At 38.3% G+C, this 144,179-nt stretch overlaps 1 protein-coding gene across 1 annotated transcript; it reads right to left on the bottom strand.

Moving 5' to 3' along the window:
- Positions 1 to 35,018: 35,018 nt before the first annotated feature.
- Positions 35,019 to 106,081, bottom strand: LOC118848678 (centromere protein C-like). Its single transcript, XM_036757680.1, has 16 exons — positions 106,042 to 106,081; positions 104,850 to 104,920; positions 101,083 to 101,180; positions 98,563 to 98,677; positions 97,567 to 97,723; positions 96,910 to 97,113; positions 87,136 to 87,995; positions 83,047 to 83,247; positions 73,197 to 73,500; positions 70,090 to 70,200; positions 67,024 to 67,103; positions 52,168 to 52,275; positions 49,771 to 49,866; positions 39,764 to 39,918; positions 36,343 to 36,433; positions 35,019 to 35,236 (listed from the first exon to the last, which is right to left on the bottom strand). The coding sequence occupies exons 4-16, from the start codon at positions 98,591 to 98,593 to the stop codon at positions 35,151 to 35,153; spliced, it is 2,484 nt and encodes an 827-aa protein (XP_036613575.1). The 5' UTR covers positions 98,594 to 98,677; positions 101,083 to 101,180; positions 104,850 to 104,920; positions 106,042 to 106,081; the 3' UTR covers positions 35,019 to 35,150.
- Positions 106,082 to 144,179: the final 38,098 nt, after the last annotated feature.

The raw sequence follows: 144,179 nt of genomic DNA, 5'->3' as shown, positions 1-144,179 counted from the left end.
GCTGGTTCCCTGCAAATATCTTTTATAACACATTCTGCTCCAAATGTCCAAATTCAGCATTTGCCAAAGTAACAAATGAAGTAAAGATGGTAGAAACTCATTATTCATATTTTTAAATGACTCAGAAGTAACTCATTTAGAAGGTTTAGAAAGTTGATAAGGAAAATAACTGTGATTCCACACCACATTGTGGGAAGCAGATCTATTGTAACTGCTGAGAACTAAATTTGGTAAACAGTGGGAGAATGTCAGAAAATTTAACCTAGTCTTAATTGGTTCGGTAATCTGGGATATCAGACTGTATCCCAGGGTGGAACAGATAGAAATATAGCATTTGATTAAATATAACCAATGTTCCTTAAAGACTCTTTTCCAACAAGGTGTCTCCCATGCTAGGTGGTATAATGGACAGAGTGCTGGGTCTGGAGTAATGAAGACTTGAACTCAAATCCAGCCTCAGACACTTACTAGTTATGTGACCCTGGGCAATTCACATAACCTCTGCCTGCTTCAATTTGCAAAGTTGCAAAATGGGAATAACAACAGGACCTACTTCCCAAAGTTATTGTAAGTATCAAATGAGATAATATTTGTAACCTGCTTAGCACAGTACATGGCACGTGGTAGAAGATTAATAAATGCTTGCTCCTTCCCTCTCTCCCACGTGTATTTCAAAAATTATACATTATTCCTTGAAATGTGCAACAACAGGGATACTGTTATACTAAGACTTTATTTTAAGACCCTTATTACTATAAACAAGGCATAAAACATGGAAACGCCAAACGTATTTGCCATTGTCATGGAGGATGTCTAGTAGAGAGTACAAAGCACATTATGAATGAGATGACATTTGTGAATGACCTTATACTGATTGTTATCAAGCCCCAGAGCATTCCAGAGACTCCTAAATGAGATCTATAACCACTCAAAAGGGGCCACCTCACTATCCACAAATGAAAAGCCATCTGTATAAAGAATGCCTTTAGTCTAGATAATATGAGAGTGGGAGGAAATGCCTTTTGAGAATTACACAGTTCTTTTTATGACTGCAAGATGCTACCTGAAATTAATAAATCAATCCACAAACATTTATTAAGCACCTATTATGTGCTAAGCAGTAGGAATATATACATACGCACACACCAAAAAAGCAGTATCTGCCCTCAAGCAGCTTATGTTCTATCAGAGGTAGCTAGGTAGCACAAGGGATAGAGCGTCGGGCCCGGAATCAGTGTGACTTGTTTTCAATTCCAACTTCAGATACTTATTAGCTGTGTGACCCTGGGTAAGTCACTTAGCCTCTGTTTTAGTTCCCTCAAATATAAAATGAGGACAATAACAGCTCCTAACTCCCAAGGATGTTATGGGATCAAATACGATGATATCTGTAAAGGGCTTAGCACAGTAATTGACACACACTAGGTTTTTAATGTTGATGGGGGGAGTGCAGAATACAGTACGTACATATATAAAAATATAAAAGTAAATGAATGGTATTTTTTTCTGGGGAGATACCTAAGAGACCTGTGAAACCAAGGGCCATCTTTCCAACACAAATGGTCTTCTAGTGCTACTATAGGACTGAAAGCTACAAAACTCTGTGAATTCTGAAGACCTGAAATTGAGAATCCTCCAAAAAGACAGTGGATAGATGCTTAGTAGGTATGAGCAGGAATCAACACACAAAGAAGAAACAATGTGAAGTACGTCATCAAAGAAATGGAAAAAGAAGATGGCTGTTGATCTTGTCCTCAAGAAGGCATGTATATGTTTGTGTATCAAAAGTATACAAATAAGTCTATGCATATGAACAAAATCAATACACAAAGATCCAGTGGACCTGTGATCTCATCTATGTGGGTATTTCTTCCAGTAATGCCACCCATCTAAGCCATCTTGAACAGTTCATATTATGTCCATTACTCTTTATAGCACAGATCCTTCAACATTAGAGGTGGACATTGGTTATTGAATTATATAACTGAATTTTGTTGATTTCATGCATAATGTACTTGGGAGCAGAGCCGTGGAGGTGCTTCTTGCCAGCTACTCAGGAGCAATCCTAAAAGACTCAACCATGGAACACCACACTTAACAATTAAAAATGTCAATTCCTATTTTTTTTAATCTCAAAAGGGCAGTGATTTTTTAAAAAAAACAAGTCATGAATCCTGCTTCTGATTTCATTCAGTTGGAGATAACACTCATATCAACATATATATAAATGAATGCTTTCTCCAACCCTAAAACCACTTCTAATTTGTGTGCTTTCCCTCCTGCTCCCACTTCACTCTGACCAGTTTTAAGCCTGACCTATGCATATTTTCTACCCTATCCCTCTCTTCCACTTTCTCCTTCCCACCAGACTCACCTTTTCCCATGGAGTTTCATTGGTAGGGAACAAATTCTGGACTACAAAGTATACTTTCCTTATGTTAATGGGAATGGAAAGATCTTTGCCATCCATGGTTTTGCTTTTCTTTCTATATTCTTTCATTTCATGACATTATTATCTCTCATGAGTTAATTCTCATCTGTAGCCATATAAGTCCCAAATATATGCGTACATGTATATATGTATATATATATATATGTATGTATATATATATATATACATACATACATACATGCATGTATTCAGTCTTAATTTCTTTTCAATCCTGTATCACCAAATGCCTTTTGGTCATTTATAGGCATCTCAAACTCCTCACATCCAAAACAGAACTTATCATCTTCTGCTGCAGAGGTTATTATCACCTTTCCCACTATACCAATTCAACTCTTCTTGGGATTTTCCCTGTTTTCTTGAGGATACTGCCATATTTCCAGTAACCCACATTCACCCAAGTGGCAACCTCAATAGCTCACTCTCCCTTGTCCAACATATCCAGTCAGTTGCCAAATATTAACATAACTATCTCAACAATATCTCTCAAATGTCCCCTAATCTTGTTTTACCATAGCCACCACCCTAATTCAAGCCTTCATTACCCTGTGCTTAGACTATTACAAAATATTACTAATTGGTCTCCCTTCCTAAAGTCTCCACTCAAATCTATCACCTACATGGCCACCAAAGTAAATTTCCTAAAATACGAGTCTGACCATGTCACCCTCTCACTCAATAAACTCCAGTGTCTCCATTCTACCTCCAGATCTAAATAAAAACTCTACTGACATTTAAAGCTCTCTATAATGTAGCTCATCCTACCTTTCCAAACATTATACACTACTCCCTTTCATCAACTCTATGTTCTATCCAAACTGGACTTCTTGCTATTCCTCTCACATGATGCCCCACCTCCCATCCCCACACCTTTGTATTACATGTCCCCCATGGAAGGGACTCCTTTCTCACCACCAGTTCTTGGAACCCCTGGTTTCCTTTAAGATTCAGCTCAAGCTCTGCCTTGTTCAGGATAATTTTTCTGGTCCACTCTAGCTGCTACTGTTTTCCACCCACCACCAGTACCCCTGAGGTTACTTTGGATCTGCTTTATATATGTTTATACTATTTTTTGCTTCAATCCCTTTAATTCACTTTTAGCCACAGGAGCTGTGTATACGTTGTCTCTTTTACTAAAACATAAGCTCCTTAAGGGCAGGGACTGTTTGACCTATTAACACCTAGTTAATAAATTATTATTATAATTATTCTTGGAGACAACCAGGGTTCAAGAGTGAAAAGCTCTAGGTTCTTAATAAATGGTTGTTCTTTGATGGATTGATTCTTCTTTCCACATATAATTAGTTGGGAGATTGACTGTGTCTGCTACACACTCAAATATCCCACAGTCAGTAAAAGACTGCATCAAACCAATTGCTTGGCACAGTGTAGATCAAACAGAGGAATTGCTGATTGAATTGACTAGATGTTTTGGTCTTAATGTACTGGGTGTAATAACAAGGCATCCTGGATCTTTCATTCAGATGAGGCTAGCATTCAAATTCCCTGTGGCATATGAGCTCTGATTTGGGTGATCGACTCGAGTTTGGTGTACATATTCATGGTGCATGTTTATGTACCACATGACAGTTGGTGTAGTTCTGTTACTGTAACCCTGTGAGAGAGGGAGTACAAGTGTCATTATTCTCTACAAATAACACTACTGAGGCACAAAGACATTAAATGACATGCACACAGTCACTCAACAGACTAAGGACCTGAACCTAGGTCTTCATCCTTCTAAACAACAGCACACTGCCTTTGAGGACATGATAGATTGGAAAATCACTCAAAAGGTTCATCTGGTTCTGTCATTTCTATGCATAAACCAGAGGAAGCACATTAACATAATAGAAACCTTGTGAATTTTTAGAGCAAGGTCAAAGAATTATAAGATTTCAAACTAGAAGGCATGTTAGTGATCAATTAGTCTAATCTCGATTGAAAATGAAGAAATTTAAATCCAGTGACATAAAATAACTTACCCAAGGTCACCCAGATGCTTGGATTAAAACCCAAATCTTCTGACTAGATAACAACATTAATAACACTTACATAGCACCTACTATGTGCCAGGCGCTATGGTAAGCACTTTACAATTATTATCTCATTTGATTCTCCAATCCTCCAAACGCGGGAGGTAAGTGTGATTATTATCCCCATTTTACAGATGGGGGAACTGAGGAAAACAGAGTGACTTGCCCAGGGTCTGCCATATTTGAACTTGGGTCTTCCTGACTCCAGGCCCAGCACTCTATTATCCACTGTGCCACCTAGCTGCCTATGATTAACTATGGCCTATTTATCCTAAGTTATTTGCAACCTGGTCTGACAGAACTGTGTAGTCACCTCCAGCGTACAATGAGAAATTTATCTTTGCAAACTGATCCATCTAGCAAGGGTGGGAGGTAGGGGAATTGGATAGAGCAGACCCGGCCACTTTGACTGTCAAGCCATCTCTATCTCACCCTTGAATAAACCCAGATACTCAGCACCAAATGTCTGATCTGCTTTCAGCCTTTTAAAGCTTTTTCTTTTTATTAATTTTCATTTGTATGGGACCATGAGAAATTACAGCAAATCTAATAACATGAACATTTAAAAAATACCATAATATCTGTGGAACATATTTCCTTCTGATTAGTGGTTTCCTTTTGATTAAATTATGCATTTTAATATAGGTTCATCATTCTCAGTAGTCACATATAGAAGAGTCATACCATAGTGTAGACCAAAGGCATTTTACAGGTCCCTATATTTACATATAACTGAATTCTTTTGTACGCCAAACTCCTTGAATGAAATGTGATCCAAAACTCGTATTAAATGTTTATGTTATGAATCCTCACAGCACTCCTATGAGGCGGACAGTATTATCCTCAATTTAAAGACAAGGGAGAAAAATAAAGACATGGAAGGGAAATGACTTTTGTCCAAATCACTAAGAGAGTGATACTGAAACAAAATAGAACCTAGACCTTTTCACTCTTGAACCCTGGTGTATTGGGGATCAAGATGGGCTCTTAGCACTTATTCAACCAAGTGCCCTTGAAGAGTTTGGCCTTTGTTTCCTTGATTAAATTAGGAGTCTTTGATGACCTCCTTGCCTCGAGGGAAAGCCTAGTTTACATGGGTTTGAGTGACATGTTTGTGACATCAGAGGCTCTCAGACCATATGGGTTTAAGTCACATTTTTGTGACGATTTTAGGTCATGTGAGTGAGTCGCATGTGTGACTCATCTTTGACCCTGAACAAGAAATATAAAACCAGGCACTGGCTTCCTTTTTTTGGAGCTGCAGCAGCAGTGATGCATGACTCTGAGCCAGCCATTGTCGAGCTCCCAGCTAAACTCAGATGTTGGTAACTATGAATTGTATTTGGTCTGTTTATAAATGTATGTTTGTAATTTGTTTGTATTTGCTCTGAAGTTCAGGGTGCTGGCTTTTTCCCCTGAACCAAGTGAATGATATTTGTATATTGGATTAAAGTAAGATTGTTAACCCCTTAACATTGCTTTCCTTAGTAAAGCAGATCAAAAGAACTTGGGCTTGTAGCATTCTGTGAGCTGGTTGTTGTTGGTTTTACACCCCCCATAGCAGCTGCTAGCCGAATTGTTGAAACACCTCATTGTGTCCAAGAATAAGTATTTCCCATTTTCATCATCTTTCTGTATTGTTATTATATTTTACACACCTCACAAGTGTTGGTTTCTTTCAATGACCCATCACCATCTCAATTTGGGAGCAACAATTTATGTGGTTTTTGTGACACTCAAGGAGATTGGGGAAAACATTTCTAAGCCACTCCGCAGAGGTATCTGTTAGATAATGCTTTCTTCCCTTCAGTTTTTATATTTGGAACTTTTGATGGATGAGTTACACAAACCTAAATAGTATAGCTAACATCCATTATGAGTGGTGCTCACCAGGAGCTCCTATAGAATACAATTCATTCTATGCACACATCCATCTATTAAGATTTAGGCTTAGAATGTCAGAACTGGAAGAGACTTAGAGATAAGCTGGTACAAAGTCTTTTAGATGAGGAAACAAGCTTAGAGAGAATTTATTTGCCCATGGATCCAAACCTTATTTTAGCGGCAAGGATGGAATTCAAGCCAGACCAGTGTTTTTGTTTTTTTCCACAACACCCATGCTCATGCATGTAAAAACTCCATGCTAGGTACTGGGAGAGGTACAATAATAAATCTGAATCACACATTGTTGGGACTAGACCCAAAAGCCTCTTCATCATAGACCTTGTTCCCAATGAATTTGAAATCAGGTAGGAGAGATAAGACACACACACTCACTCACTACAAAATAAAACCTGATAAGCACAAAAAAAAACCATAGGCAGCATAACATAGTAAATAGAGGTCCAGCCTTGGAATCGGAATATCTAGGCACCAGTCCTGCTTCTGTCACAGTTATGTGACCCTGGGCAAGTCATTTAACTCCTCTGTGTTCCATACAACTCTCTAAGACTATGAATTCTGCACAGGTTGCTCAGTGAAGGGAGATGCCATAAAGATTTTCCACACCACTAAAATAATCAATCTGAACCAAAAAAGAAAGATATGGAAAACTATTTTGTATTACTTTCACCCTTAATTTGGTGCTTTGCTCATACCTCTCCATCCATTTCTCTGGTGCTATCTCATAGGAGTGTATCTGCCTTCCACTAAAATCCTACTCTAAAACTCCATCATAGGTAGAGGTGAGTTTATTCTTAAAGATGATCCCTGTGAAACATAACCTCTGGGAAGTCCTACCAAATTGGGATGGCTTCAAATACATTACAAGTTAGAGACTATATGTTTGTCATCCAAGGACCAGCCTAATTAAATACATCGATACTCATTACTAAGTTGACAGCAAGTTAATGAATTTTTCAGCCACAATAACTCTTTCTTCAGTATGTATCTGTAACGGGGTGAGTTAGAGCCGACCCCTGCCCTCCTCAGACCTCCATGCTCAGGGCCTGCTGAGGTAAACTCAGGGCTCTGCCGTATGGGAGAAACAGGATGGGGCCAGGAGGAAGAGTCTCACCTTTGTTAACTATGTGGCAATTCCAGGTCCTTGTCTGGACTTGCCCGACCACGTGGCACTTCTGGTTCCTTTGTCTGGACCTGCCTGAGCACATGGCACTTCCGGTTCTTTATCTGGATTTGCCTGACTGCAGGGAGCTTCAGGAGAGCATGGGAAAAGAAGGGGAGGAGAGTAGGCGGAACCAGGGCAGTCCTAGTGCCTACATAACCAAAGATAGTACCTAGGTCACCAAAGATATAAAAGTTTGCTACTAATCTGAATAAATCGGAGTTACTAACCACCTCGGCTCCCGCCTCATTCATTGTCCCCGAGATCAGGTTCTTTGCTGGACAAAGGCCTGGCTGTTGGGGGGGCAGCAGACCCCAACAAGTGGCGCCCAGACGTGAGGCACTGCACGGAGCCACACGTGCACACCCACGATCCCCAAGGTGACTTCTGCCTGGCAGAGGACGGAGGAGAGCAGAAGGGAAGACTACATGCGCCCACAGCCTTGGGTCAAATTCAACTTCTCAGCAGGAAGGCTTAATTCCCGTCTCCCCGCAGACAACCCAGCTTCAACTCCGGTGAGATAAGGGTATTTCCTTATCATGGGGCAGGCGGAGTCCTTAGGTACTGCTGCAGATCAGGACACATTCATTAGAATTATATATAAGACGGCCAAGGATCACTCTCAGAATTATCAGGGGTTTTCTTAAAACAGTAGAACAAATTTCCCCTTGGACCACACAGTGACCCCCTGTTACTGCAGGGTCTTGAAGAGTCGTAGGAGAACAATTAACAACCTATGATTCAGAAAACCCGGGGGCTTTAGAGCCCAGGACATTTTATCTATACAAGATCATAAAGGCAGTTCTTGAAGCTGCAGAAGGCTGCTATGAAAGACAGCCCAGGCAGTTGGCAGCCTCCACTCAAACCACGCCCCTCCCACATCTCCCTACTCCATCCCGAGAGAGAGTCGCGATCCCCCTGCCCAGATCTTAGAGCTCTGCCTCCCCCACGGTGGCTATGCCCTGATTTAGAGCAGTTTCAAAATCAAATGCCGGAGGGGGAGGAGAGACAGAGGTTCTTACGAGAAGTTGGGGAGCTGGGGAAAAGGTTGGAAAGATTGTTAGCTCAGTCGGCTCCACAGGAAAAGGTCCGTTTCAAAGAGGACCTTAGCCGTAAGCCCCGCGGTAATAAGATAAAGGCAGAGGTTCCCGCTGAAAAGGAGAGAGAGGCCATTCATAAGTGAAACTTGGGCGCCCCCTGATGGCGGAATGTCACCATTACAACGCATGATAAAAAAGATGAGGGAGCAGGGAGATGAGGGCGTGTGGAACCTTCTAGGAGTAGGGGCTTTCCCCGTTATGGAGGACCCCGGTCAGCAGGTAGAGGAGAATGATCCTGACAATCCAGGGCACACGAGAATAAGACAAATTCCACTAGTGAGAAGACACGTTCCTGTGTCCCCTTTTCTGTTTAAAGAGCTGAAGAGCTCAATTAAAGATTATGGTTTAAAATCCCCTTATATCAAGATTAGACTAAAAGACCTGGCTGCCTATTTACTTACTCCCAATGATTGGAAGCTTGTGATGAGAGCTATTCTCTCCCCAGGCGAGATGGTAGTCTGGTCCTTCCTATTCTTGGAGGAGTGCCGGAATGTGGCTACTTGGTATATTCCAGACAATCCCCAAGGGGTTCAGGATTATTTTCATAGGTTAGCGGGGACAGGGGATTTCCTCACGGATGCTCAACAGAGTAATTTCCCCATGGAGCTATACGAGAGACTTGCTATCTGTGTGGAGAAAGCTTATGATAAGATACCTGTAAAAGGTGAACAGTCCACACAGTTCTCTGCCCTAAAACAAAAACCCGATGAATCTTTCCCTGATTTCTGTGCCCGGGTCCAAGATGCAGTGACTAAAATGATGGGGGAAGTAGAAGGCACGATTATAGTTATCAAGCAGATTTTAAGGAACAGTTGTAATGCAGATTGCAAAAAAGCCATGGCTGGTCTTAAAAAAGATGCAGGGATAGAAGAGATGCTTCAAAGATGTGAGATGGTAGGAACAGAGGTTTTTACGGCACAAGTGAGAGCAGCAGCTTATGGGTTCAAGCCCCAACAATCCCAAGGCCAGCAGGAAGCTAATCAGGACAAAAGGTGTTTTCAGTGTAGGAAACAGGGGCACGTTAAGAAGGAATGTAGAACCTCCTCAAATGCTAAAGGAGGGACTCGCCCAAAGACGCCTTACCCCAAGTGTAAAAAACTGGGGCATTGGGCTTCTGAATGCCACAGGGACTCATCACTTCCTCAGCAGTATTTAAACGCCCTGTCGGGCCACCCACCAGCCCAGAGCCAATGGTGGGATCAGCCGAACGCCAGTACCCTGGTGCTCTGCCAACAGTACCAGCAGTTGGCACCTATGCGGCCCCCTACCGGACTATAGATCTCCATAGTATTACAATATTAGCCCCCTTACCACTGTTATGACACCTATGCAAGAAACTATTACTATGAAGGCGGGGGAGCTTGGCCTTCTGGTGGCTCCCCCAGCACATGAATACACAGGATTAGTTCCTGTAGTTCACCTTTTTCCCAGCAATTTTCCTATTACTAAAATACATTTAATGAATACCACTAACACAGAGAGTACCCTGGATACTGGACAAAAGATAGCAGTGCTGCTAATATTTCATAATGAGGAAGCTCCAGCGACTTATTTCTCACAGGCATTGATCACCCAGCGCCCACAACTCACCATTAGGCTAGGTGGCCGCCTTCTCACTGGCCTTATGGACACAGGGGCCAATCGTACTGTTATTCCCCTTGAGTGGTGGGATCCTGCTTGGCCCTTAGCTTCCGCACAAGACCTTTATGGGATAGGGGGCATACAACCGGCTGCTATGGCTGTTAAACCTATCACATGGGAATTTGAAGGAAAACGGGGTCAGATTATTCCTCATGTGATTTCTGGCCTCCCAGTAATTCTATGGGGGCGAGACCTTTTGTCCCAACTGGGTATTACCATCTCTACCTAGAATTTTTCATAGGGCCCAATGGCCAGGCTGCATCACCCATTCAGGTCCCGGCCCTCACTTGGACAAGTGATGAGCCTATATGGGTGGACCAGTGGGCCCTGTCTAGTGAAAAAAATAGCAGCCCTTAAGGTGATAGTGCAGGAACAACTGGAGACTGGTCACATAGAGCCTTCTACCAGCCCATGGAATTCTCCTGTATTTTGCATTAAGAAAAAATCTGGTAAATGGAGGATGCTTACTGACCTTTGTCAGGTCAATGCTTCTATGGAAACAATGGGGGTCCTTCAACCTGGGCTCCCTTCACCAAATATGGTCCCAAGAGGATTTAAAATTTGGGTTACTGATAAAAAGGATTGTTTTTATAATTCCACTGCATCCCAATGATACTAGGCAATTTGCCTTTTCCATTCCTTCACTGAATTTACAGGAACCTTATGTTAGATATCAATGGAAAGTGCTCCCCCAGGGTATGAAAAATAGTCCCACCTTATGTCAATGGTATGTTCAACAAGTTATTCGCCCTGTCCGTGAGCGTTATCCAACTGTGCTTTTTATATATTATATGGATGACCTCTTGGCAGCTCATGCCAACTGTGACCTTTTAGAAGAGGTCCTGCAGGCCATAGTTGCACAGTTACACGCTTATGGGCTGGCTGTAGCCCCAGAAAAAATTCAGAGGGCATTGCCTATAGATTATTTGGGAGTAAAGTTACATGAACAGGAGGTGCAGATGAGAAAACCCCATTTAGAGCCTAGTAAGGTCTGCACCTTGAATGATTTTCAAAAGCTTATTGGTGATATTCAATGGCTCTGTCTCCAGTTGGGGCTAACTACTCAACAGCTTGCCCCTTTATATGAAATGCTCCGTGGACCCTCTGACCTTAAATCCCCCCGCCATTGGACCCCTGAGGCCCTTCAGTGTCTTCAGGAAGTACAAGCTGCCATCTTTGCTGGATCCACTGTGAGGTCCCTGGCAACTGATCCCTTAGAGCTTACTGTCCTTAACACTCCATCACTCCCCACTGGAGTTCTTCATCAAGCTACTAGAATTATTGAATGGGTACACTTAGCTCAAATTAAGAACAGAAAGTGCTCTCCCTATACCAATCTTGTAGCCCAAGTTGCCTGGAAGGGCATAATTAGAGCACGAGCACTTAGTGGCAGAGACCCTCAGGTTATTTATACTATGTATACTAATCAACAGTTACAAAAATGTTTCCAAGAGGACCCTGGTTGGCAGCTTATAATTGGGCACACCTTTCACCATGGTACACCTCTTCCTGTAGCCCAGAAATTTATCAATTGGCCTTGGGCATGGGGGAAGAAATTTTCTCCCACACCTGTTGATGGGATCAATGTATTTACTGATGCCATGAAGCTTCATCGGGCCTCTATATACATACCTTCTAAAAAGAGTGTTAAAGTCTTTACGACTCCATTCACTTCCACTCAGCAAAATGAATTATTTGCAGTCCTTCAGCCCATGCTTATAGATACTCCCATTAATATCATTACTGATAGTCATTATGTTGCAGGTCTTATACCACATTTAGAAACAGCTTATATCCCTCCCCACTCTGATTCTATTACCCAGCTCACGTTGGAGATGCAGAGTGCAGTGCATGAGCGCTCTTCTTCTTTTCATATTATGCATATCCGTTCCCATTCTGGATTGCCTGGCCCCCTTGTGCATGGCAATGCTATAGCTGATGCTGCATTTCAGGGAGTGACCCTGACATCACCTGCCCAATTGGCTCATTCCAAATTTCACCTTTCTGCATGCTCTCTTCGGCACCTGTATGGTCTTAGTAAGACTGAGGCACGGAGGATTGTTAAACCTTGCACCAGCTGTGCTCCTTTTCTTCCTCCTCGTGCTATCACTGTCCGGAACCCTATAGGGGACGGGCCCAATGACATTTGGCAGATGGATGTCACGCACTATTCTCCATTTGGACGTTCTCACTTTATTCATGTCTGTGTGAACACGTTTTTTGGCTTCATCATGGCCACTGCCAGAACAGGTGAGGCAGTGAAGGATGTGACTGCACACCTCCTTTCCTGTTTTGCCGATCATGGCATCCCAAAAATTCCCAAAACTGATAATGGTCCTGCTTATACTGCAAAAGCTTTTCAGGTCTATTGCATGGAATGGTCTATTACCCACATCACCGGGATCCCTCACAATCCCACCGGACAGGCTATTGTGGAATGGGCTAACCGCTCCCTGAAAGCTTTCCTTCAAAAACAAAAAGGGGTAGCTAGATCCGGTCCACAGACTAGTTTGAATCTAGCTAAAAACACATTGAATTATTTAAAATTTGATGGTCACAACATGTCCCCAGCAATGAAATACGTCCTAGGCCCATCACAGAAGCCACGGTCCATGCCGCAGTCTGGGGCCCAATCCACACTCGGAGGTGCTGGAACATCGGCCATGTGGAAGGACGCAGATGGACAGTGGATGGGGCCAGGAACCATAACTGTCTGGGGTCGAGGCTATGTTTGTATTTCCTCAGGTGAAGGTGACGAGGTGTGGGTCCCTATTCGCAGGATCCGTGTGATTGAGACAACAGGAGGCTACGACGGGGCAGAGATCGCAGAGACTGCGGCAAAGACAAGCACGGAAGCAGCAGAAGCTACATCGAGGAGTGATTAGTGTTCACCTGCATCATGCTCCTGCACCTGCTCTCCCTGATCTTCCTGATAGGTCTCAGTGAGGGGACTCAGTCACCAGCCCATCGACACCACTGGACGTTCATCAGCAACCCCCCTTGGCTGAAGGTGATAAATTGGGGTAAGCCTATCCCATACCCCATATTACAAGGGAACCTTTCCTACATGTTTGGACAACCCCTTCCTTATAAGGGGAATCAGACTAAGGAACCCCCTCGAATGAATTTTACTGGTTTGATTACTGGCTTTCCCCTATGCCTACAAAAAGCCATGAATGGGAGCTGGAATGGTTTCATGTGGAACCTTACAGAGGTCCCCAACACGGTGCCATGATGTGGCAACATCATTCAAACCCATGACACATTGCAACACAATGGTGATGTTCGGTATTTCCACCTATGGAGCTGGATGTTGCAAGGGGAAGACGTGTCTCCTCTAGAAAGCTATCATCGGCCACGCCCTTTTTACAAACCTGCAAACAATCCTAATGTCACGCTCTGGCGTAATTACACAGGTTTTCTGTCATTCATAGACTGCCACTCACATCACTGCCAAAAGACTGTTGTGAGTCTGAATGAGACTGATCAGACTCTTACTTCTTGCCATAACCTCACTCAATTTGTTAACAATCGCTTTACTACAGGATACCCAATCCCTTTCTATACCACCAAAGAAGGCCGGTTTACCACAGGACTGGCACAGATAATCATTGCTATTAGGGGTCCGACTGTCCAAGGGTTTTATGCTCCAAAACCCTTGTCAAGGGAATTCATAAACAACATAACCCTTAGTGGACATGTGTGTTTAGGGACCTCCCATGCCTTTGTGTGGGACAGCACTGGCAACTCCACCCTCATTTCTCACCACAACATATCAGGGGTATTTAATTTGTCCTGTCCTAAATGCTCGGTACATGCATGCATGGGGCAAAATTTTACCAAGGGACGGGTTTTTATTATTACTAAACTTAGATATGCCCTCACTGTGGTACAGACCAATGGATGGCTTCATACCTCGGCTGGTCGTGTGCTCTCCATCCTAGACCGCCAGATAACAGCCTTAACTCGCACCATGTGCTACATCTCATGTGTTGTGCTTGGAATCACCTTGCTGGTGGAACTCATTCTCAGTTCCACGGACTTAGCAATAGCAATATCAAACACACAGAATGAGGTTAGGGAAGCCACTGAGTTACATGACCTCATGCGTAATGTTTCCCTTGGGTTCAAGCGTCAGGCTCAGATAGATGAGGACCTTTATCAAGCTATTAAAACCTTACAAAATGCAGTGTGGGTTTTAGGTACAGATGTGGAGTACCTGGAATTACAGGCCAAACTACAATGTGATTGTTGTTTTAACACTTTTTGCCTTACCTCAAAACAATATAATGATACTGAACATAGCTGGGAGATATTTCGTGAGCAGTTACAGGGTGCTGTTTTGGACAATGTCACACTTGAACTCCAGAAACTAATAAGCTTGGCAGAGGACATTAACATTGCATCATATGATGATTTACTCCCTGATAAAACTGTGCAGAACATCCTGAACTTTTTTCAACGAGCTGACCCATGGCATTGGTTGAAGCAATGGCTCATTCCCCTTGGCATAGGTTTTCTGTTCCTGGTTCTGGGTCTTTGTCTCCTCCCTTATCTCTTTCATTGCCTCCTTTCCCTAGTGAACCGCTCCCTGTTTAGCATGAAGCTAAACTTCGCTGCAAAACAAAAAGGGGTAGTTGTAACGGGGCAAGTTAGAGCCGACCCCTGCCCTCCTCGGACCTCCACGCTCAGGGCCTGCTGAGGTAAACTCAGGGCTCTGCTGTATGGGAGGAACAGCATGGGGCCAGGAGGAAGGGTCTCACCTTTGTTACCTACGTGGCAATTCCAGGTCTTTGTCTGGACTTGCCCAACCACATGGCACTTCTGGTTCCTTTGTCTGGACCTGCCTGAGCACATGGCACTTCCGGTTCTTTATCTGGATTTGCCTGACTGCAGGGAGCTTCAGGAGAGTGCAGGAAAAGAAGGGGAGGAGAGTAGGCGGAACCAGGGCAGTCCTAGTGCCTACATAACCAAAGATAGTACCTAGGTCACCAAAGATATAAAAGTTTGCTACTAATCTAAATAAATCGGAGTCACTAACCACCTCGGCTCCCGCCTCATCTATTGTCCCCGAGATCAGGTTCTTTGCTGGACAAAGGCCTGGCTGTTGGGGGGGCAGCAGACCCCAACATGTAGCAATAAAAGAAGTACTACAGCCTCCTCCTAGATATGCTTTTCTCACTGAATTCTCATAACACTACTGACTTCTAGAGACATGGAAGCCATGGTTGTGGGCTAAGACACCAATTATTAAAGGTTAGGTTAATACCCCAAAACTTCCTTTTAATAAGTTATTGTGTATGGTAAAGATAATAAGCTTTGGAAGACTTAAGAATTCTGATCAACACAATGACCAACCATATTTTGAAAGGACTTATGATGTGACATGCTATCTACTCCAGATAGAGAGCTGGCTCAGAGTCCAGAATGAAGCACATTTTCTGTTCTTTCTGTTTCATTTACTTTCTGGGGTTTTTTTGTTTGTTTTTCTTGCCTTCTCAATGAGTAAGGCAAGAAGAGTAGAGGGAAAGAGAATACAGAACTGAAAATTAAATTGAATTTTAAAAATTTTTAAATAAGCTATTATGGATAGATTAATGACAATATACATCGGATGAGAGTACACATTGTTTTTGTCAATCACTCATACCACAGAGATAGATAGAAAGGTTAATATATTCAATTAATGTGGCATTCTACAGGTTTTTAGTTCAATAATTTTCAAGTTAATATACTGATTAGGATCATGAATTTATTCTTTGCTTGATAAGTGATGGGAAGTCACCAAAATTTTTAGTAAAATATTAATATATGTACAAGGATTGTTACAGGAAACAAACTAGTTAAGAAACTATTATAATAGGCAAGAAGAGATGAGAGACTGAAAAAGGAGGGAAATACTGGGGAACTAAGAGGAGGAAGAACTGGATATGGGAGATATTGTCAAGGTTTAAAATCAAATGGATTTGCCGTTGATTCATTGATTGATGATTGGATAAGGGGAAAGGGAGTAGCAAAGTAAAAGGAGGCATCCAAAAAGATTTTAAGGTTTTGAAGCTACATGCCTAGGAAGGTAATAGTCCCATCAACAGAAAGAAAGAAGTTTGCAGTTCTGTTTATGTTGCCCCAAGAATCTGAGCACAGTAACACAAGAAACAAGAATCTTATCAAAATTCAACAGAAGCGTTGTATCTGATTGAACAGTCTGAGATTCCCCTATCTTTCAGAGACATGTCTGGTTGGTCCAAAGGATATGAAGTAACTTCCCAGTGTTGTCTAGGACTCATCTAGATTAATTAAAAAAGAGAGGTCTCCTTTTACTTTGCTAAGGCTGATCTTCAGAGTGGAGTTTGTGCTACAGATTTTACTCCATCTAAGTCAGCAATATAAATAATTTCAAGCCAGATGTTAGGTGACTCAATGTATTGTAGTTTGTGCAATCTTCCCTGAGATACTCTACTATTTGTGATACTTCTTTCTCCCAATATGAATAGAATCCTTCATTTTGCCTGCTCACCTTGTCTCTGTGATACATTGCTGCCCTCCCACTTGATGTTTTGGGAGTTTACAGTCGCACTTTGATACAGTTCAAGGGAAAAAGTCAGCATCCTGAACTTCAGAGAAAACACAAACAGAACTTACAAGCAGAAATTATATAAACAGAGCAAAATAACACAAATAAGCAGACGGGGCTTCTAACTTCTGTCCTTAGCAATACATACATAGTTACCAGAGAGAGAAGCACCAACATCTGGGTTTTCAAAGCCGGGGGCTCCTTAATGGCTACCCAGAGTCCTGTCTGGATGAATCATATGAACACTTCCAATGTGTGAGCCCCAAAGCAAAATGCTAACCTCAGAGTATATATACACTTTTTCAGAGTCAGCCCACAGAGAGCATCACAACCGTGTGACTCAAACTCATGTGACTTGGGCAGGTCATCAAAGACTCTTGATTCAATTAAAGGCACTGCTCAATCAAAGGCACTTGGTTGCCTTAGTGCTGAGAAGCGCACCAAAAGAAAAAAAAGTCAAAAGTCTCACTTTGCTTGCCATTACAGGCACTATGGTATGATGGCTAGACAGTTGGTCTTGTAATTATGAGACCTAAACTCAAATATGGCCTGAGACACTTACTAGCTATATGATTATGGGCAAATTATTTAACTCCTCGGAACCTCTGTTCATCTCTAAAATGGGAATGATAATTACCTGCCTCAAACAGTGGTTGAAATGGAAGAACTATATAATTGTAAGTTATTTGTGAATATTAGCCTCAAGTGATCCAATCCCCTTACTTTATAGATGAGAAAATTTGGTCCATATAGGTGAATTGATTTTAAATATAAGCTCCCTGAGGGCAGAGACTATTTTTCATTTGTCATGTCCTATCTAGAGAGGCAGGATGGAGTAGCAGATAGAGGACTGCTCTCAGTCAAGAAATCCTGACTTTAGCTCCAGCCTCTTGTACTTACTAGTTGTGTGATCCTATACAAGGCATTGAATCTCTCAGTGTTCCAGTAAATACTTTAAGGCAATAGGCTGAAGAATAAATATGAATGCGAATTTCTAAAGAGACTTTCCTTACTGAGAATTTCCTACAATGTTGCAGGTTTGCCCTCTTCTCACCCTCCAAAAAAAAATCCTTCGGTTCCTAATACAGTTTTTTGCACATAATGAGGGCAATTTGAGTTTTGTGTTTGTGTGTGTGTGTGTGTGTGTGTGTGTGTGTGTGTGTGTGTAATTTGTCATGGTTGATGATAATACCTTCCATATCTGGCATCTGGCATTTCTCTATAATGCCCTAAAATTCAACAGCTTTCATCCAAGGGCCTTTAAAAGCCCCATAACCAAGCATGTATTATCCCTTTTGAGTCAGTCTATTTTTTTTAAAGTGTTGTTTTCTTCAATAATTTTTTCAGTATTTTTTTGGGTCTCCTCTAGCAAGTCATTGATTTTTTTTTCATGGTTGTCTTGCATCATTCTCATTTCTCGTCCCAATTTTTCCTCTACTTCTCTAACTTGCTTTTCCAAATCCTTTTTGAGTTCTTCCATGGCCTGAGACCAGTTCATGTTTTTCTTGGAGGCTTTTGGTGTAGTCTCTTGGACTTTGTTGACTTCTTCAGGCCGTATGTTTTGGTCTTCTTTGTCATGAAAGAAAGATTCTAAAGTCTGAGACTGAATCTGGGTGTGTTTTCAATGCCTGGCCATGTTCCCAGCCAACTTACTTGACTCTTGAGCTTTTCATCGGGCTATGACTGCTTGTAGAGCAAAGAGTACTTTGTTCCAAGCTTGAGGGGATGCACCGTTGATTTCAGAGCTATTTCTATACAGCCAGCTCTGCCACCCCGGCACTCCTCCTTCCTCAAGAACCACCAACCCGGACCTGACGCAAATCTTCAGCAGGCTCTGCACTCCTGCTCTGATCCGCCACTTAATTCCTCCCACCACATGGGCCTGGGGCCAGAAGTAACTGCAGCTGTAGTTCTGTAGCTGCACCTCCCCCGCTGCCCCTGGGGCAGTGGCCGAACTGCAAACTCTGTCCCCTGCAGCTTTTCCCACTAACCTTCTCTGTTGTCTTTGGTGTTTTGGGGTTGAGAAGTCTGGTAACTGCCACAGCTCGCTGATTCAGGGTGCTAGGGCCTGTCCTGCCTGGCTCCTGGTCTGGCTGGTCCTGCTGCCTCCCACGCTAAGCTCTGCTCCCCTCCACTCCATGCGCCATAGACCTCATCCAGTGACCATCCAGGCTGTCCTGGGCTGGATCCCTGCTTCCCTCTGCTATTTTGTGGGTTCTGCAGTTCTAGAATTGGTTCAGAGCCATTTTTATAGGTTTTTGGAGGGACGTGGTGGGGAGCTCACGCAAGTCCCTGCTTTCCAGCCGCCATCTTGGCTCCACCCCCGAAAGTCTCCAACCATGTATTATCCCTATTTGATAGACAAGGAAGCACCAACAGATTAGGTGACTTGTCCAAAATTACACTGGATCAGTTGCTAAGGGAATCTCAAATTCAAAGTGCCCAGTGCGTGGTCTATTCTATGTATTTTCAAAAATTCCTTCTATCTCTCTTGGCTTTACCTTAGAGCCTCAAACCCTCTTAAGTACAAAAGTCCAGGAAAAGTTCAGAATCATATAATTTCTAGTCTAACATCCTTGTATAACTCACATCTGGGAAAGAATGTCTTCTTCCAGATACCTAACGAGTAGTCACCAAGACTTTTCTCAGAGACTCCTAGTGAAGAATAGCCTACTTTCCCCAGCAATCCATTCTACTTTGTGAAAACCCTAATTAGGAAGTTTTTCCTATTATAGCAAACGTACATTTGTCTATCTGCAACTTACCTATTGTTTTATACCACTCTGTGGAGCTAAACAGAACAAGTCTTCTCCCACATGACAACTCTTCAAATATTTGAAATTTGCTTATTGGGCATTCTCTCCAACCCGATTCTTCTTTTCTTCAATCTAAATATCCCTAGTTCTTTCAGTTTTCACATGGCATGGACTCATCCTGATCAAACTTTTCTGGTTTATCAATTTCTTACAAAAAACATTACCCAAAACTGAATACTCTACATATGTGTACCTGGTTTACCTGCGAGTATTATTCTTATTCTGGACCCTATACCTCTCAATGCAGTCTAAGCTCATGTTTGCCTTTTTGTGGCTCCCATAATCACATCGTTGACTCATATGGAGTTCAGGTCAATAAAACCTCTAGATTTTTTTTAGACAATCTGGTTTCTAACCATGCCTCCTCCATTTTGTACTTGTAAACTTGATTTTTAAAGAAAAGTGTGACTTTATGTATATCCCTATTTACCCTTACCTTTTTAGATTCAGCACTACTTCTGACCTTTTATTGAGATCTTTTTATGTCTTACCTGTCATCCAATATGTTAGCTCTCCTAAGCTTTGTATTATCCATAACTATCCATACTAAATGTCCTTCATTCAGCTCATTAATAAAAATATTGAAACAAAATAGCTGAGAACTAATTCCTAGGACACTCAAACAGAAACCTACTTTCTCACTGCACTTTGCTCTTGGTCATTTACGTTAATTCTAAATCAACCTAATTGTACCATCATTTAGACCAATGATTGCACAAGTGAGAGAAGTGGTCTAGTGAGGCCTTACATGCAGACTTCAGTGAGTAACAATATCTTCTTGCACTCACATACTTCTCTTTGTAGAGCCTCCTAATACTGCTGTACTGAATGTTCTTGTCCCTTACTGAGTCTAGTCCATAATTGATTCAGCTCACAGCTCAGATCTCCATCCACAGTCTCTTTCTCAGAAGCATGCTGACTTTAGTAGATTGCCTCCTTCTGCACCTATCATTTATAGAAACTAGATGGAATTGGATAATATCTTTCCCCAAATCCCAATATTCAGGCCCCAGTTCTAAAGAAAGGCTCCTAACCAAAGTGAAGGCGTACTAGAGCTTCCAAGGAAAATAGATGCCTTGTCCCACTTCTTAAAAAGTGGATTCAGGCCACACAGAAAGATAATATATCCCCCTGACTACTAGAGAAAAGGCTGATGCCCACCTACAGTTATATTCCTCACATTCACAGAAAAGAAGCAAAGGTTTATCCTGTAAATATGTTCCTCCTACTAACTTTTAGTTTGATTAAGTTTCACATTCTTTTCTACAACAACAGTCATAGTCTCCACTACAGACATACGCAAACCAATGGAGTACCAATCTCCCTACAGTGTAAGGAGGACACAGAATTTCTGCCATCAAATTATATCACCTGATCCAGCCAGAATGCAAGTCACATAGAATTCACAACATTGCAACTGAGGAATCAAATCAAGAGTTTCCACCCAGGTAGACTCCCTTGGGGACATGGATCCCTCAACAATCTACTCTGATTTGATATACCTGGAGTTGCAAACTCTAAGGTAATTGCTGCCATGCTCAGCAGGGCTAATGTAGATTACCAGTCCTAAATGGGGTTCCTGACAGTTCCATTTCCCTAAGAATTACAGTATTATCTTCAACATTGAGGAACTGTCCATGTCAGAACCATGGCCAGTGGTCTGTTCCATAGCTTAACTGCCCATACCTAGTTAGAAGTAGAAAAATCTTCATGTATAACAAATATAAAATAGGCCACAAATAGTGTACCTTCACCTCTGGAGTCCTGCATTAGCTAGACATTGTAGAAGGAAAAGAAAATTCATTGCCCCTCATTAGGAATATTATAAACATAAGAAAATACAAGTTTTCCTCCACAGTCTTAGGCATAGAGACTTCCTTACCAGTCACTGCATTGTGGTAAGCCCTTTCTGAGATGTTTGCTTGGAAGCCCAGAATTTAAACTTCAGTCGCTGACAGCAACCTCATTTGTAGTCTCCATAAAGACTGGGAAGGTTTTTTTCTTGCATTCCTGAAAACATTATTTCAACCAAAAAGAAAAATGTACCCAACCATAAACCGACACATGCATAAACACACACCAATATCTATATATTCCTTCCATGCATCTCTTTCAAGTTCACTAAATAAGATACAGAGCTGGAATCCCCTCCTAAAATCTGATCAAATTGACCTCTGATTTATTCATATGGCTCCAGGAAATTAGACTCGATAAAAAATGAAACACTAAAGTGAGGGGAAATACACTCAGGAACCAAAGCCATATGCACAACTGTAATATTACTTCAGAACACATGGTTTCCATATACTGTTTGTACTTATTAGGGTTGCATTATTTTGGTGGTGCTGGTAGTTTTTCTTCCCCAGAGGCAACAAGAGTTCAGATCAGCAGAACACTAATCTTCTATTATAGAAGGCCCTTCTGTTATAGTGTCATTATCTGTAGGGGACTTGGTAAGAGAAATTGTGTCTTCTTTCTTGTATTAAAGTACTTGCTCCTTGACTCAGTTATTAAAATGAGGGAGCAAATAGTTGCTCGTTCTAATTTCCCTTATCAGCCTCCACCGGGCCCATTTCAGGCTGCTGGTGTAGTGTTAGAATGCAATTGTATGCTTGAGTAAGAAGGAGAAACTGAATTAGAGCCTCTTAAGCCCATTATATTGTCCTCTTTAGTGACACTGCTTGCCTCACCATTGCCTAGCATTGAACTAAGTGTTCTTCCCACACAAAGTGGAGCATTGAGACTCTCCCACTTCTGAAAAGGCACAAAGCTTCTCTCTAAGACCCTTTTTTTGTATGTTGAACTTCTTTGTGAAGGTCTCAAAATTCTAAGGTAAGAGCATGTTCACAGATAATAGGAAGGCTTTCAATTTGCAACAGTATTAGGTGGATAATACTAGCACTTATCAAACTGAAGTGTTGAGAGAATAGAGTATTTAAGAGGCTTTCCCCCTGCCCCCCCCCAAAAGAGGAACTTCTGTTTTCTACACACCTGTCTGTGTGATTTGGGTTTATCTTTTTAGTTGGGGGCTACTTGCATAGAACTATCAGTATGACTTCTGCATACAAAGGTCTATGCCCTGGATGATTCCAGGTATATTCTCCTAAGAAACAATTTTTGTTTTGCTTGGTCCCAGAGGGAAGAGCTAGAGAAAACCTAGAAGAAAATTTAAAAAAAGCTGAGTAGCTTTGAAAACAATGTGTAGTATACATTATATAGGTTTTCATGAAATGGAAATTTGTTTTATATTTAATCCTCTCCTATGTTCTACTGTGTACATGGCAATGGTTTTTTTCCCCCTCATTTTCTATTTAAATTTAAAATGATTTTTCAAATATAATTTTTTAAAGCGTTGAAAAATTGAGCAACCTGCCAATCTCCAAAATAGTCTCAGAGAAACTGAGGTCCTGTGGAGGCAATACATCAGAAGCCTCTATTGCCCATAGCCATACTCTCCGGTTAAGAAGATAAGTGAGTCAGCCAAATAGACTCTAAGAATGGCCAACCTCAAACATGAGATGGATTGCTACAGCTAGACAATACCTTACATGGAGAAGATCTACAGAATGACTCAGATGAAGAAACTTCATATTAGTTTTTTTCCTGGGTCAAAGAAATCATAAAAGACCACACCAGCCCAGGGGTAACCTCTGCCACAACAGGATGAAGTGGCTGAATCTCTTTCTTGCCCCTGTCCTGGGGAATCAAAAGAAAGATTCAGATTTGAGAAATAACACTCAAGTTGGGATACAAGGTATGTGGAGGGGAAAAGGAGAGGGGAAATGTTAGTCACAAGTAACTAAGAAAAAGTGATTACTGAAGCCAAAGTTTCAGATCAAAGTATAATAGTAAGTCTAACTTGTCACTGAATTATTGGTTTATGGCTCTGGCTTGTCTAGGGGAAGAGATTGGCTTTAGAGGCTAGGTTAGTAGGAAGAGAGGAGCTCTAGAAGGGAGAGAAGAAAAAAGGATTGGAAGGAGGCAGCTATGAATAGATACAGCAAAGAGCCTTGTCAGTCATTACACTGAAAATAAAAGATGACTTGGACTGCATAAGAGTCCAAGGGTCCAAAAAAGGGACATACCTTAGACATGAGAATGAGAATAGAAAATATCACTGACTAAAATTGAAGGTAAATAGAAAAACAAATAGGAAAAATCAATAATTCATTCAGCAAATACTTATATGAATAAAGAAGAAAGTCCATCAAAAAAAATGACTGACAGACATGGTGCTATAAAGTCTAAGGTGCTTCTTTCATCTAAGAAAAGGATCTAAGACATCTTTCTTAAAAGCTATTTAAAAGATAAAATGCAATTTAGCTATTATGACCTCAGGATCATAGACTTAAGAACTAGAATGCACCTTGGAGGTGATCTGATCCAAACCCTTGACTTTACATATAAGCAAACTAAATCCCAGAGAGAAGGGTGATTTGCTCACAGTCATGCAGGTAAAAGTGGCAGAGACAGGATTTGATCCCAGGTCCTGATTCCAAATTCAGTGCTCTTTGCACTGCATCTCCTTGAAGGTTGTAATTAAATAATTGTTACATATCAATTTTGGTAGCTGATAAATAACATTTGAAAGAAGTGAAGAGTAAGAAATTTTCTAAGTTTATACAAAGAGAATTCATCTGTATGGGTTGCAACTTTAAGCTCTCTCCCCGCCCCCAAAAAAGGAAATTGACACCTACCCAGCAAAACTGAGTATCATGCTCCAACGCAAAATATGGATTTTCTTTTTTTTGTTGTTTTTTTTTTTGGAAAATATGGATTTTCAATAAAATAGAGGACTTTCAAGCTTTCTCAGTGAAAAGACCAGAGCTGAATAGAAAATTTGAGTTTCAAACACAAAAATCAAGAGAAGCATGAAAAGGTAAACAAGAAAGAGAAATCTTAAGGGACTTACTAAAGTTGAACTCTTTTGTTCACATTCCTACATGGAAAGATGATGTGTATGATTCATGAGACCTCAGTATCAGGGTAGCTGAAAGGAATATGCATATATATATATATATATATATATATATATATATATATATATATGTGTGTGTGTGTGTGTGTGTGTGTGTGTATGTATATATATATACACATATGTGTGTGTATGTATGTATATATGTAGGTGTGTATATATATATATGTGTATATATATATATATATGTATATGCATAGAGAGAGGGCACAGGGTGAGTTGAATATGAAGGGATGATATTTAAAAAAATAAAATCAAATTAAGGGATAAGAGAGGAATATATTGAGAGAGGGAGAAAGGGAGAGATAGAATGGGGTAAATTATCTCGCATAAAAGTGTCAAGACAAAACAGTTCAGCTGGAAGGGAAGAGGGGTCAGGTGAGGAGGAATGAGTAAATCTTGCTCTCATCGAAGTTGACCAGAGGAGGGAATATCATACACACTCAATTGGGTATCTTACCCCAAAGGAAAGAAAGAGGAAGAAGATAAAAAAGGGGGGACAATAGAAGGGAGGACAGATGGGGGAGGAGGTAATCAAAAACAAACACTTTGGAAAAGGGACAGGGTCAAGGGAGAAAATTCAATAAAGGGGATAGGTTAGGAAGGAGCAAAACATAGTCTTTCACAACATGAGTATTGTGGAAGGGTTTTAAATAATGATACACATGTGGCCTATGTTGAATTGCTTGCCTTCATAGGGAGGGTGGGTGGGGAGGGAAGAGGGAAAAGAATTTGGAACTCAAAGTTTTAAAAACAGATGTTCAAAAACAAACAAAAAAAAAGTTTTTGCATGCAACCAGGAAATAAGATACACGGGCAATGGGGCGTAGGAATTTATCTGGCCCTACAAGAGAAGAAGGGAAAGGGGAATGGGAGGGGAGTGGGGTGACAGAAGGGAGGGCTGACTGGGAAACGGGGCAACCAGAATATAGGCCATCTTAGAGTGGGCGGGAGGGTAGAAATGGGGAGAAAATGCGTAATTCAAACTCTTGTGAAAATCAGTGCTGAAAACTAAATATATTAAATAAATTAAACAAAAACAAACAAACAAACCAAAAAAGAAAACTGAAGCATCCATAAATGCCCAGAAAAGATTAAAAAGGCCAAAACCACATGTGTAAGGGGCTTTTGAGAGCCTGATGAGCTTGGGAGTTGAGGCCCCAAGGACAGTCCCATAAAAAAAGGGAATTATCTGGGGCTACACAGTCTGGCTTGGCTCCTCCTCCTCTGATAAGGCAGGCTATGAACAGCACATGCCCCCTTTCCAAATAAGCACTGGTCACGAGTTGTTCACGAGCTGTGATGTATGGCCCTGGGGCTCCTGATAGGCTTAGAGGATCATGCACAAGCTTGCTTGCACCCAGTAACAAAGGCTAGTACTGCATAAAAATCCTACTTGCTGAAACAATAAACGGAGGTACTAACCACCTCGGCTCCCGCCTCATTCATTGTCCAAGAGATCAGGTCTTTGCTGGACAAAGGCCTGGGTGTTGGGGGGGTGGCAGACCCCAACACACATGATTAGCAAGACACATTTTTAATTTATATATGTCTGTGTAAAGCAAATTGTACATAACAGATTCAGTTTCAAATACAATCTTTTTCTGTTTTATGTATGTAGTAAAGCTAATTTTATGTGATGTTTGTCAAATTCCTAATTTTCAAAACTAAATTTTTACCAAAAAAGGCATATTTTTTCCTAACTTCACAGACTTAGAATATATCTTTATCATACAGCCACCATCCTAGTTCAAGTCTCCTGCATCTCTTGTCTGTAATATTGCAATAGTCATCTATTTGCTTTCCCTGCCTCCTCCTACCACTGTAATCCATTCTTCATTCAACTGCCAAAGAGGTTGAAGTTACACCCAGGAAATCCCATTGGCTCCCTATTACCTCACAAATCAAAGATAACCTCTTTTGTTTGGTATTTAAAGCTCCCTACCTTTCTATTTTCATTATACTTTACTACTTTCTGTGACAGGCGAGTTAGAGCCGACCCCTGCCCTCCTCAGACCTCCTCGCCCAGGGCCTGCTGAGGTAAACTCCCCTGAGTTTTGATGGACTTTCTTCTTTATTCATATAAGTATTTGCTGAATGAATTATTGATTTTTCCTATTTGTTTTTCTATTTACCTTCAATTTTAGTCAGTGATATTTTCTATTCTCATTCTCATGTCTAAGGTATGTCCTTTTTTGGACCCTTGGACTCTTATGCAGTCCAAGTCATCCTCTGCGCTATGGGTGGAACAGGATGGAGTCAGAAGGGTCTCGCCTTTGCTGCCAACGTGGGAATTCCAGGTCTTTGTCCGGACTTGCCTGACCACAGGGAACTTTGGGAGAGTGCAGGAAGAGAAGGGGAGGAGAGTAGGAGGAAGCAGGGTGGCCCTAATGCCTATGTAGCCAAAGATATAAAAGTTTGCTACTAACCTGAATAAAACGGAGTTCCTTCTATCTTATCTTGACTCCCGCCTCAATCATTGCGTACTGAGACAGGTCCTTGCTGGTCAAGGACTACCAGGGGTGAGAGGCCCCCAACAACTGGCGCTCAAACGTGGGACTCGAAGAGAGGCCCCAGCACCCCATGAGGCCCCTCTGGCACATAGAGGGAAGGACCGCGTCGGCTAGCGTGCAGCCGAGCCACTCATGGAGGACAACAATATTCAACTCGCCCGGGAGAGACAGACAGACGAGACTCTGGGATGCAACCCGAAGCAAGGTCAGAGAGCCAGATAAGACTTCAGAGGAGGTAAGGTTAAAAGACAGCCTTACCAATGGGGCAGTCTGCATTCTTCACAGACTCTAAGGACTTAGAGACATTCTGTAGAATACTTCACAAGCTTAGCAAGAAGCAAGGATGCACAATTCATTTGAGAAAAGTTAGGGGCACCACACCACAACAGCGGCTACAGCAAATACTCACACCACAGCAGCAGCTACATCAAACACTATATACACTGAAGTTCCTCAAAACAAAAGTTTTACAGACAGATGTGGCTACCGGAACAGAGCAAGAGGAGGAACTTGCACACTTGGCAGACTCCAAGGATACCAGAAAAAGGCAACTTAGAATATGATCCGGAGGAAAGAATGAAGTCTCCTTCGGCCCCTCCCCCAACTCCTCAATATAAATCCAATCCATGCATTTGGGAATATAAAATACATTTTATGAAAGTTCTGAAGAAGCTAGTAAGAGAAAGATGTCTCTTAAACAACTAGAAGAGACCAACCGGGGATCTGACCCAGATCATCTTAAAAGCAGGGTCTCCACAACCCCAATAAAGCATGGCACCTGGGCTCTATTACATCAGAGGGCCAAGCACTTTGTGTATAGGATTCCCAAAATCCTTTCTGTGTTTTTTGTCTCTGTGTCTGTGTTCTGCATCTGCATTACTGTGTGGAGTGTTTAATCTGACACCCTGTAATGTCCATCATCTCTTGAGAGAAAAATGTCTTCTTGTTTAATGGTTTTTTTCTTTTTACAATGTGATTAGAGGTATTGAAAGTAATTAGGCTCGAAAACTTTTGGAAAATTGTTGGAAATAATGCTCTTTCTTTCTCCCTTCATTCCAAATCTGGTCAATTTGGATGTGAAGAGTTAAGAAAGTGGGAACTTTTCCCTTAAATTTAAGTGAAACGTGTTCTAATTTGACTTCAGATAAGTCAGAATTTATTATACTATTTGGCTCTAAGACAAATTGGGACTATGCATAGATCTGAAAAAAGAGACACTTTGAGCTCTCCAGTAGGAGGAGAAAGGGACATGGTACCACTGGATTTTTTCCAGAGTCCCACTCACCTTTGACTGGCAAATTCAAAGTTCTCACTTCCAAAAAAGTTTTAAGTTGTTGGTCATTTTAATCTTTTAAGTTTTAAGGTGAAAAGAAAGCCAGCTGGGAAAATGAAAAGCTGGGTGAGTATGTAATTTATTATTTACTTGAAATGTTTGAGGTAGTTTGGGTCAAGATTAGGAAAGAAAGCTTAAAATTGGAATGCAGAGGCTAAAAGTTAAAGTAAAATTTGGGAGAGAGAAACTTGTAACAAAGAAATTTAGGTGTGGGGGGGTATAACTGCAGCTGAGTCCACGTGGCTCTGGGTCCATGTGCTCTTGGCCACCCACTCCCCCCCCAACTCCACCTTAGAAGACTGGGTGTGTTAATTAGGAGCTGAAGCTATAAGAAACTTGTAACCTGATTGGGAAATAGGGCTGATTAGTTAGTGATGAAAGGTTTTATTGAATCTCTGGGTGTTTACTATAAGAAAGATTTCGATTTGTATAATCATTAAGCTTTTTCTATGTAAGGTATGACTGTATTAAAAACATGAAATCTTACTGTTGGTTAAGGAAGTTCGCCACCTGGAAATTAACATAGGCAAGCTCCTTTGTTCTCAAAGGGACTTCCGGGCCCAAAGTAATTTACCTATGGCTAAGATCTTTATTATGGATAATCTAGAGTTCCTCTTTAACTCACCTTTGTCAGTCCTCCTCAGCAAGTGAAAGGGACCCCCCTCTCATGCTGAGGTAGACAGAAGGGAGGGGAAACTAAAATTGTTTTAGCTTGGTCCTTTTGCTTGAAAGGAAGTGGCTCACCTTTTTCAAATTCATTGGGCCTTTTGTTGATTCAAACCCATTTGTAAAAACTGAAGAATTAGAGTCAGGGATTGGAATGCATAAGATGAAGCTTGGAGAAAGCAGGGTGCAAATAGTTTTTCTTTGCTTTTATAAGTTCATTCATGGCCAGGCAAATATTCCTAATACTTGGGCCAGAGGTAGTGGGTGCTGAAGAATATACAGCTAAATAAATAAAGTGTATTAAAGATATTAATGTACTGATATATGTTATGCATGTATTTATATATTAATGTGTTAACATAGAAATACCAGAAGTCACAGGATCAACAATTCCTATATGTGATAACCTGGAAATGCAATTGATGTCATCTGAAATTTATTGTTTCTGTATTTCTAAAATTATATTGTATTTCTAAAATTCTCTTAGTTTGTGTAATTTGAGAAGACCATTATGTGATTTTAATCTGAGTTTGATATATGTGAATTGGGTGCTTTTAAAGGACGTGACGAAAATTTGGTAATTTTAAACTGTCATATTTGGTTTAGAAATGTATTTACCTAGACTGAAATGAGTAGTTGAAATTTTACATACATAATAATGTTTAGGGCATTATTACATTTCTATAGTATAAATTTTGTTAAAGTTGCATTAGGTTAAGAAGTTGGACAATTGCTGTAACCTAAGAAATTATGACTTCCAAGTTTTGTCTGAAAATTCGATCGAAATTGTTTGCTATAAGTGAAGTATTTATACAAAGGCCTTTTTGGGTCCTCTTGTAATCTCTGTCAATTCAGAATACATTGTGAATTGTTTTTAAAGTCCTCGTAAACTTTGTTATTGTGATAAGGTAAATTTAATTGGGAATGTAATTATAGAAATTAAGTGTCCTCTACATTACAACACCTTTTGACTAGGGAACTTTGTAATGTCTAGGAATTCTGTGCAATATTTGAGAATGAGGACATTTTCCACCAATTTAGTTAATGAATTCCAGTGTTTAAGGGTAAATTTTTGCTTTAAGGAAAGAGGAGATAGATGTCTTTCATTTTAAAACCTTCTAAATAATTCTCATCAGAAAGGTTTAGTGAGCATTCCTTTTAAAATCAGGATAAATTTTAAACTGTTTTAAAGAAGGGAAAATACTTTTCAAAAATGTTCTGTAAAATCTTGAAAGGAGGTTCGAAAAGGTTCTGCATTCCTTACTCCTCCCCACCCTTAGTTTAGATAAGCAGGGAGGGGAGGAGCAGCAGTTACTGGGATTTGAGTTTTTACTGAACGTAAGAAAGAACAGTAGGGGTCAGAAGCATCCAAACCTGGCTTCTTGAAGTCAGCAGATAACATTAGATTTGAGATGGGATTTGGCTTGTTAGTTTTCATTAGTGAAGCTTGCCATCTGATGGAAAAGAACCCACCCTCAGGGAGAGACATCTTCAGTTTAGGGAAAGGAATTTCAATGTAAGTCTCTTTAGGAGAGAAGTTGTAGAATAATTCTGTATTAATGGGAAAAGTTAAATGTGGATTTGAATTCATTCCATCATCTAAAACATAAAGTTATATGGTTGAATTCTTTCAGATCAGGCAAAATTAGAGAAGAATAGAAAAATAGAGGAGAAACTGATGCAAATGTGTTAGAGCAGTAACTTATCATCTTAATGGGAAGATTTTATGAACAAGGGAGGAAATGCATGCAAGCTATTTAGAGCTAGCTTTAAGGATGTTCCTTAGGTAATAGTCACTGATAGTTGGAACTTGCCATTCAAAGACTTAATGGGACTGTTAACTGACTGTTTTTCTGAGTCTAACTCCAGGTGTGAGTATCAAGGAAGGCTGACCCAAGATGCCAGCAGCCCTGTGGGAGGGCAGGCATGAGCTGCAGGTATGATTTCTTGGCAGAATTGAGAGGGCAACTGTTCAGCATATGCTGAAGTGGGACCCTCTTGACTTAACTGAAAACCTGGCAGACTAAGCCCGGCTCAATGCATCTTGCAGTTTGACATAGCCTCTGCCTGGAGCTGACAGGAAGCTGGGGAAAATATGGTCCCCTTTACTCTGTGTCCCTACTCTCTTGGTGGCAAATTTCTATAATCAGAAGGTTTTGTAAGTACAGTGAAAATCTATTAATATTAATTATGGAACATCTTAGATTACTATAGGACTGGGAGCAGTGTTTTTGTGTAGGTATAAGTTAGATTTTTTTTCTAGGCAATGGTGTGGAGACAATTAGGTCAAGGGCTTGTGAGAATATTTTGTTATTTGGTTAATATCATGCTTGTCTAAAGCTTTGTTACAATTAGTAATGTTGAAAGAAGAATGGCTTGTATATTATCCTGTAAATGCCATCAAAGAAACATGGCATGACAAAAGTTTATGATATTGTATGTACTGTGATAAAAATTGGTTAATGTGTTTATGTATGTGCTGAAGCCTGTCAATTCCTTAAGTGAGATATCATCCTCCTGGTGAGGAAATTAATAATGAGTGAATGTAAAATATAAGAAACTGGTTTCTGATATGAATTTCTTAAACAGAACAATTGGTCAAGGTTCCAATTTTGAATTTGTAAAATGATCAGGGTTATAAGAATTAGAAATGGTAACTTAAAATTGTGCTAAGATTACTCTTGTAGGAGAATGGACAGAAAGCTGGTTCCTGCAAGAAGAGAAGAAGAAGTCTCTGTGCTGCTGGAGATGACTGGAACAGATACTAAGAACCAGAAGATTTCCTTAACGATGTCCTCTGCCAGACAGCTGCATATGAAAAGGGCTTTTTGAATCTTAAAGAGACAATTACATTTTTATTTCTTTTTTCAGTCTATGTATCTATATTCACAAAGGGGACTGCCCCCTTCGATTTTTCAATGCGTTGATCAATCCTTCCCATGTTTACTTACAAGGGGGGAATTGAGTGGAATAATGATTGAGTGGAATATTGAAGTAGCAAAACAATTATTGATTATTGATAGTTTGGCAAAGCAATTACTGATTATTGATAGTTTCAAAAAATTGATATTTTCAAAACATTTACCCATTTTGTAATATATTCTTGACTATTTTCCATACAGTACCTTATGTTCTTTGTTTGGTCATAATAAGTTTTTGTCTACCTTGTGTCCTTAGGATAATGAATGCCATGTTTAAGCCTTATTTCATAATCAGAACATTACAGCAGAAATTACCCAGTTGTTGCAATTGGCCATTGAGGAAGGAAAAGCAGCGCATGAGAACTCACAACCTGACAGTGTTATAGACGACTTTCTGAGTCATATTAAGACCTTTTTAACCCCCAATTCGCTTACTCATGTTTTAGAGACTGTGGCCATTGTGGGGGGCCTTGCCCTTTTTGCTATGTTGTTGCACTCCTTTAGTGCTGAGGATGTGTCTTGGTGCCCTGTATACAGCCGTTGATTCAGTACACGTTGACTCTTGGCGCAAAAACAGAAAGGGGGAGTTGTAACGGGCAAGTTAGAGCCGACCCCTGCCCTCCTCGGACCTCCGAGCCCAGGGCCTGCTGAGGTAAACTCAGGGCTCTGCGCTATGGGTGGAACAGGATGGAGTTAGGAGGAAGGGTCTCACCTTTGTTGCCAACGTGGCACTTCCAGGTCTTTGTCCGGACTTGCCTGACCACAGGGAACTTTGGGAGAGTGCAGGAAGAGAAGGGGAGGAGAGTAGGAGGAACCAGGGCGGCCCTAATGCCTACGTAACCAAAGATATAAAAGTTTGCTACTAACCTGAATAAAACGGAGTTCCTTCCATCTTATCTTGACTCCTGCCTCAATCATTGCGTACTGAGACAGGTCCTTGCTGGTCAAGGACTACCAGGGGTGAGAGGCCCCCAACAACTTTCCACATGTTGACTTTCTGTTCATACAATACTCTATCTTTTGTCTCCCTGCTTTTGCATTTGCTATTTTCCATACCTGAAATCTTTCCCTAGGCAGTTACATGGAGAAGGGGAATAGAACACTGGGCCTGGAGTGCAGAAGATTTAAGTTCAAATGCAGCCTCAGAGATTTAGTAGATAAATGACCCTAGACCCTAGACTTATCCTGTTTGACTTGGTTTCCCCAGCTTTAAAATGGGGATAATAACACCTACTTCACAGGTTACATGGATCAAACGTGGTATTTGTAAAGTGCTTAGCACAGTGCCTGACACATAGTAGGTGCTTAATAAATACCTGTTTCCTCTCAACTTACTACTCTTAGAATCTCTGATTTCCTTTGAAACTCAGTTCAACTACCAACCCCTTCATAAAAACTTTCCTGGTTCCCCCAGCTAGTGCTACCACCTCTAAATTACCCTTCATTGATTAATCTCATAAGTATTGACATATATGCATACTTATATATGCATATTTTCTCCCTGTAAGTTTCTTGAGGAGAAAGACTATTTTTCCAACTCCAGGACAGCACATTCTTGACATAGTATTTAATAAATGTTAAATGACTATTTCTTACACATGACATTCCATCTCTTTCGGCCTTTGCATTAGCTGTGCCCCATGCCTGGAAGGCACTCCCTCCTCATTTATTCCTCTTAGAACCTCCTGTTTCATTTGAGACTTACTTTAATCACCACCTTCTTCATGAAGTTTTTCCTAAGCATCCAAGCTACTAGCACCTGCCCTTGCCAAAGTACTTTGTATTTAGTCTGTGTATACACGTAGGTGAACACATTGCCTTCCCAGATTTTAAGTAAGCTCTTCGAAGGAGCTATTTAATTTTTGTCTTTGATTCCCTAAGAAATATACTATGTAACTAATGTTCATGGATTTCTAGGTTTATTCCATATCCCTTTGCATTTGTACTTCTGAACAATATTAGGCTATTTAATAATTTTAAAATGTGTACTCCTTCAGGGCAGGAACTGTTTTTTTACCTTTCTTGAGATTCCCAGAGCTATGCACACTTCCTACTATGTAATAAACATTTGATAAAAGTCTGTTCATTTATTGAACAAGACCTTTTTCATACTTGGAATGTACCTGTTTAATTGTACCTCAAATAATCTTTGACTTCCTTCAAAACTCAGCTCACCTTGATGATGAAGCCTTCTCTAATCTTCCCCTCCCAGTTACTAGAACTCTCTTACTCTTGAATTTTATTTGTTTGTGTATTATGTCTTCCTCAAGAGAATCTAAATTCCACCAAAAGAGGAGCTATTTCGCCTTTATTTTTTAATCACCATTATCTAGCACAAAGCTTTGCACATAATAATTAGTATTTATTGAATTTAAGCGGAACTGAATGGTGTTAACAAATTCTGAAACAAAAAACCCTATCACTTCAATCTTTGATTAAAGAAAATAATTTTTTCATAATCTAGACTTGATTTTTTAAACAAATCTAGCCAAAAATTCCACTGTTAGCTTTAGAATACTTTTCAGATTAAAAACATGCCTCTTACATTTCTGATATCTTCTCAAAAATAATGTACACATGACAGTTTGCAAGCAACATTTTAAAACCAATAAGTTGAAATACAGACAACCAAGGCAAATGTGGCATTGCCTCAACTACTGTGTACTGGGAAGAAGATACAAAAATAAGGCGGGCAGTTGGTTTGGTTTCCCCCCCAAAAAAGTTACTTCTTCCCAAATAGTATACATTTCAATTCTCTATTGTTAGATTATTTAACCGATAACAATTTAAAGAAAAAAAATGCATGATCAAGTCAACTATTTTCCTTCTGACAAAAACAAATGTCCTTTATTAACAATCTTGTTGTCCTATCCATGTTACTAAGACCATGACATGTATACTAAGAGGAAGAAAAAAAACAAGACACATGTGAAGGAAGTTTGAAAATATTTATGTTATGTATACAAAATAAAATGTTTATAATTCCAAACACACAAAAAAAGGGACTCCCCCCAAAAATGGTCCACCTATACAAGAATGCTATGTATACACAGATAGTTCTTTTACTTTTCTGGTTTTTCACTTTTTATCTGAGTGAAAAGAAGAATGCTTCTCTCATTCAGGATATTTTTTATGTTGTAAAAATTACCTAGAAGTAAAATAAGGAAAATACAGAAAAATTATGAAATTTCAGTCATATTAAATTGAATAAAGACTCATCTCACTTTGATCAGCCTTTTGTATACTTAAAAAAATGCCAATAAGTCACTTTAGTCTGCTTAATTCCAATTAACAGGATCTCAATTCTTATTTTTTTAAAAAGTAGATCACAGGATCATATATTTAGAAATGAAAGGAAACTTAGCAGCTATTGATCAGGTCAAAGCCTCTCATTTTTCAGGTGTAACTTGAGGCAGAAGTTAAGTGACTTGACCAGAGTCAAATAGCCAGTAAGTATCTGAAGCAACATTTGAACCCTAGGTCTTCCTAACTCCAAGTCCAATGATCTATCTATTGAACCATATTGCCTCTCAAAAGCAAAAACTCCTAGCAACCAATTACTCCCTGACAGTCTCCCACACAAGTAATAGTGAGGCCTGACCCTGCTTCGTTTCTTAAGATCAGCCAAAAGGGAGTGCACTCAGGTTGATACAGCCTTAAAAAAGGAAAGCCCTTTGAAGTTCATAAGACTTAACAAACAGTCCTAGGTCAGCAAAGGTCACATTGGACTGACAAATAATTTTTGGACTGTTCATACAAGTAGGTAATTCTAAATCAGCATGGATAACAGAAAATAACAGAAATCAGGAGCTCTGTATTATATAAATACTGGGGCAATTTACACATTAGGAAATAAAATGTTATTTTTAATAATATATACACATATATTTATATGTATACATATATACAATTGTATGTATACATATATAAAATTATATGTACATATATATTTGAGAAAGAGTAACAAAAAGGTTAAAATGAAGCATGAAAATCAATTAAGCGTGACCATATCAGTTCTTCATAAATTACTAAAAGCTATTATAATATTCCTTCCATTTGAAGATTCCATATTTTAACTTTTTCCATGCTCAATGTTCATTAACAATCATCATTTTATCAATTTTTCTTCAATATTACCAGGCTATTTAGTTCCCATTTAGTACAGCTTTTAATTCCTACTGTGTTCTTATATAAACTCTAAAAGTGATGGCAAATGTTACAATTCCTTTGAAATCAATTCTCTTTAAATCTTACCTGAAGGAACATAGAAAACGTCCCCAGTAGTTAAATTGTAAGATGTCTCATGTAAAGTACATATAAGATCACCACAGACAATAAAGAATACCTGTAAAATGCAAAATCAAATTTTTAATTAGAATTTTTAAAAAAAATACTGTTTTTACATTAAACATTTTTCTTCTTAAACTTGACTTTGGTGACTTAATCAACTGTTCTTTTTCAGGATATCATTTTATCATGTTAATTTTATGCATTTCTCTTCAGTCACAATAAGAGCACTAATAACACAGAATTATTACATTTAAGAAAGTGCTGAGTCCGTGATATAGCACTACCATCAAATTAATCAAAACATTATTCACAAGAGATTCTATATAAAGGAATGCACAACTCCACAAAAAACCTAGGAATACTTGGTACTTGGATAGCATCTTCTTAATTTAAAAAATAGGCTCTCTCTTATGCAAGGAATCAAAAGCTACATAAAAAAACCTCAACAAAATATATCTGTTTAAAATTTTAAGCTAAAACCATCGAAAGATTTTATATGCTAGAATAATTATATAAATGATTCTGAAAGGATCAGAAGGTTGGCTAAGGTGTTTATTTTTTATACTGACATCTGAAAAGAAATTTGCCTGTACAGACTAAATGTTACATGGAATTCACTTATGCAAAAAAGCATATATTTTAAATTGTCTTTCATGTACAAAAAATGAGAAATCTAACACTTCTCCATGTTTGTAGCCATTATCATGGTAGATTCATGAAGTCTAGATGTCATTTATGGTTGGCCTGCAAAATTATTAGACTGAAATGTGCTGATTTTACAGAGAAAATAGCATTATATTTAATACAGACACTGATGTAGATTTGATACTCTTAAAAGAATGTTTTTAAATAATCCGCACAGCCTTTTATTAAGGAGATTCGTTCTGTGAAGTTTGGATTCAGTCAGAGCCACTTTTCAGGACCTAGAGAGCCACCTGTGGCCTTGAGGCAGCAGGTTCCCCACCCTCAACCTAGATAAACCTCATCTTACAGAAATCCTTTGATCCATCACTCTACTAACCCTTTCCAAAAAGAACAAAAAAAGAGAGAAATTTTTAGTTTGACATGTCCTATCTTTAAAAAAAGAAAATTTTACTTTACCTTCATTTACAAATATATTCCATCTGTACTACTAACCTACCCATAGAGCCACCCCTTTTTGCAAAGAAAAAACAAGGAAATAAGCAACTGAACATGAGCCTAATCAGATCTGCCATATTTATGAGCTACAATATATTTAATGTGACACATCTATAGTCCATAAGTTCTACAAATAAAGAAGGAAAAAGCATTTTCTCATCTATCCTCTGGGCCAAGCTAGTTAACTATAATACATTAGCAACACATTTCATTTTTTTGAGAGGTCTTTCAATTTGCATTATTGGAGTTGTTGTGTATATTGTTTTCCTAATTCTGCTCATTTCACTTTGTATCAGTTCACTATCTTCTAATACTTCTCAGTATTTTTCATATTCATCTTTTTTTTACAGCCCAGTGATATTCCATTATATTCATGTACCACAATTTGTTCAGCCATTCCCTGATAGACTACTCTTTCTAGTTTTAGTAGCAAACTACTACATAAATATATATGTATATACACATATATATATATATAGTTGTAAACACAGTATTTGTTGGGTTTTGTTTTTTTTCATCTCTGACTGCTTTGGGGTATACACCCAGCAGTGGGAATGCTGTGTCATATGCCATGTATTCTTGATGAAGCCATACTACCTCAATGATACTTTTTAGAATTTTGTAGGAATTAAAGTCAACCTCACTGATTTATGGCTTGCAAATTCTATTCTGTTTCCTTTTTGAAATACTGGAGCATATATGTTCATTATCTACATGTTCATTATTATATAAGTATGTGTGTATATATGTATGTATATTCGTTCCCATCAAGATCCCAGACCTTCCTGAAACTTATTTATCCCTTGGGGATCCACAAACCCCAGGCTAAAAACTCCTGCTTTTGAGGAATTTGGAGAAGAATTAGATAAGAAGCACAGAGAATAAGAAAACATTGATGAGTTCTGATTTACAATGATGGAGGGAAGTCTCATATTTATGAGACAACATATTTGAAGAATCAGGAGCTAAACACCAAGGATAGTGAGGACAGACAAATTTGGAGGGTTAATAGAGGGAAACATAAAACAGAAGTTTGAACAGATTAGCAAAAGATGAGAGGAATCATATCATGTCATGTCATTTGAAGGAGGTGGGGAAAGGTCAGCCAGCATATAGATAAGGTAAATTAGCCTGACTAAATCTACTTATTAAGTTAACCTAAAGAAACAGCACAGTATGTACAAAGTACATGGATTGTTAAAGGGCACAGAATTGAACTGCAACTTAGAAATTATTCAAATGCCATAGACTTCCTCTGCCTAGGTCCTTTCTCTATCCCACCTTTTCTCTACTGATTCTTAAATTCTCCAAGATTCTCAAAGAATAATTGAGCATTCCCTTGTTTACTGAAAGAAATCTAAACTCCTTTTAATAGCTCACTTTCTTTACTCATTTATCTGTACTATCCATTGGAGTCAGGTCAGTTTTCTTAACTACTGTATTTATTTATTGTCCTTCAAGTTTCATCACTAAGAACTTCTAGGATGATCTGGCTTTTGTAGACATTACACCAACTTTCTGCAGTTTTGACTCTCCCTCCATTGTTTCATAAGGAAACAATGCTCACAACTCTTTCACTATCCTTCTCCCTTTGAAAACCAGGTTATATTCTAAACTGGTGGTGCCATGTTGTTCCATTTAGAAAGATTGAGTGTTTTCTGGTTAAGTCTCTGGGCTCCTTGGGCCTCCTCACTGTTTGAACTGCTCATCATCTGTTTAACTTCTGTAAGAAATGGTGATAGTAGTCTGTGTTGATGTCTTTTTCTTTATCTCCTATTTTCAGCATTAATAACTTTTTTTTACATCAGGTTACAACTTTTGTAATAGGATACTATAGCTTTACATCTCTATACTTCCTTATAAACTAGTACTGATTTTTACCCTTCTTCCAACAAGTCAATGATAAAACTGGCCACTGACTATGGATTAAGAAATGACTAATATATTGGTCATAAGTGATTTCCTATCTATTAAGATATAATCATTTCCATTTTTTACAATTCTGTTCAATTCCTTATGGATAAAACCATATCTCACAACAATTTTTGATCCTGTAGCATCTTAGAAATATTTGTTGGTAGGGTAGATTGATTGTAAACAAAAAACTTCAATACATTATATCTGGTCTTCCATTTCAGTAAAGTTTATAAATAGCTATCTTGGCGTTTTATCAAGCTCATTAAAATTGGATTCAACCTAAAAGAAAAAACAACAAAGAAAAACCAGGGAAAAAATGGATACTCACCATTGTATCTGAACAGACATACTGTTTTCCCTTTTCTTTAAAGGGCTCTAAGATCAATGCGCCAGTAGCAAACGATGAAGTATTCAAAATTTTAAACATCTTCAATGTGTCATTCTGAACAAGAAATTCATGACTACCTTTAAGCTTCACAAGGTCTGAGGGGGAAGAAAGATATATGAATTACATGACGTATACTGAAGAAGTAGGATGGTATAGTCAGTGGAAATAGCATTCCATTTAGAGTAAGAGGACCTGAGTTCCAATCTCAGTTCTGCTAACCTTTATATTAGGAAGGCAGAATTTATGATTTCAAAGAGAATCTCATATGTGCCTAAAAGGTCTGGAACCGCAGGATACAAGGAATTCTCTAGGCAGAAGGCAGAAGAACTAAAGCATGTATTTACACTCCACAGTAACAAGCCCACAAACCAGCGTCCCCATTTTGATATTTTCATCCAAAGCTTCCAGGCCCAATAAGTCCACCTCACAAGGGTAACCAGGAGGCCACAGAGAAGCGAGATGGTATAAGGCAAAATCGTATACATGCTTCCCTTCTACGGTAAGAAGATTACCCACTAGCCTCTAGTCAGCTCTGCTACCGGCAGCTCAGCTTCGGCTGTAGGCGTCTCTGGCTCCAACTGGAAAAGGAAGAGAGGATCTTCAAGCTGTCCTCTCCCCTCTTATAGAGTTTTTGACATCATTAAGCGCCGCCTGAACAACCAGGGCCGATTGGTTCTTGACTTGGCCCCTCCCCCTAGCGTAGACCAGGTTAACACACCTCCCTCAGCCAGCCCCAAGACTCATCACACAGGAAGCTCTCCGATCCCTGGCATGGTCGCTGGGCCTCCTGCCCCGGAAGAGCAAGCCCCAGTGTCCAGGGAAGCTCAATGAGGTAAGCTGAGTCATTCAAAGAAAACAAAGTCCATTCTGGTTACACTCCATCCCTCACAATGTTCTAGGATGCACAATCCAATCATAATTCAAATTAAATTATATATCCTAGAACATTGTGATCCAATTATGCAGGAAACTAAAACATATCGTTCACAATAAAGCAAAACATATCATTCAGTGACATTCCCAAATATTGGATTACGATTCAAATGTGATCCACCCCTAGATCCCAGCCAGATAATCTCTTCAATCAATCATCCCAAAATAATTATTAATAATTCAAATGTCCACCCCTAGATCTTTGTATCCATTACATAGGATCAATAATATCATAACAATAAAACAATATAACAAGGATAACACAAAATAAGTACACAGAACACTATCATCATTCCCCCCCCTCAAACAACTGGGGCTCAAAATCTTGGGGTAAGGGGTGAAGGTCTCATTTTCCATAGCTTCTTCTTACTGAAATTGGATGTAGAGGTGTCCCTGCCCCAAAGAGTCCAATTCCAGAGTTCAGTTCTTTAGCGAGCTGGCAGGAATTTCAAGAATGCTACGTACTTAGGCAGTCACCGGAAACTGCAGGGTGCTTAAACCTGCAGGAGACAGAACTAGCGACAAGGTTAACTAAAACAGAGAACAAAAAGAGTAGGCAAGTATGGGCTATTATCCTTTAAATAAAATCATCTCCAGTATAGTTGAAATTTCAGTTATGCAGAGATCCAATATCAGAGCCAAACTCAGATGGGAAATGTTTCTTTTTAAACGGAACACAATGAGGAAACTAAGTCAAGAGGATCCCACCCTAGATGGAGACCAGGATTGTCCTCCCAGCCTTTCCCCAGATGTACAAGGGAAACCAGGAGGATCCCATCCTAGATAGACTAGGATTGTCCTCCCAGCCTTTCCCCAGATGTACAAGCTTTCATCCGTTAATCACACAAAGTCACCTTCCCTCTGAGTGGCTTGTGTCAATTACCAGCATCAGCCATACCTGTGGGGTCCGTGAATCTAATATTATAGCCCTGTTCACGGTAAAATATATGGTTCAGGGGCACGATTTGGTAATTATCTTCCCCTGAATAGACAACTGTTACAGTGTTGTTCTTCCCATGAGCTATGACTTCTGCAGCCTTTGGAATATCATCTGGCTTCCGTTTTACCCATACCTTAGCTCCCAACTTTATTCTATCAATGGAGCAAGCCCCTTTTGCCCCTCTAGTAGTTATTTTGGGAGGAGGGTCAGTTTTCACAAAGGGTATTTTTTCACAGGGGATAATAATCACTTGAACTATCCTATCATTCCTACCAAATTGTACAGGTTTTTCACCCAAATTCTGGAGTGTCACAACAATTTCTTTTTGATAATTTGAATCTATCACTCCAGCCAATACATGTACTCCTTGAGCTCCTAATCCTGGTTTAGGTAATATCCATCCAAAATGATTCTTGGGGATTCTCATACATACTCCAGTAGGGGTTTTTCTTATCTCTTTCCTATTCAACCTAAAATTCTCTATACAATGTAAATCATATCCTGCCGAACCAGGTGTTCCTGGACATTGTAGGGGGACATCTTCCCTCACAGTCCAAAATTCAATATTTTGGATCTCACGTGTTTGCTGTTCTCTAATCTGCAAATCTGGGGTCATCATTCTGGCTAGAGGTGTACTCCCCCCAAGGGCCTATTATTCAAATTACGTAAGGCAATAGACAAATTATCCTTCCAATGTTGATATGAATTATTAGAGCTTAATTTTATCAGCTGTTCTTTCAACAATCCATTCATTCTTTCAATCAGCCCAGATGCTTGTGGGTAATATGGAATATGATATATCCATTCTATATTATTCAACACACAATATCTTTTCACTTCTTTGCCCTTGAAATGTGACCCATTGTCACTTTGAATCTGCATTGGGGTTCCATAGTATAAACTTACAATATCTAGGGTTTTACAGGTGTTTTTCTGAGTTGCATCCTTATAAGGACAAGCCACTAGTACACCTGAATAGGTGTCAACACACGTACATACATATTTACATCCTTTATCCTGGGGTAGTGGGCCAATATAATCTATCTGCCAAATTTGGGCTGGAACTTTTCCCCTTGCTATCTCTCCAGTTACTATCCTAGGAAGAGTTCATTCTTTTTCTAATTGACATATACAACACCCCTCTGTTATTTGTTTTAACAACGCATGAGAGATACTGATACCTCAATCCTGTGCCCATCGGTGGGTGGCCTGGACCCCTAAATGGCCGGCGCTCTGGTGGACCCATCTTGCTAAGGCTGAGTCATCAGTTGGAGTTGGAGTAGGGACAATACATTCAGTGGCAATCTTTGCTAGTCGATCCGCGTGTGCATTGTACTCACGCTCTGGTGTGGTCAGGGTTGCGTGAGCATCAACATGAAAAACTGACAAATCCGTAACCAAAGACATGTCCCATATATTTTCCCATAACTCTTTACCCCAAACTTGTTTGCCATGAATCTCCCAATTCTGATTCCTCCATATAGGCATCCAAGTAGCTAATCCATTAGCTACTGCCCATGAATCACTAAATATATGACACTGTCCTCCCTTCTCCATTCTGAAGGCCTGATGTACTGCCATCAGTTCAGCCTATTGGCTACTTCCCCCTATCCCAGAACTTTCCAGAGTTCGCCTAGTACAGGGGTTATAGGCTACTGCTTTCCAATGTCTCTTCTGTCCTAAATATTTTGCTGTCCTGTCAGTAAACCAAGCGTGTTTCTTCTGTTCTACACTTAGTCCATCATACCCATTATTCCATTTCACTAAGGATGGCACCATCTGTTGCTTAGATTCAATGGGTTTTTCATTTCTCTCAGTGCCAATGTTCACCACCGATTCATGTAAAGCAGAAACTACACTTTTCCCTGCTCTGGACCTATTCTGAATATACCACTTCCATTTGATTATGCTTGCCTCTTGTGCATGTCCAATTCTGTGAGAAGCTGGGGTACTCATTACCCAAGTCATAATTGGAATTCCAGGCCTTAATATCACTTCATGACCCAGGGTTAGTTACTCAGTTTCTAATAAAGCCCAATATGCAGCTAACAGCTGCTTCTCAAAAGGTGTATACTGCACTCCAGATGAGGGCAGTTTCCTTGACCAAAAGCCTAAAGGTACACTTTGGCTCTGTTGTTTTTGCCACAGACTCCAATTTGCATAGTCATCTTGTACAGTCACTTGTAACTCCACTGGCCCATTTTGCATAGGCCATAAGTCCAGAGCTAATTGTATAGAAGCCTTTGCTTCCTCAAAAGCTCTACTTTGTTCAAGGCCCCAATCAAATTCATATTTCTTTCTGGTGACTTTATACAAGGGTTTTAAAATTTGTCCCAAATGTGGGATGTGGTGTCTCCAATAACCAAATAGCCCTATGAACTTTTGGGCCTCTTTCTTATTAGTAGGGGTGGGAAAATCCTGTATTTTTTGTCAAGCTTGTGGCAGAATTTCTCGCAGTACTCTATTCTACTGTATCCCCAAGAATTTTACAGTTTGAGCTGGCCCTTGAACCTTTGCAGGGTTGATTTCCCATCCTTTGCTTTTCATGTGGTCAATTAATAATGCTAAACTCTCCTCCACTTCTTTTATATTCTTTCCCTGTATCATGATGTCATCTATGTAATATGTAAGTTGTACACCAGGTAGCTTTAATTCATCCAAATGCTCAGCTACAATCCTGTGGCAAATAGTTGGGCTATGAATATGTCCTTGTGGCAGGCGTGTAAATGTATACTGTCAGCCTTGCCAAGTAAAAGCAAACTGGTTCCATTGTTTGGGGTCTATTGGGATTGTAAAGAAGGCATTGGCCAAATCAATAACTGCATACCAAGTCCCTTCATGTTTTTGTATTCTCTCTATTAAAGTAACTGTGTCTGGAACAGCAGCATACAAGGGAGGAGTCACTTTGTTCAGCTGTCTATAATCTACTGTCATCCTCCATGTCCCATCTGACTTTCGGACTGGCCAGACAGGGTTGTTCCATTGAGTAGTTGTAGGGACTAACACTCCTGCCTCAACACATTCTCTTATAGTGTTGGCAATTTCATCTTGCCCACCTGGCACACGATATTGCCTCAAAGTAATTACTTCAGAAGGTTCGGGCAAAGTGATTGGATCCATCTTGATTTTCCCCACTAAGACTGCATTAATGCCTATTTTCCTCACAGCAAATTGATATTTCCCTCCAGGTAAATTTAAGGTCATACCCTTCAAAATGTCTATTCCAATGATGTATTCAGGAATAGGCACAATAACCACACTATATTCTTTCTTGGGTAACTGTCCAATTTTCATCATCAATTTGACTTGTCTGGCTGATATTTCAGTCCCTCCTAGTCCTGTGATGGTAATAGAAGTTCCATGGCTGCATTTGTCTGGATTCCCATAGATAAGGGTGGCCTCGGCCCCAGTGTCTATTAATGCCCTAGTTACTGTACTTGACCCATTTTTCCAATATATGGTCAAGTTAATGTGAGGTCTGCAATCCAGCTTACGTATTTCCTTAATTTGGGCTGGGGCCTGGCCTGTTTCCTAGTATTCCCTGGCATATGATTCACTTGGGTATGAAGGTTCAACATCTGTAGCATTTGTAGGAGCAGTTCTTATTTCCTTATCTCTCCTGTTCTCGAGTCCTTTATCTCAGTACATCCTGTACAATTCATTGGTTGGAATGCCATCTATCATTTCAAAACCTACCCCTGCTCTCAATAGAGCAGTGAACATTTCTTCTCTTGTCACTCCATTTTGGCGCCAAGTTTGCTGGCTATTCACCCTTCTCTCTCAAGGAGATCTATCCCTTCCCCAGTCACCTAAGTCATATAACTGTAAAATCTTATTTATCACCTCTGTAAGATGGGTCCCTACTTCCCCAAGTAACAGATTCAAAATTAGTTGTTTATAAGCAGGGGGAACTGTCCTAATTATTAAATTCCTATGAGGGATTCCTATGGGATCATTGTAATATTTGTCTGCAGTTCCTGTAGCAGTCTTCATTACCTCCTCCTTTAGTCTCATGATACAATCTTTAAGTGAATACCAGGGTCTGTGCTCAGTGGGCCACGTAGAATCATTAGTATATCTCTTATTGCATCCCGCAGCAGCTAATGCCAACAGAGAAGTCCTGCTAGCATCATCTCCTCGCTGATGATGTTCCCTAAAAGCTTGCTGAACTAGAGGATTGTGGCTGATACCTATGAATCTTATACAGTCCCTCTTATCTACTAATATTCCACCGGCCCCTTGATCACTGAGCCTTACCCTCCAAGATATTAATGGTTCTCCTACTCTTTGCCTGAATCTACTCAAAATATCTGTGACCTCTTGTGGTGAGAAATCTTCCTGAAATTCCCCCATAACTAAATTGCCACCTCGGGTTTCTGTCTTCCTCCTCTCTATGGGACGAACGTTTGTCTGAGTATTTAACCATTTCCCATTCTCTGTGTGAGGGATGTCCTGAACCCTAGTAGCGTTTTCTGTCTCAGCCCCTAACATTGTCTCATTTTCCCCCCACTCGCTTCCCCTGCCACCATGGCAAGGACAAAGCAGGCAGTCAGGCTTGGTCTGGGATGAGTTAGGATGCACTCTGGGCTTATTTGGCCTCCTGTTGCTCCTAGCCACATTAATAGAAAAGTTCTCATCTGAGTCAGTGGGTTCTTGAGCAATAATTTGTTCTCCTGCTATCTGAGATTCCCCTTCTTGCTGTGGGGTAGGAGTGCCCACATCTCTTTCACTTAATCTTAACCTTTCATATACTAGCCAGTAGGCTGATAACACTATTCAGCTTTGCCTAGATAGTGATGCCCCTGACTGAATCCCAACCTCTTGTAAACACCTTTTCAAATCCTTAGGATCTCCTCTCTGTAGCCTTGGTTCCCAGTTTTCACAGGGTCCAGCTTTTTTAGCCAATTCCTTTGCTAAGGAGGAATAAAATGGATCCTTCCACCCTGGGATATTCATCTCTTCCTCTGAAGTTCTTCTGCTTCTGAATAGAGATCTTATATCTAGCGATCCCATCCCATCCTCGTCGCCAAATATATTAGGAAGGCAGAATTTATGACTTCAAAGAGAATCTCATATGTGCCTAAAAGGTCTGGAACCGCAGGATATAAGGAATTCTCTAGGCAGAAGGCAGGAGAACTAAAGCATGTATTTACACTCCACAGTAACAAGCCCACAAACCAGCATCCCCATTTTGATATTTTCATCCAAAGCTTCCAGGCCCAATAAGTCCGCCTCACAAGGGTAACCAGGAGGCCACAGAGAAGCGAGATGGTATAAGGGAAAATCGTATACATGCTTCCCCTCTACAGTAAGAAGATTACCCACTAGCCTCTAGTCAGCTCTGCTACCGGCAGCTCAGCTTCGGCTGTAGGCGTCTCTGGCTCCAACTGGAAAAGGAAGAGAGGATCTTCAAGCTGTCCTCTCCCCTCTTATAGAGTTTTTGACATCATCAAGTGCCGCCTGAACGACCAGGGCCGATTGGTTCTTGACTTGGCCCCTCCCCCTAGCGTAGACCAGGTTAACACACCTCCCCTCCGCCAGCCCCATGACTCATCACACAGGAAGTTCTCTGATTCCTGGCATGGTCGCTGGGCTTCCTGCCCCGGAAGAGCAAGCCCCAGTGTCCAGGGAAGCTCAATGAGGTAAGCTGAGTCATTCAAAGAAAACAAAGTCCATTCTGGTTACAACCTTGTATAAGACACTTCATCACTACGAACCTGTTTCCTCTTCTATAAAATGAGGAGTATGGACTAAATTAACTTTAAAGTCCCTTCCAGATTTAAATCCTATTACTAGCCATGTGACTTTGCAGAAGTCAACTCAACTGAGTACTCATTTGCATTAGACATCACATACTTTTTCCATTAACCATCATATACTTCTACTTTTTTCCTTGACTGTCATTCAAATTGCAATCTCCAAATCTTGAAATATCTTTGAGGCTCAAGCATTGACCAGACTTCATCTAAAGTTCCTAGGGTTCAATGATTTCTTTTTTATCCACAGACGTTTCTAGATACATAACTTTATCAAGATGAATAAAATCATCAGTAAAGTTAATAAAGCCAGACATTGATAGGTTCATGGTTTCATGAATATGCATATTCTTTTCAACAGGGTAGATCAAAACACATCTATGACTTCTTAATTCTCAATCAGATTTTCCCTTAAGTCCTCTATAGTGGGCTTACCTCAACATGTAGAGTTTTTACTCTAGATTTTAGTACCTGTGGACACAAGTAAAGCATTCATAGATACTTTACTTGTTGTTTGTCTGTTTTTCATTTATTCTAAGTGATTGTTTCACCTCTTTTCCAATCGTGTATATCAGCTACTTTCTGCATGATCATTGGTGTTATGCCACACCTCTTACACATCTTTCTATTGCCTTTTGGGTCACCCTAATTTTTATTCTTTAGAGGCTGAGCAAGTAATCTTGAAAGATCTTATCTTATTCAGGGGAAATCAGAGGAGAGTTGTAAAGCAAATGCTTTTTCATAAATCACCAAATAAAAGAATAAGCATTTGTATTCTCTGTACCTGTCATTCAATTTGTGACTAAGGAAATGGTCTGCTTCAAGAACTATCTAAGGAAGTCTGCCTGATCCCTTTTCATTCTTTCAGTCCCTTCAATCTTTGCTTGACCATCTCTTTGATCTAGCCTTTAACTGTGGGCTTAACCCATGGAATTATCCTGTAGTTCCTTCTCTTCCCTCTTCTTCTGAATGATCTCATGTGATAGTAAAATATCATAGACTGAAATCTGAAGAATATAGATTTGGAACTAAAAGAACTTTAATAACTACAGAATCCAAAGTCATCATTTCATAGATGACACACTAGAGGCAAAAAGGTTCAGAGACTTGCTTATATTCTTTAGCCTCATTCTTCCATTTGAGCTTCAGGCATCCATCAACCATCTATTGGCCATTTCCCCCTGTATAATAGGTTAAAGAAGCATTACCTAAACATAAAGAGTGCTAGTTTTGTTTTCAGAGAACCTGGGTTCACACCCTAGCTCTGCTACCTAAAACCTGTATGAGTTTATTTGGGTAAAATCTCATCTATAAAATAAAAGTGATGGACTAGAAGACCTCTAGGATTCTTTCCAGGTCTTAATCAATGATCTTCTACTACTAAGGTATCTCAAATTCATTATGTCTAAAAACAACTCAACATCCTTCCCTCCAAATCCAACTCTTTTACATTACCTTTCTTATTTTTACCAAGGGCACCATCCTTCCACTCATGCAAGTTCAATTAAGGGGTCATCTTCAACTTTTTAATCTCCCTTACTCTTCATATCTAATCAGGTGCCATGTTCTGCTGATCCTACTTTTATATTATCTCCCCATCTATTTATTGTCTTCTCTCCACTTATCACTCTAGTTAAAGGTCCTTATCACCTTTCACATGGACTAATACAATAGCTTCCTTACTTGGTCTCCTTACCTCAAATCTCTCTGCTCCCCAATCCATTCCCCAGTTTCCAAAGTGATACACCTAAATTGCAGGTCTGTCTATGTCGCTCACCTGTTCAGAAAGCTCCAGCAGCAAATACAAACTCCTATTTGTCATTTAAAATCCTTCACAATTTGATACTAGCTAATTTTTTACCTATTATTTACTTTCATGCACTCTATGTTCTAGCCAAATGGGTCTACTTAACTGTTCTTCATACATAACACTCCATCTTCCATCTCCATTCCTGAAATGCAGCAGTCTCACGTGCCTGGAATGTTCTTTCTCCTCATCTCTCTCCCTTAGCTTCCCTGGCTTTCTTCAAAAATAAGCTCAAATCTTACCTTCTGCAAGAGGCTTTTTGCAGTTACTCCTATTGCTAATGCCTTACCCCTAAAATTACCTTCAACATATTGTCTCATTGGAATGTGAGCTTCTTGAGGGCAGGAACATCATTTTTGCCTTTCTATCCCCGAGGAAACAGAAAGTGGCTGGCACAGAGTATGCACTTAACAAACGCTTGTTGGGTGACTGACGAATGACCGAATAATGAAAAATGTCACAACAGTAAAATGAATCAGAACTTAGTCTTGATGTCTATTCAACATCTTACCCCTAAAAACCATTTGTTCTCTTCCTGGGTCAAATACACAAGTTGGTTTTAAAGGATCTCCAAGAGACACATTCAGAGCAGCAATTGCTTTCTTTTCTGAAAAATATCATAAAAACACATAGCAAATATTTAAAACTGGCAAGTTAAGGATGCAGTCATTTATAATTAATTTCACATTGACATTATGGAAGACTATAATAACTATAAGAAGAGTCCAAAACAAAAGTAACCTTTTCAAATTCCAAGTGTTCAGTCTGAAGAAAAATTATTTAAATCCTCTTCTCAAATATAGTACATTAGAAAGATTACTGGACTGGAACTAGGAAATTTGTATTTTAGTCTTGACTCTCTTGCTGGCTAACTAAATGGCCTTGGGTAATTCACTTAACTTCTCCAGACCTTGATTTGCTTAACTGTAAACTGAGAGGATCTGATATGATGATCTCTTAAAATCATTTCCAGCTCCAAATTTCCACAATTTTTTCATAATACCAAAAATGAAAGTATTTTTGCTAAGAAGCAGATAAAAAGAATGGGCTAAAATGAAAAGGGTAACACCATTTGAACTTTCCAAAGTATCTTCAAAGATTTTTTTAATGTTACAAATAGAGAGTTCTTTTAATTCCTTACAAATGAAATAGAGCCCCACAAATTTAAGTGAAAATCAAAAAAGAAAAATGGAACATAATTATCAGAATGTAATTAGAATGGAACATCAATTATTAGAATAAAGTTAATGAAAATTGGAGGGTAAGAAAAATAAACTCTGAAGAGTCAAAATACATGTCACAAAGACCCTACACTAAAGCTCAAAAGGAAAAACCCCTTAAGCCAATTTATTTACTTTAGACATTATTCTAATATAAGATTGTTTATATGGTTTCCCAGCCCACAGTAGATTAGATGTTGTAGATTATAGGGAAGAAGGGAAAGTGAGTTACTGCTAGAAGCAGGAATACTGGCAGGTACAAGTGTAATCTTACAAACTGACAATAAGGGAGAAAATAGGAAAAGTTCCAATCTAGAGCCATTTAGTGCCTTAATAGCTCCTCTTGACAAACACAGTAATAAAGGACTGAAGTTTATAATTATCAAAAACCATTTAAATTATGTTCAATATACCTCTTAAGGCAAGGACAAATATAATTTATTTTCGAAAGTTTTAACCAAAAGGTGCTAAAAATTTTTATACTTACAGGGATTAAATTACGTAGAAATTCATCTACATGGAAAAACTCACTCGTTGGAAACAAGTGACATGTGACATAATAGGATCAGAGATGGAAAGGACCTTTGAAGTCATCTAGTGTAATCCCTTCATTTAACAGTTGAAGCAACTGAGGCTCAGAAAAGATTCAGAGTTACAAAATACTAAGGGTTCATAGGTTCATAAACTTAACAGTTGAAAGTAATCTTACATGTCGTCCAGTCCTTGTGGCTCCTCCTGGCTTGGACAGGTGAGTTTTTTGTTTTATTTAGCTAGGAATTAGGCCACCATGATACTTTCTATCTCCATGTTACACCTCTTCATACCTGCCTTTTCTCACCATTCCATTCCCATCCAAGCGCCCCTTTATATGTACCATCTTTCCCCATTATAATGGTGGCTCCTTGAAGGCAGGGACTATCTTGTTGGCTTTTAGAGGTATCCCCACCACTTGGCACAATTCCTGGCACATAGTGAGCAGTTAATAAATGTTTTGTCTATCTACCTACCTACCTAGTGCAGGTGTTCTCAAATTCTGTGTCGTTCACTCCTTCTGACATTCTAGTGAAGCCTAACAGACCACTCCTCAGAATGTTAAGTGTTTAAAACAGAGGATTCCAAAGGAAAACAATTATAAAATATAATTATCAAAATAGTTTTAAAAACAAGTTCATTGAACTAAAGGTTACAAACCCCTGCTCTCAACCAATTTAAGGATAAAGAAGCTAAGGATAAAAGAGGTCAAGTGACTTGGTAAAGGTCAAGGTATTAAGTGGCAGATTTAGGAAGCAAACCCATGTTCTCTGACTCCAAACCCAGCATTCTTCACATTTTATGATGCTGTCTCCTCATATACTCTGACCTTCCTTTTAAAGATGAAGAAAACCAAAAGTCATAATAGAAGGAAGTGGCAGGGCTAAGATTCAAACCCAGATTTTCCGCCTCCAAATCCAGCAACCTTTTTGTTATACAATGATTTAAAGAAGGAGAAGGAGGGAAGGGGATAAGCATTTATATTGTACCTACTAGGTGTCAGGCATTCTTCTAAGAGCTTTAGGCATTGTGCTAATTACTCCTACAAGGTTAAAGGGTACATTTCAAAATACTTAAAAGAATTTGTCAAAATTCTAATATTAACTATGAAAACAAAACAAAAAATATCCAAAAGATTCAAACAATTAAGGTCATACTTTGTTCATCTTCATAAGAATCTGTATTAACTTCTTCCCTTTTTCTGTTAGACTTCTTTCTGGGTGAAACTCTGTCATTAGATACTGTAGCATTGACTGTAAATCCACCTAAAATAAAAAAGGAAGGTTTATCATTAATTTCAACCTCAGTCTTCATTACATAATTTTTACAATTATTTATATAATAGGAAGAAATGCTTTTTATTATCTAAAGTCACCAAAAGGTCAGAAGGAAGGGAGAAAAAGGAGAGTGTTTTGATAAACTACTTTTCTATTGCTAAAGATTTCTCATGCCTTCTGAGATTCAGTAGAATGTATAGAAATAAAAGACACAAAAGATCATACAGTTCCTCTTAAAATGGAATGAAATACATTCCAATCAAAATTAAACATGCCTTCAGAGTGTACTTGCTCTCCTCTCCAGTATTCCAAAGGTTTCATTTTAATTCTTGTAGTGCAATGAACACCTGGCATTTTGTCAGGAAGGTCTTTTTATAGATGTTCAACAAAAACAGAAGGAAATAAAGTTACATATTTTGGACAAGATGGAGCCACATCAGTTATTCCACACAGGTCTCCAAATATCTCCTTGAAATTAATTTCTTCACTGTAAAGACAAGCAACTTTGCAAGACATAAGAACTCTGATACCGACCAATCATGATTCCAGAGAACTAATGATGAAGCATGCCACTCACCATCTAACAAAGTGTAACAGACTCAGTACAGAATGAGCGATAAATGTTCTGGACATGGCCAACGAGGGAATTTGATTTCCCTTATGCATATTTGTTTCAAAGGTTTATGTTTTTTTTTCTCCCAATTTCTTTGGGGAGGGAGGGAGTGGGAAGAAAAACAATTATTTCTATTAATTGCAATAAATTTAATTTTAACAATGCAAAGAAGAGAAGAGAAGGAAAGCCAAAAACAATCATAGTTGAATAGCTTTGGAAGCAACAAAATGAACTTAAGATGTACTTAAAAGAAAAGCAAGTTTACATAATAGAGAATGAGTTTCCTGTACAATCCTCTTTTCCTGCTATGTATATGGAAATGCTAATTGTATTTCATGTTTGAATTTAAAAAACAGAAAAAAGAAAATTAATTTCTCTTATAGTTCTATGATTTTGGGAGGTAGCCTCCTAAATATTTTATACATTCTACAGTTGTTTGAAAAGGTCCATTCATTCCTATGCTTTTTAGAAATTGTTTTTCTCAGACATGGGTATATTTTGTTAAAAGTTTTTCATACATCTATTAAGACCATCATGTTATATTATCATAATTTTTGCTATTAATACAAACTTAAAGAGGGTATCCTGGCATTTTAAACAACATACAAGAAAGAAATAAGAAGTTTGGGAGGAAGGACAGAGAAGCAAGACAGCTTTGAAAGTAATAGTTAGCTGAATTATATATTTGAAAGAAAAGGCAACCTGTATTGTAAAGAAGATTCCCAGTTTCACATATCATCTTTTTCTACTCTGGAAATTTTCTTTATGTATTTTTTCAGAATAAAAATTAAATTAAAAAATAATTTTTACTGGGAAAAATTTTTTTACAATCAGTGTCTCTGATAAAGGCCTGATTTCTAAAATATATAGAGAACTGCATCAAATTTATAAGAATACAAGTCACTCCCCAATTGATAAATGGTCAAAGGATATGAACAGGCAGTTTTCAGAGGAAGAAATTAAAGCTATCTATTAGTCATATAAAAATTCTCTAAATCACTATTGATTAGAGAAATACAAATCAAAACAATTTTAAGGTATCACATCACACATCAGATTGGCTAATGTGACAAAAAAGGAAAATGATAAATGCTAGAGAAGATGTGGGAAATTGGAACACTAACACATTGTTGGTGGAGTTGTGAACTGATCTAACCATTCTGGAGAGCAATTAGGAATTATGCCCAAAGGGCAATTGACCCAGCAATACCACTTCTAGGCTATATCCCAAAAAGATCACAAAAGTGGGAAAAGGACTCACATGTACAAAAATATTTATAGCAGCTCTTTTTGTGGTGGTAAAGAATTCAAAATGGGATGACAAATTGGAACGGATGTTCATCAACTGTGGAGTGGCTGAACAAGCTGTGGTATATGAATATAATGGAATACTACTTTACTGTAAGAAATGATGAGCAGGCAGACTTCAGAAAAACCTGGAAAGACTTATATAAACTGATACTGAGTAAAGTGAGCAGAACCAGGAGAACATTGGTACACAGTAACAGCCACATTGGGCAATGACTGACTTTGACAGACTTAGCCCTTCTTAGCAATGCAAGTGTCTAAGGCAACCCCAAAAGACTCATAATGGAAAATGCTATTCACATCCAGAGAAAGAACTTTGGATGGAGTCTGAATGCAGATGAAAGCATACTATTTGCTTTCCTTTTCTTTTGTTGTTTTATTTCTTCTTTGCCATGGTTCTTCCATTAGTTATAATTCTTCTTTACATCATGACTAACGTGAAAATATTTAACATGAATGCATAAGTAGAGCCAATATTGGATTGCACACTGCCTTGGGAATGGTGTAGGAAAGGAAAAGGGAAAAAATCTGAAATTCAAAATCTTACAGAAGTGAATGTTGAAAACTAAAAATAAATAAATTTAAAAAATAATTTTTGCTATAAAATAATAAATGTTGTCTGACTAGTAGACAGACTGCTAGACTTGGAGTCAGGGATCATAAATTAAGGGAAGGAAATTGGTAGTCAGAAAGCCCTAGGTTCAAATCATAACTTTAATACTTCCTAGGTATGTAAGCTTACTCTAGTCATAAACTCTGCATATTAATTTTCATATTTGTAAAACAGGGATGATAAGAATACCTGTATTAACCACCCACATGACTACTGTGAGGCTTAAATAAGATAATATTCAGAAGCACTCTACAATCTGTAAGGAATTTTACAAACATTATGTATTCATCTAATAATTTCAGTCAGATTATTTTGTATCATATTATGTTACTAAAATTGTTTTCAATTTTTCATTGAATTTCTAGTTAAGTAAATCACCAAATTGTCTAGAAAGATAATTTTGACTCTTCTTCACCTATGATTATTCTCTTAATTTCACTGTCTTGGTGTGATTCCGATACCATACCAAATAAAAATAAACACAATGAACACCCTTGCTTTACATCATTTCTTAGAACATATTTCATTACATTCATATGCCATAAATTATCTAATTACTCCCCAACAAATGGGTGCTCCCTTACTTTCTTCTTTAATAAAAACAAAAATTGCTACGTTTGTATGTATACAGTCTTTTATCGGTATCTTATCTCTTTGAGATATGTGTTTAGCAGTCAGTATCTCTACATTAATGGGAATATACAGTTTAATGACTTTGCAGGGATAGTTCCAAATTGCTTTCCAAGACTGGTTCAATTCAAAACTCCAGCAATAGTTCATTACAGTTCTTGACTAAACACCCACAACTGTCACTAACCTTGTCATCATTCCCAATATTTAGGTGTATAGTAAACACTCAAGAGCTATTTTAATTTTGATTTCTATTAGGCATTTGTGATACTTTTTTCTCCAGTTATGGATAGTTTAGATTTCTTCCCTTGAAAGATGTATCTTCCAATCCTTGACCATATCTGTTGGGGAATGGATCTTGTTCTTTTACATTTGCATGAATTCCCTATGCCTCTCAGACATCAGTCCTATGTTAGAAATATTTGCCACACAGTTTTCCAAGTTAACTGTTTTCAAATTAATTACACTGATTTTGTTTGGGTAAAAAGTTTTCAAGTTTATGTACTGTGGAACATTTTAATATCATTTTTTGTAATTTCAATAAGACTCAGAGTCTGAACTGATTAACCAGAAGAAAAGACTGATCCTAACAGTCTTTTTGTTCTTTGAGTAAACTCAGAATACCTCTGTCTCATGTCAACAAGCCCAGATGGGGTTAAGAGCATTCATTCCTTCCTCAGCTCATAGCCATTAGGGATGAGAACGTTGACCCGAGACACTATTTTGAATTATGTGACTTTTTCTTATCTTAATATTTTATGGAATGTTAATGGCAAATTAAACACAGAGATCCTAGGTTGTAATTCCAATTGATACTTTGTTAACTATCCTGACTTCTTGTATTTACAATCTATTCCATTAAGGAAAATCCTCTTCTTGTATCATGGCTAAACATACATGGGGATCATAAAAGTGAGGTAATACAGACATGCTGAGTCTGCTAAAAATAATGTATATAAGTTTTCTCATTCATTTGTTCAGACAGAACTTATGCTCTGACTCCTTGTATGTACAAGTAAACTAACTCCGCTATGCTTTAAGGGAAAATAATAAACAATATGGATTTTTCTATCACCTAGCTTGTTTGCCTCCTTTATCCAACTTTCAGGTTTAACAGTACAAAACTATTCATTTTTTTTTTTTTACTCCATCTAAACTTTAGTTAAGAACATTTCCCCATCAATACTGGTAGATTCTACTCCAATTTGTTTACGGTATTCATTTTAACATTTAGGACACATATCTACTTTGGGGCTTATTGTTTTATATGGCATAATATGCTGATATAAATTTAATTTTCCCAAGACTGCTTTCCAATTTTTTCTGCAGTAGCTGTCCACTGTGAGTGAATTCTTGCCCTGATGGTACCCTAGGGTTTAATAACATTATGTTACTGTATTCAATTGTTTCTGGATCTTATGCACCTAATCTATTCCATTTACCAACTTTCCTAGTTTTAACCAATATCAACTTGTTTTGATGATTACTGAAAAACCAGCTCATTAACTGCGTTTCACTTGGTCAAGAACAGATGTTCTGAGTCAGTCTGGTGGGTGTGAAAACACAAAAGAAAACCATTACTATCATAAAATTAAATCACTTACAAAATCGTTTGTCCCCAAATAATTTGCACCCATTATATCAGGTTCACATTTGTCTCCTAGGAATTTAGGATGCCATTTTTGCCACCATGACTACTTTTGCATACAATTTATGTTAATCTGATGTTAATGTTTCTTTGAATGTCTGATACAATTCACTTGTAAATACAATTGGTCCTAGTTTGTTTTTTCCTTAGTGATGTGTGGGATGAAAGACCCTCACCAATTAAATTTATGATAAGGAGCATCTCAGGGTGGGAACAGAAATGAATTTTATTCAGTTCTTGAGAATTGGGTGTCCTGTGCTAGCGCAGAGCAGAACCAGCAAAGGAGGCGCTTTACAAGGGGCAAAGCACCCATAATTATAACTAACACAAGAGGATTCCTGCCCACCTCTGACCCTTCTCACCATTGGTTGGGAGGTGGGCTTACAATCTGAGCACAAAAGCTAGACAAAGAACCGGGAAATTGAGGCACAGAAACTCCATTTCCCATCTTAGTTAATGATTACAACTGAAGTAACATCTATAAATCCAAAGAAGGAGAATACGATAAGGGGAGGGGGAGACCCTCTCTATTCTTTAGAGTAGAGAAAAACAGGTCATTATGAGCCTGTTCTTACTGAGCAAATCTTTAAACCAGAACCAGAAGAACGAACAAAAAGTTTCAGGTAAACTTTCCCAGAGGTTGAGCCATCAGACTCTCATGGCCTCAGAATTTTTTTTTCACTTTCCCATTTCTTGATTTTTAAACATTTCTTAGTATAGATATAGATATATATTTATACATATCTTCCCTGTGAAGTCTTCACATTTTATTTACCTCACACAATGAGTTCCATTTATAACTTCAATTTCTAATATTTAGTTATTTAAATTCTATATTCACTGTTCTGGTAATATAAGCATTTTATATTTTTGAGAATATTCATCCACTTAAGTTATAATTTTTACTAGCATTTAACAATCTCTAAAACTAGTTTCCAATAATTTCCTTTATCCCTTTTTCATGTTATGAGGTGGTTTTTTTAATTGGCAATTGTTTTTCCTCTCTTTGGGGTGATAAAGTTATCTAAAAGTTTATTTTATGCCTTTTTAAAAAACATTTATCACTTGAACACTTGTCTTCAAATTTGTTTCTCTCTTCCTTTACAGAATTGTCATTTTTGCATTAAGCTGTTTTTTAAAAAATTATTGCTTTTCTAGGTTTGCTTCCCTTTTTTTGTTGTTTTTTCTCTGTGGTGTAGATGAAAGTGTTTAAAAATATGAAGTTTTGAGGCAGCTAGGTGGCACTATGGATAGAGCACTGGGTGTAGAGTCAGCAGGCCTCAGACACTTACTAGCTGTGTGACCCAGGGCAAGTCACTTAACCTCACTGTCTTCCGTACTCCTCACCAGCTCCTCCCCCCCCCCCCAAGAGAGTTAAAAATATGAAATTTCCCCCGAGGGCCTCTTTGGCTACATAAAACCCCAAAGGCTTGATGTTATCTCAGTCTTCTTTCTTTGAGGAAACTGTCTATTGTTACTTTAATTTTTTCTTTGAACCATCAATTCTTTAGGATTAATCACTATTTTAATACTTTCTTAAAATAACTTTTATTGATTAAAATTTTTCAGATGTAATCAGTAAAAGATGTGTTAAACATTTCTGCTTTTCTACATTTGTTTACGAGATTTTTTGTGTGTAGCAAATATATTCTTTTCTATTCACATTCAGAAATCACCAGAGATTTAGAAGTCATTTTTTCTAAAATTTTATTTAGGTCTATGTAATTTTATCTTTTTTTGTTACATTTATCTAATTCTGAAAATGCCATACTGAGATCCACAACTATTAATATATTTGTCTATATGCAATAAAATTAACTTTTCCCATAGGTACTTAGATGCTATATGGCATCTGATGCATACATTTCATTATGTATGCTGCCTTTAAGTAGAATGTAGTTTCCCTGCTTACCTAGCCCCACCACTGCTTTTTCTTTATTCATTTGAAGCAAAATAAATTGTACTAGAGTCCCTAATTTAAATTGAAAAATCTTTATGTTTACAATGTTTTTTGTAAGCAAGTATTTTTAGTTGTGTTTTCTAATCCACTGTGCTGTGTCTCTCTGTTTCATGAACTGAGTTCATCTCATTCATTCACAGTAATTATTAATAGCATATTACCCACAATCTTATAGTACTTTTCCCCTCTGTGGCCCAACCCACAAATCTGCAAGTGAAATATTCTAATCCCATTCCTTTGCCCCTCCTTCTCTTCCTCTAGTCCAAAGACTGATCTGTTTCTTTGACCTTACTTTTCTTCTGATCCATCTCCATGATCCACTTTTTGAAGACACTTTGTTTTGCTTATGATTATTTACTTACCAATTGTACTGTCCCTCTTAAACCCTTCTCTTTGTCCTTGTTGATGATTATTTTTCCTTTTGCTTAATATATTAATGTATTTCCATACCAAGTCCTATATATGTTCAACACTCATTTTTCTGATTCAAAGTGAGGTTCAGGAGATTCCTTAACCCTTCAATATCCTTTTGCATTTTGCTAGAGGATACAGTATATTCTTATAAAAGCACTAAGTTTCTCCTACTTCTTCATTTCTTCCTCAGTGTAAATTATCTTTTTTCTGTCCCTTTTTTAACCTTTCTTAAATCTATAAAACAGAACAGAAACGCTCCATCCTTGAATTTGTTTTCCTTGGTGGCCCTTAACAACTGAGAGCTGGGAATACAAATACAAGCAAAAAGAAAGAAAAGCCTCTGCCCTCTAGGGGTTTGACAGTATGGAAGAAGCTAGGAAAGGGAGTAGGTAGGAGTTACCCAGTGAGAGTGTGTGACGGAAAAGTCCAGGGGAAGTCAACCTGATGGAAAATAAAGAGAATGCTAGCCTAGGAGACCTCCAAAAATGGGAGCTTCTGAGAGGATCCTTGTAATCAGAGGGAGGGGCCCCAGGGGCAGAGGGTACTTCCAAGGTGTGAGATCCAGGGCTAAAGTGGTTTTCCAGGATAAAGAAGTGTAGCCTGGTGGGAAATGAATCTATTTACCTTTCCAAGTTTTTCTTGCCTCCTATATTTATGTTTTAAAGACTTTTCCTGTTCTTGTCTTTTCATCAGTCATATTCCAATAATAGTCCTCCTTTTTTTTTTAATCCTGTAAGATTACATTCAGTTTTTCCAGGTAAATTATTCTTGGGTGTAAACTATTTTCTTTTGCCTTTTGGAATTTACTATGCCAAGATTTTCTCTTCTATAGAGTACTTAAAACATAGCCTTATGTGATCCTGACTGGTTTATTGGTATGTGAAAAATTTTGTTTTTTCTGTAACTTTCATGCTCCCAATTTTGATTAAGACATTTCTAGATGTTTTCAGTTTGGGGTTTCTTTTGGGAGTTGATCAGTGAACTTCTATTTTCACTTACTGTATGGTACTAAATAGTTTCTTGGCAGTATTCTTTTATGATTTCTTGAAATATGATAACTAGACTTTTTGTTTGGTCATGGTTTCATTTCTGCATCATCCCTCCTTAGCCTATTTTTCCATATCATCTATTTTTTAAATCATACATATCTTACATTTTTCTGTTTCCTCCCTGTAAAAAATGGTGGAAGTTTTGTTTCTACAGAGTTGAAAGTATCTCCCCCTCCCCCAGTTTTAGCAGAATGTAAGTTAGATGACTGATTGAAACCAGTTCTAATCAGAGCTATAATCTAGCAGAGACCAGTCTTCTGATCAGGTTAAAGGTTAGAGGCTTGTACACATGCTTAAGGAGCTGTTTGAGGGAGACATGATGTAGGCAGTTCAGGGGAGTTACATCTGGCCAATGAAGAGCCAGGCAGGAGATTTGAATTAGGAGCCAATAAAAGGACCGGCACTGGTCTGAGTCCCTTGTACTCCCCTTACTCTGTTCAGGGGACATACCCATTTACTCAGGAGTGAGTGGGATGGTGAAGCCCTCTCACGGAATCTGGATCCAGTGAGTTGAGTGGAATGAATGGGGGTGGGGAGCTTGGCATGGCTCAGGGCTTCTGATTGACAGCTAGGCCTAAGTTTTGAGTTACTAAAATCACCTGAACTGTGTCTTCACGAAATAAGGAAAAAAGTGTGTTTAAGAGTTTGGCATTGGCTAAATTGTACCTGGAGTAGTAGATTTCTGCGAAATTGTGAGCCTGGACTCCACCAATGAGAGTAAAAGGCTAGTGGGGGCGGGGGTGGGGGGGGTGGGGCGGGAGAGGAGAATTGTTGTCCTTAGAGTATAAGGCTGGGTTCTGCCCTCTGGGCCCCACATCTCCCTATCGACTGTCTATCCCTTTGGAGACCCCCTTTTCCATGGGATCGTAATAAAATTCATTTCTACTTTCTACTTGAGAAGCCTCTGAGTTTAATTTTAAGTTCAGTTTTTGTCCCACACATTTGGAATAAATGTAAGGTATAATTAAAACCTTTCTGGTTTTCCAACAAGTATTGTTTATTCCTAGACTAAGTATGTTTCTAACACCCCTCAATCTTTAAACATCTTTATTCCATTCTATTTTATAGGGAGTTCACAACTTATAAAATAATTACCTACCTTTTATTCTAAGCTATTTATTGTCCTTTCAATTCTTTCTCAGAAATTCTAATTTCACTTTTTTCATTATTTAATCTATTGTTTCATTTCTTCTAACTACTTCTAGAGTTGTAACGAAGCCATGTTTGTTCTGAGGTTCTAGCAGTACTTGTGACAGTTTCTCTCTTTCGGTTTTATCTCAGTTGCTCAACACAAAGTATTTCTTGATCTTCTTTTACTTACTCATGTAATAACATTGTTATCAAAGATTAATTTATCATTAAGAAATTATTAGTATTTATTATTTCATATTAATATATGATTAGATATGATTATATTAATAAATACCATTTATATAGCACTTACTATGTGCCAGACACTATGCTAAGTGCTTTTCAACTATTATCTCATTTAATACTCACCACAACCCTGGAAAGTAGATACTATTTATTATCCCCATTTTATGGATGAGAAAACTGAGGCAAACATAGGTTAAGTGACTTGCCCAGAGCCATATAGGTAGTAAGTGTCTGTGACTAGATTTGAACTCAGGTCTTCCTGTCTTGAGGCCCAGTGCTCTATACATTGTGCCACCTAACTGCCCATATTAAAACTAAGATACAGACTCTGTACTAGGGCCAGACTCTTCTCCTTCCCCTACAATCTTGGATGGGATAGAAAGTCTTTGTTTGGTTCTGCACTCTCTATAGTCTAGAAGCCATTAGTGCTGGAGGAGAGGATGGGAGGGAAGGGGAAGAGAGGGGAGGAAGAAAAAAGAGAAGAAACTATAGGCTCTGGAATTAAGGTGGTGCCTATCCCTTGCATTTCTGGAATAGTTCTTCCTCCTCTAGCAGCCAAAAAAAAAAAAGCATCTGTCAATTATTTTTAATCCCCTCCCAGAGGTCCTATAACAATGAATAATTTTGCCCTCTCTCTCAAAGCACAATTACCTGCACCTAATATTCAATATAAAGTCCCCATTTCCTATTATAGAAGATTTCCCTTTCCCCATGAGAGTATAAGGAAGAAAAGGCAATAGCTCTTACAGACTCCAAACTTTATTTTAAAGGAGTAACCATCAATACAGCTTGCTATTGCCTGAAAAGTAGATCAATGGAACCAACTAGAAACATTCGAAGGACAATAAGAAACAAAAGAATACAATAACCCAGTGTTCAATGAATCAGAAAATATAAATTTCTTTGAAAAGAACACCTTATTTTACAAAATTTATTTTTTTCCCCAAGCTTTCTAGCTTGGAAAACTAGAAAGCAGTCTGGCAGAAATTAGGCTTAGACCAACATCTTATACCATATTCCACAATGCATTCTAAATGGATGTGAACTTGAAATCAAAGATTTTACAATAAATAAATTGGAAAAGAAGAGCATATGCTTCTTGGAGCAATGGGCAAGAGATGTATTCCTGATCACAAAAGGGATGTAGGAAATTACAAAAGATAAAATGGATAACTTGATTACATGAAAGATAAAAGTTTCTGCACAAAATTACTATACCAAGATTAAGGGAAGCAGCTGAATGGGGGAAATTTTTTATCAAATTTCTTTAATAAGTATTTGTTTTCCAAGATATGTAAACCATTAAAGACACACAGGTATATGCACATGTGTGTTACATATGCACACATAAATGTATATATCTATACGTGGCAATATTGTGTGCATATACATATGTATGTGCATGTCAGTTAATGTAGTATACACATGCAAGCAAGTATGTGTGTGTATATTTTGTCTTTTGATTTAGGATTACTAAAAAACTTAAAGGGAAATTACTGGATGAAAAACAATTCAAATTAGTGGTGGAAACTATGCCCTTTTAAACTTTTAGATGTAGAATGGTCTATTCTAGTCAGTAGATAAGGTGCTGTACTTGGAGTCAGAAAGACCTAGCTCCTAATTTTAGGTTGAAATACTGCCTCAAATACTTTCTTACTGTGTGACCCTTGGTAAGTAACTTTAGCTCTCTTGGACAATGTCATCTGTAAAATGAGGGGGTTAGACTACATAGCCTCTAAGGTCCTTTCCAGCTCTTAACCTCAGTAGGAATACTTTTATATTAGTAAATTGTCTCTAAGACATTTTGGATAAAACAGAGCACAGAAGTTTTTCTTCTACAACTGTAAAAACATTTGACTCAGTATAGCATAAGGAAGTCTTAAAGGTTCATCTCCAATAAAGAGCCGTTTGTACTTATGTTAAGCTTATCCAAGATTCCTTCATAGAAGAAATCAAAGAGATAGCTTTGTTCAGTAATAATCAAATTATCAGCAGTACCAAGGGAAGAATAAAACATGAAAGGGGAACCAAGCTAATAACTAAGATAGGATTTGAAACAGGGTCTTCCTAAATCTAAGTCCAGTATCATTCTGCCAAATGCTCATAACTGCAGATAACAAAATGAAAGCAGAACAAAGGCCCACAATACTACAAGGCCAATTCAACGAAATTCACATTTGTTCAAAGGAAATTGACCCCCCCAAAAAATTACCCAGGAAAAACAAAACAGATGAAAACTTCAGCATTCAACTGGATGGGTAGTTCAATTGAATTAGTTTCTCAGTACATACTGAGGCAGCTAGGTGGCACAATGGATAAAGTATGAGAACTGGGAGTCAGGAAGACTTAAGTTCAAATCCTACCTCAGACACTTAATAGCTATATGACCCTGGTCAACTCACTTAACTTGTCTGTCTCAATTTCCTCATCTGTAAAATGGGGATAATAACAGCAATTACCTCCCAGGGTTGTTTTTAGGATAAAAGAAAATATTTATAAAGCAACTTGCAAACCTTAAAGTGCTATATGAATGCTAGTTCTTGTTATGGTTATCGTCATTATTATTATCATTATATATCTTGAATAGGAAGAGACTAAGTTGGATTGCACTAGAGAAACTGCGTATCACTTGGTATGATCCAGAGTTGCTCCCACTTTTTTTTTTAACTCCAGATATTCTCCCAATGATGTTATATGGCTATGAGTAATGGAATACCACAATCTCCAAAAAAATCTAAATTGTTGATCCAAAGACAGATGCAAAGAGCTACAGTCAGCAAAACCGGCCTGAAGCACGTTTCCAATGATGACTTTCACAGAAAAAGTGGTCTAAGTGACATCATCCAAGAAATATTGGTACTATCTTGGTAAATTTAGTGCTTGTCAAGTTATAATGAAACAAAGAAAATGTGAAGGGATGTAAGCTAAGAAGTCCGGCCTCAATTCAGCAGGCAATGGCAAAACCACTGAATGTTTATAAGTAGGGGAATGTCATTATCAGATTTGAATTTCATGAAAGATTTATGGAAAAGCACAGATAAGAATTACATGCTACAGCTAGTTGTGGTACAACCAAAAGAGCACTGGTTCTAAAGTTAGAGGACCTAAGTTCAGATCTTGCCTCTGATGCTTATTATATAGGTGATCTTGAAAAAGTACTTACTCTCCCTATGCCTTGGTTTCTGCAGGTATAAAATGAGGAGGGTGGTCTCTAGACCATAGGTTCCCAAAGTGGGTGATACTGCCCCCTGGGGGGCACTGAAAAAATGACGGAGTGTAGTAGCCTCGGGAACAATTGGGAGGTGTTGAATAAAAATAAGTGGGTGGTGGAAGCAAACCATTTCATTTGCTGTATAACAGAATTAAAGTCATAATGATTGTATTATTTTCCAAACAAACACACAAAATGCAAGTTAGAATGCATCATTGGTCAAGTCCGCCAACAGGTCTTAACAAGCAAGTGCTTGCAGGCAAGTATGTGGCGCGTTGTTGGGAAGCCCAGCATGCATCAGAAAGAATATGTGAGTGTAATGATCTGTTTACAATACAATACTATATGGTTACATGACACAATATTGAGTCATCAAAATTTCAATGTGGGGGGAAAAACCCACAAATTTATAATAAATTATTAAATTTAAAATGTATCATTTTTTAAAAAAACATTTGGTTTTTTTTTAAATTATGCAATTTAAAAAAAAACTGTTACAGGGTTAAAGAAAGTAGATTTCCAGGAGGACACTGAGTAAATTGTTTTTTTTTTTAAAAAGGGGACAATAGGTCAAATAAGTTTGGGAACCTCTGGTCTAGACAAAAGGTGCTGAACCCAAATACAAAAGAGGGCCACTAAACTATGCATAAGGATCTCTGAGGGCTGTATATTGATTTAGAAAAACACAAGTTTTATAGATGTATGTGTGTGTGTGTGTGTGTGTGTGTGTGTGTGTGTACATACAGTGGTTTAGACAACCTCTACAAACCCTTCCAGGGTCTGCGATATTATAATTCGTATAGTTGGATTATATATGTTCATTACAAGGGAGATGATCTAATGCTGAGGGTTGTGGTAGGGGTTATAGGTATAGTTTATAGGTCAATGAATAGTGATATATATAGTAAAAAAGAGAGCATTAATGCAAAATTTTTAAAATGTTAAATAATCAAGTCAATAAGCATTTATTAAGTGCCTACCACATTCAAGGCACTGTACTAATTGCTAGGGATGGAAAAAAAGGGCAAAAACAGTCCCTGATCTCAAGGAGCTCACAGAAAAATGTATCACCACTTCCCACAATAAAAGTGTGTAAAAAGGAACATAAATAGAATAATATTGTCACTAGCTTGTTACATTTTATTTAGAGATATACATAGATATATATTATACTTCTTTTTTAAAAAATACACTAAAAATACTCTAGTATAGTTCTTATGTAATCTTTCTTGTTCTTTGTACATAGAACTGTTTCTATTAGTTCAACTTTAAAAAATTATAAGTGATTTAACATGAGTGATTGAAATGGATTGAAGTGAAAAGAAAATACAGGCATACAGGTACAAGGGAGAGGTAATGAGGGTAATGAGGGTATGAATTAAGAAAATAGTGAAAATAGAAAAGAATAGATATGTTTAACAGATTGATATAGAACTGTAATAGATCATAATGTGATTAGAAATAGGAGTGAATGGAGACAGGGGTCTGGGGAAAATGAGGGAAAGTATAATTTGGTAGCATTCAAAAGGAAGAATATTAATTCCATTAAGAGAAATAAGGAAGAATAGAAAGATAGGTTTGGAGTAGAGATGATGATTTTGTGTAATATACAAGTAGGAGGTGTTAGTAAGCCCTTGAGAATAGAGGGTCAAGAACTCAAGAGGTTTTAGAAGGAGGTGGGTAACAGGTGGCAAAGTTAGTTAGAGGTATAGATTTGTTAATCATAGAGATGATAGATGAACCCATGTCATGAGAAGGATGAACTCACCAAAAGTAATAGTATGAAGAGAGAGTATGGGGCCTTGATAATATAAAACGTATTATATAAAATACCATATCACCACTGAATATTTCTTTACAAGGCTCTACAAATTTAAGAAAAAAAAAAAAAGAGTAAACTATCATTGACTTACTTGTACCACATTCCTGTTCATCTCCAAAGATTTTGTTGTTTGTAGATGTCAAAACATTACTCCTTAACCTGGCTGGTCCACTTTACAAAGGGAAAAGAAAAAGAATTCTCAAAATCCAAACTGTATTAAAAAATGAAAGTTATTCCACTCTTCAAGAAATATTATAATTTTTGTTCTTATAAATTAAAAATCGATAGAGAAAAGAGCATGCCAAGAGTAATACTTGCTGAAAAATATTTTTACTTCTATAACTGGAATTAAATACATTTGTACAAACAAACACATTGAGAATAAGAGAAACTAGATTAGAAAAAAATTATCACATTGAAAATCTCTGGATAAAAGTCTGATAGACAAGATATATAAAGAATTGATACAAACATACAAGACCGAGAAACAAGCGGTCCAAAGTTATAAATAGTCAGTTTAAGAATATGAAATACAAATTCTCAAAAACCTTATGCAAAATTGTCCCTATTAATAAGAGAAATGCAAATCAAAACAACTATGAGGTTTTACTTCAAACTAATCAACTCAGCAAACTTGAAAAAGACATGAATGATATATGTTGGAGGAATTATAGAAAGAGAGGGAAGTAGCAAAATATCTGAAAATGACATTTTTTTTAAAAATATGCATTAAAATTTCATAATTGGCTATCATAAAAGATAAACATACTTTTATGACTTTTAAGCTCAATTATGTTTAAGTTATCTTTATATCTTCCCTTCTACCTACTATACTACATTGCATGTACCTACTCAAATGCCTCAATACACTAAGGTTACAAAGACTTGTCAAGGGCTATGTCATTGAGAATGGGCTCTAGTAGTAGAGGTTCTACCACGATGAAAAGCAAAGTCTTTCCAGTCCTTAAAACTACATTACAAGGGATAGCCTACCTAAGTGAAAAAGCCCTCATCACCACTACACTGGCCACACTAGCAAGCCTAAGAGTAGACAATCTGGCAACACATATCAAAAGCATTCTTAATAAAGGCATGAAAAGGAAACAGCTAGACTTTCACAAATCTTATTCCACAGTAGATCATAATTTTACAGTGGCGCAACTGGCTAACTGTGGAATTAAATAAAAGTTCCAACTATGTTTACTGACTTTAGATAAAGGCACGTGATTCAGCAGAACAAAATGTCACTTTTAAAGGCTTTTCCCCAGCAAAATGTCTCCCATGAATATAACAAAATGACACAAGATTTTTTGAAAGATATAAGAGCAGAGATAACGTTTGTTCAATGACCCTCAGATTATTAATATTAAGTGAGGAATAAAACAGGGAGGTTTCATGCTCACCAATTATGATTAATACTATTTGGGAGGATGTCCAATGTATAGTCCAAATGGAAGAGACCCTGTAGAATGAGTCCCTCTGAATATTGCTATTTATGAACTAGACTGTTGTTAACATCAAGCCCCAAAACATTGCAAAGCCTCTTAAATTGGATGCATAGTCACTCAAAAGAGTTTAGCCACACATAAACTCATGAGAATAAAGAATATTAGAAGCTATATGGGCAAACCACTGAGCAGTTCTATACACATCTTAGAAAAACCCTGCAGAACAGCAAAAATCTGCACACAATTGGTGAGGAAAAAGAGAACTAATTGTATTGCCACTGTGAAGTCACAAAGTGTTTTTAAGGACCTTTAAACACGGGCTCTTCTTTTCAAAATCAATCTTCTGGTCATAGGATAGTTATTGAATATCATAATCTCTTAACAACCAAAGGCAGGTCAAGCAAAAGGTTAATGGAGTGACAAACGGTAGGCATCAAATAGGCGGCCAAAGAAAAATTGAATGGAAAAAGCAATATGAAGAATACAGGGTGTCCCTAAAGTCTGGACATATAGGCCAAAATGCATATTTTAAAATATTTGGAATGTTAACAGTCCTTAGCCCCCTTGACTTCTTTTTCTGGGGCATGCTAAAGGAGAAGGTATACTCAATGAAAATCACAGATGCAACACACTTGATTGAACACATAAAGGGTGAATATGCTAAAATCGACGGCAATGTGGAATTATTGCATCGACTTCACATGAATCTTGCAAAGTGCATCAACCTTTGCATCACAAATGATAGAAATCATATTGAAGATGTTATCTGTTAATATCCCAATTAAATAAAATGTTGTTGAAAATTTCATTCATTTCATTTCTTGAAAATATGCATTTTTGCCTATGTGTCCAGACTTTAGGAATACCCTGTATAATAATCAGGGATATGTATGACAATAAAAGGAGAATGTCAATCACACAACAAGAGTGACAGATAAACAATACAAAATCTGAGTGTTCTCTTAATAACCATACAAATGTGAAAAGATATAGAACAAAGTTCCGTGTAGTAGATTGGACCTTCTTTGAGGGATATGGACAAGAGATGCATAGGATGAGAATATATAGCTACGTTGTAGATGTCTACGAATGATAGCAGTAGCTACGTCATTGAGATCACAGATCCATGAATACGTCCAGTTATGATAAAAATGAAATCAATTCTGAAATTACTAATGTGAAAAATCAGAATTGACATTAAGTCCATTTCTCATATGTAATCTATAACATTTTTAGATAAAATGTAAGAGTTGTAACTAAAACAAAATGGCCCTGCTTTAAAGCATTCCATGAATGCGCAACTCAGTAATTTAACGTAAAAATTTTAAATGTCTTTTTTTTTTAAAATCATGTTTTCAACCTCTTCAGTGTTTAAAACACATAGATCTAATAAAGCTTAAAATCTAAATCACAACTTCTAAATTTAAAGAGTTGGTCACAAGTGGTCCAAGTAGTCAATTCCTACCTTCTTTTCTTTCAATTGGATACATTCAGTCCCCCTTCCCAACACAGAGCCAACCTATCTTCCTCCTTTCAACATTTAGTCAATCTCCATTATCTTTTGCTGATACAGCAAAACTTGTGAAAACCTTGGTCTGTCCCCCCAAAGCATTTTAAAATGAAACCATAATTTTAATTCACTAAATCAGAAAGAACATACTATTGGACATCAAAGGAGAGGTTAATTTTGATTATCTAGTGACCAATACCTATCTTCCATAGTTGAAGTCACAAAGGTTTTAGAATCTGATGTTGGCATTGTTGGTGTCAGATTTGCATTTTGAACATCATTGATATTTTCCTTAAGGGGTTCTGCAGTACTGTGGAAATAAAAGTTTTAAACTGCTCATACACATAAAACCAAACAAACACACTATGTACAATAAGTGACATTTTATCATCTTACCCATTCCTTTCCTTCCTGACAACTAGTGTTCAGTATACTTTATGATGGGTACTCTGCTGTGGTTTTAAAGACTAGAGTTGAGTAAAGGACTCGATTCCAAGATCTTCAAGAGGGTTTCGTCTTCAAAATGGCAAGAATACTTAGAATTTTGATTTTAAACCATTATCTGGCAAGAAATGAATACCCTGGAACTAACCTACATAGGTGGTTTTATTCTGCTTGGGTAGTTCTTTTCAGAAATACTCAAGGCCAATTATGTTTATTACCCATTAAAGTGAAATGGAAATTTTTTTATAAGGAAACTCAATTCAGTTCAGTTCAACAAACATTTAATATCAAATGTTTACAACAATCAAAGTCTGTGCCAAAGAATGGGGCACAGAAATGAAAAACAACACAGCCCCTACCTTTAAGGAGCTTACAGTCAAATGGGTATGTACAATATGTATAACCCCCTACAAAAACACAAACACACACACACATACTTCTAAGAGAAGGACTAGGTGTGTGCAGTTTTATTTCACAAACTGATTTATTTTCACATGTGAGGAAACTGATATCTACATATTAAAAAAAGAAACCAATTCAAGCAAGTTAGTGTCAAGACCGGGACTTAATTCCAGGTCTTTTGATTTCATATCTAGTACTTACTGTTTTGATTACAATAGGCTAAGGTACATGGTCAATATACAAACTTGCATCATATACCCTTTCCTAGTCTTTAAACAATTAAAGCTCATCGCCTAGCAGAGATATGTTCAACTTGATAATTAAAGTGCTGTTTTGAAAAAATAAACTTTTCAGACAACTTGGTCTTTTTGAATACTGCAAAAGGTAATTTAGCAACTACAACTTTTGAAATTTAAAGATACCTAAGAGAAAAAAATGTGTAAAAGTCATTTTCTTAAAATTTAAATAAATATTAATTGAAATATTGTTAAAAATACTTTTTATTAAAACAACTAAATGTATGTTTTGAATTAATATATTGATTCTCAAGGTTATACTGGATGGACATTATAATAATATTGTATTTAAAAGTATTTTCAAATCAATCATCTAGTTTTTCTCCTGCTGGCCTGACTAAAAAGGGAAAAGTGGTAAATTAAAATATAAGAAAGAAAATGTTTCATAAATAATTTAAGCAGAATTTTTAGAAGACTGGAAGGGCTTTCCATATGAGCCAGAGGAGACTGTGCCTACTGGAAAAAGCTTAGCTAAGCTTAGGAATTAGACTCAACACCATATTGGCAACAGAAGAAATGACACATGCATATATACAAATACATCAAAATATATATATATATACATATACAAATATACATATACTTATACACATATACAAATATACACACACATATATAGATATACACACATACACATATACACACATGTAAATATATACACACATGTAAATATATACACACTTTTCTAGTACTGCTATATGTTTATATGTATACACACATATGTATATTATTTAGGTAATGAATATTTATTAAATATCTACTATATGCCACAAAAAGTGCTGTCATATTTTGAATATATACATATATGTACACATACACACATAAAAAACACCTTTCTGTCTGACTTTTGGGTGTTCTACCACAACAAGTACTTCTATGATTTGATTTTATTTACAAAGGCACACACACATGCACGCAGACACGTGCATACACACACACATACACACACGTTTACACACACTATTTGTTTTCCTAGCAAGTATTATTTTACTGTATTAAATTTTTGGTGCATTCCTTTAGTATATTTAAAAGTAACACTGTCAGAAACTACTAAGTCTTATGTAAAATCCTGCTTTAGTCTCAACAGAAACTTGGATAAAAACAAAAAACATCAATAAACTTATCGAAAAAAAAAAGTCCAATATAAAATATGCATAATAAATATTCATTGCTTTTAGTGAAAGTCATCTTTACAAGAAAATGTTCCATAAATATGCATAACTAAGATACTATTCATGGCCTGATAATTTCATACCTGTATCATATTAAGTGAAGGAAACCTACTGAGTCAAGAGAAATGGATTCTAAAGCTGACTGGAGCCGGTAACATGCTACATGAGCACAGACAAGTCATACATCTAGACTTCAATGTCTGACTATTTCTACGGTCAGATATTATTTTTAAATAACTCATATGACAAATCATCAATTGCCCCAGGAATCAGAGACCTTGGTACAAATCCCACCCCTGATATTCATTTACCACTTATGTCACTTACATGCCACAGGCCTCATTTTCCTAATCTGTAAAAGAAAGGTACTTGACTAGATGAACTTTTGAGGGCCCTTCCAGCTCCAGAATCTAGATTTATGAACCTATGATCTTATACAGGAAAAAAAAATTAATCTAAACAATATTTAAAGGAGTAGTAATTCATTTTTTATGTCTATACTGGAAGATTACAATTAATAGCACAGACAGGAGCAGCTAGGTGGTACAGTGAATAGAGCACCAGCCCTGGAGTCAGGAGAACCTGAGTTCAAATCCGGCTTCAGACACCTGACACTAGCTGTGTGACCTTGGGCAAGTCACAACCCCAATGGCCTTGCCTTCCCCCCTGCAAAAAAAAAAAAAAATAGCATAGGTCCCCTATTGCAGCTTCGCCCCTAACTTGCCAAAAGAAAGTTCCTTAACCTTTCTTGACCTTGGTTTCTAAATCAAAAAATAATACCTCTCCTATCTATCACATAGTATCATCATAACATAAAAGGAAATACCTAAGACGAACATGTTTAAAATTCCTAGAAAGAAAATATCTGTAAGCTCTGAAGCTGCACTGACATTATATCAAATAAATGAAACGTACTTTTTGATGAAAGAGGAAAAATGTGGAAATTGCATCAGACCAATTATAAGAAACATTGTATAAATAATGGATATTACCTAGAACAGGCAACATTTGTCTTTCTTGGAGTTTCTTTCAGTGAACCTTCTTGTTTTTCTGATGTGGGAACTGTGTGCACCATATCACAATTTTCATCACTTGAATATGATAATTTCTTTCTTTTTTGTTTCTTTGGAATAGATGCTTCTTTTGGCTTGGCACAAATAGATGATTTCTGTTGTTTGAGTAGAATAGGTCCTTTCCCCAAAGTCTTGATAGGTATCTTTTCCGTTTCCTTAGATGGTTTGGGTTTTTTTTTATGGTTTACTGGTAACTCTAAAGTAGGACTGTAAAACACATTGCCTAAAAAATTTAAGGATAATCTGAAATTAACAAGCTGTGGTCAACACAACCAAAAATGATTTACATTTATGCAGCACTTCACAATATCTGTAGTACTCTACATTGCAAATCAGTTCTTAAGGCAGGAATGGTTTAGAGCAGGGGTGGGAAACCTGAGGGCTCTCAAGGCCACATACCGCCCTCTAAGTCCTCAATTGTGGCCCTTAGATTGAATCCAAACTTCACAGAACAAATCCCTTTAATAAAAGGGTTTATTCTGTAAAACTTGAACACAGACAAAAGGCCACACCCAAGGATCTAGAAGGCCACAGGTTCCCCACCCCAGGTTTAGAGGAAAGGACAATGATTCTGAAGTCATTGGTGCAAGTCCCTGCTGTGCTGTCTCCTAGTTACATGTAGCTGGGCAAGTCACTATGAACCTTAATTTCATCACTACCTATTACTGGAAATGTTATTATGCACCTTACCTACCTCACATGATAGTTGTATGGATCAAATACTTAATAACTGTGAAAAGCACTCTGAAAATAATAAAATGCTATCCAAATATGACATTGAATTCAAAATATTTCTCAAATGCCTACTGGATGCAGAGAACTGTGATAAGCTAGGCTCTCATTGTTAGATCTACTATTATTCATGAAATGAAAGAACCTCAAAAAATTATGAAAAAAAGTGGCTCTTCAATTTTTTGTCATTAAGAATCTTTAAAGCTGCAAAGTCTCAAGCAGGAAAAAAAGAGAGGAAATCGAATAATCCACCTTCGGTACTATTACATTAAGCTTCAGTATTGTTACTAAGTTCTTCAAGGTGCCCATTTACCAAAACATTGGTCATTAAGTTGTCATGGGGAAAATCTGGGGGCAATTTAGGGGACAAAAATGAACCTGTGTGAGGTAGTGAGAGAATAAAGCGTGAAGACTTCACAGGTATATGTGTGTGTGTGTGTGTGTGTGTGTGTGTGTGTGTGTGTGTGTGTGTATATGTATTTTTAATGTTTGAGAATCAATATTTAGAGAAAAGGGAAATGGGATAAATTTGAGTCTGTGGGAATCTGATTATTTAGGAATGTCTTTCTCCCCCTTCTTCTTTAGATTTGTAGATGTCACCTCAGCTGTGAATGGAATACAAGATTGTGAAAGCTTCCCTATGGATAACTCAGGCAAGGTGATACTCAAATAGTACAAATTTAGTTAGGATGTGGACCTCACTAGGCCTAAGTTTCGTTTTCCTGTAAATCATACAAATTCGGGGAAATGAGGTGGTATTCCCCTCTCCCCCTCCCCTAGCCTAGTCACAAACCACCATCTTAACATTAAAGTTTCCTTATAAGGTAATTCTGTAGTTTCTGTGCTGGTATTGGGTAAAACTTATTCTTGGTTAGATTGTGAGGCCACCTGTCCCCGCAAATGGGGACAGAGGTCCAGCCTCTGGGGTGGGATTTCTTAGAATTGTTTGTACAAGGATATATATCCCCTTGCCTGCCTTCTCCCCCTTGCCTCTGTTTACTACTATCTCTGCCCTGGTAGTGGGAGATGGCCAATTCTCGGGAGACTTGATCAAATAAAGCTTCTGTTTTGCTTCTACCTGAGAAAGCCGAGACACCTCTGCTTTTTCATTTGAGTCAGTGGTCTGTTGACCCACACAAACCTACCAAGGAAGCAAGGGGAGTTCCAATCACAATAGAAAAAAAATAAGGATTCCCATCTTTACTAGTCATATTACTCAGCTTCAAAGCAGACAGTTACAACTTATGATAATTCTTAATAAAATGTTCAATTACTCTGTAGAGAAACTAGGAAGGATACCTTGCCTTCCCCCTTACTCTACCCCAGATAACTTCTGCATACCACTATTATGGTGGACGCAGTATCTTCATATCACATAATATCTTTATCTTTACTACTTTATTTGTTCACTTCAGCAGCTATAGATATGATTTTATAACAAGTGGAAAGGGTAGATGATAATTTAACCCCTTAAATTCCTGTAATGCACACAGATTTAAGGGATTAGATCTGGTAGACAGACTGCCTAAACAATTACGGACAGAGGTTCACAAGACTGTACAGTAAGCAATAACAAAAAAACATCCTAAAGAAAAAGAAGACCAAAAAAGCAAAATGGCCATCTGATAAGACTTTATAAATAACTAAGGAAAGTGAAGGGCAAAGGAGGAAGAAGATATACACAATGGAATGCATAGTTGGAGAGAACACCAAGGAGAGATAAGGAACAATAGAATGAATGGGAAAGACAAGACATATCTTTCTGGAAAATAGGAGACATCAAGGGAATGTTTTGTGCAAAAACTGCGCAAGATAAAAGACAAAAATGATGGAGACTTAACAGAAGTAGAAGAATTTAAGAAAAGGTGGTAAGAATATACAGAAGGGTTTTAAGAGAGGAATCTATGGGGGGCATAGCCAAGATGGCAGCTGTAGCTGGAAAGCAGGGACTTGCTTAAGTTCTCCCCGAAGTCTCTCCAAACACCTATAAAAAATGGCTCTGAACAAATTCTAGAGCTGCAGAACCCACAAAAAAGCAGAGGGAAGCAGGGCTCCAGCACAGGAAAGACTGGATGGTCACTGGGAAGGGTCTATCGCTGGGAGCAGAGCACAGCCCAACATGGGTTGTGCCAGGGCCAACCAAACCAGAAGCCAGGCGGAACAGGCGGTAGGGCTCTGAATCACTGAGCTGTGGTGGTTACCAGACTTCTCAACCCACAAATGCCAAAGACAACAGAGAAGGTTAGTGGAAAAACTGCTAGATCAGAGTGACAGGAACGTGTGGTAGGCCCTAGCTCAGGGGCGTGGAAGTGGTGCAGCTCTGGGGCTGCTTCAAGAGCACCAGCTGCAGTTGCTTCTGGCCCCAGGCCCACCTGGTGGGAGTAATTAAGTGGCGGATCAAAGTGGGAGTAGAGAACCTGCTTGGATCTGGGTCGAGATCCAGGTTGGTGGTTCTTGAGAGAGAAGGAGCCGTGGCAGAGCTTGCTCTGTAGAAGTAGCTCTGAAAATAGGTCTGAAAAAAACCTGCTAAAGCTTGGGACAAAGTACTCTCTACTCTAAAAGCAGTCATACACTGACAAAAAACTCAAGAGTCGAGTAGTTGGCTGGGAACATGAATGGGCAGCGAAAACGGACTCAGACGTTGGAATCTTACTATGGTGACAAAGAAGATCAAAACACACAGCCAGAAGAAGTCAACAAAGTCAAAGAGCCCACATCAAAAGCCTCCAAGGAAAATATGAATTGGTCTCAGGCCACAGAAGAGCTCAAAAAGGATTTGGAAAAGCAAGTTAGAGAAGTAGAGGAAAAATTAGGAAGAGAAATGAGTGATACAAGAAAATCGTGAAAAACAAGTAAATGACTTGCTAAAGGAGACCCAAAAAAATAATGAAGAAAATAACACCTTAAAAAATAGACTAATCCAAATGGCAAAAAGAGCTCCAAAAAGCCAATGAGGAGAAGAATTCCTTGAAAGGCAGAATTAGCCAAATGGAAAAGGAAGTGTGAAAGATCACTGAGGAAAATACTACTTTAAAAATGAGATTGGAGCAAGTGGAAGCTAGTGACTTTATGAGAAATCAAGAAATTATAAAACAGAACCAAAAGAATGAAAAAATGGAAGACTGTGAAATATCTCACTGGAAAAACCACTGACCTGGAAAACAGTTCCAGGAGAGATAATTTAAATACTATTGGACTACCTGAAAGCCATGATCAAAAAGAGCCTAGACATCATCTTTCAAGAAATTATCAAGGAAAATTGCCCTGATATTCTAGAGCCAGAGGGTAAAATAGAAATTGAAAGAATCCACTGATCGCCTCCTACAAAAGATCCCAAAAAGAAAACTCCTAGGAATATTGTCGCCAAATTCCAGAATTCCCAGTTCAAGGAGAAAATACTGCAAGCAGCCAGAAAGAAACAATTTGAGTACTGTGGAAACATAACCAGGATAACAAAAGATCTAGCAGCTTCTACATTAAGGGATCGAAGGGCTTGGAACATGATATTCCAGAGCTCAAAGGAATTAGGATTAAAACCAAGAATCACCTACCCAGCAAAACTGAGTATAATGCTCCAAGGCAAAATATGGACTTTCAATAAAATAGAGGACTTTCAAGTTTCCTCTGTGAAAAGACCAGAGCTGAATAGAAAATCTGACTTTCAAACACAAGAATCAAGAGAAGCATGCAAAGGTAAACAGGAAAGAGAAATCAAAAGGGACTTACAGGGTGAGTTCAGTATGAAGGAATGATATCTAAAAAAATAAAATTAGATTAAGGGATGACAGAGGAATATACTGATAGAAGGAGAAAGGGAGAGATAGAATGGGGTAAATTATCTCACATAAAAATGACAAGAAAACGCAGTTCATTGGAAGGGAAGAGGGGGCAGGTGAAGGGGAATGAGTGAATCTTGCTCTCATCCGATTTGACTTGAGGAGGAAATAACATATACACTCAATTGGGTATCTTAGCACACATGAAAGTAGGGGGAAGGGGATAAGAAAAGGGGGGCAATAGAAGGGAGGGAGATAGGGGGAAGAAGCAATCAAAAGCAAACATTTTTGAAAAGGGACAGGGTCAAGAGAGAAAATTGAATAAAGGGGGACAGGATAAGATGGAGGGAAATATAGTTTGTCTTTCACATGACTATTTATGGGAGTGTTTTGCATAATGATACATGTGTGGCCTTCTTAGGGAGCGTGGGTGGGAAGGGAAGAGGGGAGAGAATTTGGAACTCAAAGTTTTAAAAGCAGATGCTCAAAAAAAAAGTTGTTTTTGTATGCAACTGGGAAATAAGATATACAGGCAATGGGGCACAGAAATCTATCTTGCCCTAGGGGAAAAGGGATGGGGAGGGAGGTGACAGAAGGGTGGGCTGACTGGGGAACAGGGCAATCAGAATATATGCCATCTTGAGGGGAGGGAGGGTAGAAATGGGGAGAATATTTGTAACTCAAAATCTTGTGGAAATCAATGCTGAAAACTAAAAAATATTAAATAATAAAGTATGGAGGGGAAAAAAAGAGAGAAATCTAGCTAGTAAACCCCAAGACATCTTGCTAGATTTCAGCCATCAAAATTTACATTTCTTTGGGCAGAGCACCTGCAGGTAAGGGTATAATGCTCTATGTAGACAGAGGAAGGGAAAGGCAAGGAGCTGTGTTGTCCAACTAGAACTGGCCAGTGTGGTAACCAGTGGGCAGCTGGTACTGCACACAGGTTGTTGTTGTCCTTCAGTCTCAAAGAGGACCATGACATCAGGAAGGTGATGTCATGGTTTGTAAGTGAATTAGATTTAAGTGACGGAGGGCTGTGCAAAGTCACCAGCCTCACTTTCTTCTCTGGAGCCAGAAGTACTATATGGAACAACGATCAATGATCCTCAGTTACATCAAATGAACTTGTATGGTATGTATGATTTACACAGTGTGAATTTAACAAATGCATAGAAGTGAATTAAAAACCAATTTGATTTGTGTTAAAAAACACACTTATTAAAAAATATATATATACAGAAGGACTGCATAAGGAAAATTTTTACATCACTGATAACCACCGTTATGTGGTTAGTGATTGAGAGCCATACATCTTGGAAAGTGAAGTCAAGTGAGCCTTAGGAAGCACTGCTAACAATAGGAGTTAACGGAAGTGATAGAATTCCAGCTGAACCATTTAAAATCCTAAAAGATAGTAATATGAAAGTGTCACAACTCAACATGCCAACAAATTTGGAAAACTCAACAGCGGGCGCTGGACTGGAAAAGGTCAGCTCATACCCCAATCCTAAAGGGCAATGCCGAAGAATCTTCGAACTATTGAACAACTGCACTCATTTCACATGCCAGCTAGGTTATGACCAAGATTCTACAAGCCAGCTTTCATGAATTATGCGGACCAAGAATTTCCAAAAGTGCAATCAGGTTTCAAAAAGGCAGAGGAGCTAAAGCCCAAATTGCCAACATTTGCTGGGTTATGGAAAAAGCAAGGGAGTTCAAGAAAAACATCTACTTCTGCTTCATTGAGTATACTAAAATCTTTGACTGTGTAGATCACAACAAAATGTGAGAAATCCTCAAAAAAAATGGTGGTACCAGATTATCTCACTAGTCTCTGGAGGAACCTGCATGCACTTCAAGAAATAATAGTTAGAACAGAAAACTGAAAACAACAATTCATTCAAGATTAGGGAAAGGGTACAAGAAGGCTGTATGTTGTCACATTATTTATTTAACTTATATGCAGAGCGCATCCTATGAAATGTCTGGCTGAATGAATCAAAAGCCAGAATTAAGATTGCTGGGGAAAATATCCACAATCTTAGATACGCAAGGTAATAATATCACTGTGGTGGCAGGGAATGAAGTAGAATTAAGAAGCCTCTTGTCGAGGGTGAAAGATGAGAGTGCAAAAGCTGGCTTGAAGCTTAATATGAAAAAAACTAAGATCAAGCATCTGTCCCATCACTTCCTAGCAAATAAATGGAGAAAAAATGGAAGCATTCTCAGATTTTTTATCCTTGGTTTCAAAGATGACTGCAGACAATGACTGAAATTAAAAGACGAAATTAAAAGATGCTTGCTCCTTGGAAGGAAAGCTATGGCAAATTTGGTCAGAATGCTAAAAAATAGACATATCACCTTGCCAACAGAGGCCCACATGGTCAAAGTTATGGTTTTTCCAATAGTAATATGATTGTGAGGGTTGGTGTATAAGGAAAGCTGAGAGCCACAGAATCAATGCTTTCAAATTCTGGTGCTACGGAACACTTTGGAGAGTCCCTAGGACAGTAAGGAGATCAAATCAGTCAATACTTAAGGAAATTGGACTATTCATTGGAAGGACAAATACTGAGTGAAGGTGAAGCTTAAATACTTTGGCCACATATTAAGACAGGACTCGCTGGGAAAAAACTCTGATGCTGGGAAAAATTAAAGGCAAAAGGAGAAGGGGATGGCAGAAGATGAGACAGATAGTGTCATAGAAACCATGAATATGAGCTTAGACAGACTCTGGAAGATAGTGGAAGACAGAAAGGTGTGAAATTAAAAACTTAGACCCTACTTTATTTTGTATTACTTATTGACAATTTTATCTAATCACTACAAACAGTACTTCTGGATCAGATTTAGATTTGATTATATATGCCTTGGTAGTCGAGTTTATAACAGTTTACCTTCCCTATTCCTACGGGCTACAGCCTGGACTCCATCTAACTCACCTCAGAAGGTTGGGAGGGAGGGGAAGAGAAGTTGAGTTGAACCATCATAAGATGTTTTGCCTCAGTTTTAAGAGGAAGAAATTTAAGATATCTATAGTCTTATGAAAAAATGCTTTAAATCACTATTGATTAGAGAAATGCAATTCAAAACAACTCTTAGGTACCACATCACACCTGTCAGATTGGCTAACATGACAAAACAGGAAAATGATGAATGCTGTAGAAGATGTGGGAAAATTGGAACACTAATGCATTGCTGGTGGAGTTCTGAACTTATCCAACCATTCTGGAGAGCAATTTGGAACTATGCCCAAAGGATATAAAAATGTGCATACTCTTTGACCTTGCAATACCACTTCTAGGGCTGTATCCCAAAGAGACCATACAAATGGGAGAAGGACTCACATGTACAAAAATATTTATAGTGGTTCCTTTGTGGTGCCAAATAACTAGAAATTGAGGGGATGCCCATCAATTAGGGAATATTATTGTGCTATAAGAAATTATGAACAGGCAGACTTCAGAAAAACCTGGAAAGACTTATATAAATGGATGCTGAGTGAGGGGAGCAGAACCAGAACATTTTACAAAGTTACAGCCACATTATGCAATGACTAACTTTGATAGACTTGGCTCTTCTCAGCACTGCAAGGTTCTTTCTTATACGACTCCAAAAAGTCTCATGATGGAAAATGCCACACACATCCAGAAAAAGAATTATGGAGTCTGAAGGCAGATCAAAGCACAGTATTTGCGCTCTCTTTTTTGTTTTGTTTCTTCTTCCTTTTGGTTCATTCCACGGGTTATAATTCTTTGCAACATGACTAATGTGAAAATATGTTTAATGTGAATGTATATGTAGAGCCTATGTCAGATTGCATGCCATCTTGGGGAGGGGGAAAAAATTTGGAACTCAAAAGCTTGTGTAAGTGAATGTTGTAAACTAAAAGTAAATAAGTTAATTTAAAAAAAAATGTTTTGCCTTGTACCAGACTGCTCTGGTGTAGAGAGGTGCCTGACACAGGACTGTCCAGAAAATGTTTTTCAATTTTGTGTTTTCCCCATTGTCAAAGGTCCTGGAGATCCCCTCTTGGGAATCAGGCCAAATGCATGCCTGCCCTTTAGCTCTGCTATAGCCCAATTATAGTCTTAGTTTAGTTTTCATCACAAAACAATTTTTGGTACCTCATACAATCTTATCTTTTCAGTGTATAAAAAAGAACTGCTCTGGCTATCAATGGCATCCTCAGCCATTGGAGATGCCGCGGATCCCATTTATTGGCAATTGCTAGCCTTTCTCATAACTTGATCATGTTCAGGATTTTGTGCCTTGGTTTCTTGTTGTTGCAGAAATTTTTTGCAACAAGGGACTGACATTCTATGGTCTGTGGAGTCACAAAGAGTTGGACACAAGCGAACAAAGAAAGGTAAAAGATAGTTCCAGTTCCTGAAGAGTTCACAATGTAATGGGGGAAACAATATGCAAATAACTAAGTATAAACAAGTTATATACAATATAAATTGTCAATATTCAACGGGGAAAGGCACTAGAATTAAGAGGAATCAGGAAAGACTCCCTGTAGAAGGTGAGACTTTAGCTGGAACTTCAAAGAGGCTAGGTAAGCCAGGAGGTGTAGATGAAGGGAGAGCAATTCAAGCATGGAGTCAGCCAGTGGAAAAAAAGTCCCAGAGTTAACAGATACACTGTCTTTTTCAAGGGACAGCAAGGAGGTTATTGTCACTTAACTGAAGAACACATTTTGGGAGGAAAAGAGAGGGCAGTAAGGTAAATAGTTAGAAGACTGGAAAGGGAGGGAGAATGGGGTGAGGGGGGGAAGGGGAGGAGGCAGACTAGGTTATAAAGTCTTTGAATGCCCTTATATTTGATCCTAGAGGTCATATGGAGAGACTAGAGTCCTCTAGTACAAAGGCAAGAGCTAGGGAGAAGAAGACAACAGTGAATCAGGTAGTAACTTATTGGGGATAAAAAAAAAAAAGGACAAATGATTTTGTGGTGGCCAATAGTCAACAGTCACTATAACTTGTACACAGTGAAAAACTGTGATGTAATTTCAGAGGAGTTATGTTACGTATGAGAGTAACAATTAGAAGCAAGTAGTATTTTATCTCCCCCGCTCCAAGAATAGCGTGTCAGGAGGTATGAGAAACAATACAGTATGAGTTGGAGAAAATGGCCAGGGATGCAGGGTCATATGAAGGAAACCAGGTCTGAAGGAGTACAAATAGATGAAATGAACAGGAAAGGAAGACAGCCGGAGGAGAGGAAACTGTTCATTGTGAAATGGGAATACTTACTTTGTTCTGTTGTAACTACCCACCAATTAGACGGACGCTTAGAAATTCGTCGACTTCTAGTAATAGTGAACTTTGGAGATTGATTTTGTTGAAGTATAATTTCTCTCTTCTTAGACATTTGTTTGTTTTTAGATGCTGTCTTATTTAAATGTCCTTTTTTCTGAATTTGTTGAGAAACACCATTATTGTTTTTGTCTTTTCCTGAAATTAAGAAGCATGAAAAAATAATTACTATTTTATTGAAGAGGGGATTTTTCAGAAAGTGGGGAAAAAGACTTAAGACAACTCAGGACATACAAAACAAATTGAAAGATGTTTTAAATTCAACCCTTAAGTTTTGATTTTGTCTTTATAAAAAAGAATTAAATTCTCTGTAAAATTCCCAGTTACCAAAATTTAATGGCAAATTTTCATGTTTCATATTTACCAAAAATAATCATATTGAAAACCAGTATTTACTTCCATGCCATAAAAAATATTCTTAGAAACAAATATGAAATATGAGGCTTTTTTCCTATTATTACATTTTATGTAAATTAGCAGAGAATTTTTTTTTAAAAGCAGAGTTTTGTTCGACTTCACTCTAGGTGAGATATGAAAGGATTTTTCCCATTCGCATTTAAGTTTCTACGTGTATGTTGAAGTGTTCAGCACAGTGTTTTGCACATAAGTACTCAACAAATGTTTTCTTCATTCATTCCATAAAGAGAGGCTCACTTGTAGACTGAGAAAAGAGAAATTAGAGAATAGTGACACAATTTAAATAGAGGAAAAGAAAACAATGATTGGCATAAGTTGACAAGAGTTATAAAGGCTTAAAATCAGCTAATATCCAAAAAAATAATCCACCACTAATGCAAAAGACAATTAAGAAAGTTCTAGAAGACTTTAAGGGAAGTGAGATACACACACACACACACACACACACACACACATATATACATACATACATATACATATATATATATATATATAAAACTACTTGGTAAAAGAAAAAGATAACTTTTAGCTGTACTATTTTAGCTGCTAAAAACCAAAGATAAGAAAAAGAAGTAAAAATCATTCCATTTTAAAGTTCACCTACAACCTAGAATTTGTGTATAATGAAAAATTAAGACAGAGATGGACATAAAAAGGGTTAGCACGGACAGACAAAAGAAAGAACTTCACCACTAAAAATTTTCTTTAAAGTTATTTAATGAGTACTTAATATGTGGTTAACATAATGCTAGGCCCTTCAGGATACGAGAAAATTTTTAAAACAAATCCTGCATATAACATATCTTATAATCAAGTTGAGATGATATACACATAAAACAAGTAAAAAGATTCACATATCAAAATTATGCACTGATATGACAAAATATTAAGTGTAGCATACATAGTACATTCTTAAACTGCTAGATTAAACTGCATGCTATAAATACAAAAGCAGTTAAGAGTGAGGAGAGATCAATAATGAAATGAGATGAAGAAAGAGTCAGAACTTGTCTAAAAGGTAAATGTAAAACTAGGCTGGAGCTTGGATTTGGGTGATTAGAGAGTCATTAGCACAGAAGTGATAATTAATACCATGAGATAGGGCAATGCCTCCCAAGGACTGAAAGTAGAAAGGTCACAAAAATAATGTTTTGTTTACTGGATAAATCACCCAGTTTGAGGAAGCAAAAGAAACAAGGAAGCTGTAGTCAGAGAGATAGGTCCAATCACAATGTCTGATACTGACAAACTATTTGACTAGATTTCCACAGAAATAGAAACCAATATTTCATCACGCTAACAGAATATTAAAATACACTAGAGTATCTTAATTTAGAGAAAAAAAAAATAAAAAACAACCACCTGCCTTGGGTTCATCTACCTGAAAGCAGAGAAGTTAGGAGGGAGAGGATTCTGTATGATTTCAAAATCTCTTCTGACTCCTTTAGTCTTTCTACAATTCTTTGCTATGAAGCTGTAGAACTTCATAAAATTTTGAACACAGAACAAAGAATTAATTCAAACTGTACAGAAAAATAATAAAAAGTACTTCCCTTAACGATACTAAATCTAGGCTGAAAGTATGTCTTTCACACAATCACCTTGAGGTAGGTAGCCACAACAGATAACTGATATAGGTCTACCAGCAAGAAGAGCAAATGAAAAGCCACAAAGAGACAAAGTAGAAACTCAAAGATGAAGACCTCTCATAGAAAAAGTATTGAAGGGAAAAAAACCCAGCTCTAAAGCAAGGCTAAGTTACCACTGGGTAGTAAGTGGATCCATTAAAGATGTTATAGTACTACTCCCTAATAGGGACTACTTCATTTTTTTCTTTTTCATTCTCTCATCTTTCTCTCCAATCCTTTACTGTTTCTGTATTCCCCAATCACCTTTATTCATTGCTTTTCCTTCTTCCTTCTATTTAAGAGTAGTTTGTGGAACCCACAGATTCTACTCTAGCATACTGAAGCTGTATATAACCATTAAAGAATAAAAAAAAAATCAATACAAATTATGACTGAAATAAACCAAGCAAAATATTAACCAAATGTGCAGAAACAGTTTTTAAAAACATGAAAAGTAGATAGCCTGGAAAATGGAAATACTGGATTTCAAGTGAAAAGATGTAGTTTCAAGTCTTGGATTCAGATACTTGGTCATACTTATTGTATGATCATAAGACTGTGAGTTCCTTGAGAGCCTCTTTACATATCGCCAGCACTTAGCACAATGCCTGGCACATATAGTGGGTGCTTAATAAATGTTTACTAGCTGAAAAAAATTGGTACCCCCACAGACTCATTCAGACAATAACGTAGAAAGGAATATTATCTATGATATAAAAGAAAGCTAAGAATGTTACTTCAGGGACCAATTACAATTACAGATGGCTTAAGGACAAGGCGACAGGATCAGATCTGAGATAGACATGAATAAAAAGAATAGACACATGTGACATTTACATAGTCAGAAACATGAAGAAGGGTTGAACAGGATTGAAACAATAGCTAAGGATCACAATTTGTTTGCCTTAGACAGAAACATGGTAAACATGGACCAAATGGAACTGACATAGATAAAAGTAGGGATGATAGAGAAGGAAGGCCTAAAACTATTAACAAACATGGAAAATTAGCGAACTAATTAACCATTCAAATTACTAGACTAAGACTAGAAGCAACAAAAGGCAAAAAAGAATTTCAGTGCCTATGTATGGATAGGCAAAGGGAATTTTCCAGTCGTCTGAAAAAATCATTGTATCACAAAAGCTGGCAATCTAGCTCAAATTTGTAATTTTATGGATGAGAAAACTGAGGTGAAGATGTTAAGAAACTTGCCCAAGATCACATAACAAGTGACAGAGGCAAAATAACTGTGCTTCTGTCAATGCCAAATCAATGAAACAAGAAACAACAGGAAATATGTATCATTTGCAAGGCACTGAGCTAGGTAGTAGGGAAACAAAAACAAAAAAGGAAACAGTTCCTGCCCTCTGGAAGTTTATACACTATTAGTGAAGAAAACACAGATACAAATAAGCACATACAAAAAACACATGAAATAAATGTATGATGGGGAGAGGAGGACACTAAAAACAGCAGCTGGAGGAGGGGCCCATAGGAAAGCCTTCACATACAATAATAACAGCTAAGTTTTGAAAATAACTTGGAATTCTGATAGATGAAGCCAATGAAGAAACGCATCCCAGGAAAGATGTAAAACCAGTACAAAGGCAAGTTGATGGGAGATAAGAATGTCCTATATGAACAACAGCAAGGACAGCTCAGCTGTATTACAGAATGCATAAAGGAGAATGTATTATAAAGCTGAAAACTTTCAACCAAAACAGCCATCAAGAGGTCGAGGGAGGTTAAGTGACTTTTAGCCAAGATGAAATAAGTATTAAGTGGCAGAGCCAGGATTTTAACACAAGCCCTCTGACTCCCAATTTATTGCCTTTCCACTGTACTATGATGCCTCTCACTCATGCTGAGAATGCTTTATCGGTTACTTTTCAGTTCTCCAATTCAGCTCCTGTTGGGCAAAGTGTGACTATACTTTCATCTTTGTCTTTTCCCTACCATGTGACCATGTGCAAACACTTACCAGCAGCAGATAGTGTTTGCTCTGTAGAATGACAAGATTCTGCTCGCTCTTCCCATTGTCCCAAACTTCTGTCAGACTCCCTTTGTAGCTCATCTTCACTGGTTTGTGACACATTAAATCTTTTCTTCTTGGTCTGCTCTATGCCACACTGCTTCATACCTACTTTGCACTTGTATTCTCTAGTCTGGCGTTTCCTCAACTTTCTTCTTTCCGTAGTTTGTGATTTCTCCACTAAGTTAGTTTTAGACTTAGTAGTTCTCAAGGTAGCATCTACTTCGGCAATATTTTGCTCACTGTGGAAACTATCTGGGTTTTCTTCAGGAAAATTAACTAGACCTTCATCAGATTGTCTATTATCTCTTTGGGTCTCACATTTTTCACTCTGGTCCTGCACAACAGCCCTGTTATTTCCCAAAAATTGTTCTGACTCCTCAGAGTATATTCTATGTCTTGTGCATTTAGAAGCATTTTCCACTTCACCAGATAAATTGTCTAATTTTTTTCTTTTAGAGGACTGTGATTTCTCTACTGCTTGAGTTTTATGTTTTATGGATTTTGAGGTCTTCTCTCCACTAATAACATCTGAAATTCCATTCTTTGTATCAGGGTGTTTACCACTGGCTGAGTTGCATTTTTCTCCTTTCTGTTGCTCTATCCTTGACTTTTTTCTTTCTGGGTCCTGGGAGTTCTCCACTGGGGCTGTCTTGCTCTGTTTCACAGACTTTCTCCTCTTGTTAGGTATTAAAATCCAGTCTTGAGAGAATGAGCAATCTGATTCATCGATTATAAATTCATCATTTGATGATTTTAAGTCATTTGGAAGGGGAGAAGGAGAATGGATCTGTGGCGATGACACATGCCTAAGAACAGAACCAACAGGGAATACTGTGTCATATCACAAAAGTTTAAAGACACAAAAAAAAGAACACTAAAATGTTTCGGAAAGACTATGTTCAGAACACAAAATTTACTCATCCTTTCAGAACCAGAACAAAAAGCACCTCTCACATGATGCTTTCCTGATCCTCCCCATCACCACATCGTCCCTAGTCAAAAATATTCCTCTCTTCTTCAGGTCTCAGAAAGCATTTTTAACATCTCTTAAGAGCTTATATACTATTCTGAATCATAATTAGTAATAACAAGTAAGGGAGTAATCTGAAAAGGCAGTGGCACTTAAGTTGAGCTTTGAAGAGAGATAGGAATTCCAAGAGGTAAGAGTGAAGAGGGAAGGCATTCCAGACATAGGACAGCTTGTACAAAGGCATGGAGGTGTGTAATGAAATGCGGCATGTAGTGTAAGCAAGCAGGGAAGTTCAGCTGAAATATAGAGTATATGAAGTAGAATAATATGAAACTGATTTTGAAAAATGGTCTAGAGCCAAATTATGAAGGTTTTTAAATACCAAAGATGTGCAACAGGGAACCCATTGAAGCTTCTTAAACAGAAAAATGACATGGTCACACCTGTACTTTAAGAATAACAACTGGTCGCTGTATGGAATATGGGAAGAAAAAGAGACTGGAGGCAAGTTACTACACATTTAGTTATGTTTTTACGCATTCCTCTCCCTCCACCCAACCCATAGTGGAAGGAATGATATTAATTATATTCAAATACCCAGACATTTGGGAGCCCTCTGCCAAAAGAAGAGGTGCTAACACTTTCTTGTTGTATTTTAATGTATTTTTATCCTCTGAAAGATGGAACTACCAAACAAAACGAAATTCTACTATAGATCTGATTCTCATCAACAAGGAAAAATTGTTTTGCTAGGGTTAAAATGATGGAAACCTTGAATGGGAAGTAACCTCTCCTTCTTAATAGATGTGTCAGGAAAGCTGGACACAATTGGACATGAACTCTAGATTTTAAGGGTACAAATTTCAAAGGATTAAGAAAAAGATGAGATTTCATGACCCCCAATTTTTTTTTTTTTTAGGACTTGAGCTATTTATTGGTTACCCCTTGTTTTCATTACATGACTAGCCCATAGCCCTTTATAATCATACATGTCCCAACAACACTTTTACAATGCTTCTTTTCTACAAATCATCTTTGGTAATGGGCTGTAGCTTACTTAGGTCTACCACACATCCCTCCATTGCAATTTGGGTAACCTAACATTTTAATTCTTCAGAAATTATGTCATTTTATGTTTTACAGAAATAATAGCTTCACCAGAGGCACAATGGTGTCTGCAAACAGCTTGAGGTCTTTCAAAGTGGCGTCCAATTTCCAAAATGTAATCAAGTCTGCTCTCTTCCTCTTATTCAGTTCTGTTCCCAGTCTACTGTCCATCCACAGTGTCTGTCCAAGGTATGTATATTATTCAAATACTTCAGTGTTCAGATTACCAAAAATACATGTCATAATCCTGGGCAATAGGCATTCTTCATCCACTTGGTTTTTCTTGTGTGGATTACTATGCTGATCTCTTTGGAATGGATGTATATCTCCTTGAGGAGGCCCTGTAGTATTCTGGGGCTTGATTCAATCCACAGAATATCATTCCCTAACAGAAAGAAATGTCTGGGGCACTTTATCCATCTATAGGAAATCCTCTCTTCCAGGTGGACTCTGGAGGACATTTTCCATAAAACTGGCATAAATCTTTGGTGAAAACATTTTCACTTGATGGGGGTCAGAAAAAAACTCAAGGAGAAGAGGGCAATTGATTTGGGCCCGAAGAAAGAGAAAAATTTCAACAGATCGATATGGGGGAGGAGGGAATAGGTCACTTTAGTGGTAGTTTCCATCACATTCTCTTACCACAATTCATTTAGCCATTGTCCAGTTGATGAGCATCTACACTGTTTCCAGTTTTTTGCTACTACAAAAAGTATTGCTATTAATCCATGAGATACTTCTTTCTGCCTCTGACCTTTTGAGGTACATGCCTTGTATGTGTATGCATATATACATATATGTGTGTATATGCATATATGTATGTATATATATATACATATGTATTCATATATATCATCTTTGGTATGAACATTTTAATGACTTTTTTAGCATAATTCCAAATTGCACCAGTTCACAACTTCAAAGCACTTCAACTCTGTTTTTTAAATCTATGGTTCCCTATCACATTACAGTAAAGCTTTCATTCTGCTTACCATCATGACCCAAAATTTAATAATGGAAGTTCTCAAGAACAAAATGAAGAAGACCCAAAGAGGAAATACTGTGGTGAGAAGGAAATGATTCCAACTGAAAAAAGGCACAGTCCAAGTGAAAGGAAAACTATATTTAGGGTCAGGAGACCTGGGTTTTTATCCTGCCTCAGACACTTATTAGCTGCTTTACCTGCACTAATTCATTTAACACCTCAGGAACTCAATTGTCTTGTCCATAAAAGTGAGGCTGTTTCACTAAATTGCTGAATTGAGGCAAAAAAGTCCTATGACCTTAGGCCTGGAATAGTCAGTTTTATTGAGGATATGAGGCTTGAGCTGTGCTCAAGCATGATTGGGATGGCATGGGATAGAATGAATATGATTTTAATAGGTGAAATGGAGAACAGGCACCCATAGTCAGAGAAGATGGCAGAAAGAAAAAAAATAGCATGTTTATTACAGTGTTTGTATGTAGGATAGCGAGGCAAAAAGGAAGAAAAAGCCTAGCTGCTTCTTGAACTCAAATCAGAAGACTCAGAGCAACTACATCTTTGAATACTGAAATAAATGGCAAATATAATTACTAAGCCACTGCCAGGGATCACTAAAAGACAATGGAGAATTAGACAAAAACTACAGGATTATAAAAAGAAAATTAATGTCCCATTTTCCAAAAAATCAAAGAGAATCTCCAACTATAGGCCAGTGAATTTAACTTTTAATCCTAGCAAAATTCTAGAATATGTTGCTAAAGGGTTAGTGAATATCTACAAGAGGAAGCAGTGATTACAAAGAATAAACATGGCTTTATTAAGAATATGCCAGATTATATTATTTCTGTCTGTTATTAAACTGATAAATCAAAGGAATTATAGCTAGATTTTGTCACAGTATTGCTAAAGTTTCTTGTGGACAAGATGGAAAGATATGGGCTAGACAACAGTATAACTGAGTAGATTTAGAACTGCTGATCTAAAGAGCAGTTAAGTTATTAATGTTTCAAGGAAGGAAGGAGGTCACTAGTGTAGTATCTTAGTGATGGCTGGGGCCTCACAGCTAAGTATAAATTTAATGTTAAATTAAATTCATTTTAGTACCTTATTGCATAATATTTTATATTGCTACATATGTTTCAAGTCTTGTCTGCCCAACATGATTACTAACCACTGAGAAGGTAGGGAAACACTGACCATGTCATCCATCTTTTGTAGTCTCCACAAGATCTAAAAAAAAAGGTAGGTACTCAAAAAATACTTGCTGAATTGAATACTGGAATCTTATTCTCTTAGGCAAGTGCAAAGTTTCTCCTGAAATGTTTATGCTATTAATTTGAAGTATAAACTGATATTTCCTATATACAATGCAAAAAGCCTAATTCAAGTTTAAACAATCAGAAACTGTGAAAACAAATTTTAGGCCTTATTTCACAGACCAAAACAAAAGTTCTTTTTCTTTTTCAATTTACAGCTTTACGTAATCAAAATAACCATCTGTAGAATTAGATATTAAGCACCAAAGTATTTAATTTTGCTAAGCAGACATGTGCTTCTTTATGGAAAAAGCATGTAACTGTGATCTACTTAATTAGAGAAATCTCACATCTATGCTGACTGGATAGATTATAAATTCATATTATACAACATCACCTGGGCCCTTTTAAGTCCTCCTTAATTGGCCCTCCATCTCACCTTTGCTTCCAACCCCCCTCAAGTTTCCCACATCTCCCCCACCTTCTCTTCCCCATCTCAGTTGAGGACTTCACTTCTTACTTTACTGAGAAAACCCAAGTCCATTCAAAGTTTCTTCCATTCATTTGCATCTTCTTTCCTCCGATATAACAAGATAGCCCTTCTCCTTCCGAAGGTCAGCTTCTCTTCGTGTGTGTTTGTTCCCACCCTCTCCCATCTTGAGCAAACTGCAACCTTAATCATAATCTTCAACTTCTCCTTCCCTACTACCTTAATATATATGCAAGCCTTTCCCTTTCTTAAAAAACCTTCATATATCCTACCATCATATCAAGCTACCGGAATATCTCTCTACTTCTTTCCTCAGCCAAACCACTTCTTAAAAAAGCCTTCTACACAATTGGCTTCTACCTCTCTCCCTTACTTTCTTAACACTTTGCAACTAGACTTCTGACCTCATCACTTGCTCTCTCCCAAGGTAACAATGATCTTTTAATTGCTAAATCTAATAGTCTTTTCTCTGTCTTTATCCAACTTGACCTATATGCACCATTTGACACTGCTGACCAAGCTCTTTATACCAACACTCTCACCTCTCTTGGTTTTTGTCCCACTAATCTCTACTGGTTCTTCTAGCTTTCTAACTATCCCTTCTCCTTTGCAGATCCATCATCCATATCACACCTATGTGCATTCCGCAAGGTTCTGTCCTAGGACTTCCCTTTTCTCTCTCAATAACCTCATAAGCTCTCATGTTTAATACTCAACTCCATGCCTATGAATCACAGATTTCTACATCTAACCCCAGTCTCTCTGAGCTGCAGTCTTGCAGCATGAGTTGCCTACTGAACATTTCAAAGTGGATGAGTCAGAGACAATTCAGACTCAACATTTAAATTTAAAACTGTATTATCCTTCTGCCCAAACCCACACCTCTTCTGTCAAAGGCACCATCATCGTGCCAACTACTAAGGCTCATAACCTAGGCCTTATCCTGCACGCTCCACTTTCCCTCACCCCATATGTTCAATTAGTTAATCAAATCTTGCTTTTACCTAAAAAATATTTCTCATATACAACTGTAAGAGCAAGCAAAGTGGGACTTTACTGATTTTTCTTTTGGAGTGCTTCTCAGCACTAAGGCAATCAAGTACCTTTAATTGAGTCGTGCCTTTGTTTGTAGGAAGGAACACACCGTTTTGCTAATTAGGAGAGGTGTGAAGCCCTTGGCCCTTTAAGCTAGAACTCCCAGAACTGTGGGAAGAGAGGTTTTGCTTTGAGGGCTCACTCACTGGAAGTGTCATGTGATTTGACCAGAGGAGACTCTGGGTAGTCATTGGAGCCCCCAGCTTTGAAAAACCCAGATGTCGATACTTCTTTCTCTGGTAACGATGTATGTAATGTCTTGGACAGACAGCTAGAAGCCTATCTGCTGATTTGTGTTATTTTGCTCTGTTTACATAATTTCTAATTCTAATTTCTGTTTGTTTTCTCTGAAGTTCAGAGTGCTGACCTTTTCTCCTGAACTAAATGAATGTTATATGTATGTTCAATTAAAGTGAGATTGTAAACCCCTTAAAGTTGCTTTTCTTAGAAAAGCAGATCAAAGAACCTGTGCTAGCAGCCCTCCTGTATGCTGGTGTTATTGACCTTACACAGCCACAGTAGCTGCAAGTAATATTGTTGTTACAACAACACCCACCCACCCCTTTCTCTCTACTCAAAAAACATCCATCTTAATTCAGACTGGCTTCTAGCCTCCCGGCCTTGTCTCTCTTCACTTCACTATCTGACACATTGCGGCCAAAGTGATTTTCCATGAGCACAAATCTAACCGTACCACCCCAACTCACACAATTCTATGGGTCCTCATTTATACAAGGGTTAACTTGAGATCCATGAACTTACTTGAAAGATGTTTTGATAATTGTACTTCAATAACTATTTTTTTTGGTAATCTTATGTATTTTAGTTCATGCAATTAAAATATATATTTTGGAGAAGAGCTCTATAGGCTTCACTACACTGTCAAAGGGGGGGTCCAAGACACACAAAAAAGTTAGGATCCACTGGTCCATAGGGTCAAATATAAACTCATTTAGTTTTTAAAGCTTTTTATAACCTAATCTGAATCTATCTTTGCAGCTTCTCCAGATCTTATTCTCCCTCTCACATCTTTAAGTTCAATCACACAAGCCTTTTTCTCTCTGTTCCCCACATGTATCACTCCATCTCTTAGCCAAGTGTCTTTGTATTGTCTTTCCCCACTATCTGGAATGCACCGCATCATTAGTTCTGCCTCTCTTATCATCACCTTCTGCAAGAAGCCTTTTTTGATGTCCCTCAGCCACTAGAGCCTTTCTTCCAAACTATCTTGCATTTAATTATTTGGTATTTATTTGTATATATTCTTTTTATATTTTATATTTACTTATGAATATATAGATATCAATAGAGGAATATACCTGTTATGAAAGCTCCTTGCCAATTGGGTTTTATTCTCTGCATCCTATGTGACAACTAGGATTTTAGATAGCAATTTGCATAACATCTCGTTTAAACCTCATAACAACCTATGAAGTAGGTGCTATAATTAACTCCATTTCACGGATTTAGAAACTGATTCTGAAAAGATTAAGTGACTTGCCCAGGATCACATAGTTAATAAGTATCTAAGGTATGATTTAAATTTTGAATCTAGGTTTTCCTGACTTAAGTCCAGCATTCTATCCTTTATGTTACATATTAAAAGTAAAAGGACTCATATTAAATATTTAGAGTAGTTTTTTGTAGTGGCAAAGAAACAGAAATTACGATGGTCATCAATTGGAGAATGGCTGGACAAATTATGTATATGAATGTAACACTACTATGCCACAAGAAATGAGGAAAGGGAATGTTTCAGAGAAACCTGGAAGGACTTACACTGTAACAATAAACATCTTTTAAAGACTCAAGGACTTCAGATCAATTTAATGATCAACCACAATTACAGTGGAACAATGATGAAAAATGCTACCCACCTCCTAACAAAAAAGCAGAGAATTCAAGTTGCAGATTGAGATATACATCTATGGACACTAGTAATACAGGAATTTCTTTGGCTTTACAATGAATACCGATTACAGAAGTTTAGTTTCTTTTCCCTGTCCTTCCATGAGGGCAAGGATGGAGAGAAGTTAAATGTTTAAATGAACAAAAAAAATTTCATTTTAAAAATAAAAAGAACAAAGTGCTTTCATGAGAAAGGCCTAGGGGCATTGGAAATCCACAAAATGGACACTCAAAGTGACCAGTGGAGCCAGTAATTAGTCTGGGCTATCCTAAGCCCAGAAGCTCAGAGACACATAGCATTCTGTCCTCAGATGTCACAGGAAATTCTGAAGACCCAGCAGGGACTAAAAACTACCAGTATTCAGCAAAGATACCATCCTGAGAGCAAAGGTCAGCTCCAATACCCAGATGACTCAGGCTGAGATCAAGCAGAGCCTATCAGCCCATACAAATGCAAAGCCATACAGGGACAGAGAAGAGCCTGGCCTTGATGCAATGCCCCAATACATGGCAAAGGAACAAGGAAATAAAGAGACAACCATATGAGCAAAAGTCAAGAAATTCACAGAGCAAAATAGTTTCACTGGAAAAGATTTAGTGTTATGGTGTAGAGGAAAATAAAAAGTTGGACAGGTACCATCAGGCAAGGTCATAAAGAGTCTCAGTTTCAGATTGATGGTTGAATGCTATATTATAGGCAACTGAAAACCAGAGGGGTTTTTTTTTCACAGAAAAGTATCACAATGAAACTGAAAGATTAGCTGGTAAGAGGGGAAATTTCATGCCTGTGATAGGAAAATGAACTTGGTTTTATCTCCACATTTCACCTTCAGCCTCTGGTGTTCAATGGGTAGTCAAAAAGAGACTTTTCCTCCTTCTGTAGTGTAAGAGATTTATAAAAGATATCCCTCATCTCTGCCTTTATGGTACCCTACCAATCTTCAAGGTCCAACTCAAATGCCACCACTTCCCCAAAACCTTCAATGAATTTTCCCCTCCATAAACTAGAAATTACCCTTCAAGTGAGTGTGGAAATTTTCTTAGGTATTTCCTATGTTCTAAGTGGTATTCTACAAATTTTTTTAATTTTTATTCATTTTTAATTTATGGAAAAAACAACCATTCCCAAAACCTAGTACAAAAAAAATGACTGCAAATCTATTATGTACAGCTTGCTATTCCTTTAAAGTATATAAAAGTTATAATGTAAATTTTTTTCCTCCCCTTCCCTTGCCTCCCTATACATGGTTACTATTAGACACAAATATAATTCTATACATATTTCTATTTGTCAGTTCTTCCTCTGCAGATAGTTTCTTCCTTCATATGTCCTTTGTAGTTAATTTGGGTATTTATAATAATTAAAATGACTTATTCGATCAAAGTTTTTTTTAAAACAATATTTCTGTTACTGTAAATAATGTTCTCTTGGTTCTACATATTTACATCTTACTACCCCTAAAAGACTGTAAGTTACTTGAAGGCAGAAAAATCACCTAATACCTCTAATACTTAATATTTCTTTAATAAATAAATTTTCCTGACTTCTGAGTAAAAAGGAAACGTCCCCACAGCAAAATTTACATTGGATTTTAATACCGAATCAATGTTTCCCTGAAACAAACTGGATTATATGGCAATTTTAGACGGAAATAGTAAATTTCCAATATGTGTTATAGAATGTTAAATAAAATATATTTATTTGGGGCAGCTAGGTGGCACAGTCAGTAGAGCACCGGCCCTGGAGTCAGGAGGACCTGAGTTCAAATCCGGCCTCAGACACTTGACAAATGTACTAGCTGTGTGACCTTGGGCAAGTCACTTAACCCCAATTGCCCTGCCCCCCCAAAAGGCAAAAAAATATATATATATATTTATTGTTCATTGCAAATCACAACCATTAACTCACCTGTTTCTACAATTCCTTTTTGCTGTTTCTAAAAGTAATGTCAAAAAACTTATTTCAGGTTTTTGTTGAATTTTCTGTTTTGGATCTTGTGCTATTTGCTCAGAAGATTCTGATTGTTTCCTCTTTTCTCGTCTTTCTGACCCTTTAACATCTTTTTCTGCTTTCTTCACAGCAGACCAAACTGCTATATCTTCACAGTTTAAGCTATAGATTACAAAAAATAAAATGTATATATGTGTGCATGTGCAACTTGTGAAATAGGTGTCTATATGAATATTCAAAAGCAAAGATAAGAATTTTAGGTAATATCATCAATTTCATTTCAGAACTTCTCTGAACACTGAAATTGTTCTCTCTACAGCTACACTGTAATCCAATTACTAAAGGGTATACTAAATCTTTATTTTAAATTAGTTTTTTAAAAACATTTTCAAGCTTTTGCAAAACACATACAGACAAAACGCCACAGTTCTTTTCTTTTGTACCACAACTTTAAGTTCCAGTTTACTTTCATTCCAAGGACTCATTATTTCTTTCTACTGCACAACTTTAAGTGATGCAGTAATACAGAAGTATTATTTTCCTCAAAATCTCTTATTATTAAAGACAAAATGTGAAAATGAAAATGCTATTATTTGAGAAATGTAAAAAGGTTACCTCTTTTTAGTTTTAAGACGCAATCTGGGAAGCAAAGGTTGTTGGATGACTGAATTTCGAAACATGCAGCTCCGTCTATCTTGCGTAGTAGGAGGAGTAGCTTGCTGAGGTAATGGTGATATCTCCGTTTCCTTGGCCAAAAGACCAGGTGATCCAACTGTTAAGTAAAATTCTTCCAGAAGTTCATTAGGAATTTTATTAAATTCTTCAGCTCCACTTGAAGCATATATTAAATTTGGTATATTATTCAAACCAATTAAATCACCTTGTGGTAATTTTTGATGGACTTCAGGGGATGTGGCTAAGAAAAAATTATCAACTAAGAAAAAACTTTCACATTATTATAAAAATAACATAGAACTCAGTAACCCAGAAACATCTTGTTGAATCTTGAAAATTTTAAAAATGACTTTTAAAGGAAATCAATTTATTTGTATCAGATTTCCTAACCTATATAATAAAATAAAGCACACTTTTAGTTTGTTTTGTAAACTTTGAATTTATAGAATTCCCATCAATTATGTCCCTTAACAATTATTGTTGAATCCATATGAATGTCACGGGTTAGCAACTTTTCAGGGGTAGAATATTAGCATTTTATTTTCTTATTTACTTATGAAGAATGACTACCCCTAAGTTACCTCCCTATCCCCCTATCTTCTTTAAAACTTAATAAAATCAAAGTCTAGCTGAACCTACCTCAGCAAAGGGCTCCAAGGGGAATGATCTTTTAAACTTTTTGCTCTGGATACAAAAGGTTAGAAAGAAAGGGAAAAAAATCAAGGCAGACTCCCAAGGTTAACAGTCACCCAAGAGCAAAAACTGAACAAAAAACAGAGGGAATGGCAAGATGTAATAATAGGTTTCAACAGAGGATCTGGAAACTAAGGTAAATTTGACTTCTTCAAAATTTTGCCTAGAGCCAATTCTGAATTCAGTGCAGGGCTCCAAATAATACCTCCTACCCCTCTCCCCATCCATATAATTATTACCAACCTGAACTGTTATTTGTCCGATTTTGGAACATAATAGACTGCTGTGAAAAGGCTGAGGTATTAGCTTTCTTTTTCACTGAAGAAATCCTATCAGACTTTGAAGGTGATATCTGGCACTGAGTAGAAATAGAAAAAAAAATGAAGAAAATTTCAGTCAATTACAAAACAATATTTAAAACATAAACTAAAGGCCAATTCTGACCAAACCTATTTCCTGTTATGCATTCTTAAAAGAAGACTGCTGATTCTGTATCAGAAGTTCTTAATCTTTTTTGTGTTATGGACCCATTTCAGTCTGGTTAATCTATGACATCTTCTCAGAATGTTTTTAAATCCACAAAATAAAATACATAAGATTATAAAGAAAACTAATTATGTTGAAATGGTCACTAATTTTTTTTTTCTTAAAGTTCATGGTCTCCAGGATAAGAACCAAGATTTTACTTTAAACATTAATTTATCCTGAGAATTAGTTTAATATACATATACTAAAATTAAAATACGTTAAAAGTACTATATTAACAGTGATGAAAAAGAAGGAACAGGTGAAGTAATACAATTATTACATATATTAAAAGTGGTTTATATGGTAATCAACTAGAAAGTTCTATATATCTGATTCATCTATATATAACATTGGGATGGCATCAGTATGACATACGTTCCACCAAAACAGACTGATTACTATCCACAACTTCTCATTCTTTGATTTCTACAGAGGGTCTACCCAAAAAATCAGGAAGTCTTTAATTTTATTGTTTTTATTCTGCACTTAATACCAAAAGGAAAAAAAAGCAGTTTAACTCTGCTTATAATAGAACAGGGGGAAAAAATGATCATTTATACGTCTCCAAATCTCCAAAGTACAGCTTATTTCTAATATTTTTTCAATTAGCATTTATTTTCTAATCCTATCACAAACCCCAACCACCCCCCCAAAAAAAACAAAGAAGGAAAAGAAAAACAAAACCTTTGTAACTAGTATGCATCATCAAAACAAATTTCTGTAACTGGCCACATCCAAAAATTTATTTCTCATTCTGCATCATCACCACTCTGTTAGGAAGTGGGTATCATGCTTCATCACTGGTCTTCTGGAAATATAGTTGGTCACTGAACTGGTAAGAACTATTAAGTTTTTCAAAGTTGTTTATCTTTACAATATTGCTATTCTATAAATTATGCTCCTTCTTCTGTATACTTTACTTTCCATCAGTTTATGTAAGTCTTCCTAGGTTAATCTGATGTCATGTCTTAAGGCATAATAGTATTCCATTACATTCATATATTATAATTTGTTCAGCCATTCCACTTAGTTTGCAGTTCTTCGACACTACAAAAAGAGCTGCTATAAATGTTTCTGTATATATGGGGTTCCTTTCCTTTTTTTTTCCTTTGGAGTATGTCTATATCAAAGGGTATACAAAGTTTAGTGACATTTGGGGCATAGTTTCGAACTGCCTCCCAGAATCTCTGGAACAATTCATAGCTCCACCAATACTGCCTTAAATGTGCATTTCTACATAATAACAATAAAATCTAATAGGCAACAGTAGAAAGGGAAATCATTCAAACTACAAAACGCATAAGATACTCAAGAAAATCTACCAAAGTATAGAAAAGTTTTGTAGGTTCAATTACAAAGAGCTGCTTAAAGAAATACAACAACCTAAAGAAATAAAATTATTTTTTCTTATTAAATAATTCAGTGCTCATGGCGGATACCTATTAAGTGAAGAATGGCAAAACAATTGTGGTACATGAATGGAATGCGATATAACCATGCCATAAGAAACTGTAGCAGATGAGAAAACATATACATACAAAACAACATAACTATAACAATGTAAATGCAAAGAATCACCAAAATTTTTTTTTAAAATATGGTAAAATTACAACGAAAAAGCATATCCCCAAAGAAGATATGTGAGAAGGCACCTCCCCAACTCTTGTGGAGAGGTAGGATGGTCTACAATCATGGAACATTTGCAAATAATGTTGATGTTTTTTTTTTTTTGATAATTGATGCCACATCAATTTTTTTTTCCTTTGTTTTTAACTTTTTTCAAATTCTTATTTATATGGGATAGCTTTCTAGGACACAGTATGAAAAAAACTAGGGAAAATTAAGGCAGTGTAAAAAATAGATATCAATAACATTTTAAAATGGAAACTAACTCTGATTATTTATTAAGCTGATTTGAAGTAGCACAGTCACAAGATGAGCAAATTGGTTGACCTGAGAGCAATCACCTTCCTATATCACCAATGTCTCACCTTCTCTACTCCTCTAGAAGGGATATTTGCTCTCCTGTGTCTCATATAATTTCCAGGTATATAACGTACAACTGAAACACGTAGAATCTGTTTGCTCCTACACCCTTATAAAACATACAAAATTTTATCATGAAGTCAGTGGAAAAACCAGACCAATTTTGCAAAAATAAGCCTTATGATTTTGCTGGAACATAAATTTCATTCCTTAAAATTAATACTGACCACTACCTTTTTTTTAACTTACCTCTTTGTTTGGTGATGAATAAGAATCATTTCTTAATTTGCAAGGAGTCAAACAAAGAGTTGGACTTCCAGGATTTGGGCTAAAGCCAGTATCAGAACCTAAAAAAGAGCCTAAAATTTAGAATTTAAAACACCATAAATATGATTAAAATGCAAAGGCTGTTTTGATACACCATGTAATTTTAACACCAAAAAAATAGCCATCTCTGTATGAGCCTTTAGGTGTAAAGTAAATCCAAGTACTTAAATACTTTTGAAGGTTGTGCATAAAACTAAACTATATTAATCCAATGTGAATGTATCTGCACATATGTAAAAAGCATTAAAAGAATGGACATAAAGTTTTTTGATAGTTGCGAGACATATTGTCATGATTTGTAGTACCTTTCCAAAGCAAAAATACAGACTAATTTATGTTGCAATGCTTTTCCTTGGGGTTAGCTATGTTGAAAGGATTGGGATGAGAATGGTAGCAGAGGAGATGACTAGCAGTAGAAGGGAGATCTCTTCTTCTGTAAGCTTTAGAAACAGAACTTCTGGGGGTAAATTATCTCACGTAAAAGTGGCAAGAAAAAGCAGTTCTATATTGGAAGGGAAGAGGGGAGAGGTGAAAGGGATTGAATGAATCTTGCTCTCATCAGAGCCAAGATGGTAGCAGGAAAACAGAGACTCCCTTAAGCTCTCCCCCAAATCCCTCCAAACAACTGCAAAAAATGGCTCTGAACAAATTCTACAGAACCCATGAAATAATAGAGGGAAGCAGGTCCCCAGCCCAAGCCTGGATGGTGGCTGGTAAGTGTCTATCACACCATGCTGGGAGGGAAGCGCAGCCCAGTGTGGGCCACATCAGGACAGACCAGCACTAAGGAAATCGGGTGGAACAAGCCTTAGGGCTCTGAATCACTGAGATGTGGCAGCTACCAGACTTCTCAACCCACAAACGACAAAGACAACTTAGCAGGTCAGTGGGAAAACTGCGGGATCAGGCTGAGAGGAGTGCACAGATCAGCCCCAGCCTCAGGGGTGGTGGAGGTGGTGCAGTGCAGCATGGCAGCTGTGGCTACAGCAGCCAGAAGCTCCTGTGGCTGCTTCCAGAGCTCCAGCTGCTGTTGCTTCCGCCCCCAGGCCCACCTGGTGGGAGGAATCAAGCAGATCAGAGCAGGAGTGCAGGCAGCACTTTGCTGACACAGAGGCAGGGTTCTCTTTCCTTGCCTGCTCGGATCTGAGTGGCGGTACTGGTCGGCGGTTCTTGGGGGAGGAGGAGCACTGGGGTGGCAGAGCTTGCCACGTAGTAGTTCTGAAAACAGCAAAGCAACACGCCTCAAGCTTGGGACAAAGCACTCGTCATTCTGAAGGCAGTCATTCCCTGACAAAAACCTCAAGTGTCAAGTAGCTGGCTGGGAACATAAGCAAGCAGCAAAAACGAACTCAGACTGTTGCATCTTTTTTTGGTGACAAAGAAGATCAAAACATACAGCCAGAAGAAGTCAACAAAGTCAAACAGCCCACATCAAAAGCCTCCAAGAAAAATATGAATTGGTCTCAGGCCATGGAAGAGCTCAAAAAGGATTTGGAAAGGCAAGTAAGAGAAGTAAAGGAAAAATTGGGAAGAGAAATGAGGGTGATGCATGAAAAACAAGTCAATGACTTGCTAAAGGAGACCCACAAAAATACTGAAGAAAATAACACCTTAAAGAATAGACTAACCCAAATGGCAAAAGAGCTCCAAAAAGCCAATGAGGAGAAGAATGCCTTGAAAGGCAGAATTAGCCAAATGGAAAAGGAGATTCAAAAGACCACTGAAGAAAATGCCACCTTAAAAATTAGAATGGAGCAAGTGGAAACTAGTGACTTCATGAGAAATCAAGATATTCTAAAACAGAACCAAAAGAATAAGAAAATGGAAGACAATGTGAAATATCTCATTGGAAAAACCACTGACCTGGAGAATAGATCCAGGAGAGATAACTTAAAAATTATTGGACTACCTGAAAGCCATGATCAAAAAAAGAGCCTAGATATCATCTTTCAAGAAATTATCAAGGAAAACTGCCCTGATATTCTAGAACTAGCGGGTAAAATAGAAATTGAACGAATCCACCAATCACCTCTTGAAGAAGATCCCCAAAAGAAAACTCTTAAGAATATTGTCCCCAAATTCCAGAGTTCCCAGGTCAAGGAGAAAATATTGCGAGCAGCCAGAAAGAAACGATTTGAGTATTGTGGAAACATAACCAGGATAACACAAGATCTAGCAGCTTCTACATTAAGGGATCGAAGGGCTTGAAATATGATATTCCAGAGGTCAAAGGAGCTAGGATTAAAACCAAGAATCACCTACCCAGCAAAACTAAGTATAACGCTCCAAGGCAAAATATGGATCTTCAATAAAATAGAGGACTTTCAAGCATTCTTGAAAAAGAAAAGACCAGACCTGAATAGAAAATGTGACTTTCAAATACAAGAATCAAGAGAAGCATGAAAAGGTAAACAGGAAAGAGAAATCCTAAGGGACTTACTAAAGTTGAACTGTTTTGGTTACATTCCTACATGGAAAGATGATATTTCTAACTCATCAAACCTTTCTAAGTATTAGGGTAGTTGAAGGGAATATGCAAATATATATAGACAAAGGGGACAGGATGAGTTGAATGTGAAGGGATGATACTTAAAAATAAATAAATAAAATTAAGGGGTGAAAAATATATTGGGAGGAGAAAGGGAGAGACAGAATAGGGTAAATTATCTCACATAAAAGTGGCAAGAAAAAGCAGTTCTATATTGGAAGGGAAGAGGGGACAGGTGAAAGGGATTGAACGAATCTTGCTCTCATCATACTTGACTTAAGGAGGGAATAACATAAAAACTCAACTGGGTATCTTACCCTACAGGAAAGTAGGGGGGAAGGGGATAAGAAAGAGGGGATGATAGAAGGGAGGAGGTAATCAAAAGCAAACACCTTTGAAAAGGTCCAAGGTCAAGGGGATAAAATTGAATAAAGGAGGACAGGATAGGATGGAGGGAAATATAGTTCAGTCTTTCACAACATGACTGTTATGGAAATGTTTTGCATAATGATACATATGTGGCCTATGTTTAATTGCTTGCCTTCTCAAGGAGGGTGGGTGGGAAGGGAAGAAGGGAGAAAATTTGGAAATCAAAGTTCTAAAAACAAATGCTAAAAAAAAAATTTTCTTTTACATGCAACTGCGAAATAACATATACAAGCAATAGGGTATAGAAATCTATCTTGCCCTACAAGAAAATAAGGGGAAAGTAGATGGGGTGGGGAGGGAGAGTGGGGTGACACAAGGAAGGGCAGAGTAGGAAAAGGGGCAATCAGAATATATACTATCTTGGGGTGGAGGGAGGGTAGAAATGGGGAGAAAATCTGTAACTCAAAATCTTGTGGAAGTCAATGATGAAAACTAAAAATATTAAATAAAGAAAAAAAAAGAAATAGAACTTCTGCTGTTTTTTCCCCTATAGCTTTCTTGTATCATCTCAACTCTCAACCTTCAAATGCAGTAAAATACTTAGATTAAGAAGTTGGAAGGGAAATACAAGTACAAAAATCATTCCCATTCACTGGGTACCATGTAAAAAGTACAACTGCCAAAATGAATGGTACATTTCAGATCATACTTTTAAAATCAAAGAAAGATATTTTTACAAATATTGTTCATTTAAACATTTTTAATATTAAAATAAGCTAAATCTTCATTTGTTCCAGCCATCTCTACATAAAAATTAGAAATACAGGCTTACTTTTTTCTTCAAAACAGTCTTGTAGGTTTTCCAGTATGTTCTGACCTTGCCATAGATCAGTATCAGGAACCCTAAAGTGAAAAAAAGAGGAGAGTGCTTAAGACACTTAAATTGTCATTTACAGCCTAGATTCCACTGCTCTACTTTAAAATTCTTAAATAAATTCAACTAGGAAGATACTGGCATCCTTACTTTACAAACACTTGAAAAAAGTGCTTCAAGAGTTAAAGTTCAGTATCTGAAGTACTAAATCTGAAATAAATATATTATTTGAGTAAAGGACCATATGAATTCATATATAATTAAATGAAAATATTGCTACTATTTACTAAACTTTCACTTAAAATAACTTAAAAAGTCCTAAAATCACCAGACTTATAACTGGAAGGGTCTTTAGAAATTGTCTATTCTAATCTGCTCAGTTTACAAATCATAAAATGAAGATTCTGAGAGTTTATATGCTTTTATCCAAGGTCACACAGGTAGTACTGTAACTGATTTGGAATTCAAATTTGAGTGCACTGACTCCAAATCCAGGGCTCCTGCCAATGGATTCTACTAGAACAGGGCTATCCAACCTTAGGTTTTTATTGAAACAATAGACAACATATTTTGATTTGCCATTTTAGTATGCGTTCTTGGTTTCTGTTTACTAATGCATTTATGTAAATTTTTATGCTTGTAGGCAGGCCGCATTTTGGACAGCCCTGTACTAGAATATAAATTCCTTGATGAAGGAACAGTTTCATCTTGCATTTCTGACAGGAAATAACTGTTTAATAGTATCAGAGTGCTAAAAGAGGCTTCAAAGGTCATCTAGTCCAATCCTTTATATTACAAATAAGGAAAACCTCTAAGGCCCAAGAAAGTTGTGGCTGGGTCAAGGTTACATAGGCAGTACTGAACCCATGTCCACTAACTAGAGTCAATACTTGTTCTACTGAACAAATAAATATTTACCGAGTAGAAGAATACTTAAGAGGATATTACCTTCTATTGTGAATAACTGAGACTTGACTATACTGTAAGTTAAGAACATTTCCCCAGTCATCAACTAAAATATTAAAATTTCAAACAAATCTTAAGCTTAAAAACTCTTACAATATATTCCTTCCTTCAGTAAAACAAATGAGTTTATTCATTAAAGTTTGACACAAAAATCAAGTTTATAAAAGTATTTGTAAAACATCACCTAGAAGTATAGCAAAATCTTGTTCTGTAGCTAATTTTCAGGCGATCTTAGAAACAGAAAAGAAAAAAGACATTATTTACCTAGATTTAATATTTGAATTATGTTTCAAAAAAATACAGCTAAATTGTAAATACCGTATTTCCCCATGTATAAGATGCTCCCATGTATAAGACAAAACTTACTTTTGGGGCCCGAAATTTAAAAAAAAAATGTATTACATAAAGTTATTGAACTCAAGTTTTATTCATCTGCTCATAGCTTTCAGGCATCTTTTGGGCAAGTCTGGTGTGTGTCCGCCTGCTTAGTCCATTCCATTTCATGAATCTGAAGCACCAATTGTGTCCCTCCTTTGAAATCAGTAACTTCCTTTTCATCAGCAATTCTTCTTGCCTCATGCTGAACCACCTTGGTGGACACAGGAATTTCAATTGCCCTTTGCTCTTCAATCTATATCTTCAATTCCCTCTCTAAATCAGGCCATTTTGCTGACTTGCCTTTCATGGCCTTCTTCTGCCATGGCATTTTCAGTAGTGTTTCTTCTTACCATAGCCAGTCTCAGATTGTTTTCTCAGTTAGAGGAGGGCCAAACTTACACTCAGCAGCACGATTTCCATTCACTTTTGCAAACTGCATCACTTTTAACTTGAATTCAGCACTGTATGAAAATCTTTTCTGAGCCATTTCTGGGCAGAACGTGGCAAAACATAACCTAATATACTGGTAATAAATGAGAAACAATAAGCACAAAGACAACAAGCACAAAAAAGTGGGAAATGCAAGTAAAAAAATCTATAATCACTGTATAAGATGCACCCAGTTTTTAGACCCCAAATTTTTCGAAAAGGGGTATACATGGGGAAATACGTTAATTATTTAACTTGACCACATATGACTTCTCCTTATTGGTATCCTCTAAACCTTCCTCACCTCCAAACATCCCTATTTTTGTTGAAGGTCTTCCTAGTCATGTTCCCAGTCATCGTAGTGGAGCAGAGGCTCTTAATCCACAGTTTGTGAACTTTTTAAAAATTTTGATAATTATTTCAATATAACTAGTTTCTTTTTATGCATTTAAAAACATTATTCTCAGAAGATTTTAGCCTCATAAGACTGGCAAAGGGGACCATGATACTAAAAAATGCTAAGAATTCCTATCCTAAAGACTCTTCCTTCCACTTCCATACTCAAAGTAGTTATAATTCGCCAAGTTTACTTCCAACACATCTCAAACACCAGCAGTTCCCTTCTTTTTCCACTCATTATAGCCACTTTCAGAGTAGTTTGGACAAAGGTGGCAATACCTTTCCTCAGAGATACTGTAATGGGTCTTCCAAATTGGTCTCCCTTCCTGCAGTCTCTCCTCTCCAAATAGCTGACAAAATAATCTTCCTGAGGCAGAGACCTATGTCTTTTCTCTGTTCAAAAACTATCAGCAATTCCAACCTGAAGGTGTGGTCCTATTTCACAATAAATCTCTTTATATACTCTAAACTAGGCTACTAGATTTTCCAATACAAAAAAAAAATGTCCCTCTTCAAGCACTCCTCTCCCTCTTAACTAGTCAAGGTCTTGGTTAATCACTAATTATTCAAAAGAGGATGATTTCAATATCAAAGGATTAAGACTGTCCCTAGAATCTGAGACCCAGAAGATGAAGCTCTAGAATATTTAAAGTAACAATGACTCTCTTTATGACTCTACTCTGAAAGTTAAGTTTGTGTGGGACAGGATTTTTAGATAATAGGAGAGACATCCTTAGGAGAAACAAAGTAAATTAATTTCACAAACCTTGCAAGATTTGGGCACACCTCCATAATGGAGGAGGCAAGGTAAAAGGTGTGTGGGACGAGTCAAGACCTCTCATAAAAAGGAACAAATTAGATAAATAGAAATAAGTAGGATAGTGAGTCCCATTTCTCTACTTAGATATTTTCCTTTCTGTAAAGCCATTTCACTACTTAGATGTTTTCCCCTCCATGAACTAAACTAGTGACCATAAGGCCCCCGAGGTTAAGAACAGGACACAGGATGCTCACATCCTGTGTATTTACCTAATGGCGAGAGGCCTGAAAGAAAGAAGGGTTGAGGTGAATAAGTCAGCAACCATAAAATCCTCTGAAAGTAAGGATAGGACACAGGATGCTCACCCCCTGTGTACTGACCCCAGGATAAGGGACCCTCAGCTTAGCAGAAACATGAATGAAAAGCTGGAAAGCCAGGTGCAATGTAGACGTGCAAGACCAGTTAGGTATAAGAATGATGGGAGGCAAGGTGTAAGGGTACTGGGGATATGCGTGGTAGCCACAGATGTGGAAATGAGGTAACTAACAACTAATTACTGCCTGTTACCGATAACCGAACTGTTTGTTCAATCGTCATTGTCATTGTCATCAAGACAGATTTACTACCTTGAGGTTGATAGTAGAATGAAATAAGAATGGTGGGAAGTTCATGTTTGCCACCTGCTTGTCAAAAATAACCACACTGTTTGTTCCTTGCCATTGTCCCTGATTGTACCCTCAAAGCTTACGTCTGCAAGCTGAGAGGAAGGAGGTTGGGAGGGGGAATTGCGGTGAGGGACCTATATAAACACCCCAATTTTCTGTGTCCAGTGCGCTCTGACACTGAGAGGACTCCCAGTCCTTTTGGTATCCGGGTTGCCCTTTCCCGCGGGATCGTAATAAATTTTCCTTTCTACTTTCACCTTGAGATGCCTCTGTTTTTAATTCTTGGATTCGTAAAATCCATCCCACACAAAGGGAACCTGCCTTAATTTATACTCTTAATGAAAAAGATTCCCACCCACCTCTATCCCTTCTCAGCACTGGCAGGAAGGTGGGCTTACAGTCTAGGCGGCAAAACTACTCAGAAGACCAAGGTTGATCCGGTCCATTCATGTTTTTCCCTATCAGAACTCAACTGCCTGGGTGGTGTCTGAAAGTCTAGAAGAAGAAATGGGGTGGGAGGGGAGGAGACACCTTCCTGGAGCAGAGAACAAATAGCTCACAGGAAGTTCATTATCTTCTAACATCTGAGAGAGAGGGGGAAGGGCATGCCCACAGTTCCAGGCCCGGACCTTCCAAAATCACAAAGCCAAATCCCAAAACCTCTCCTACTCCGTTAGACATACCCTGTGAAGTCTTCACAATTATCCATCCCATTCAAGTTGAAAAATAAAATAAGCAAAATGCTACTATGCTATTATATTATTCTGTCAGAAAAATTACGCCTAATTGGTTTCCAATAGTGTTTCCTAAAACTGACATAATATCAGGCATGTGTGGTGTAGAGCTGGGCTTGGGGTTAGAAAACCTGAGTTCACAGAATCTGAGAATGAGAAGAGAATTTAGCTGTCACTTAATGTAACCAATATCTGAAAAGAATCCTCTACTAAAACATAATTGACAAGTGGTTTTCCAGACTCTCCTTCAAAAGATTTCCAATGAAAGGGAACCCACCACCTCCTGAGGCAGATCATTCCATTTTTGGATAGCTTCAACTGTTAAAAAGTGTTTATAAAAAGTCTAAATTTGCCCCTTTGCTTCTGGTCCTGCCCTCTTTAACCAAACAAAATAAGTCTAACACATGTACTGGAAGAGAGCTATTATACTGTTTGAATAGTTTTCTTTTATCCAGGTTAAACATTCCAAGTTCTTTCAACTGATGTTCATATGACTTGGACTCTAGATTTATTTTATCAGAGTCGTTACTAAACGTGGCACCCAAATCCGAACACAAGTTTACATTTTATTGGGTGAGTATAGCAGGAACACAGATATCAGGAAGTTCTTGCTATGAGAATATTCATTAACTGCCCCATCCCACCCCCCCTCATGCAAGTCACAGTTTTTAAAAAGTTGTCTGGAGTACTGAGAGGTTAAATGACCTGGTCTGTCAGAGGAGTTAACTTGAACACAGGTCTTCCTGACACTGAGGCCACCTGTCTAGCCACTGCTGCCTAAAAATAATGTTGCAAGGTTTTCTAAGAAAGCAAAAGCCTCAAAACACAAAGATATTCACTAAAGAACTTACCATTTAAAAAATTAAGCTCTCTTCAAACATTCATCTCCCTCTTAAGAGGGAGTTACCCTAGCATTCACATAGTCAATGTCAGTCAATCACTGATTGTCCAAAAGGTTTTCAAAAGACAATGATTTCAATAGGAAAAGATTAAGAGAGGCTCTAGAATCTAAGGCCCAGATGATGAAGCTCTGGAATATTTATGTAACAATTTTTATGACTCTAGCATGAAAGTGGTGGAAAAATTAAAATAAGAAAGTTAAGTAAAATCCTACTATGCTACTGGCCCTAGGGAATGATTGTTTGTAATCTGCTTTCCCCACCCCCCACTCTTCCCAGAGCGATTTATGCATATAATCTCTGTCTTCACTTCAGCAAGGTAGAATTCTGATCAGGAGAATTCTGGATTTGTAAATCTTTTCCTCATAATGAAACTATTTAATTAAATAGCAACCTGATTGCTGGCACTTTGTCTCTGGCCTGCTGTTTTATTATTCTCAGATTGGAGACTGGTTCAGTAAAAATCCTGTTAACAAGAGTATAATGAATTTTTTTCCTAGGAAGTTTAGTGGTGAAAGAGAGAAGAGATACAGGATTGTATGGGACAGAATTTTTAAATAATAGGAGAGACATCTTTAAGAGAAACAAAGTAAATTTTATTCTACAAACCTTGCAAGATTTGGGCACACCTCCATAAGGGAGGAGGTGAGGTAAAAGGGAACCTGCCTATTTAATTTATAGTCTTAATGAAAAAGATTCCCACCCACCTCTATCCCTTCTCACCATTGGCTGGGGGGGGGGGGGGGGGAGGGGAGAGCGGATTACAGCCTAGGCGAGAAAACTACACAGAGGACCAAGATTGATCTGGTTCGTTCAGGTTTTTCCCTATCAGAACTCAACTGCCAGGGTGGCGTCTGAAAGTCTAGGAAAAGAAATGGGATGGGGGAAGGAGAGACCCTTCCCAGAGCAGAGAACAAATAGTTCACAGGAAGTTCATTATCTTCTAACATCTGAGAGAGAGAGGGGGAAGGGCATGCCTTCCCAAAATTACAAGGCCAAATCCCAAAACCTCTCCATTAGACATACCCTGTGAAGTCTTCACAATTATCCGCCCCATGCAGGATTAAGAGCTTGAGGGGATGACTTTTTGTTTTGTTTTTAACAGGTGGGAGATCTGGATATATTTGTAGGCAGCAAGGAAGTTACTCAGTAGACAGGGAGAAAACAGTGAGGAGACTAAGGTTAAGACTTATGACTAAGAAAATGAGAAAAGATGAGATCATAGAACACAAACAGAAGGTTAAGACCTTGTAAAAGAAGAGGGCCAAATGGATCTTTATCCATATCCCACCCCATAACTGCGGATATACTACAAGGCTCTTTCCTAAGCCCTCCTCTCTTCTCTCTCTAAACTCTCTTGGTGACTTCATCAGTTCACATGAGTTCAATTATCATCTGCATGAAGATAATGGCAAGATTTATAAACCCAGTCTTGGTTTTTAATCCCACATCATCGACAGTCTATTGGACTTTTATTAGAAATATGAGAAGACACCTCCTTCCAGTCTTTCGCAGAGAAGAGGATGCACAGGTCTGGGATATTGCATATAATGTCAAATGCTTTCTATATATAGCATGGTTCTTAAATTGCCTATTTTCTGTTCTTTGCTTGTGTTTCTTGATGCGTCAAGTTTATTATTTAAAAAGAAAAAAACTTTTAAAGACAGTATTGCATTGTGGGAGTATTATTTTTTTTTTTACTGTTTCCCTAATCCCTTCTAGGGGAGCGTTTTGTACATATTAGATGTATAATAAATGTGTGCTAAATTGAAAAAAAAAAGAACAGAAGATAAAAGAAAATGGATGTCTTCATATTGGCTTCTCAAACTCAGCATGTCCTTGTAACTATCCTTCCCCAAAAATCCACCCCTCTTCCAAACTTCCCCTTTTTATTAAGGGCACCTTCTGGCCCAGAGGAGGCATAATGGAATGAGGACTGGTCTTGGAGACAGAAATATTTGAGTTCAAATCCTGCTTCAGATACTTACTAGCTGTGACTGTTATACCAGAAGCGAGTGAGACACACGACAAGAGTTTAAGTTTTAAATGGAGAAGTTTATTGGCCGGCCACCGTTCGGGGAAATAGTCTCCCAAATCAAAACGGCCACGATGCCAGTGAAGAAGCAGTATTTATACAAAAATCTAAGTACAGATGTTAGTTATCTCTTGAAACTCACATGTTATTTTTAGCAGGCTCAATAAGCCTTTGTTAACTTTACAGAAAGAAAGGAACCCCCTAAATAGATTGTAAATACAATATATCAGATAGCTGACTTAAGCGTTGACTGAATTACAACCCAGTATCTCTTCGTCCAATCTGCCATACATCCCACGGGAGCATGAGATAAGAGCTAGGAGCAATCACATAAGAAAAGGAATATCCGGGGCTGAGGCTTTCATCCTTCAAGGCCATAGGCAGACCAGGACAAATAGTCCAGCTGGGTTTTGTTGAGACAAGAGATAAAGTTGTAATTCAGTCAACTTAGTTAGGTAAAGGAAGATCGTTAGGCTTTCCTGGTAACTAGCTTACATTCCATGGGAATATCTCAGGGGCCGTGGGAACTCGCCAAAGGCAGGAACTCAGCCTGTTTTTTTATAGCACTCTGGAGTTTGCGATTAGGGGCTGGGGGCAGGGTTTTTAGCAATAGCTGGCTACTCAGGTATCACATGACCTTGGGAAAATCACCACCCTTCTGCCTAAATTTTCTCATCTGTAAAATGGGGATAATAAGAGCATCTCAAAGGGCTTTAATGAAGATCCAATTAGGTAAAATAGGTAAAAACACTTTGCAAATCCTTCATGTTATCTCATTTGGTCCTCCCACTTAGTCCCCAAGTTTGAAAGTTCAAAACCAAGCTAGAAACCTCACTTTCCCACTTCTCCCTGGTCAATCAGTTGCCAAATCCTATTGACTCTACCTCCATAATATCTCAAATTCATCCCCTCCTCTTCGTTCACAGACATCAGGCCCTCATCATCTCTTGCCTAGACTTCTGTAAAGAGCCTAACTGGTCTCCCTGCTTCAAGTTGTCCTGCTCCACACAATGCAAAAGTGGTATTCCTAAAGTACAGATCAGATTACGTTATTTTCTTGTTCATGAAGCCCCAGTGGTTCTCTACCATTACTAGGACTGATGCCTACTTAAAGCCCTTTACAACCTGGCTCTAATATATTATTGTAGTCTTATTATATATTTCTCTCCACACACTCTATGGTACAGCTACACAGGCCTTCTCCATGTTACTAACACATGATATTCCATCTCCAGCCTCTATGTCTTTGCAGACCCTGTTCACCATTCCTGGAATGCACTTTCTTCCTCAATCTGCCTCTTAGAATCCCTAGCTTCCTTTAATGTTCAGCCCAAATGCCACTATCTCCTACAAGAAGGCCTAATAACCTTACCTAATAACTCCCCTCCTCCAACTCTCTATTTTGTATTTACTTATTTGTCTATTTCTGTACATGTTGTTTCTCCCAATAGAAGGTAAGGACTTTCTATCTTTAGAGTCCCAGAATCAAAAACAGTGCTTGGCACATACACAGGAGGCACTTAAATAAATATTTGTTGACTGACTGACCTGGAAACAGGTCAGCTGCAAAGAGGATCTGGATAGGTTGAAAAAGGAGGATGGAGTTGCTGAACTTGCTGAAGACAGCAGAAGAAGCAGGTGAAAAAGCAGAAGAGGTGAGTATCAGTGAGAAGCAAAGAGTATGCCTCAATATTGATGGGGGCAGAGATATAGCCAAGGATTCAGGAAGGTTTCCATTATCGCAAGAAGGTGAAAGGAGTGTAAGAAGAATAAAGTTAAAAGGCAATATGGTGTCTAGAAGAAAGTGTGGACTTGGAGTTAGGAAGATCTGAGCTTCTTCCCATTTAGTAAAGTCACTCTCCTGTGCCTCAGTTGCCTTCTCTATAAAATGAGGAGGTTCTATTGCATGACATCTAAAGTCTCTTCCAGATCTGAATCTAAGATCTCCTAATCTTTAAGATGAAAAGTTGGTTAATAAGGCAGATATGGAAGGCAGAACAAGATAGGCTCTTGAGCAATCAAGGTTTAAGTGAAAAAGCAGAGAATGGTAGCAGGTGAAAAGTCTTTTTAACTAGAAAGCTAACAGCATAGTGTATCACAGAAATCAGGAGAAGTTGTCAAGTCAATATAAATATGGCATTTATTTCCCCCAGGTTACATAACGAGAAAGATAAAAAACAGTCCCAGTCCCGTAGGAGTTCACGGAATCGGTTAATTATCTCCAATTCATCCTCATAGAGCTCGGGTGTACCAATGGTTTGCCCCACTCCCTCCCCGAGGAATGTAAACTCCTACCACTTAACACAGTGCCGGCACATAAATAATAAATGCTTGCAAAATTGTAGACAAGTCCGGACCCCCCCCAAAAATTAACAATTTTATCCGGAATAATCAAATAACATGGCGGGCAAAATCCCAAATAAACTCCAAATCACAATGTATGCGCTCAGTCCCCTTCCAACGTCTTAGTATACTCAGTGCTTTAGCACAGTGCCTGGACCGCCCGTAGTAGGGTTTCACAAACGTGTAAATGCTGTCAGAGAGTTGACTAGCCTTAAGGGAGGAAGGTGAAGTCATTCCACTTCCACCCTCAAGGATCCGGGGAATGGCCGAAGGCAGCTTCAGGTAAGGTATCACTCAAGCACCAGGCCAGAAGCCAGGGAAGTTTGGTAACCCACCCGCCGCCAAGTCGGGTCTGCACCGACCCGCACCCCAAGGGCTGGACTGGGCTGCGGGGTGCCGCCCGGCGCCCACGCCCCGAGGATGTTTCCTCCGAGCTGTCAGGTTACCTGAGCCCCAGCTCCGCTCGCGGTCACCCCGTCCCCGCATCCCGGCGGGCCCACCCACACCTCACTCTGCTTCCCTCGCCCCCCTCTCCGGGCCCCGAGCCCGCTAGCTCTCCCTCTTCCTACGTCAAGGATTCCGGCCTCTGCAGCCCAGGGCTCTCACGCTGAGGGTAGAGAAGAGGAAACTGAGGCTGAGGGCAGGTCCTCGCGGCTTAGCCGGCCTCCCTCCCCGCCCTCTCCCCACCTAGACCAAAGCCACCGCGGCCAAGAGCCGTTGGTTTAAACGACCACAACCACCCACTTACCAGGTCAGAGGAAGCCGTGTCCAAAACAGCTCTCCGGCCTCATCGGCCCAAGTCCGTGGTGGGGAAGGGGGCCACGCGCGTGAAGGGAATTGTGCTGGCCGGCCCAAGCCGGGTCGCTGGGCGAGGGAAGACGTCTTGGGATGTTCTCGGTGGACTGAGGAGTCGAAGGGCAGGCACGCCGCGGACACTCGTGTGTGTGTCTGTCTCCAAGTACCCACGCACTCTCAGGGCCGTCCCCTCTACCCGCCAAGCTCGCGGCAAAGAGAAGGGGAGGGAGGAAATTTGAAAACTGGATGCACATGCGCAAAAGCGGACTCGAGCTCACTCTCCAGTGTCCCGGAAAAAGCTTACGGTAGAAACAGAAGACACCTCCTCCTTCCCGCCTCCTCCAGGAGGAAAGTGGGACGTCCAGCCCTCACCACACCCATCCCGCTCAGCCCGAGCTGGGATTGGAACAAGTGACAGCCTTCTCTCCTGGGATTGGCTGATTTGTTGCAGAGGGATCCGCCCCTCTCATCTGTGACCGTTGGGTTTTTTTCGTTGCTCCGCAGTGAAGTAGAGGGTTGATGTGTTGTTTGGGACCTGAGCGAGTGAGCGTGTGAAGTCCGAAAAGGGTTTTGAGTGAGCGAGAAGTTCTGTGTGCGTGAGAGAGTTTATGTGTGTATTAGCGGAGAGGAAGATTTTGGGAAGGAGTGTGTGGATGAGTGCGTGGGAGTGTCCGAGGGGAGGGATTTATGTGTCGATTAATGAGAAAGTGTGTTATCGGAAATGGATTTGTTTTGTTGATAGTGAAAAAGTGCGAAAGTTAGCGGGGGGAGGTTGGTGCCTACGTATATTCTTAGTTGCCTTTCATACATATGTGCGTGTGTGCATATATATATATATATATATATATATATATACATTGTGTATATATATATATAAAACAAATGATTATATCTTAATATATGCTATTATATATAATTGTGTGTATGTATAATCACATTCGTGTAAGAAAATCCTACGCTGAAAACAAAACAGTCCCTCCAGAGGGATTCTACATTCTCCTTTGGCGGGGATACAGCTTGTACCTGGAGAAACAGAATGACTACAAGATGTTTTAAGGAAGGGGTCTGCACCCTAGGTATCATCCTGAACTCCTCACTCTCACTCCCTACCCCACCCCCATATCCAATCTGTTTCCGAGGTCTATCGATTTCACTTTTGCAATATCTCTCGAATATTTTCCATTCTCTCCTTTGACTGCCAGGTCCTCCTCTCACACCTGGATTCTTGCAATAGACTGCTATTGGGCCGGCCTTCCTCAGTTCTATCCCCACTTCGATTCATCCGCCATTCAATCACTAAAGTGATTTTCCTAAAGCCTGGGCCCGAACAAGTCATTCTCCATCCCACCCCCCACCCCCGCCCCATGCATATAGACACATACTTAAACTGGTGATTCCTTGTTACCTCACGGATCATATACAAAATCTGTTTGGTGTTCAAAGCCGTGCATAACTTTTGCCCCTGTCTTTCCAGTCTTCTTAATACTTATACGCAACCCCGATATTCTGCAATCCAGTGACACTGGCCTCCTTGCTGTGCTTCAAAAAAGACACTGGCACCTCCGTAGTCTATCCATTTCCCCACACTGCTTCTGTTAAATAAGTCGGGAGCCAGATTTTAGAGGGTGCTGAAAACTAGATTGAGAAGTTTTAACTGCCCTAAAGGAAGGGGTTCTGAACCTTTTTGTCACGGACTCCTTTGGCAGTCTGGTGAAACCTATGAATCCTTTCTTGGAAGGTTTTTTGTTTTTTGGATTTTTTTAATAATTGAAAGAATCGATAATTTTATCATTTATAGAAAAGGTAAATGACAAATGTTGGAGGGGGATGTGGAAAAAATGAGACATTAATGCATTGTTGGTGTAGTTGTGAACCGATTAAACCATTCCCTAGAGCAATTTGGAACTATGCACAAAGTTCTATAAAACCATCCACACACTTTGACCTAGCAATACCACTACTGGGTCTGTATCCTGAAAGAGATAAAAAAAAAAAAAAGAAAAGGACCTATATGAACAAAAATATTTATAAGCAGCTCTTTTCGTGGTGGCAAAGAATTGGAAATTGAGAGGATGCCCATCAGTTGGGAAATGGCTGACCAAGTTGTGGTATGTGATTATGATGGAATACTATTGTGCTATAAGAAATGATGAACAGGATGCTCTCATAAAAACCTGGAAAGACTTGCATGAGTTGATGCAAAGTAATATGTATAAAGGGTACAGCAATATTGTAAGATGATCAGCTATGAATGACTTAGCTATTCTCAGCAATACAACAATCCAGAACAGTTCTGAAGGACTTATGATGAAAAATGCTGTCCATCCCCAGAGAAAGAATTGGTGGTTTCTGAATACAGATTGAAGCATACTTTTTTTACTTTATTTTTCTTGAGTTTTTTTTGTCTATGTTTTCTTTTACAACATGACTATTAGGGATATGTTTTGCATGACTACACATGTATAACCCATATTGAATTTGCCTTCTCAATGGGTAAGGGGAAGAGGGAAGGAAGAGGGGAAAATTTGGAACTCAAAAGTTTTAACAACCTTGTTTAAAAACAAAAAAAAAAATTGTCTCTAAATGCAACTGGGGGAAAATAAAAAGCATCTTTTTGAAAAAAATTATTGAAAGAAATTTTCTGCTGGTGATGCAGCATATTCACAAGTACATATAGGATAAATGCAAAATCAATACAAAGTGATTTTAGGGGAAGGGATGTAAACAACTAGGGTATTAAGGCACTTTTAAGGAATCTAGAGGTTCCAAAAGGAAAAGGTAAAAAGGGTGAACATTCCAAACAATGGGACACAGCCTGGGCAAAGGCCTGGGAAAAGAGCATGGAATGTCAAAGAGGGAAGAGCATTAGACCAATTTTGCTAGGTCATACACTAGATATGAGGGAGTGAGGTAGGAGGAAGAATTCAAGATATATAGATGAATATATAGATTTAGAAATCCTAAATAGAACAATTGAGACCATGGAGGCAGATAAGATCATCAAAAAGGGGAAGGCAGGTAAAGCAAATAACCTAGATCTTAGGAGAATAGATATTAAAGATTTCTAAGGAAGGAAATGTAGGATCCCACGGGCTATAATACTATAAGAAAAGTCAAGCCAGGATGTCTAGGAAGCTCTCAAGAATGAAATTCTGAGTAATGGAAACAAATTCTAATAAGAAAGAAATGGAGTTTTCTTTAATTTTTTTTTTTTTAAATTGATAGTCACTTACCTTGTTCTTCCTTCTTCCCTCCCTCTTTCCTGCCTTTTTTTTTCATTCTTTCTCTTTTCTTTCTGACTAGGTCTCCCTGTCTCATCCAAGTTGGAAGTGCAACAGCTCCTCACAGGTTGATTTGCAGAGAAGCTTTGGCCTGTCTTGTTTCTGACCTGGGCCAGTTTGCTGCTCCTTGGGCAGCCTGGTCTCCCCACACCCCCACCCCTACCCCTGCTTCTCAGGTTCATCATATTGGCACCCCAATCAGCTTTGGCCATACTGCAGCTCAGAACATATGAACTCAAGCCTTAGACTCCCTAGTAACAGGATTATAGGCATGAACCACCAAACACAGCTCATTTCTGAATGTATCCCTATTATTTTCCCTCTCTTGTAGATTTAAAAAAAAAAAGTTCATCAAAACCAACATATGACAGTTTTCTAAAGAGATAAATGCAGATTGCAGGGATAGTAATTGATATAATGTATAATGAATATACTAATAATTAAGATTTCTCAGAGCTGCCTCTTCTGGCTTGGGAGTCAGAAGCTTACAATGCAGCTTGAAATGATTAAACCCTTGACAATGCTCTCACAATCACTACATTCCTATGCCTGTTTACATTAAGAGAAGCGAATCGGAGATTGTAGAACATGTTGCTGTCATAGAACTCTGTTCCTGCACCCCACTAAGTAAGGACCCCTAAAGACGTGAAACAATACTGTTCCCACAAGAGTCCAGAACACCTGTATTCTCCTACATTCATGGGTTGTAACAGTAAGGGAATAACAATGTGGATGATAATTGTCAAAATGCCTATGTAGCTCTATATCACAAAGTCTGTGAGGCTCTCCACATAGAAGGTAGAAGTAAACCATTCAGACGCCAGAGAACCATATCCCACAAACCATTTATCTTACCTATCAGAGCAGTAAAACATTCCATACGTAATATCACAACATGGAGCCTCTCCATCCCAAAACCTGTCTGACCCCCTGCTGGCATCTTCCCCAAAACAAACAGTACGGCTAAGTCAGCCTGTTCAGTTCTAACCATCAGGAGGGCGGTCATTAGCAGCAATAACTGCTCTCTCTCAGCATTTCCCGTAACATAACTTCCTTTTCTGTTAGGAAGCTCCTCCCACCACATGTCTTGGGCTTCCTGTGATGTAAGCAGGTCACATGGCCTATTAATGGTTGGGAAAGATCTTCAAATCTAAATTGCTACTACATGGTTTTGTTGTGGGAAACTTCAGGCCCTGGAAATGATTGTAATCCACCTTCCCTGCTGTTAACAAGATTTTTACTGACCCTGTTGCTAACCTAAGAATGCTCGCAGCCACACAAAGCAGACCTAGACACTGGAGTGCAAGTAATCAAGTAGTTTAATTAATCACTTTCAGACTGAGGAATGTTCTCTTAGCTGAAGTAAAAGCACAGGTTATACACTTAAATTGCAAGTGGGGAAGGAGAGGGGTGGTGGATTACAAACAATCATGTAGTGGTTTCCCATGACAAACCTACACATCCCACAATACACTTCTGGAGGCAAGTCTTTGGGGGTTGTGACCACCTCCCCTAAAGTACCAAACTAGAGTTCTATGATGGGAACAGGTTCTAAAATCTTTGATTCACTTCACTTAAAGTCCAATAATTGTGAGCGTTGTCAGAGTTTTGATTAATTAAAGTAAGCTGCATTGTGAGCTGACTCCTGAGCAAGAGAGGCAGCTCTTGAGAAAACTAAATTAGTATATTCATTACTTATATGTTATCAATTAATATGAAAATTATAAATTTCCTTCACATTCCCTCCTTTTGGCCAAAAAGGTTGGAACAACCGATGGGGAACATTCATTTGAAACATGATTTTGAAAAATTTCTTCATTATAGAAATTTGATACAAAAGGAAAACTAGAGGGACATAGTTATCATATAACAGGGAAAACTTCCTTAACTCTGTTTGATTCCTGGCATGAGTCATATCTGACAGCCAATTATGTCATTACATGAGTTACATTACATTTTATTACACATTGCACAATGTTAAAGCAAAACACAGGATTAATCAGGTAGGAATTTTCCTTTTCCAGAAAGGAAATAGCACAATAGGGAAATAAAGTCAGGAGGATCCTATCTAGGATATGTTCTAAATTGTCCTCACAACCTTTCCCAGGAGCAGATATCCACCTTAGCAGTCCTCATGCCATTTTCTAACACTGGCTTTGTGACAATTCAGACAACTATCCTGAAATTAAAACTCAAAACAAATTACAGTCCTAGGAATTTTTACCTTAAAGAGCAAAATTTTCATTAATCACAACTTAAATCACAGCTTAAGGAGATAAGTACAACATAAAAGTGAAAGAGATTGAGGGGACAGTAGCAAGGGAAAAAAAGGCTTAATTCATAGAGGGAGTAACTGCAAACCTCAGCCCACCTCCAGTTCCTTGAGTTGTTAGTGTACATCAGCTGTTGTCTTCACATCCTGAGGGTCTTGGAAATAGCTGTCCACCTCAGATGTCAGCTGCTTTGACCTCAATCTTTAGGGTCAGGTCACCTGTGGGTTCTGAAATCCAAGTGGGCGGTACTGCCCTTTTGAAATGTGACAGGTGGATCTAGGACTCCACTCCCCAGAGTTTGGCTGCAGTGGGAGTGGAGTAAGATTTCAAAGGGGCCTTTCTGCCATGGCTCCAAGGGGTGTTTTCAGAGATGACATTTGCAGTAGATCCAGTCACTGGGTTGGATCAGGGGCTGAGTTTCAGTTTGAAGTTTCTAAAGAATGGGACTGTGAAACAAGTTGGTAAGTCTCTTATTTTCTGAGCCAACCCAATGCAGTATTGTACTAGGGAGCCTTTGGCTGCTTTGCTTCCCATCCACAGGTACAGTGGCACTGGGAGTCCTGTTACTACTATCTCTTAGGGACTGAACTTATGGAAACCAAATCACCTAGACATAAGGCTTAACAGGGCTAAAGGAAGGGCTTTGGGAAAGGGGATACCTAGCTCCTCAGAGAGTTTAGCAAGGGAGGTTTTAAGTATCTAATTAACTCTTTCAACCATTCTTGATGACAGGGATGATAGGCACAATGGTGGTGCTGAGTAATTGGCCAGCATGAAAGTAGCTTAGCTAATGAAGCTCCTGTAAAATGGGTACCTCTATTACTATATATCTTTTTAGGAACCCCCCAATAATGGAATCATTTTTTCTTCTTTTTTCTATTTCTTCTTTTTATTTAATATATTTAGTTTTCAGCATTGATTTTCACAAGAGTTTGAATTACAAATTTTCTCCCCATTTCTACCCTCCCCCCACTCCAAGATAGCATATATTCTGGTTGCCCTGTTCCCCAGTCAGCCCTCCCTTCTGTCACCCCACTCCCCTCCCATCCCCTTTTCCCTTCCTTTCTTGTATGGCAAGATAAATTTCTATGCCTCATTGCCTGTGTATATCATTTTCTAGTTGCATGCAAAAACTTTTTTTTTGTTTTTAAACATCTGTTTTTAAAACTTTGAGTTCCAAATTCTCTCCCCTCTTCCCTTCCCACCCACCCTCCCTAAGAAGTCAAGTAATTCGACATGGGCCACATGTGTATCATTATGTATAACCCTTCCACAATACTCATGTTGTGAAAGAATAACTATATTTTGCTCCTTCCTAACCTATCCTCCTTTATTGAATTTTCTCCCTTGACCCTGTCCCTTTTCAAAAGTGTTTGTTTTTGATTACCTCCACCCCCATCTGCCCTCCTTTCTATCATCCCCCCTTTTTTATCTTCTTCCTCCTTCTTTCCTGTGGGGTAGGATACCCAACTGAGTATGTATGGTATTCCCTCCTCAGGTCAAATCTGATGAAAGCAAGATTCACTCATTCCCCCTCACTTGCCTTCTCTTCTCTTCCTACAGAACTGCTTTTTCTTGACACTTTTATGCGAGATAATTTACCCCATTCTATCTCTCCCTATCTCCCTCTCTCAACTCAATATATTCCTCTCTCATCCCTTAATTTGATTTTATTTCTTTTATATCTTCCCTTCATCTTCAACTCATCCTGTGCCTGCTCTCTCTTTCTCTCTCTCTCTCTCTCTCTCTCTCTCTCTCTCTCTCTCTCTCTCTCCCCCCATATATATATATATATATATTCACATACACATATACATACATACAAACTCACATATACACATATATACATAAACATATACATATGCATATTCCCTTCAGCTACCCTAATACTGAGGTCTCATGAATCATACACATCATCTTTCCATGTAGGAATGTAAACAAAACAGTTCAACTTTAGTAAGTCCCTTGCAATTTCTTTTTCTTGTTCTTTTTCTTGATTACCTTTTCATGCTTCTCTTGATTCTTGTGTTTGAAAATCAAATTTTCTATTCAGCTCTGGTCTTTTCACTGAGAAAGCTTGAAAGTCTTCTGTTTTATTGAAAGTCCATATTTTGCCTTGGAGCATGATACTCAACTTTGCTGGGTAGGTGATTCTTGGTTTTAATCCTAGCTCCATTGACCTCCAGTATATGGTATTCCAAGCCCTTCGATCTCTTAATGTAGAAGCTGCTAGATCTTGGATTATTCTGATTGTGTTTCCACAATACTCAAATTGTTTCTTTCTGGCTGCTTGCATTATTTTCTCCTTGACCTGGAATTTCTCTGGAATTTGGCGACAATGTTCCTAGGAGATTTCTTTTTGGGATCTATTTGAGGAGGTGATCTGTGGATTCTTTCAATTTCTATTTTACCCTCTGGCTCTAGAATATCAGGGCAGTTCTCCTTGATAATTTCTTGAAAGATGATATCTAGGCTCTTCTTTTGATCATGGCTTTCAGGTAGTCCAATAATTTTAAAATTATCTCCCCTGGATCTATTTTTCCAGGTCAGTGGTTTTTCCAATAAGATATTTCACATTGTCTTCCATTTTTTCATTCCTTTGGTTCTGTTTTGTAATATCTTGATTTCTCATCAAGTCACTAGTTTCCACTTGCTCCAATCTAATTTTTAAAGTAGTATTTTCTTCAGTGGTCTTTTGGACCTCCTTTTCCATTTGGCTAATTCTGCCTTTCAAGGCATTCTTCTCCTCATTGGCTTTTTGGAGCTCTTTTGCCATTTGAGTTAGTCTAGTTTTTAAGGTGTTGTTTTCTTCAGTATATTTTTCAGTATTTTTGTGGGTCTCCTTTAGCAAGTCATTGACTTGTTTTTCATGGTTTTCTCGCATCCTTCTCATTTCTCTTCCCAATTTTTCCTCTACTTCTCTAACTTGCTTTTCCAAATCTTTTTTGAGCTCTTCCATGGCCTGAGACCAGTTCATGTTTTTCTTGGAGGCTTTTGTTGTAGGCTCTTTGACTTTGTTGATTTCTTCTGGCTGTATGTTTTGGACTTCTTTGTCACCAAAGAAAGATTCCAGAGTCTGAGACTCAATCTGGGTGCGTTTTCGCTGCCTGGCCATGTTCCCAGCTAACTTACTTGACCCTTGAGTTTTTCAGCGGGGTATGACTGCTTGTAGAGTACAGAGTTCTATGTTCCAAGCTTGGAGGGATGCGCCAGCTCTGCCACACCAGCACTCCTCCTTCCCTAAGAACCCCCAACCCGGACTGGACTTAGATCTTCAGCAGACTCTGCACTCCTGCTCTGATCAGCCACTTAATTCCTCCCACCAGGTGGGCCTGGGGCTGGAAGCAACCGCAGCTGTAGTTCTATAGCTGCTCCACCTCCACTGCCCCCGGGGCGTGGCCGAACCACAAACTCCCTGTCCCCAGCAGCTTTTCCCACTAACCTTCTCTGTCGCCTTTGGTGTTTGTGGGTTGAGAAGTCTGGTAACTGCCACAGCTCACTGATTCAGGGCACTAGGGCACACTCCACCCGGCTCCTGGTCTGGTTGGTCCGCACCACCTATGCTGGGCTCTGCTCTGCTCCGCTCCGCTCCCAGCTCTGTGTGGGATAGACCTTACCCAGAGACCGTCCAGGCTGTCCTGGACTAGTGCCCTGCTTCCCTCCACTGTTTTGTGGGTTCTGCAGTTCTTCTCTGTTGTCTTTGGTGTTTGTGAGTTGAGAAGTCTGGCAACTGCCACAGCTCACTGATTCAGGGCGCTAGGGCACACTCTGCCTGGCTCCTGGTCTGGTTGATCCGCGCCACCCACACTGGGCTCTGCTCCGCTCTACTCCGCTCCCACCTCTGTGCGGGATATACCTTACCCAGAGACCATCCAGGCCGTCCTGGGCTGAAGCCCTGCTTCCCTCTGCTATTTTGTGGGTTCTGCAGTTGTAGAATTGGTTCAGAGCCATTTTTTATAGGTTTTTGGAGAGACTTGGCAGGGAGCTCACACTAGTCCCTGCTTTCCAGCTGCCATCTCGGCTCCACCCCCCAGAATGATTTTTCCTAAAAGGATTTTTTCTACCCCAGAGGCTGTGGCAGTATAACAGGGGATCACTTCCACTTACCAGGAAAATATACAGTCCATAACCAAAGCATATTTGTATCCAAGCACAGGTGGCAATTGAATAAAGTCAACCTGCCAAGTTTCAAAAGAGCATTTGCTATTGGAAACTGGCCACAAGCAGGCTTCAGAGGCTTTGGTGCATTGTGTTTGGGGCAGATGGGACACATCTCATAGGCAGCGATAGCTGTAAAAACTCCCCCACCAATACTTTCCAGCTAGCTCTACCAGCTCCTCAGGTCCCCAATGGCTGAATGAATGGAAGTGTCCCATAGTTTTATCAAATTTACATTCCTCCTTTTGAAGCTTATCTTGCTTTGTGATAAGCATTCTTTTCTTTGCAGTGGCTATCTCTACTTTTGTTAGGCTAGGAGTCTTAGGCAGGCCTTCAGAGCAAGATTAAGGCCATACTGTTTTAGCTGCTTGGTCAGCCAAGTTATTTCCACAGGCGTGAATGCTGTTTTCTTAACTATGTCCTGGAATTTTATTACTGCTACAGCCCGGGGAAGCAGTAAAGTGTCTAATAGATGGGAAACCTGTTTCTGATTTTTAATAGGCTGTCCTGAGGAGGTGAGGAACCCCTGATGTTTCCATGGCATCCCAAAGTCATGGTCTAAAGTCTCATCCTCATTTTCCATCTCAGGTACATAGATGGCAGTATTTAATGTGTTTACACCAACTACATTCCCTCCTTTCTCAGAGGTGAATAAATCAGATGGCAGAGCTAACTGCACAACAATACATAGGGCACTGATAACTGACCCAATATCAGTAACATCTGAAGTCCACAAACTAGAGGGACCTTGGTTGAGAGCCCATCTGGCTGGTTAGAAGGAGTCAAGGAAGGTGATGGGGATAAAGGACAAAAAGAAGTGGTCCCTCCTAGTCAAATGCAATAGTGGCTTGTCCCAGTAAGTGGCTAGGGACCTCAGGGACCAAGACAAAAGGATAAAAAGCTCTGATCTTTCCCAGAAAAAGGGAGAGGGGTTCTAATTTATGAGCTACAATGGTCTTATTAGCAATCCCCACAACTGAGACACACTCTTGACTCCCAGGGAGGGGAGTGGGGAAGGTAGAGGGGCTTAAAACTGAGAGTGGGGCACTGTTGTCTCCAACAGGAGTCATGGAGATTATGGGCATCACCTGTACATGAGCCTCCTTTTGCCACCCCTCCTGCCAACCCTCCCTTAATAGAAGGTTGTGGGTGAAAAAGCTGAATAATCTGGAAACTTCTCTGGGGTACCAGAGAGGTGCAAGCCTTCCAAGCCTTATCCTTTCAAGTTCTTCCCCTAGCACTTGAATTACAGAATGTCACCAAAATCCACATGTTATGGTTCTTAATGGCCTCTTACATATAATATAAAGAGTCACAAGGAGTCCATTCAACATAATTCTTAGGTAATCTCAAAAATATAGTCTTCCAGGAGGGCCCATGCCTAAAACAACTGGTGGAGCTTGAGATCATAATCTCCCTAAATACAAAGTTATGCAAATTCGACAATTTTTTTTACATTTATCACAATTCTTAGAGAACATTCACATCTATTTCTAATTACCAAGTGCACCACGTACAGTTTTCTTCTTAATCTCACTGGAACAGTGGGAACTTCTTCCCATCCCACTGAAAGGACTAATAGGCAGCCAGAAGCATGGCAGCCTCAGCATGTAAGACTCCTGATATCAGGGCATATACCCTTCTGCATCATTGCTTTTCCCCTAAACCATGGGATCAGAGAAAAGGTCATTTTGATCTGTTCTTCCATCTATGACAAATATTCTTGGCCAGGTCTAACTAGGGTCTGTTCTATGATTCAGGCTCAGGACTAGAATGAAACAGACAAACATTTAACAAAAACAAATTCATTTAATAACAAGGAAAGAATATTCACAAAGGTAAAGCATTAAATTAGGCACAGTGGCATGCTCATACCACACATAAGGATGAGTTCAAAGCACTTTTTTGTATCTGACTGGCCATATGCAGATATGAAAAACTAGAAATATAGAAGAGACAGTGGTTTTAACTGCTACCTTTTCCTCTTCCCTTTCATCTACATGGAAGATCAAAAGGTTGTTGTAGTTGAAAAAATTGGAGAGTCATTAACCCAGAGTGATTGGTTGTTTGCAGGAAAATATCCTTTATGTGGATGACAGGAAAACAGTCAGACCTTCAGAGATTAAAATCAGGTAGTAAAAGGGATGCTTATCACTAACTCCAATAAAATCTGACAATGAAAGTGAAACACTTGCGCTAGGAAGTTGAATCCAAAGAAAATATTTAGCCAAACATTTTAGGTAGGTGCGAGAGAACAGGGTAAAACCTTCTACTATCAAAAGCCTAAGAGCTAGAATAATAGAGTCAAAATCACCGGATCTGGAGTTGGGAAATGTCTGTTCAAATCCTGACTCATGCCACTTCTTAACTATGTGACACTGGGAAAGTCACTTAGACTCCCTGTTCTTCAGTTGCCTCACTTATATAATAAGGACACAGAATTAGTTGACTTTCAAGGTCCCTTTTAAATTTTTTTAAATTTTAATTTATTTTTAACATTCTTTTTTAATTTTAAGTTACAAATTCCCTCCCCCACTCACCAAGAAGGCAAGCAATATGATACCAACTGTACAGGTGAAGTAATACAAAACGTTTCCGTATTAACCATGTTGTAAAAAAAAATTAAGAGCAAGAAACAAAAAAAGTGAAAAATATGCTTCATAGTGGAGTCAGAGTTCATTAGTTCTCTTTCTGGAGGTGGATAGCATTTTTCATCATTGGTTCTTTGGAATTGCCTTGGATCATTGTATTAGTCAGATTAGCTAAGTCTTCCACATTTGATTATTGTTATAATGTTGCTATAACTGTGTATAATGTTCTCCTTGGTTCTGCTACTTTACTTTGCATCAGTTCATATCAGTTTTCCCAGGTTTTTCTAAAACCATTCTGTTTGTCATTTCTTATACCATAATATTATTCCATAACAATCATATACCACAACTTCTTCAGCTATTCCCCAATTGATAGGCATCCCCTTGATTTCCAGTTCTTTGCCGCCACAAAAAGAGATGGTATGTATTACATATAGGTTCTTTCCCCTTTTCTTTGATCTCTTTGGGACACAAACCTAGTAGTGATATTTCTGGGTCAAAGAGCATGCAATTTTATAGTTCTTTGGGTAGAATTTGAAATTGATCTCCAGAACAACTTCACCATGAATGCATTCCTGTCTCTATTTTTCCACATCCCCCCAGCGTTTATTATTTGCCTTTTCTGTCATATTAGGTACTCTAATAGGTGTGAAGTGTTATATGAGAATTATTTAACTTACATGTCTCTAGTAAGTATACATTCAAAACCCTTTTTATGTGACTATTGATAGCTTTGATTTTGTCTTCTGAAAACTGAATATTCATCTCCTCTGGCCATTTATCAGTTGGGGAATGGCTCTTATTTTTTTACTAATCTGACTCAGTTACATATATATTTGAGATATGAGGCCTATATCAGGGAAATTTGCTGTAAAAATGTTTCCTAGTTTCCTAATTTTTTTTTCTAATTTTGGCTGCATTGATTTTGTTTGTGCAAAAACTTTATTTTGTATGGTCAAAATTATCCATTTTACTTCCTGTGATACTCTCTATCTCACGTTTGGTCATAAATCTTTCCTTATCCATAGATCTGAAAGGTAAATTTGTCTATGCTCCACTAATTTACTTATGATATCACCCTTTATGTCTAAGCCATTTATCTATTCTGACCTTATTTTGGTATTTGGTGTGATATGTTGGTAAATACCTGTTTCTGCCAAACGGCTTTCTGGTTTTCCCAGCAATTTTTGTCAGATAGTGAGCACTTGCACCAAAAGATTAGATGTTTGAATCAATCAAACACTAGAATACTATGGTCATTCACTGCTGTGTATACTATGTATACTTAATCTATTCTATCAATCTACCACTCTGTTTCTTAGCCAGTAACAGATTGGTTTCATAATTACTGCTTTGTAATATATTTTGAAATCTGGTACTTCTAGGCCACCTTCCTTCACATTTTTTTCATAGATTCTCTTGATATTCATAACTTTTTGTTCTTCCAGATGAATTTTATTATTTTTTTCTAGCTCTATAAAATAACTCTTTGATAGTTTGATATGGTACTGAATATGTAAATTAATTTAGGTAAAATTGTCATTTTTATTATATTGGCTCAGCCTCTCCATGAGCAATTAACATATTTGGTCTGTCTTTATTTGTGTGAAAAGTGTTTCATTATTGTGTTCACATAATGCCTGGGTTTGTCTTGGCAGTTAGATTCTCAGTTATGTTGTAATATGTTGTAGTAGCAATTAGATTTGAAGATCTTTCCCACCCATTAATAGGCCATGTGACCTGTTTACATCACAGGAAGCCTAAGTTACATGGTGGGAGGAGCTTCTTGACAGGAAAAGGAAGTTATGTCACAGGAAATGCAGAGAGAGAGAGAGAGAGAGAGAGAACAATTATGGCTGCTAATGGCTGCCCTCATGATTGTTAGAACTGAACAGGCTGACTTAACTGTACTGTGAATTTGCTTTGGGAAGACCCCAGCAGGGGGTCGGAGAGGTTTTGTGATGGCTAGGCTCCAGGTTGTAATATTGTGTGTGGAATGTTTTACTGCTGTGATAGACTGGATAAATGGCTTATGCGACATGGTTCTCTGGCGTCTGAATAAATGATTTACTTCTTCTTGTATACTTTGTGATACAGAACCACATAGGCATTTTGACAATTATCATCTACATTGTTGTTATTGCCTTACTATTACATATGTGCAATTAATTTGAATGGAATTTCTCCTCTTCTCTTTTTCTGCTGGGTTTTGTTGGTGATACATAGAAATGTTGATGATTTTTGTGGTTTTATTTTATATCCTGTGATTTTGCTGAAGGTAACTAGGTGACACAGTGCTGGACCTAAAGTCAAGAAGACTCACATCCCTGAGTTCAAATCTAGCCTTAGGCACTTGTAGCTGTGTGACCCAGGGCAAGTCAGTTTACCCTGTTTGTCTCAGTACCTCATCTGTAAAAAAGAGCTGGAGAAAGAAATGGCAAACAACCCCAATATCTTTGCCAAGAAAACCACAAATGAGGTCACAGAGTCAGACATGACTGAACAGTTTTGCTAAAGTTGCTAATTGTTTCAGCTAGTTTTTTAGTTGATTTTGTAGGTTTCTCTAAGTATACTGTCATATCATCTACAGTATTGATAGTTTTGTTTCCTCATTGCCTATTTCTATTCCTTCCATTTCTTTTTCTTGTCTTATTGCTATAGCTAGCATTTCTAATACAATATTTAACAATATTGGTGATTATGGATATCCTTGCTTCACCCCTGATCTTCTTGGGAAATCATCTAGGTTATCCCAATCATAGTTAATACTTGCTCTTGGTTTTAGATGGATACTACATATCATTTAGGAAAGGCTCCATTTATTCCTATGTTTTCTAGTGTTCCCACTAGGAATGGGTGTTGTATTTTGTCAAAAGCTTTTTCTGAATCTATTGAGTCATTAGCTTCCAGTTGACCAATTCTACTTTTCAAAGAGTTGTTTTCTTCAGTGGATTTTTGTACATCTTTTTACATTTGTTTAAGCTTCCTTTACCAAGCTATTGAGTCTTTTTTTTATGATTCTCTTGCATAACTCTTATTTTTTCCAATTTTTCTTTTACCTCTGTTATTTGATTTTTAAAATCCTTTTTGACCTCTTCCAGGAGTTCTTTTTGGGTGTGAGACCAATTCATATTTCTCTTTGAGGCTTCACATATAGGTATTTTGATATTCTGAGTTTGAGTTTTGAGCTCACCTGTCACCATAGTAGGTTTCTATGCACTGGGGTTTTTTTGTTGTTGTTAGTTTTTTGCTGATTTTTCAGCCTGTTTGGGGATGTTTAAAGTTGACCTCTATTGCTGGGGTACAGTGGGCATTGTTCCAAGCTTCTTGCACTGGGGGTCAGGGGCCTAGCCACTGGCCTGCTACAGTAAGGTCTTTGGGCCTGCTGCACTGGAGCTTCCTGGGCTGGCAGCTCACCTGCTGTGCAGTGATCACCAAGCTGGCTTGTATCTCCTATGCTGGGGCAGCTGAGCCTGTTGGGCCTGACCACCCAGCCTTCTGTGCCACGGGCTGGAGGCATCACAGCTGGCCCACTGTGCAGCTGGCCTACTGCACCAAGGGTATGGGGGCTTGAGGGGAGAAGATGAGGTGACTTGATTGTGTTGGGGCTAAGGACTTCCACTGGCTTGCCTGGATACCCCCTGTTCTGAGTTGCACTCCTCTTTTACCTAAGTGAGACAGAACTTTCCTTCAGTCCTTCTAAGTTATCTTGGTCTAGAAAATTGTTTCACCTTGTCCTTTCAAGCATTTTTGATAAAAAAAGAGGTCGGAGATGATAAAAAAAATTGACTTTTAATATGAGACTCAAGAGAAAGATAAAAAGATAAACATAAAAGAAAAATCATGAGGGACTCAATAAAATTAAATGCTTACATTCCTCTAGGGGAAAATCATACATGTAACTCAAAGAGTCATCATTATTGTCTACACAGACAGAGGGCATGTGAGTGAGTCTATTGTGTCGGAATGATCTCAAAAAAAAAGATGGGTGAGAAAGAGAGATGCACAAGAAGAATGGAGAAGGGAAGAAAGAATGGGGAAAATTAGGAACTATTTTGCCCAACTTTATGCCAATAAATCTGACAATTTAAGTGAAATGGATGAATATTTACAAAAATATAAATTACCCTAATTAACAGAAGAGGAAATAGAATGCTTAAGTAACCCCCATCTCAGAAAAAGAAATTGAACAATCCATCAATGAATATCCTAAGAAAAAATCCCCAGGGCCAGATGGATTCACAAATGAATTGTACTCAAACATTTAAAGAATTAATTCCAATGCTATATAAACTCTTTGGGAAAATAAACAAAGAAGGATTCCTACCAAATACCCTTTATAACATTAATATGGTGCTGATACCTAAACCAGGAAGAGCCAGAGAAAGAAAACTGCAGGTCAATTTCCCTAATGAATATTAACACAAAAAATTAAGTAGAATTAGCAAGGAAATTATAACAATATACCACAAGGATCTTACACTATCAGCAGGTGGGATTTATTCCAGGAATGCAGGGTTGGTTCAATATAAGGAAAACTATCAGCATAATCAACCAAATCATATGATTATTTCAATAGGTGCAGAAAAAGGTGCATAGAAATAAATGGAGTTTTCCTTAAAATGATAAGTTGTATTCATCTAAAACCATCAGCAAGCATTATCTTTAATGAAGATAAGCTAGAAGCCTTCCCAATAAGATCAGAGTGAAGCAAGGGTGCCCATTATCACCACTATTTTTCAATACAGTATTAGAAATGTTAGCTGTAACAGTAAGAGAAAAAGAAATTATAGGAATTAGAATAGGCAATGAGGAAACAAAACTATCACTATTTGTAGATGATATGATGATACCATTAGAGAATCCAAGAGAATTAAATAAAAAAAATCTAGTTGAAATAATTAACAACTTTAGCAATGTTGCAAGATATAAAATAAACCCATACAAATCATCAGCATTTCTATATATTACCAACAAAGCCTAGCAGCATGAGATAGAAAGAGAAATTCCTTTTAAAATAACTGTAAACAATATATAATAATTGGAAGTCTACCTGCCAAGACAAACCCAAAAACTGTATGAACAACATTACAAAAGACTTTTCACACAAATAGAGTCAGATCTAAATACTTGGGAAAATATTGTTAATGAGTAGGCTGAGCTAATATGATAAAAATGACAATTCTACCTAAATTAATTTACTTATTCAGTGCCATACCAATGAAACTACCAAATAATTATTCTATAGAGCTAGAAAAATAGTAACAAAATTCATCTAGAATAACAAAGGGTCAAAAATATCAAGGAAATTAATGATAACAAATGTGAAAGAAGGTGGCTTCAGATAAATGAAAAGCCCGAAAAACATAGTTTCTGGATAATTAATAATCAGATCTTACTGTTTTATGAAGTGGTGGTCTTCAAAAGTATCTTGTACTGGCTAAAAAATAGAGTGATGGATCAGTGGGATAAAATAGGTACAGAAGACTCAGTAGTAAATGACCACAGTAATATAGTGTTTGATAAACCCAAAGATGTCAGCTTTGCGGACAAGAAGTCACTATTTGACAAAAACTGCAGAAAAAACTAGAAAAGAATATGACAGAAACTAGCTATAGACCAATATTTTACACCATATACCAAGATAAGATAAAAATGGGTACATGATTCTGACATAAAGGGTGGTACCATAAGCAAACTAGGAGAACATGGAGTGGTTTACCTGTCAGGTCTATGAATAAGGAAAGAATTTACTACCAAACAAGAGACAGAGCACGACTAGATGTAAAATGCACAGTTTTGCTTATATTTAATTAAAAAGTTTTTGCACAAACAAAAGCCAATACAACCAAGATTAGAAGAAAAGCAGAAAGCTGGGAAACAATTTTTACAGCCAGTGTCCACAAGCCATTCCCCAAGTGATAAATGGTAAAAGGATATGAACAGGCAATTTTCAGATGGAGAAATCAAAGCTATCTATAGTCATGAAAAAATGCTCTAAATCACTATTATTCAGAGAAATGCAATTAAAACAATTTTGAGGTACCACCTCTCGCCTATCAAATTGGCTAATATTACAGAAAAAGGAAAACAATAAATGTTGGAGGGGACATGGGAAAATTAAAACACTAATGCATTGTTGGTAGAGTTGTGAATTGATCCGACAATTCTGCAGAGCAATTTAGAATTATTCCCAAAGGGTAATCAAACTGTATATACCCTTTGATCTAGAAATACCAATTGTGAATGACTTAGCTATTCTCAGCAATACAATGATCCAAGATAATTCCAAAGGACTCATGCTGAAAAATATAACCACCTCCAGAAAAAGAACTGGTGGAGTCTGAATGCAGATCAAAGCATACTATTTTTCACCTTCTGTATTTTTTTTCATTTTTCCTCTCTTTGGGTCTGTCTTCTTTTACAACATGACTAATATGGTAATATATTTTGCATAATTGAACATATATAACTTGTATCAAATTGCTTATTATCTGAGGGAGGTAAAGGATAAGGAGGGAGAAAGAAAATTTGGAACTCAAAATTTATTTTAAATGAATGTTAAAATTGTCTTTATATTTAGCTGGGAAAAAACCAAAATATTATTTTAAAAAATATAAATCCACTCCTCTCCCAAAGAGAACAAGAAAGGGAAAAAAAGCTATTTTCCCGAGTGAATTTTTGTACTTTTTCCATTTGGCCAATTCTTTTTTTCTAAGGTATTATTTTCTTCAATATTTTTTGTGCCTCTTATTACTAAGTTGTTAATTGTCTTTTTGTGATTTTCTTGCATTGCTCTCATTTATTTTCCAAATTTTTCCTTCACCATTCTCTCCTTCTTTCCTTCACCATTCTTATTTGATTTTGAAAATCATTTTTTAGCCCTTCCAGGAATTCTTTTGGGGCTTCTGTCCAATTCCCATTTTTCTTTGATGTTTTGCTTTTAGCTGTTTTGACAGCATTGTCATTTTCTAAGTTTGTGTTTTGATCTTCCCCGTCACTATAGTAACTTTTTATGATGGGTTTTTTTTGTTGTTGTTGTGTACTCATTTTTTCCAACTTATTTCTTCACTTTAAGCTTTATTTTAAAGTTGGGCTCTTTCCTGGGGTTGGAGGGGCACTGTCTGAAGCTTCAGGCTTTCACACACTACTGTTTTCAAAGGTAGGGGGGGGTTAGAAGTTTTTTGGTGCTTCAAAAGTGGTGTGATTTGGGGAGAGGTGTGGTCACTGCTCTCCTGGTCCCTACCCAAGAAGGACCCTTGATCTCTTATAGCTGTAAGCAAAACTGCTCCTTAGGGTACCTGCTCCCTTGGGACTGCAAGTACTTCTCTTGGACCTCTAACATCTCTGACTTGAAGGCTGCTGAAGCTATTGCTACTGCTGAGAGAAATAATTATTTTATATTATACTAATAACCAATAACTAAATTAGAATTAAGGCTTTTTCTCTCTATTTCCTCATTCAGGAACCAGCCCCCATAGGCCAATTAGTCTCTGAAGGACATCATTGATAGATGAGATTGTGCAAATCCTGGTTGGGGGCCAGGGGGAGAGATGCTCCTTGCTTTGGAGTTTAGGGTAACCCAGCTCATGAATCAGAAAATCAACTAGAGTTGTCTGGGCAGAGGTGGATTCCTTTTTTTCCAGATTTCTGGAGGCCCCTGAGTCTCATGATCAAGCTGTGCTCTCAAAAGGAGGAGCTGAGGGCTTTCAGGCCATCTCTTTTTAAAGTCTTCTCCCTCATTAATTGTTCACCAATCAGGGTTGATTTTCACCCCTTGGGGGCACCCCCTTTTCCAAAGTTATTTAAACATTCAGTTATCTCCATAGTTTTATTTTTGGTTACAGAGAGAAGCCAATGACCATCACTTTATTGATTGTCATCTAGCCTAATAAGTAAATTGATTATTAATTACCCAGAAATTATGTCTCTGGGGCTTTTCATTCACCTGATTGTTAAAGCCATCTCCAAAGCCCACAGCTGGTGTTGCTACCATGTGGAGTCTAGGCCAGTCCCCACCCCAGTGTCACAGACTTCTCCTTCTGACCTAAGTTGTTTTGACCTGGTGTGTCAAGCAAAATGGGCTCTTAGCACTCAGTTCAACCAAGTGCCCTTGAAGAGTTTGGCTTTTGTTTCCTTTGAGTAATTCAGTGTATTTCATTGAGTCTTACTAGGTGCTAAGCTCCAGGCCCAAACCCCTATTAGGTGCTAAACCTATGTGAGTGTGAAGCTCCCAGGGTACTAAGGGGAGGTGCTAACTCAAGAACCAATCATAGGAGCCTAAGTTCTGGTCATTCAGATGATGTTTGATGATGTCTGAAACCGTATAAGAAGAGAAGACAGAGCTATTTGCACAGGGCTCTCACGCGTGCTGGTGTGCTGATGTGGACACTCCAGGCAGCTGTAGCTAAGAGCTCTCCAGCTTGTACACCCAGTTGTTGGGACTTTGTTAAACTCTGGTAACTATGTATTGGGATTTGAATCAGACAAGGTCTGTCTGTTGATGTTTGTACTTTGTTTGTATTTTGCTCCTTAGTTCAGGGTGCTGGTTTTTTTCCCCTGAACTGAGTGAGTGATATTTGTATGCTGGATTAAAATAAGTTTGTTAACCCCTTAATGTTGCTTTCCTTAGTAAAGCAGATTAAAAGAACTTGGGCTTTTGCAGCGAGCTGGCAGCATTCTTGTTGTTGGGCTTGTGTTGGTCTTTCACCCCCACGACAGCTGCTAGCCCCATTGTTGAAACACCTGGAAAAAATGTCTTACTCCAACTTTTTTTTTTGGCTCTGCTACTTATGAATTTGATTTGATGTGTTATTTTAAAGTGGTTTGGAGAGGAATGTTGCGAGAGCTCAACTCTTCCTCTAATTTGATATCCCAACTCCATCCCTGAAGTGTCCATTTTACTTTTAAAGTGATAATCCCATGATCCTCTTTAGCAAGCCTAAAAGGAACAGGAACCCTTCTCACCAAGGCACGGGTCAGGGGAAGAGTAGGGGGAAGCAGAGAAGGGTTCCTTCCCCTGGGGTGACTGCTTTTTTAAAAGCGTTATTTAAAAAAATACCTCTGGCTTTGCAACAATAACAACAACAAAATCAATCAGAGCACTCTTTTCATAAGGAAGAGAAGACATTTTAGCTAAGGATTTCAGCTGAAGCTGGAAACAGAATGAAGCCTCAAAGTGATATGTCCAGCAGGGTTGGGCCTGACAACATCTAACAGAGAATAAATGTTTAGCAGTGTAGTCTCAAGCAAAGCCTTATCCAGATGACCAACATCCAGTAAAGAAAACTTGCTCAACCAACCATATTCAAAACCTTTCTCTGGCATAGTCCTTGACAACAAAGGGTTATGTCCACTTGACAATGGAGTGTCAGAATAAATCTTTTGTGGATACCACGCTATAATACATAATTTTAAATGCTATGAGAGCTAAGATTTTATTTCATTTATAATGAAATATGAACTTTAAACGAATGGAATATTAGGTTTCCTTTTACTGTCTATGGGAAACTTTGTAAACCACACTCTGCGTTATACAGAATTTGGTTCAGTCTCTTATCATATACCCTATTACAACTTCAGAATAAATGGAATTTTTTTTGGAAGGGGGAAGGCAGGGCAATTGGGATTAAGTGACCTGCCCAAAGCCACACAGCTAGTAAGTGTATCAAGTGTCTGAGGTTGGATTTGAACTCAGGTCCTCCTGACTCCAGGGCCAGTTGTCTACTTACTGCACTACCCAATTGCCCCATAAATGGAATTTAATATGTGGAATTGGACCTATATCTTTCCATGTGCTAAAATGATGTTAAGAAAGTCTTTAGAAGACATGGAAATCACAAGTTACACCATCATTGCAGAAGCCTAAAAAGCAGATATAAGATATAAAATTTTAAATATCAGACCTATATTACCAAAAAGGTAAAGGAATTCTCTTCTGCAAATGGAAAGAAGTCAAGAAGATTATGCAGAAACCAAAACTCTCCCCAATTTAACCACTCAGGGCCTCCATTTTGCCATCTGTAAAATGAAATTCCACTAGATGGCTTTTTAAATCTCATCCAACTCTAGCTCTCTCATATTGTCATTTCATGAACTTTGTCCTTATTGATTCCTTTGTAGCCATAGTGATTTAAAAATGAATCTGCCAATTAAAGGTTGGTAGTACCTGTAAATGCCAACTCTTTGGACTGGGGTATAACATGATGTAGCCTAGAAGATCATTCCCCTTAAGCTAACATCCCATCACCACTTCAGTAAAAGTAGTTGAAAATCTATGTGAATTTGAGCAGTTTAAATGATCACTGATGGGGGAAGGGGGGAAATGAAACTAGGTATCTGTTTACAATAAAGGGCAAAATGTGACACACAGAAATTCATCCTGAGGCGGAGTTGTTAACTACTTTCAACTTGTGGGTATAGTTACATTTTAAAACTTCTTTTCAAAGTTGTTGCAATACCATATTCTTTCTCTCTAGTTAATACTTTAACACATTAAATAACTGTAGAACCATAATAGCTAAATAAATACATTTGTAATATCAGTTAGGTTTGCAGTAATTCACTGAAAAATAGGTTCAGTGCTCTTCCTAGCAAATATATGGTCCCCAAATTCAATTCTACATGCAGTGAACTTAACTTCTATAACAGCTGCCTCCTTTTCCTTTTTTTTCCTTTTACATATATGTTTTTTCTAATAGTTTCTCTCAGAAAAAGATTTTCACTTATTTTCTTTCTTTTTTATTTTTTTATAAATTTATTTATTTAATTTATTTAGTATTTTCAGTTTTTAGCATTGATTTCCACAAGTTTGAATTACAAATTTTTCCCCATTTCTACCCTCCCCCCCACTCCAACATGGCATATATTGTGGTTGCCCTGTTCCTCAGTCAGCCCTCCCTTCTGTCACCCCATTCTCCCCCATCCCCTTTTCCCTTCCTTTCTTGTAGGGCAAGATAGATTTCTATGCCCCATTGCCTATATCTCTTATTTCCTAGTTGCATGGAAAAACTTTTTTTTGAACATCTGTTTTTAAAATTTTGAGTTCCAAATTCTCTCCCCTCTTCCCTCCCCACCCGCCCTCCCTAAGAAGGCAAGCAATTCAACATAGGCCACATGCGTATCACTATGCAAAACCCTTCCACAATTCTCATGTTGTGAAAGACTAACTATATTTTTCTCCTTCCTATCCTATCCCCCTTTATTCAGTTTTCTCCCTTGACCCTGTCCCTTTTCAAAAGTGTTTGTTTTTGATTACCTCCTCCCCCATCTGCCCTGCCTTCTATCATCCCCCACCCCCCACACTTTTTATCTCCTTCCTCCTTCTTTCCTGTGGGGTAAGATACCCAATTGAGTGTGTATGTTAGTCCCTCCTCAGGTCAAATCCGATGACAGCAAGATTCACTCATTCCTCCTCCCCTGCCCCTTCTTCCCTTCCTACAGAACTGCTTTTTCTTGCCACTTTTATGTGAAATAATTTACCCCATTCTATCTCTCCCTTTCTCCCTCTCTTAATATATTTGTTTCCACAATATGGCTAGCAGCTGCTGTGGGGGTGTAAGATCCACCAACAGCGAGCACCCAGAAGGCTGCCAGCATGCTGTGAAAGCACAGGTTCTTTTGATCTGCTTTAATAAGGAAAGCAAGGTTAAACAGGTTGACAAGCTTACTTTAATTCAGCATACAAATATCATTCCCTTAGTTCAGGGGAAGAGACCAGCACACTGAACTTCAGAGCAAATTACAAACAAATTACAAACATTAACAGACAGACCAAATACAAATTCATAGTTACCAACATCTAGGTTCAGCCCAGGAGCTCAGAACAAGGGCTGGCCCAGAGTCACGCACGAGCCACCACTGCTGTGAGTAAGAGAGCTCCAAGGAAGAGGAGGCCAATCCCTGGTTTTATATCTTTTTCAGCATCAGGGGTGAGTCACACATGCGACTCACCCACATGACCTAAAATTGTCACAAAGAGGCAACTTAAACCCACGTGGTCTAAGAGCCTCTGCTGTCCCAGACATGTAAACTAGGCCCTCCCTGGAGTTAGCCCCACCTTGGGCCCCACCTTAGTTGCCAATCCACACCCACATAGGTTTTACACCTAATAGTGGTTTGGGCCTGGGGCTTAGCACCTAGTAAGGATTACTCAAAGAAAACAAAAGCCATTTTGCTTACCAACACAATATTCCTCTCTCATCCCTTAATTTTATTTTTTTTAGATATCATCCCTTCATATTCAACTCACACACAGATACACACACACACACACACACACACACACACACACACACACACACACACATATGCAGTATTTTCTCCTTGACCTGGGAATTCTGGAATTTGGTGACCATATTCCTAGGAGTTTACTTTTTGGTATCTTTTTCAGGAGACAATTGGTGGATTCTTGTTATGGGCTCCCGAAGCCTCGGAGGCTTAAACAAGATATAGCTGGATCTCCACATGCCATTCTGCACGTTCTCAGGGGCAGCTAAAAGGGAGTTTGGGGCGCCCATATCCTGAGTGCACAGGCCAGAGAATAACAGGCTCAGGCTCAAAGGAAAACCTGGCATGTACCTTTCTCACCATGGACTATCTCAGAGCTAGCCCTCTACAAAAAATGGTTTTGGGGAGAAAAATAATGAGTTCTGTTTTGGATATGCTAAGTTTAAGATGCCTATGGGATGTCCAATTTGAAGTGTCTAATAACATTTGGTAATATAGGCCTGGAGCTCAGGAGATTAGGGCTGAAGTTTTAGGTCTGGGAGGGATATGTTTAGAAATAATTGAGCTGATATGTCACTGAGAGAGTAGAGAGAAAAGAGTGGCAAGAACAGAGTCTACTGGGGTATATCAAAAGTTGTCTTGGGCTGGAAGGATGTCTTACTCTGACCTTCTATTGGCTCTGCCACTTCAGAATTCAGTTTAGGAATGAGCTGTGGGTAGAAAGGATCCAACAAAGGAGAACACACTATGATAACATGGGGACAAGTGAATTAGGCCTCCAAGATTCCTTTTGACAACCTGAAATCTCTCAGATCCTCTGTGAGACAAAATAGAACCCACAGCACAGCCCTTCACTAGATTCAGTCTCCCAAAGGACCTTTACTAACATTACTATCAGGTGTTTTTCCTACCTATGCATACTTGCAATGAGAACAATATTCTAATTCCCCATCCTATGCAAGTTAGGTTACTTTTTCCTTAAATGTATTAAAACTATCCTCTAGACAGGGTTTATTAAACCTTTTTGTGTGCCATGGACCCCAAAATAATGGTTTTTAAGTGCGTAAAATAAATTGAAAGCAATGGAAAATTTCACTTAGAGGTTAGATAAAGATGCATTTTTTCCATCTAAATTCACAGAACCCCTGAAATCTATCCATGGACCCTCAAGGTCCATAAATCCCAGATTAAGAAACTCAGCTCCAGATTTAATTGAAGACTACTGGCATCACTTCCTGGTGATCTTAGTACAAACAGTCAAGAGGAGCTCCAAGTGCTCCCTAATCCTTGGTGGGCTGCCATGGGCAACTCAGAGGCAGGGGAGCTTTTCTCAGCTGAATTAATTTTCGTTGTCTTCAATACATATCCTTGTTGAATATCTTTCGCCTGTTATAGCTAACTGGATCTTCTTTTGTTAATTGTTGATCAATGTATGATTGCCTCATTTCATTCCAGTATCAGACTTGAACTACCAGGAGATTGATATGAATTATGCCCAGCCCAATGCAAAACTGATAGAACACAGCTAAGCAATCTGACATTGGTAAGAGCGAAACATTAGAGCTCCTTAATTCTTACTTTACTTCTAAGGTGGTGTGATCTGGGGAGAAATGTGGCTACTGCTTTCTTGGTCTATGCTGTGGTCTTTATGCAGGAAGAATCCCTCATCCTTTGGGATTGCAATTAATACTGCCCTTCCTCTCTTGGGACTGGAAATGATACTGTTCCTTAGGGTCCCTGATGTCTTGGGGCTGGAAGCGATACTGTCCTTCTGGGTTTCCACTCTGTAGATGGAAAGTGTTTCTCTCTGCTCTTGAATTATGACCCAGAATTAGACATAACCAGTGGAGTTGCCAAACAGCATCTGGTCCCGCATCCAGTACTAACACAGGGGTAAACTGTAACCTCTTTCTAAGCAGTTACTTGATGGGTCTCTTTACCATGTCTGGTTTTAGAGCTCCTGAAGCACCTGCTGGTTCTTTTGCCACCACTTAGTTCCACCACTGGAGTCTCATCCAGGTGAACTCTGGGCCAACCTCCTCCCCTGTTTCACAGATCTCTCTTTCCAGCCTCCTATCTTGTCTTAGGCTGGAAGAATGTCTTACTCTGACCCTTTTTTGGCTCTGTCACTTCAGAATTCAATTTGAGGCATTATTTAAAAATTGTTTAGAGGGAAATATTTGGACAGCATAGCTGACTGCTTTCTCTAGTCTTCCATCTTGGCTCCTAATGTCTTTTCTATGTGGCATCCAGAAACAAATACAATAATCAAGATGTACTCTGACTGGAGAGGAAGTCAATCAGTCCATAAATAATTATTAAACACCTAATGTTGCAGCTAATAAGGAGTTGTTTTCCAATACAAGTAAGTAGGAAGAAAACACCTGCTTTCTCTTGTATTTCATCAGGCAGAGATGAACTTCATATCCAGATACAGTTAATGATCTTTGGAAGTTGTGGAGAAGGGCAAATGTCCTGGTTTTCAAAAAAGGAAAGAGAATAGAGTTGCAAATTATTGGACAGTGATCTTGACTTTGATACCTGGAAAAATTCCAGCACATACTATAAAGGGGATGGCTAGCAAACATCTACAAATGTAAGTGGTAATCACAAAGAACTGAACAAGTTATGGTATGTGATTGGGTTGGAATACTATTGTGCTGTAAGAAATGATGAGCAGGATGGCTTCAGAAAAACCTCGGAAGATCAACTGTGAAAGATTTAGCTGCTCTGATCAAGACAACAATCCAAGCCAATTCCAAAGGATCCATGATGAAAAGTGTTACTCACTTCCAGAGACAGTTGATAAGTTCTGATTGCAGATTTGTGATTGATCATCAATTGAGAACAAAAAGCTTAGAGCAGACTTTGAGAGCTAACTTCAATTATCTCTAGTACGATGGACATGGAAGAAGGATTAGATTCCTTCAGCTTAGATCTAGAAGGTAGACCTAGGGACAACATATATAAATTGAAAAGAAGCAAATTTACATTTGAATTAAGGAAAAACTTTTAACAGTGAGAACTGCTGGATGTAGCTCTAGACTGGAACAGATGCAAGACAGAGAGCAAGGTCAGGCTGCAGTGTGCCCTCCTGACTGGCAGGGATGATAGGAAGCTTGGAGTCCAACCAAGGATTGCTACTTTCCTGGGCCACTGGAAAGAAAGGAAAATGTAACAACAGTACCCAGAAGTGACTACTATTGTTGTCATCCAGAAAAGCAGAAAGATAGGAAGCAAGGCCCTGCCTGTACATGGTAACTCTGCTTATTACTTCTGTTCAAAACAGGCCACATACTTCTAGTCATTTGGTTCCTCAAGAATGAGACATTACCACATATCTATATCGAAAGCTCTACCAGAAAGAAAATTCTGGGGCGAGGGGAATCTGATTCCATTGAATGAATAGAAATACACTGACCCCTCTCCAGTCAGCATGATTCATTGTATCTAAATCTGTGGATTTAAGGCAGTCTGCCCCTTTGACTCATGATAGAAAACTTCCCCTTAAATCCTGTGATCCTTTGGGTGACCACCTCTAATGACAAGATGTACCTAGAAGAGGGTCTGGTCTTTCTACTATCCTCATTCCCATTCAAATTGTCAGAAGATATCAGGTGCTAACCATAGGACACAAGCAAGAATGGGAAGGAGGAGCTAAGGAGAATCACTCCGTGTCAAATATCTGATTTGGGGCATAGGGACAACAGGGATTACTGCAGGAATAAGAGGTTCCCTAAACCTGAAAAATTACTATTTTCCTGAAACATTTGGAAAGAAAACCCATCTTGGATATTCTAAATTTCCATTGACAAAAGAATGTAGCAAAATATTAATCTTTAATTAAATGAACTAACATTGATATTGATAACATAATATTGATAGCATAAATGACATAGAATATAAATGAGTTTTAAATTTGAACCATTAAGTTGGTTTTGTAATGTGCAGGTTCTGGAGATACAAAGGTAAAAATGAAGCAGTCCTTGCCCTCAAAGAGTTTACATTCTATTGGAGGAAAATAAGTACCCACATAAATACGTGCAAAATATACATATGTGTATATATACAATATATACATGTTATCTATACATACACAGATATATACATGCATATATACACATGTATATGTAATATATGCATATGTATTTATGTTCATTTATCCAACACAATAGATATGGAGTCAAAGACCTGGATTCAAATCCCTCTTCAGATATATCCTGCCTATATGCCCTTGGGTAAGTAACCTCCTTGGTACTCAATAGCCTCATCTGTAAAATGATGAAGTTGAACTAGATGGCCCTTGATGGCCCTGCCAGCCCTAGATCTATGATCCTGTGATCCTATGTCTTAT

Source organism: Trichosurus vulpecula, chromosome 4, assembly GCF_011100635.1.
Source record: "Trichosurus vulpecula isolate mTriVul1 chromosome 4, mTriVul1.pri, whole genome shotgun sequence".
NCBI classification, from domain to species: domain Eukaryota; kingdom Metazoa; phylum Chordata; class Mammalia; order Diprotodontia; family Phalangeridae; genus Trichosurus; species Trichosurus vulpecula.
The sequence above is the reverse complement of the archived record's forward strand: the minus strand, read 5'-3'. Positions and strand labels throughout refer to the sequence as shown.

Coding starts and splice junctions, on each gene's coding strand:
- LOC118848678 (XM_036757680.1), bottom strand. CDS start 98,593: ATGTTCCAAAATCGGACAAATAACAGTTCAG. Junction 87,996..96,909: donor AAAAGGAATTGTAGAAACAG/GTGAGTTAATGG, acceptor TTCTGTTCTTAG/GCATGTGTCATCGCCACAGA. Junction 70,201..73,196: donor ACAAATGTTGCCTGTTCTAG/GTAATATCCATT, acceptor TTATTTCCACAG/TACTGCAGAACCCCTTAAGG.